The 141,069-nt window shown below is 49.3% G+C and overlaps 4 protein-coding genes across 21 annotated transcripts; 3 read left to right on the top strand and 1 right to left on the bottom strand.

Moving 5' to 3' along the window:
- The first annotated feature begins 19,752 nt into the window (after positions 1-19,752).
- On the top strand, positions 19,753-97,814 carry Lrp8 (LDL receptor related protein 8). Of its 16 annotated transcripts, XM_085839118.1 has the most exons (21): positions 19,753-20,026; positions 20,748-20,867; positions 53,447-53,569; positions 62,920-63,048; positions 65,713-66,093; positions 66,904-67,029; positions 67,708-67,830; positions 69,590-69,628; positions 70,807-70,926; positions 70,999-71,124; positions 73,700-73,874; positions 75,875-76,102; positions 77,165-77,283; positions 77,488-77,627; positions 78,909-79,050; positions 80,197-80,349; positions 81,447-81,671; positions 84,123-84,191; positions 89,882-90,054; positions 90,973-91,149; positions 93,323-97,814. In XM_085839118.1, the coding sequence occupies exons 1-21, from the start codon at positions 19,924-19,926 to the stop codon at positions 93,359-93,361; spliced, it is 3,030 nt and encodes a 1,009-aa protein (XP_085695244.1). In that variant the 5' UTR covers positions 19,753-19,923; the 3' UTR covers positions 93,362-97,814. The 16 variants fall into 16 exon arrangements, with proteins under 16 accessions (XP_085695244.1, XP_021015569.1, XP_029332412.1 ...); XM_021159910.3 differs by lacking the exon at positions 69,590-69,628 and having other exon boundaries at positions 66,907-67,029; XM_029476552.2 differs by lacking the exon at positions 69,590-69,628.
- A 2,823-nt stretch (positions 97,815-100,637) lies between these two features.
- On the top strand, positions 100,638-108,347 carry Magoh (mago homolog, exon junction complex subunit). The gene is made up of 5 exons (XM_021160853.2): positions 100,638-100,834; positions 101,779-101,837; positions 103,930-104,040; positions 105,799-105,881; positions 108,104-108,347. The coding sequence occupies exons 1-5, from the start codon at positions 100,747-100,749 to the stop codon at positions 108,201-108,203; spliced, it is 441 nt and encodes a 146-aa protein (XP_021016512.1). The 5' UTR covers positions 100,638-100,746; the 3' UTR covers positions 108,204-108,347.
- A 2,391-nt stretch (positions 108,348-110,738) lies between these two features.
- Czib (CXXC motif containing zinc binding protein) lies at positions 110,739-118,594 on the top strand. Of its 3 annotated transcripts, XM_029476758.2 has the most exons (8): positions 110,739-110,833; positions 111,056-111,139; positions 112,416-112,472; positions 112,889-112,970; positions 113,131-113,162; positions 114,513-114,590; positions 116,058-116,123; positions 118,032-118,594. In XM_029476758.2, the coding sequence occupies exons 1-8, from the start codon at positions 110,828-110,830 to the stop codon at positions 118,107-118,109; spliced, it is 483 nt and encodes a 160-aa protein (XP_029332618.1). In that variant the 5' UTR covers positions 110,739-110,827; the 3' UTR covers positions 118,110-118,594. The 3 variants fall into 3 exon arrangements, with proteins under 3 accessions (XP_029332618.1, XP_085695239.1, XP_085695240.1); XM_085839113.1 differs by lacking the exon at positions 111,056-111,139 and having other exon boundaries at positions 110,775-110,833; XM_085839114.1 differs by lacking the exons at positions 110,739-110,833; positions 111,056-111,139 and adding an exon at positions 111,189-111,446.
- Positions 118,595-122,832: 4,238 nt separating this feature from the next.
- Positions 122,833-140,732, bottom strand: Cpt2 (carnitine palmitoyltransferase 2). The gene is made up of 5 exons (XM_021160992.3): positions 140,452-140,732; positions 131,450-131,530; positions 129,821-129,927; positions 125,004-126,308; positions 122,833-123,412 (listed from the first exon to the last, which is right to left on the bottom strand). The coding sequence occupies exons 1-5, from the start codon at positions 140,601-140,603 to the stop codon at positions 123,081-123,083; spliced, it is 1,977 nt and encodes a 658-aa protein (XP_021016651.1). The 5' UTR covers positions 140,604-140,732; the 3' UTR covers positions 122,833-123,080.
- Positions 140,733-141,069: the final 337 nt, after the last annotated feature.

Below are 141,069 nucleotides of genomic sequence, written 5' to 3'. Positions count from 1 at the left end.
AGATTAGCATTTATTTCACAGAAACTAAGAGGTTTGTGTCCCACCAGAGACCCAAGGGTGACAAAGACTCTCTCTTCCAGTATACAAATTCCTAAGCAGTGGGCTACTTTAACATCATATTCTGGGGCCCAATGTTCCCATGTGCCCATGCAGGAGCCAGGGAATATGAGGCCTGCTGGTGGTTCCTGGAGGGGTGATACAGAGGGCTCCAGATGAGCCCCCAGCAGCCATGTGACTGTGCGTGTTGTGTTTTATAAAAAGATAAAGAGAGAAGGAATATGTTTGGTGGAGGTATAGTCAGGTATGGGGGAAGGAGGTGCCTCCAAGGGCCCATGCTTGTCCCTTCCCCGGGGGGGACCAGCCTCAAGATGACGACAGTATAGTATAGAATAGAGTTTATTCAGGGCATGGGGAGGGGAGTTGAGAGGGTAGTAGAGACAGAGAAAGGGAGGGGGGAGAAGGAGGGGAAGAGGGAGAGAGAGAGGGGGAGAGGGAGGGGAGGGGGATAGAGAGAGAACAGGGAGAGGGAGGGGGAGAGGGAGAGAGAAGGGGAAGAGGGGGAGAGAGAGAGAGGGAGAGAGAGAGAGAGAGAGAGAGAGAGAGAGAGAGAGAGAGAGAGAGAGAGAGAAGCAGTAAAGGAGTAGAGGCCGGCCATGAGAGAGGAGGGAGGGGAATAGGGAGAGAGGAGGAGGGGGCAAGAGGACAGAGGGAGAGCAAAAAGGCAAGAGCAAGAGAGAGCAGAGCGGGTGAGCAGCCCCTTTATAGTGAGTCAGGCACACCTGGCTGTTGTCAGGTAACTGTAGGGTAGAGCTTAGACAAAATGCTAACCTTTTACACCTGCAAACTGGGGGCAGTGGGTTTTCATGGACCTCAAAGCCAGGGAGCTATTGTGGACCAGACTCCCATCCTGGTGATCCCCAAGAACCAGCTGAACTGTCCCATTCTCAGGACCCTCTTGCAGATCAGCAGGAGAGAAGCCCTCTCGTTTACCTAAGCGCTGGTAGAAACACGGGCCAGGTCAGGGGCTCCCGATGGCCTGGTTACAAGCTGTCAGTGTGATGGATGGGACAAATTAATCACAGACATGAAGTCAGAATGTACCTAGGAAACCTGTTCCAGACCACAGTCCTTGACTACTGTTGCTGGAGTGGCTAGCATGAGCCACACGAATGATCAACCACTCTCAGGGCTCTTGGAAGGCCCAGGCCAGAATCCTCACGGTTTCCTATCCGGTCCCTAAGTTCTACCCATCAGCCTTTGCTTGGTCACCTGAAGTGATCTCTCAGACTGGCTCTAGACTCAGCAGCCTATAGCCTGATGCCTCAGAGAGTCAATAGTTCCTGTTGGTGCTAGGAATGGTCTTAGTACTTGGGAGATTGCAGCAGAAAAGTCAGGAGTTTACGGTTATCCTTAGCTACATAGCAAGTTTGAGGCTAGCCTAGGCTATGAGCAGTTCACCTCTCCCCCCAAAAGAGCTCTTGAGGGTTAGGTATGTAGACCAGGAGTCTGGGTTGAAGGCTCAGCCTGTGGGGTAAGGCTGCCTCCTACCACTGCCACTGTCTGATATCTAATAGGTCAGGAATGAATGGGTTTCCAGGCTTCCTTGGGGACGCTACTAGCAGTGTCACACTTGAAACAGTAACTATCCATCAAGATCAGCACTGAATTCAGCCACTTTACTCCCAGGCTCACAAGCATCCCCCGTTACTCCAAAATCCCAGAGCTGGGCAAGATGTCTGTAATTCAGAACTTGAAAGACAGAGGCAGGAGAATCCCTCTAAGTTCAAAGCTAATCATGAACTACAACCTTGAGCTATGTAGTAGGAAATATATAATCAGGGAAAAAAAAAGTGTTTCCCTTATAGGGGCCTGAGCCTAGAGCCTAGGACATTCAAAGCGGACATTCTACTGCTGACCTACATCCTCAGACATTACAAAGCTTCCGGTTTCCCTTCCCGCTGTGTGTGAAGTCCTCCGTGCTGTCTGACCCACTTTAACTTTCTCATTTGTTTGTTTTCTGGCTTCCCCTCTGGAAGCATTGCCCCATGAGGGGAATGTGTGTGTTATGGCTGCTTTCTTACCTTTGCCTGTGGCACTGTGCCATGCGCAAGCGAGCTCAAGCGTTAAACACAGAAAGAATACGAGGAAGAACACACAGCAGGTGGGGAAGCTTTGGGGAGGGGAAGATCATGCAAAGGAAGAGGGTGCAGCTGGAGGTGGGGATCCAGTGTGCTCCTCAGGAGGCGAACTCAGGGGAAACACAGCAAGAGACAAACTGAGACAGGCCTAGAATGCCAGCCCAAGGCTTGGAGGATGATGGGAGCCATGGCATGCTTCAAAGGGGAGCAGGAGGTGCTGTCTAGGCTTAGGAGACTCCTGAGTGGGAACAGTGACGTTAGGGGCCAGAGTAGACCCAGAGTGCATCGGGAAGCCAGCAGTCAGTGAGGCAGGGAGGGATGCAGGCGTTCAACTGCTGTAGGCATGACCCTGGTGCTAAGATTTCAGGCACACATGCTGGCTGCACCTGTCTTTCATGTGCACACTGGGAATTGAACTCAGGCCCTTGGGCTTTACTAGCCAAGCCATTTTGTCAGCCTCAGAAATAGATTTGTTTCATAGGCAATTAACAAGGTGATATTTTTATCCCCGATGTACAGGCCAAGCAAAAGGAACCAGGCAACAGAGCTATGGGAACCCGGGGTCAGCACAAAGGAAGAAGCAGGCTGTCCTGTTGTCCTTCAGAGACCTGACAATCCCTAGGCCTCATTTTGTAGGAAGGTCCTAACTGAGGGGTCGACCTGGCCCAGGCCTTACATCACCTTCAAGAGCTGAGCCTCCTCTTGTGCAGAACCACATAGGCTGCCACTTTATTCTTGAGTGTTGGGGTAGCAGCGGAGGGGCTGGGGAGGGAGATGACTCTTAGTCCTGAAACACAGATGAAAAACGTGAGGCCTGGAGAAACCAACTAGCTGTGGTTCTCTGTGCAAGTGAAGGATGGGACCAAATCTGTTATGTGGCGATGTCCTTGGGCTTTTGTCACTGAGGGCCAGCCCTGTCCCCGTGGCTGAGATCATCCGGCTGGGGCAGATACCTGGATCAGAACTACTCCAAGAAGCAAGAATTCCCGAAGTTCTCTAAGGCTGTTCTCAGCCTGTCCTTGGGGACACTGCAAACGTCAGCACAGGTGTTCAGTCAGAAAGTGTGGGCGGGGCATTCATTTATGAAGCCGCGGGAACTTCCTGTTTCCCAGCACACACACACACACACACACACACACACACACCGTAAAGCTCTGTCCCTTTGAGCCTGTATGTCTAAGGAGACAGTCCAGGTCCACAGATATAGTAGTGTGCCAGCTCTGCACATCCTGGCCCTCCTGCTCCTCTCAGGAACTGGAGCTCTGAGTCCAAGCTCAGCCCTTCAGCAGCCTTGTGGGTCTGAGCCTGGGTTCCCAGAGGCCTCAAGCCTTCCTCTGCAGGATAGAGCCAGCACAGGACTCAGTTGTTTTAGTCAAGTTGGCTGCAGACATTCAAGAGAGAAATGGTCGGATTTCATACAGGAATCCAGGTTGCCAACTTTTCTTCAAAAACTAGAAGATCTCATCTCATTGTTTCCCATCCTGCAGGCAATAATCCACTCCCCTTGCAGGCTGGGCAGTCCCTGGCCTGCAATGGGCTCTCTACTACACAGTCATGCTAAGAGTCCCCCACCCCACCCCACACCCCATCTACTATTCCGGGGCCTTTGATCATTGGATGGGCCTGGGCTGACAGGTGGATGGTGGTTATGGAATAATAATAATAACACCTGCTCACTGTCCCCCATTTTTCCAAGGATCATGAAGGGGTCTTGGTGCCTTGTCAACTTTGAGGTACCACAAAGGTTTATATGGTATTTAACAGGTGCCTGGCTCTGATCTTCCTATTGTCTCTTTTACTCCATACTATGACCCTAAAGACCTTTCCCACCTTTACCTTGCTAAGGAAGCAGTGAACTTAAGTTCCAAAGAGTCTGATACAGCACTTGCTCAAGATGTGCTAGCCACCCATATACATGATAGGTACTTTCTCCAGGTCACGAGGTGACCAGATGACACCATCAAAGCTGGGAGGAGATTGAGAGACTGGCCTAGGGTCACAGTTGATGTGCAGAGAACAAATATGTGTCATACTAGGAAAGCTTTAATAAGGGACTGGGGGACTGGGCTCCAGGGTGAGTCCCTGGTACTGTCCAGACCTGGTCACAGGAACCAGGGAATGTCATCTGCTTCCCCCGCATCTCCCTTCAGTCAGGGTTTTCTTTATGTAGCCCTGGCTGTCCTGGAACTCACTCTATAGACCAGGCTGGCCTTGAACTCAGAGACCTGCCTGCCTCAGCCTCCCTAGTGCTGGGATTAAAGGTGTGCACCACCACTGCTCAGCCTTTTTTCCCCCATTTGTGTGTGTGTGTGTGTGTGTGTGTGTGTGTGGTGGTGGTGGTGGTGGTGGTGGCGGCGGCATCTTTCTGATCCTGCTCCCTATAACACACCTGCAGGCTGCACACTTGTGTCCTCTGCCCTGAGGACCCACCCTTCTCAGTTCTGTGCTTTATAGATGGGGAAGCCAGAGTCAGGAGAGGCAGTCTGACAGAACCCCTTCTAGGTTTCAAGTCAGACCCACTAGTTGGCTCTGAGATCCTGGTCAAACATTCCTTGCCCTGTCATGACACATCAGTAGTGCCCACTGGGCGGCCTGAGAGCCTTCCCTACACCACTGCATCGGTTCATGACAACAGCCTCATTTCCCAGACCAGAGACCAAGCTCAGCAAGGGACAACAACTCTCCCCAGACCACACAGCTGGGGACCGATTCACACTCAGTCCATAGTTCCAAATATGGGTGAGCCCAAAGGCTGGGCTCTTGAAATGAAAGCATGAAGTGAGCCGCACAGGGTGGCTGTGAGGATATAATTAGGTAATAAATAACCAAACAGTAGCAGATGCTTTCACGGTTACTCTACCAAGTGCTGGTCTAAGCGTTTTGAACATATTAGCTCACTAAATCAACGCTATCAGCAGGCACCGGTGTTACTGTTTTTGAACCCTGTTATGAACTGGGAAAATGAGGTACCTCTTTCCTTACCTCTGGAAAGAGAGGTAAGGGATCTTTCCTGAGGTCTCAACAAGTGTGTGTGATAGAGTCAGAGCTTAATCCAAGCTTTCTGGATTCCAAGTCCTTGTCTAACCTACTGCCACCGGGGTACAGCACAGACATGCTGGACCCTAAGACCTACAGCGCTCCTCAGAGCCCCAGGAGCATCACTCTGGGAGCAGATGAGCCACCAAGATCCTGGGCATAGGAATTCCTGTCCCAGGTGGCTCCCCACAAAATCCCTCCAACTCTAACCTAGTGTCTGCTTGAGTCTGCCTGGGTGCTCAGGCTGTGACCTCTGACCTCTGGAAAGAGAGTCAGCCGTATGAAAGTGGCACAGGAGCTGATTCATCTGTCTCCCTAGAAACAGTAAGATGAGCTGGCCCAGGGCATGCTGGGAGTCCTGTCTACCTCCTAGTCTCCATCCCTGCCAGAGCTTCCTTCTTACTTCCTGGAGCCTTGCAGGAGTCATAACCATACTGTGGTGATTTCTTCTCCCTTCTTCCCTTCCCTTGGGTTTAAGGCCCCTCACCCAGCGAGTCCCTGGCCCAGGCTGTGCCTCCATCATCTGTGCCTTACATACAGGGCCCTGCTTTCATTAGCAGGAGCCCATGGGCTTCCTGTTCACTCTCTTCCTGTCAGCTTGGATCCTGGGGCTCACAGCCATCCCTCTTTATAGTCATTATGTCATGGGTGCCTTCCAGGGGTCCTTCTGACAGATGGGGATAATTCCACCCATTTAAAGGATGGGGAAATGGAGGTTCAGAGAGATGAAGGAAATTGCCCGGTGACTCAGTCTTCCCAGGGTGGTTCTGATCCCTGGGTCCCCTAAACTGGTTTTACCCTCCCTGTCCTCTCTCACTACCAAGTGAAATGACAAGACCCAGCCAACCCAGGTGTATAAGGTCTTTCTTTGCTGGGGTAGAAGAAGAGCTGTTGCTGATGTCAGCTGGCCTTTGGGGACTGAGACACCATTTCTTCTACTTGCTCCAGATCTGAAAGCACCTTGGAAACCAGTGGCTGCTTTTACCAGCACCTACATGTCTTACCAGGCTGTGGCTGGTTGTCATATAAAGGCCTCATCCCCGGAAGGTTTCTGCAGAACCTGAAACTGCCAGACCCCTGACCTAAGAAAATGGAAGTCTTAGGCGATCATGGACCCTGATGGGGGCACCAAGGGATTAAGAGATTATGAAAAGAAAAGTTTAAGACTAGAAAATCCCCATGTGAGGGCTGACTGGCCTATGAACCACCAAGACAACCTAAAGTAGGCAAACTGAAGCTGGCCTGGCTTGGCCTCCCCCTGGGACCTTAATGGACTCGCATCCTGGGAGTCTGGGTCCCAAGACCTAATCCCACTTTTGGCATGGCTTGATGTTGGACTCAAAGGAGACGCTCCTCTGCCCTGCAATAAGAACTCAGTGTGGCCACAGGCTCACCAGCCTTATCATCTTCCTGGGCCATGGAGAAGACTGCATTTCCCAGCCTCAACTCCCAAGGCGATGACGTGCTATGGTTGGCTCCCACCAAAACTCATCTCGAAGTGTGGTTGCCGAGGCAATTGTGTTGGTAAGCAAAACCTTTAAGGGGGATAATATTTCCTTGCGAGGCTGGATTAGTTCCTGCAGAGATGGATTAGTCCTCACAAAAGCTGCCTGTTATAAATTGGGTCAACTCTTTTGTCCCCTTCTTTCCCAGGCACCCACTGCCTCTCACTTGCATGTCCCTTGCAGAGATGGCACCCAGCACGTCATGACAACTTTACCAGTTTAGACCACTTAATCTCGACCTTCTCGGCTTCCAGGACTGTGTGATAAATAAACCTACTTTTCTAGTGAATTATCTTGTACAAGACGGTCTACTATAGAAGCAGTTCTCCACCTGTGGGTCATGACCCCTTTGGGGGTCAACTGACCCCTTCATAGGGGTCGCCTAAGACTAGGAAACACAGATATTTACATTATGGTTCGTAACTAGCAAAATTACAGTTATGAAGTAGAAGCAAACATACTTGTATGGTTGGGGGTTACCACAATATAAGGAACTGTTGTGTATTAAAGGGTCTCTGCATTAGGAAGGTTGAGAACCGCTGGGCTATAGAATCATAAAATGGACTAACATACCACACAACTGGGTTCTTACAGAAGAAGAATATAGACACGGTATTTGCTATTCCTAGGTCCAGCCTTCCCACTACCCCTAGAGTGACACTTCTTGCTTTGTCCCCTGCCTCCCACCATGCCCATGAGTTGAAGACAAGGGTCTCATAAAACAGAAGCATCTTGGGAAGCTGAGGTCAGAGGATCAGAAGTTCAAGGACATTCTCTGCTACACTGCTGGTTTAGTTCCAGCTTGGACTACATAAGACCCTGAGCCTTGTCCCCTGCACCACCACCCCCTGCCCAGGAAAAGAAGGAGATTGGATATGGGAATTGCTGTGCTCAGGCGATTCATTGACCTGGACTGTATTTGTGCAAGCAAGAAATAAACCTTTATTACCACTGCATTGGGATTTCAGAGTTTGTTTCCTTAGCATAATTTCAGCCACCAACCAATAAACTGCTCTCGCTCTCTCTCTCTCTCTCTCTCTCTCTCTCTCTCTCTCTCTCTCTCTCTCTTTTCTTCTACAGGCCTTGGGGTCAGGAATGAAAGTAGAGTCTTCCAACACTGAATTAGGAATATATAAGAATGTTTGGAGCTGGAGAGATGGCTCATCAGTTGACAGCACAAGCTATTCTTTGAGAGGACCCAAGTCTAGTTCCTAGCACCCATGTTGGATGGCTGGAAACCACCTATAACTCCAGCTCCCAGGGAATCCCACACCTCTGGTCTGCATGGACACCTGAACACATGCGGCTTATGCTCAGACACATTTAAAAGAAAGAGGAAGAAGATGAGGAGGGTGAGGAGGAAGAAGAGGAGGAGGAAGAGGAGGAACAAAAGGAGGCTTGCCGGCTAGATGTAATGTGTATACCTGGGATCCCCACCTAAGTTAGGAGGAAGATAAATTTGCAGCAAGTATGAACTAGGTAGTAAGATCTTGCTTTAACGTGAAAAATGACACAGCTGATTAACATACGGACTATACTTTCCACCATGCAGCTCCTTTTTTTTTGTGGAAAAACCCTGGCTCTTTTTTTTTTTTTAATTTATTTTTAAGTCAGTATCTGTCTATTTATCCATAGCTGCCATGGAATATGATATGCAGACCACCAGGCTGGCCTTGAACTCAGAGACCCTCCTGTGTCTGGGATTAAAGGCACTGTGCCAGCAAGCCTGGCCCTCTCTGGCTTTAATTTGCATTTCCCCGATTTTCATTAAGCTGCTTCTGTTCAGGTTTCCTTTCCGTTTTTATTTCATCGGATGTGAAGATTGTTCATCTTTTTTGCTCTTTTTAAATTGAGTTGTTTGTTTTCTCGGTGATTTGTGATATGTCCTTACATGTTCTGGGTGGTAATGCTTTGTTCATTATTCATGCTGTGATATGTTCTCCCAGTATGTGGCTAGCATTTTCAGTAATGGGAGGGGGGCTGTGTCGGAGGAAGCAGAGTCTAGGCAGGGTGAGGAACACCTCAGCAGAAGCTACAGCAAAGTGTCGCCAATGGGTTACTTCACAGAAGCAGGAGAAAGTATTGTATCCGTGGAAAAGAAGAAGGCAGTATAGAAAAGGAGCGGTCGGACAGCAGCGCGCACTTTCGAGTGTGATATACGTGAAAACTTAATTCTGGAGAGAGCTGAAATTTTCCAGAAGGGAAACCGAAAATGGATGACAATTAGATGAGCAAAAGCTAGCAGCACTGGGGAGGGAGGGTTGGGGGGTGGGAGACAGGGGGGTAAGTAGGGGGAGATGGGGGCGGGGCTTGGGGGGAGTGGGAGACAAGGGGCGGGGGGGTGCGGATTGAGAGGCTATGACGGATGGAAGTTGGGGGTGGGAGGCGGTTTAGTAATTATCCCCAGAAAGAACAAAGTCTCTATAGAATTAGTTCTAGAAAAATATCTTCACATCAAAGCTGCTGTCTCCAGAACAAGAGGACCCACTACATGCCCAGCACCATGACTAGAAACAAACATGCTCCTAGACACACTGAGTGAGAAAGAACGGGGCTCTTTTGATAGATTGGGAAACAGAATATTGTTGGACTTTTTGACAAAAATTGAAGACGATGGAGGGAGACTTCATAATTCAGACAGAAAATTATTTCCAATTTAAAATTCTGTACCCGGAAAATTGTCAATCAAATATGAAACACTTTTAGCAATGTGAGGCCCTTAAGATTTCACCTTAAGGACCCCTGTTCTAGCTGTTTTCTGTTGCTAACAACAGCACTGGGTACATTTTACTGGAGAGAGGTTTTATTTTGATTCATGATTCTCATCCAAGGTCAAGGACTGCATCTGGTGATGGCTTTCTCACTAGCAGAGTCCTCAGGCAATATGGGGCATCACGTGGCGAGAGCGTCCCTCTGGTCTCTCTCCTTCTCATAAAGGTTCCAGGATTCAAGCATGTAGGACCTCATCCTGGCTCCCTTCTGATCTGTGTCATGAGCTCCCTTCGGATCAAGATGTAGAACTCTCCATTCCTCCAGCACCATGTCTGCCCACACTCTGCCATGCTTCTGCCATGATGATAATAGACTGAACCTCTGAAACAATAAGCCAGCCTCAATTAAATGGTTTCCTCTATAAGGAGAGTTGCCTTGATCATAGTTGTCTCTTCACAGCAATGGAAACATGTGGGAATGAGGAAATGAGGGATCCCACCCAGGAGGGAAGTCAGAAAGTGTCAGGTGACCTCAAAGCCTCATGGGACCTGAGAGCTCATCTCCCAAGACCAACCCAAGAAGAAACAACTAGACACTAGCAGGGACTTCTTACAGGGAAGAGAGCTCCTAGGATACTTACTGCATGTTGTTGTATTGAGGAGATTTCCACAGATGAGGGAGACTGGAGACGTGGTAAGCAATGAACACTCAGAAAATGGAGCAAGAAATTAATACTAAATGTAATGGTTCTTCCTGGTTGTCAACTTGACTACATCTGAAATGAACTACAATCCAGAATTGGAGGACTCACCTGTGATCCAGAAGATACAAGTTTCTGACCTGGATCTTGGCATGGAGATCTTGAGGCACAGTAGCCATGAAAGGCTTAGGCCCAGGTAAGGGTACACACCTTTAATCCCAGGAGACTAAGGCAAGGAGATCTCTGAGTTCAAGGTCAGCCTGGGACAAAGCAAGTCCCAGATCCAGACGTGGTGGCACGCACATTTAATCTGGGCCACACCTTCTGCTGGAGACCTACATAAGGACATTGTGCCAGATTCACTCTTCTTCGCCTGCTTGCACTTACTTGCCAGCACATCTGCTGGAACCTACTTCTGCAAAAGGCCAGCTGAAACAACTAGTCTCGTGGGACTGAGCAGCTACTAGCTTCTTGGACTTCCCATCCACAGCTGTCCATTGTTGGGTTAGTTGACTGTAAGTCATCACAATACGTTTCCTCAATATAGAGAGACATTCCATACTTTCTGTGACTCTAGAGAACCCTGACTAATACACAAAAGGGAAAATATCAATTATTAATTCTAAGTTAAGCACAAAGCTGTGTAAGAAAAATATTAATCATACCACACTGTGCATGTTCTTTATTTTTTTTTTATTATCCTATAAAAAAGCCTGGCAAAATGCAATAATGGAAGCATCGGCAACAAACAAGAAATAGAAAGATTGGGTGACAACAAACTTCAAAAGAAATGTTTACCAAAGGAATGTCAGCAGAGGGAAAAGGCCAGCTACAGAATCAATGGGAAGCCATTTGCAAGTGTACGTCTGATAGGCGCTAATAGGAGAAGTAGAGGACCTGGGGCTGGAAGGTAGCTCAGTGGTGAGAACAGGTACTGACCACACTAGCAAACAACCTGAGTTCAGTTTCTGGCACAAATGTCGGGCAGCTCAGGACTGCCTGTGACTCCAGTTCCAGTGGATCCAATGCCTTCTTCTGCCTTCCAAGGCCATGTGCACTCTCATGCACGCACATACATACACACACACTACAATAAATCTTTATAAGAAATCCAGGAAGTCCTGTAACTCAATCATAGCAACTACAACACTACCCCATCTTGATTTAAAATTAGGCAGAGGGCTTGAATAGACATTTGTCCAACAAGATAAACAAATGGGCAATAAAGCATATGAAAATATGCTCATTATCACTGATCATCAGCAATGCAAATTCAAACCACAATTTAAAAAACAACCTCACATTCATTAGGCTAGCTATTATATTTTCAAAACTCAACAAATCAAATAATAAAATCCATAAACTAGCAACTTTTGACTGGTATGGGGAGAACTGGAAATGTGAAATTGGAAGTGTTACGGTGGAAATAGCCCAGTGACTCCTCAAAAATTAAAATGACAGTCACATCACAGTCCAACAAGTCCGTGTCTGGATGTATCCCAAATAACCGAAAGCAGGTGTGTGTGCACATGTGTTTGCTGCAGCAGCGCTGGCAATGGACACAATAGAACCAGTGGCAGGGTCACACCGTTAGATGAATGTGGAATACATACGGAATATTCTGTGTCCTTATAATGGATGGACTCCTGGAGCATTCGGTGGCACAGAAGAACCTTGAAGACATAGTGAAGCCCTCAGGCTCCAAAGGAACAATAATCTACTTCCTCCAACAGTTGAATTGACTGAGACAGGAAATGCGGGTGGGGTGGGGGAGGGGTGATGATTGCCAGGAGTTGGGGGTGGGGATGCCAGCTACCATTTGATGGGTGTGGGTGTAGGTGATGGTTTCACAACCATGCGGACACAGTCAATGCCGTGGTTCTGGATTCATTTCTGTTGCTATGATAAAACACTCTAAGCCAAATCGACTCAGAAAAGAGGAAAAATGTGTACATTTCACATTACAGTCGCCATGGTGGGAAGTCAAGGCTGGAACTCGAAGCCTCTGTCCGCAATGGAAAGCAGATAGAAATGATCCGAGCCGGGCTGCCTGTTTCTTTGCCTGTGATGACGTCGGTAAGGGTGCCTGCTGCCAAGCCTGACAGCCTGCGTTAGATTCCTGGGACCCACGTGATGGAAGGAGAGAAACAATTCCATGAGCTACTCTGTGACTTCCACATGCACACCTTGGTACACATGTGCACACAAGTTAAGTAAATAAATAAAGCAACTGGAAATGTAAGCAACAGAATGGGTTGTATTATTTAGTGATGTAGATATCTCACAAAGAATTCCCAAGTTAATAGCAGCTGCTTATGGGAGAGGGAAAAGGAAGTGGGGACCGAAGGTCTTAAGGTTTTCGTTAACTGTGTGCAAACACAACTTTGACTAAGGACTGGAGAAATGCCTCAAAGGTTTTGAGTTCCGGCTGCTCTTTTTGAGAACCCAAGTTCAATTCCCAGGATCTAGGTGGTGACAATTATCTGTAACTCTAGTTCAAGGGGATCCAATGCCCTCTTCTGGCCTCCACAGGCACCAGGCATGCATATGGTACACAGACACACTTGCAGGCAAAACACCCGTGCACTTTAAAATAAGACTAAATTCGGGCTGGAGAGATGGCTTGGTGGTTAAGAGCACTGACTGCTCTTCCAGAAGTCCCGAGTTCAATTCCCAGCAACCACATGGTGGCTCACAACCATCTGTAATGGGATCCAATGCCCTCTTCTGGTGTGTCTGAAGACAGCAACAGGGTACTCACATATAAATAAATAAATAAATAAATAAATAAATAAATAAATAAATAAATCTTTAAAAATATAAACTAAATTCGCCTGACATGGATATGGATATGGACATGGTGGTGCACACCTTTAATCCTAACATTCCCAGAAGCAGAGGCAGGTGAATCTCTGTGAATTTGAGGCTAGCCTGGTCTATAGAGTGAGTACCAGGCCAGAGAGCTAGACAGAGAAGAAACCCTGTCTCAAAATAAAAATCTAAAATTTAAAAAACTTTGTTTAAAAGGTAATGAATTAAACAGTAATCTGAAATTGTGAGTGTGTCCCTCTAGAAGGCCCTGTGACATAGATTGTGGGTGCCAAGGACCTGGGCACTCCACCCTTTGTCCCAGAACAAATGGGGTACCTCAAAGCGTCCCTCAGAGAAGCACGCCCTGGCAGACTGAGGCCCTGTCTTTACTGTCACACTCATTTTAATGTGTTCGGAAATGCAATCGGCATATCAAACCTGTGATTTCATGGAGATTTCTGCTTAGGAGGAAGCCAGGTTTATTAAGTGGGAGGATTTAAGGGAAATACAGTGGGTGCTTCATATATATGAGTTCCACATCCTTGGATTCAATCGACCTCAGACAGCAAAATACTGTACCGATCAGTGTAGCTACAGAACACGCACAGACATTCCCCCTTGTTGTTCCTAAACAATAGGACAGAACAGCCTTAGGTTATATGCAAATATGGAGCAGCTAGGAATTTGTCTCTTCTCCTCTTGAGACAGGGTCTTTGTGTGTATCCTGGGATGGCCTGGAACTTCTTACTCTCTTGCTCAGCTTCCCAAGGGCTGGGATTGTATCACTTTGTCTGGCTATCTATTGGCTTTGGTATCCTGGGGAGAATGTTCCTGAACCAACCCTCCTCAGATCCCGAGAGATGACTGTAGGAGAGAGATAGTTGAGGAGACTGGTGGAAATGGGACATGCCATTTAAGTGGGATGGGTTTGGTAGAAGACACAGGAAATGCTGACTTAATCCAACCCCCAGGAGTTAGGGATAGGGACTGCACACCTGAAGAAAGAGAGGGAGGTAGCCAGTATCGGTAGAAGGCAAGAAGAGGAGCCGTTTTCCCAGGTCTCTCCTGACAGCACTTGGCTGAGGAGCAGATGGAGGCAGGGTTTGTCCTCTTCTGTGCCTCTTGAACCACCTTCAACTCTCAGCTGCTGAGTGTCTTCCTCGCTACCAAATGTCCAGCAGTCAATGGCAACTATGTCAACGGTGGCTGCTCAGAGTCCTTCTGGGGTGCTTAACTCTCCATGTGACAGAAGCAGTGACCATGGCAGTAACGAGACCAACCACAGTTCACTGTGCTCCGAACCCTTCTGAAGAGCGCCAGCTATGTTAACCCGAGCTCACACCTGAGTTCACATACCCTGAGCGGCAGCCAGCCTGCGAGGCATTCCTCAGGACCTTTGTGTCCTGGGGGTCACATGCCTGAGTTACCTCCTGTATGAATAGCTGACCTGTGCAATCATCAGAACATTGCTGGAATGGCAGTGTGACATCCACAATTAGATCAGAAAAGACACTGGGTATTTCCACCGAGTTTCTGTTATCCATTCACCTGCTGGTGGACATTTAGGCTGATTGCACTCCCTTGTTTTCATTATAAAGCAGCAATAAATATGGATGTGCAGGTATCTCTGCCATAGGCATAGAGTCCTTTAGGCACGAGCACCAGCGTGATAAAGCTAGGCCTTAATAGTTCAGTTGTTTGTTGGGATTTTCTTTTATTTTTGTCTTTTAAGTTTATTTTATGTGCATTAGTGTTTTGTCTGCATCTATGTCTGTGTGAGGGTGTCAGATCTTGGAGTTACAAACAGTTAGAAATGCCATGTGGGTGCTAGGAATTGAACCCGGATCCTTTGAAAGAGCAGTCAGTGCTTTTAACCGCTGAGCCATCTCTGCAGTCCCCAGGATTTGTTTTCTTGATGACAGCCACTCTGACTACAGTGAGAGAGAGAGAGAGTCTCAAAGTAGTTTTAGTTTACATTTCCCTGATGACTAAAAATGTTGAATGCATCTTAAAAAATTAATGGAATATTTATACCTGTTACTTTAAAAAGTATATGTTCAGTTCAGTGGCCTATTTGTTGACTGACAGTTTGGAACTACGATAGATATACGCATGGAATTTTATTGCACAGAAAAGTGATATTATGGACCTGGGCAAAGACTTCAGCAGATAGAGCGCTTGCCTTGCAAACATGAGGTAGAGTTTGACTCCAGAACCCATAGATAAACAGCCAGGCGTGGTGGTGTGTGCTCGGAGTACCATATGCTTGAATGAATTGAAATGGGGGATTCCCTAGGGCACGCTGGCCAGCTAGTCTAATCAGCAAGTTACTAGCCAGTAAAACACCCAAGTCAAAGAACCAATATGAATGGTTTCTGAGGAGTCCTCTGGCCTCCACACACATCCACACACACACACAACAAAAATGAAGTATGATCTCTGCAGGAAAATGGATGAGACTGGAGAGGTGTTCAGGTGAACCCGAAAGCCAGCCGTCTCCCATTCTCTCATACGTGGATCTTAGCTTCTGGTTTGAATCCATGAGTAGGCATGTGCGTGTGAGTGGGTGGGGGTAGGAACCCAGAAGGGCCCATGAGGGGGAACGGGAAACCTAAGGAAGTGGGTGAAGAACATACCAGACACATGTGATATGAAAGGGGGTCCTGGAGGTGGAAAGTGTAGACAGGAGCAGGGAGATGGGGAGACAGACCAGCAGGGTTGGGGAGGATCAACCACGACTAAGCGTATGTGGGAATATCAGAAGGGAGCCTGTTATTCTGTGTGCTAATTAAAAGGTATATTAAGTTTGACTTAAAGAATACTGTGCCCCTTGGTCTCAAGTGGAAGGCAGTTGCCATGTCATGAGGACACTCAGCCAATTCCAGAAAGTCCTCTTGCTGACAACAGCTGGACTCCACAGCCACTCAAGGGAACCATCCTAGAGTCTCCAGCCCAGCCTAGCCTCAGAGGACCACACAGCTCCCATTTGAGCTGATGCCCAATTCCCACCTCCAGACCCATATTGTCTTTTCGTCTTGTTGGTTTTTTGAGATGGTGTCTCTACATAACCCTGGCTGTCTTGAAATTCACTATGATGAGCATTCTGGCTTCAAACTCAGAGAGATCTGCCTACCTCTGAGTGCTGGGATTAAAGGCATATGCCACCATGCCCGGCTCCATTTTGTTTTAAATTGCTAAGTTTACGGGTTGTCTGTTATATAGCAATAGATCATTGGTGCTCTTAAGTAGTATTCCCTCTTATTTTTTATTTTTGACACAAGGTCTTTATATAGCCCAGACTGGCCTCAAATGCGGTGATTTTGTTTCAGGCTCCCAAGTGCTGAGATTATAGACATAAAACACTCTGACCCCATTCCTAATCTATTTATTTACTACTCGATTTATTTATCAAAATGTTTATCACACCGTGTGTGTGTGTATTCGTGTATGTGCATGCATCTGTGCCTCTGTGTGTATGCGTGTATGTGTGTGCACTCCCATGTGCTCTATGGCACACTTGTGGAAGCCAAAGGATGACTTGAGGGAGTCGGTTCTCTACTTCTACCATGAGTCCCAGAGCTGAAACTCAGGTTAGCAAGTTTTGTGTCAAGCACCTTTACCCACTCAGCCACCTCACAGGACCAGATGCCCACTTTATAGAGGAGAAAATTGACAGTCCAAGAAACTTCCCTGAGGTCACACATATATCAAGTGGTTTAACCTGTGAAGTTCATAGCATGAACTAGACCATCTCTTTTATAAGACCCCATCAAGGAGAATGGGCAACAGGCCCACAGCATACCAAAGGAGACTGAGGCTGCACTTCTGCAAAGTGAAGGCAGGGGACAGAGAGAAAGCTCCATGCTCTCAGCTCAGCCGGGTCCCTGCTCTCTGACCTTGTTTGTGTGAGAGACATGGGGTAGAAACCTGATGTCCCTGAACAACCCACTCTCTGGGTTGCTCATCCTCTTGTGACTTCATCACAGTCTTTCCAGAGCTGTCTTGGTCCTTAGACCAGAGAGCCCTAAGGGCAGGAATGGAGTTCTGTCATTTATGCCCCCCACAGCTGAGCAGGCTTTCTGGTCCTGGGGCAAACTTGTGAGGGCACACCACTCTTTAACAAGCCACCAGTGGAGACAAAGCAGGGACTAGGAAGCCCTTCTGATCTGAGGGCTCTGCACAGAAGTGAATCTAACAGTAGTTCAGAGAGATTGACCCTCATGACCATGGGAAACTTCTCCAGAAGTTTCTGTAGAGAGAGTAGAAGCTTTTTTACAGGAGGCTTTGAGAGCAGAGGCCTAGGGCTCGACAGATACCAGCCCAGGTGAATGTCCCACGAAGAGGGTACAAGTCGGAAGAGGTCTGAAACCCAGCTCTCAGGGGCAGGTGAGGAGCAGGCTGGTGTGAGGAGCAGGCCCGTGGGCCTCTGGTGACTCTGGAGCCTGCCTGTGGAGGCCTCCCAGACTGGTTTTTGAAAACTCTCTGTACCATAGAGAGGTCTTGAACTTGTGTTCCTCCTACTGTAGTCCCCCTAGTAGCTCAAATTTTGAGCTACTGCCCACTGAGCTATATTCCCAGGCTGGGCAATTTGTATTTTTTGAGGTTTGGGGTTATCAGAGGCTTTTGAGGAGGGTGTTTTGAATAATAGTAACAGTAACTAATGTTCATTAGGCATCTACTGTGCTCTGGACATGATTCTCATGCAACCACATGTAATCTAAACCTCACCTCAGCCTGTGGTGAGCACTGTGACCCCCCCCCCCCCAATGCCTTCTTTTATACGGAGAACCTGAACCACGGAAGTGGAAGCAACAATGTCCATATAGTCAGGGAAGGAAGGGCAGGCCCAGGCCCAAAGGCCAATGCTCTTATCCTTTTGAGCTGTAGCCTTAACTTTACCCCATGCAAACATCTTAGCACAGAAGGAATCATCAAGACTGCCTAGTTCCCAGCTTCCCTGAGGCCCGATAATGGGACTGAGTTTCCCAGGAGTGCAGAGCAGAAGCCATGTGAGGCTGGACAAGTGAATCTGGGTTGCAGGAGGGGGTCCATTCTAACCTTCGAGGGGGTCGCAGTGGGTATCATTGTGCTTGGGACAAAATCCAAACTCCTTACTGTGACCTACAAAGCCATCCTGTGATTGGGCCTTGTGGACTCCCCAAAGCTCCTCCCCACCCCCATGCGCTTACTTCTCCCATCGCTAGTTTACCACGATGGGATGTGTCTCCATTGCTCTTCCCTCTGCCAAGAATAGCCTGCGTTTGATCGTCCTGTGGTCAGGCTCCTCGCTGTCAGTGAAACATGATCGCCTCTCTAACTTACCTCCGTGCCCTCATGTTGTTTATTTTCTCATCGCAACTATGATGCTGTGATAGTGTGATAGAACTCTTTTTCTTCTTCTTCTTCTTCTTCTTCTTCTTCTTCTTCTTCTTCTTCTTCTTCTCCTTCTCCTTCTCCTTCTCCTTCTCCTTCTCCTTCTCCTTCTCCTTCTTCTTCTTTTGTATTTCTCTCTTCTAACTAATATGTAACATCGAGAGGTTGGGGAAGTACCTTATTTACGATGCTGCAGCCTTGGGCACAACACACACAGCACATGCTGCATAAGATTTCTTCTGTTGATGGTCTGTCTTCCCCTCACTGTGGCCAGGACTTCCAGATCCATGGAGCCTTAACGTGACCAAAGGATGATGCACTTGTGGTTTCCCAAGGTCTGCGGTGGCCATAGCTATTGTCACGGGCTACCCTTTGCCGGGAAGATATGAGATTGAGAAGACTGTTGACCCAGCGGGGCTGTGCACCCATCCAGCTTGGCATAGGGATCACAGCTCCCACGCTTGCTCTTTCTTTTCTTTTCTTTCTTTCTTTCTTTCTTTCTTTCTTTCTTTCTTTCTTTCTTTCTTTCTTTCTTTCTTTCTTTCTTTCTTTCTTTCTTTCTTTCTTTCTTTTTTTTCTGAAGATAGAGGGCTGATTTAACCCTGGGCCTTGGCACCCTCGCGCCGGTCTGGTTTACAACCCGTGCCCAAGAATCTCACTCTCTGAGATTGTTGTGCTGCTGGGCCAGGCTCACCGGCAGGTGGCTGAAATCCAGTCTAAGCGTTGCCCTTCTGACAAGGAAGAGTAGGGGAGGTGGGGTCGCACTGCTAGAGGAGGGGCCTTCTTTGTGCAGAGGCTAGTGGAGCCCAGAGACACTAGACGTGCGGCCTCTGGCGGCAAGGATGATACATCTGGGCCTCCACAGTCCCTGCCCTTCTCTGCAGCAGCAAGGGTTACCTTGCCGTGCCTTCAGGGCCCTTGATCTGCTCCTCTGCGGGGTCCAACAGAGAAGGATGAATATGGATAACAGTCTGTGCGTCAGACCCTCACCTCTCTCAGGATCACACAGTGATAATCACAGATGCACACGGTCGCAGAAAGCGACTCATCTAATCTGAAGCTATGTCAGGTCTTGCCCGGCACCCCTAGCTTCTCCCTGGCAATGCTTTCAGCCTTCCCGCGCTCTGCGCGTTCACTGCACCGGCCTGTGCGTCTGGAACATCTCCTTCCCCCGAGCTCGGGCTCTCCTCCATACGCCTCCTTCTCTCACCCGCTTGCCACCTCCACGGGGAAACCAGGGGAACCAGAGCCTAGCCGGGCTCGTCCTAGCGTCTACAGCTCCTAGCACATGCGCGTACACAGAGCAGGATTACGGGGCTCGGACCGAGAGAGGAGGGAACAAGGACAGGCGGGGGAGGAGAAGAGGCGGCGGCGGGAGGAGCGTGGGGCGGAGGCGGCGGCGGGAGGGAGCGCGCGCGCCGGCGGCGGCCGCCCAGGGCCGGGGCCGCGCGCTCAGCCTGAGCCCGCCCCGCCGCCGAGCGTCACCGAACCTGCTTGAAATGCAGCCGGGGAGCCGGGGCGGGCGGCAGCGGTGGTGGTGGCGGCGGCGGCAGCGGCAGCCCCGGCGCCGCGGCAAGGACTTGGCGGGCTGAGGCGCGGCGGCGGCGCGGGGGTCTCGGGGCGCGGCGGCCGGAGCCCCGGGCCCGCCATGGGCCGCCCAGAACGGGGCGCGCTCCGGCCGCTGGCGCTGTTGCTGCTGCTGCTGCAGCTTCAGCATCTCTCCGCAGCGGACCCGCTGCCGGGCGGCCAAGGTGCGTACGGCGCTTCCCGGGCCGGCTCACAGCCGCCAGCCAACAAAGCGCGGCCGGCGGTGGGGGGTGCTGTTCGGCGAGGCCCCGAGAGAGGCTCCGGGGACCCTAGCTCCCCGGATTTGCCTTGGACTTCTTCCCCCGCTACCCCCACGGTTTTGGTTACCAAAGCTCTACCTCGGCTCCGGGCATCCTCTTATGGGGGATGGGCGCCCCCCCCCGCCCGTAAACTTTGCGGGGGGTAGTCGTTCAGGGTCTGGGGTTTGGTTTAATTTGACACGCGTGCTCCATAGCGGCGATGAGCGAAGTGGTACCGTCTTTTCTGACAATGCGTTTCTGGGGACCCTAGCGGGCCCAGGAGAGTGACAGGTTGCAAAGGGACTGAGCCCCTGCGCCCGGTGCGTGTCGCCAGCGTGCCGGGCTTCCCGCAGACTAGGTTTGTGTGGACCTGACTTGGCGTTGTGTGTGAGGGTGAGTGTGTCTGAAGGCCGGGTATAGCCACGGGCCGTTAAGCGCGTGTCGGGTCTCGCTGTGCCATCAGTCGGTCCTGCAGTGGAGGACCCGAGGCATCCTGTCCTTTCTCGGAATTAAGGTGCTTGGAGCTCCGGAGCTCACCGATATCTACCCCTTTCCCATACCCGCTGGACTTCTCGGCAGCCAGGGCTGCAGGGTGGGGAGCGGGCTCCTGTGCAGTGACCCAGCTCACGGCCCCCAACCCCCGCAGGGCCGGTCAAGGAGTGTGAAGAGGACCAGTTTCGGTGTCGGAACGAGCGCTGCATTCCCTTGGTATGGAGATGCGATGAGGACAACGACTGCTCGGACAACAGCGACGAGGACGACTGCCGTGAGTCGCGGCGACCAGGGGAGGGGAATCGGGGGGGGGGGGGCGCCACGCTCCGCTGCGCACGTGGCTGCATCCGTCATGGGGCCACCTGCCCCAGGCTGGCGGCCTTGTTCTGGGATGGGTGGCTCTTAGCTGTCGGCGGGAGCTGGATGGCAGGCGTGTCCTGCTTAGGGTGGAGCCCAGCGCGGCTTGCTGAAGCTACTAGCCCGAGACCGTGGGCGTGGACGCGGCAGCCCCTGCACACCTCTTAGCTCTATGAATTGGATCCCCAATCTGGACCACACTGGGAGCGCTCACTTCAAAGTTCCACGCAGCTCGGGCCACGAGGGGCTTTTCCTTGCTCGGTTTTATGAATGAATGGGCTCCCCGGGGCCACTGATTGGCTGCGCAAGGACCACCCCATAGGCCTGTGGCCGGAGCGGCCAATCCTGGGGCTGACGGTGTGCTGTAAAGGGCTCTAGGCCCTGCCCTGGCCCGCCCCGGCCGCACCCCCGCGCGCATCCTCCGGGTGGTAGGCTCAGGTCCTGGTCACAGTCTGCTGCCTTTCTGTCGAGTCACCCTTCAGAGAGCGTTTTCCTCCTGCCAGCCTAGCCTGGGTGTGAGTCATGGGGCCAACAGCAAGGAGGGGCTCAAGAGGAAGAGTGTGTTTCCTGGAAGCCACCGGTGCAACGGCAGTGAAGGCAGGCCAAATGCTAACCCCACTGCCTTTGCTGAGCGTGGCCTTTGTACACCCTGTGCAACCCGTGGAAGTTCCCCCTTGTGCGGGCGCGTATTCAGGTGTCTTTGGGGCCAGCGGCAACGGAGTCAGCAGGCGTTCTCTGCTGTGAAAGGAATTTAGTTCCTGGTACCAAGAACCTACACTCTTCTAGCCACATCTACCTAGGAGGCCTTTCAGTTGTCATTACAGAGGCCTGCTCTCTGCCTGCCGATGTTAGGTGTACAGGATCAGGCCGGCTCTGCAGTGTCGGAACACAGTGACAGAATGTGGAGGACACCAGGTGGGCACACACCCAGCATTCAGGAACGGGAGGCTGAGCAACAACTCGGGAGCAGTCTGTTAAGTCCTTGAGGCTTCTTGGTTTAACATTTTTTGGGGTGGGGTACATTTGTAAAGCATGTATGTGAAGATAAGAGTAAAACTTGCGGGAGTCAACTCTCTCCTACTTTGTTGGGTCTCTGCCTCCAACTTAGCATCCTCCAGCTTGACTTCGATGCCTCCACCAGCCCAGCCATCTTACTGGTTCTCATGGAGCTCACAGGCAAGCAGAGATCTTCCTTGAGTTCTTTTGACTGTTCACTTGCTGGACTAGTCAGCCTGGCAGTTCACTCTGGACTAGCCTAGACCAGACTTTCGGGCATCAGAGCCTGACTGCCTCAGTTTCCCATTTGAGTTGTAACTGCAGCCTGTGGTGGACTAACACTCTTCACAGCGGTTTATGCTACAGATGAAAACAGGCTCCAGGGTTGAGTTACCTGCTCTGTGGCTACTGAGTTGCCAAGTGGAAGCCTGGTCTTAGGCATCTTCTACCAGAGTTCTTAGCCTAATCCTTGTTCTATGCTATGGCTGTGGTTGGGTAAAATATCAAGAGGCGATTTCATGCCTAGGAGTTGTTCTAGTTTTCTTAGAGGGACACATACAGGACAAGGTGCAGAAATAGAAACCTTGTATCGTATCCCCTTAGCTCTTTAAAACACTAGTCTTGTGAGTGTGAGTGTAACGTTTTCCTTGTCACTTTGTAGGTAGAGATAGTGGCTCAGAGAGATGGGGTGGTGTTTTACCTAAGGTCACACAGCATAGGTAGGATGGATGGCAGAACTTGGTCAAGATCTCTGCCTGCCTGTTAGCTCAGGGCATGAGTTGATATAGAAGGGAGTGTGGTGTGGACAGGAGGGCCTTCTGCTCTTCACTTATGAAGGTGCGTGGGTGGCTGGTAACCAGAGATGGGATTAGGAGATCTCTGAGGCAGTCGGGCAGCTGCTTTGGTTTGAAATGGATGAGGCAGGGTTCTGGGCAGATGTTCATGGTGCCCGTGGTGTGGAGAAGAACGTATGTTGCACACGGCTTGACTCCCTGAGCTTGCTTCCTCGGGCTCCCGCCAGGATGCCTATCTCCATCTCTGTTCTATATTAGATCACAGGAAGTCTCCTGGGGCTGGCAAGAAGGGGAGGGGAAGGTATTTGGAAATTCTTCTCCCCAGAGCTGGAGAGGTAGCTCAGCAGTTAAAATACTTAGTGCTCTTGCAGAGGACCTGAGTTGAGTTCCAAGCATCTACACCCATGCCCAGCATCTCCCAACTGATCTGACTCCCTCTTGTGGCCTCTGTGGGCACACAGAGACACACTGAGGCCACACTATTCCGGGCCACCTGCTCAGACTCACCCCACCCCTGATACTTCACTCTGCTCTGTCCACAGGGGGCCTGGTTGCTCAGCCTCTCTTTGCCCCTAGGCTGCAAAACAGAGTGGGGGCAGAGTTGTAATGTGTGAAACTGTCCAGTGTAGGCACAATGAACCCAAGTGTCTGATGCAGCCCAAGTATGAGGGGGCTGAAGGGAAGGAGGGAGCTTTTGCACTGAGGAGGCTGAGACAGGCTTCCTATAGAAGGCTACTGCAGAGTTCATCCCTAGAAGAGTCACTTGAGACTGGTCATCATAAAATAAGGGACACAGGTGGGGTACGGTGGGGCGTGCCTTTAATCACAGCAGTTGGGAGGCAGAGGCAAAAGGATGTCTTTGAGTTTGAGACCAGCCTGGTCTACACAGTGAGTTTCAGTCCCGCTAATGCTGCATAGTGAGACCCTGTCTCAACAAACACAAATAAAAGGTGGGACAGACCCCACGCTACAGAGGTCACCACCAGTGCTCAGAGAGGTAACCCGACTCTCAAGTCATACAGCTTGTCCTTGGCTCTGGAACTCACACTGAGGTCTTAATCTTTATCTTCAGGGAGGGCTCTTGGCCCACAGCTGGCGGGCTAGGGAAGGGAAGCTCACTGGAGCTTCAGTTCCCAAGGTGCCTTCAAAGCGGAGGAAGGGTCTGTCGCCCTAGGGCTCCAGCCAGGGGAAGTTGGGTGGGACTCCAGCCTGTGGGTTCACGTAGGCCTGGGTTTCCTGTTGCTTTCTGGCGTCTGGGAGCAGAGGTGGGGATTCTGGTCTCTGGCCAGGCCTTTGCTCCTGGACCATCAAACACAGCACCTATTCACACTTGTCAAGCATTCGGGAACTCCAGGCAGCTAGCCCGGGCCATGTGCCTCTCACTGCCGGTGCTCCTCAGTCTATAAGATGGTTGAGCCTGGGAGGCCTGAGCCATCTACACCTTGTAGAAGCTCAGAGGGGGTAAGGAACAGTGTGTTTAAGTACAATTGCTTCAGTGTGCATTCAGGCATGCAGCCACGGAGCCTGCACAGGTCCCCCCAGGCCTCCATTTCTCACCCTGAGATGTGTGAGACTCCCGACTGCCCCAGCTCCTGGAGTGCTGACTGTTTTGTGGGAGATTGGATCAGGAAGCACCCTCTCCGTACTCACCCGCTTTTCCCTTGCCTTAGCTGTCTGCCGCCATCTATCCATCCCACTCAGTGAAGAGCTGCTATCACCCAGCCTCCCAGGCTTCAGGCCCACTAGATGGTCCTGGCCAGGCCACAGGGATTCCAGAGCTTGCCTGGTGGTGGCCTTATGAATGATGACAGTTTGGCTACAGGTCCTGGCTTGTGATGTAGCACACATTTGGCTGTGGGGTGCAGTTAACCAAGACACCAGGCCCAGCTTCATTGTCCCTTTGGATAGATGACATCATTGACAAAGAGCTGTTCTTCTCTGGACCTTGGTTTTCCTGTCTCAGCTGTTGTGCCACCTGAGGATGGAGCCAGGGCTGTGCCTTCTTTGTTCCTTGTGCTCACTGCCCTCCAGCCTTTTCCTGCGTCCTTCTCTGAGCCCGGCCACTGCAGCAGCTCCGTCACCTGCCTTCTACGTCTCACCTCCAGGCCTTTGTGTGTGCTGCTTGCTTTCTCAGGACACTGTTCTCTCCCATGCTCCCTGTGTTCCCTGTGGTTCTCAACCTGTGGGTCATGACCCTATTGCGGGGGGAGTCACGGATCTGATATTCTGCATATCAGATATTTTACATTATATTTCATGGCAGTAGCAAATTACAGTTATGAAGCAGTTACAACATAATTTTATAATATCATTAATGTATAATAAATAATATTGTAATTATATGAGGAACGCTATTTAAGGGTTGCAGCCTTAGGCAGGTTGAGAACCGCTGAGATGAGGAGTTTCTCCTGGAAGAAGGTGCCGCTGTTCCCTCAGGCTGAGGGAAGGGACTTCAGGAATTCTGAGATCCCAACTCGGTGCAGCCTTGAATCAGATAACCTCCGCTGTCCCCTTCTGACTGAGTGGCCCTGGTGACAATAGTGTCTCCTTAGAGATGTGTGGTAAACTGAAATGTGCTCAGTGAGCAGGGGGCGAATGATGGGTGGCAGTGGGTAGCATGGTGGGCGAAACTCAGCTGAACACCTCTAAGGTTGCTACTACAGCAGCCACCCAAACCCTACTCCACAAGGGTTTCTGAAGGCTTCAGCAGGGGGTGTGGCTCCAGCAGGGGATGTGGCTCCAGCAGGGGGTGTGGCTCCAGCAGGGGGTGTGGCTCCAGCAGGGGATGTGGCTCCAGCAGGGGGTGTGGCTCCAGCAGGGGGTGTGGCTCCAGCAGGGGGTGTGGCTCCAGCAGGGGGTGTGGCTCCAGCAGGGGTGGTGGTGGTGGTGGTATGTGTGGCTTCAGGCAGTGCATGATGGTACAGCCACAATGGAGGTGGCTCCAAGGATGCCTAGAGGTGCAGAACGTATTCAGGGAGGGCTGGGGAAGAAATGAATCTTACAGATGTGGCTGGTCTCTGAAAGTAGGCTGGGGCTGGGAGGGGCAGATCCTGGTGGGCAGCCTCTTACTTCTCTCTTTCTAGCTGAGTCTGTTATACCGTGACACTGCCACAGGCTCCAGGCTTGACTTGCCGTCTGTGCCGCTGGATTTTCCCAGCAGGATTTGAGGGTGCTGAAGGCTCTCTCCTGGGCTTTCCATGGCCCCTCCTGGGTCATAGTCCCCTCAGTTTCCAAGGCTGTAGCTGGCTCATGGCTGTGTCTCCCCCCGCCCCCCTCCCTTTGCTGCTGCTGACTGACTGACAGCTTTCCTCCTTGGAGAATGAGGTAGCAGGTGAATCGGAGGGGCCTCAGGGAGAGAGGAAGAACAGGTCCCAGAGAGCTGGTGGAACAAGCACCCCTTCAGGGTATAGTCAGGTGGCGTTCTCCTGGCCCAGGGTGAATTGTCATGTCACCAAGGCCCTCATTGTTCCAGGAAGGCAGCTGGGCCTCAGATGGGTCTCTGGAGGTGCAGGCGCCACCTCTCCCAGGGTACCTTTCCCTACACTGTCCTCTCAGACTCTTTCTTACTTCTAGCCCCGTGCTTGGCATCAGGGACTCCAGAAAAGATACTTTCCTCTGGAGATCTCCAGCAACAGGTACTGGCTCCTGGCCTGAGGGTGTGTTGGGCAGTTTATTTTCTTCAGCTCTTCTTATCTCTGTTTAATTCTTATTCCTGTTTTAAAAGAGGAAACAGAGGCTTAGAGAGAAACGGCTGTGTGCTGCATATGGCCTGGTGCTTCTGGGCTGGAGCTCTGCCATGTAAAAATGACTGCCTTAGCTCCCCGCTCCCTCCCTCCCTCCTGTCCCTACTAATGTCCCTTTTCATATTTATTCCTCTTGAGACATGGTCTCACTCTGTAGACCAGGCTGATCTTGAATTCACAGTAATCCTCCTGCCTCAGCCACCTGAGTGCTATGATTACAAACGCAAATCAGCTTCTCTCTCAGGTCTGTCCACTCTGTTGGGGTCAAAGGACACATTGCCCAGTCTTGTCTCCCTGTGGTAAAAGTTTCTGTCCTGAGGATTGGGCCTGGAAGGGATCTTCTCTGGAGACCCCATGGAGTCCCAATGCAGGCCCCCTCTCCTAGGCTGGTGGGCTTTTGTTAGCTGTGCCATCGAGAAAGGAAGACCTGACAGTGGCCCTGGAAAGCAATGTCAGCTCGTTGTCACAGCTTCACCTGGACTCTGCCTCCTGGCTGCCAGACCTCTGGTGCTGTCAGGGCCCATTCTCAGGAGCAGGGCGTTACGCTCCTGAGTGGGCCTGGAGGAAGAAAAGCAGACATACCCCCTCCCACTCTTGCATACCCACCCGCCGTGCCTCTCTGTTCTGTGTCTGGCTAAGGGACAGACACATGCCTGCCACACCCCAGAGCTTTGGGCTCTGGTATTGGGAACTGCAGGCATATACTGTCCTGGCTGGGCCCTACCTGGCCTCTCAGGATGTCTGGCAAGCATGGTAAAGTGATTTGTTCTGTGTCCATGGCTTCCTGAGTGTGCTCTTTGCTGGGTCTTACTTAACACAAGGCCTCTAGGCAAGGCCTGGCAGTATGTGATTGCATGTCGTAGAAGACAACACCGAGAAACAAAGTCGCTTGCCCTAAGTTAGCTGACTGGTCAGGGGTTGAACTTCCTTCTGGCTGTGGGGTCTGCTGTAGCCGGAAGGAGGAGACCAGTTCACACACATCAGTCAGGAGAGTGTGTCAGACCTTGTCTTAGGGTGTACTGGCTCCCTCCTGAGCAATACTAGCCCTGGGATGCCCTTGGCCATCAATCAGGAAGGACCCCTGGTTGCAGCTGTTTCTCACTCCTGCTACAAGCTGCTATGTCACCCACCCTGGGGCTGGAAAGGCCCAAGAAGAGCTTAGGGGAGAAGAGAAGGTGCCTATAGGGGGACTCTGCTCAGTACCAACTCTATGCTTCTCACCACCATTCTGGTGGCCTCTGTTCAGTGCAGGCCAGTCCGGGACCCATAGCTAGGAGAGTTGGGCCATGGGAGTATGGACTCTGAGATCCTATCAGGACTCTTGAATGTCCTGATGACTAAGTGACGCAGCACCGTCCACCTAGTTCCCATGACCCCTCACTGCCTCTGCCTACAATCTTCAGAGTTTATTACTTTTGTGTGTATGAATCATTTGCCTGTATATATGTATATACCATACGAGTGCCTAGGGCCTGTGGGGATAAGAAGAGGGTGTTACATCTCTTGGAATTGGAGTTATGGGTGATTGTGAACCACCATGTGGGTGCTGGGAATTAAACCTGGGTCCTTGACAAGAGGAACACATGCTCTTAACTGCTGAGCCGTCTTTCCAGCCCCAAACACTGCCTTCTAGAACATGGCAGGACAAATGGGCAAAAGCCTTCCTGGGAAACTGCACCCACCAAAGCCATGGGCGTGGTCCTGTGGTCCCCGGCGGTACCCCGGACACTGGCCTGACCGTCCTACAAGGAACTTTACCCCTATTACTCTGTCAGTTTCCTGCCACCAGCCTGTCACACTCAGTACTGCCCCACAGACACGCACCTGGGCAGCCGATAAAGGCAGTGCATAGGTCCCACTGCCCTGAAGAGGAATTTCAGGCTAAGGAGCCTCACAGGACTTTCTCTGTTACTGGGAGTTCTGGAGCCACAACTTCAGTTGATTCTGTTTATTCGTTTTTATTTTTCCTTATAGAACTAACCTTCTCTGATTACATGGAAGTAATTCTCTAAAAGAAAAATGAGGTCCCGTAATTCAGATCATTTTCTCATCATATACAGTGTCCCATGCCAATAACATACATTACTAAATTCTTTGATCTTTATAGCTAGACTCTAACTAAAAACAAAAACAAAGCAAAATACATAATACTGAGACAAACAACAAAAGATGACGTCATCTTAGGAACACCCCTGTATGCCCTCATGGCCCTGGTGTCCAGCCAGCCCACAGGACCCTAAGCACAGGGCCATCTTGTCCCAGCCCCAGTGACACAGACAAAGTAGCCATATCTGGGTCACACAGAGCAGAGATAAAGGACAACTGTGTCCTGGCCCAAGGACACTTACCCACCAAAAAACCCACAATATAACCAAACGATTGCTTCATTTGTCTCAATACATTAGTAGACCCCGTCTCCCTCTTAGCTTTGCGATGATTATTCTGTTTCTGTCCCATACTGGCTGTGTGACTTGGACAAGTGACTTCCCCATCTGAATTTCATTTCTCATGAAGACATAGCTCATGGCTGTGTCCCCGTCCCCCCGACCCGCCCCGGGTCTGAGCTCAGGGCTGGAGCAAGCCTGGGAGGATGGAAGACTACCCCGAGCTAGATATTGGTCTGGGCCTGTAGAGAGAGCAGTTGGGTATTTTAGGATCCAGAACTCAGCCGCAAGGTGCAGACTTCTTTGGCCGCTTTCCCCTCTGCGTGCTCCTGGTTGGGTTGGATAAGTATGGTGATGGAGGGAAGAGAACAAACAGAGAGGCTCGAGGCTTGTCTGCCCCTCATGCCATCCTGAAGCAGCCACAGCATGGAGGTGTGAAGACCAGTGGGTGAACATTCCCAGACCTTCCTGAACACATGATTCCTGCATACGTCAGCTGCTGTCCTCCGCCAAGGGCACAGCAAGAGGGCAGCTGCTGGGAGAACAGCAGGAGAGTTAGATGTAGGTCAGCTGCCCAGAGGGAAGGAGGGGACCAGGCTGCAATAGTGCCTCAGCGGTCACTCCCATCCTGACTGTTGTGGAGCCCAGGGCATCTTCTAGGTGGCCCCAGGAGCTGGTTTACCCTGGGTTCACAGTGGGTCCAGGGGGACATCAGGGACATGGCAGCTGATGAGAGGCAGGAAGGTCCCACCAGGCCCAGGTTAAGGTGCCTGGCTGAGTGGCTGGAGGCAGCGTGGGCTTTCCTGGTGGCCTGAATCCAGGGACATTCAAGCCAGCCTCCTCCATGCCCACTTCCTAGACCTTGGTCTACCATCTGCTGCCCATCATCCTTAAAGCCCAGGTTTTTTTTTTTTTTTTTTATTGTCTGTTCTAGAGACAGAAAGGACATGACATTGTGTGAGTAGGGAGATGGCAAGGATCTGGGACGGAATGAGGGAAGGGAAAAGAGTATGTCAAAATATAGTGTATAAAAATTTTTATTAAAAAAAAGTCCCTTCGCCGGGCGTGGTGGCGCACGCCTTTAATCCCAGCACTCGGGAGGCAGAGGCAGGTGGATTTCTGAGTTCGAGGCCAGCCTGGTCTACAAAGTGAGTTCCAGGACAGCCAGGGCTATACAGAGAAACCCTGTCTCGAAAAACCAAAAAAAAAAAAAAAAAAAAAAGTCCCTTCTTTTGACTATACATGCTTGGGTGCAGGTATAACCAGGAGGGAAGTGGCCATTCTGGACAAACCAAGGTGACACTCTTCCTCCTACCCCTGCCAAGGTGGCCCAAACCAAGCAACCCACCCCCCAGGCTGTTGTGTCTGGGATTTATTTGTAACTAGACAGGCTCCAGCAATCTGTTCCCAGTCTGTCCTGTGCCTCTGCAGCCTGTGCCGCAGCCTGCAATGTGCTGTCTGGCTCCTCTCTGAGGACTGAGGTAGCTATCCACAGCTGGGGGCCAGGCTGCAGGCCCATCTCGCCAAGTGGCCACGTGGTAGATCCATGAACCTCTTGGGGGAATCTTCTCTTTGGAAGTGGGGTACCTCTAGGCCATACTCAGCACAAATCCTCCAGGATTCTGTTGTTTTCCCTGAAATTCAGGAAGTTCATAGAAGCTGGAGTTCACCACAGTCAGGGCCTGAGTATGGAGGCTTCAAGGAGGCTCACATCCAGAGACTGAATGGGGAGCTGTGAGAGCCAATCCTGTGGACCCTAGAGGCTCTGCCCTAACCCTGAAGGGACATGGTCTGGACTTACACAAAAAGAGGAAACCATGTCAACAGCATGTGTGCGTATGTGTGTGTGTGTGTGTGTGCGCGCCCGCGCGTGTGCGGTAAGTGTATGTGTGTGTGGTAAGTGTGTGTGTGTGTGTGTGGGGTGTATAAGTGGTATGTGTGTGTGTATATATATATATATATATATATGTATGTATATATATGTGTGTGTATATATATATATGTGTGTGTGTGTATGTATGTATATGTGTGTGTGTATGGTGTGTATGTGATATATGTGGCATGTGTATGTGTGTGTGATACATGTGTATGTGGTAAGTATATATGTGTGTGGTATGTGTGTGGTGTATATGTGTGTGTGGTGTGGTATGTATGTATGTGTGAGGGGTGTGTATTATGTGGGTGGTGTGTATGTGGTATGTATATGTGTGTGTGATATGTATGTGTGTACGTGGTATGAGTGTGGTGTGTATTGGGGAGTGTATATGTATGTGGTATGGTAGGTATGTGTGTGTTCATGCAGAGGCCAGACATTAATATTGGTTGACTTCCTCTGTTGCTCTTCTACCCTTGAGAGCTGACACTCACTGTTACGGTTAGACTGGTTGACTAGCGAGTGCCTGGGTCTGTCTGCTTCTGCCCCAGTGCTGGGGTTACAGGCTCCATGACGTGCTTCCATGGCCAGCTTTTACGTGGGTTTTGGGTTCCAGCGGGTCTTGGTGCTTCTACAGCAAGTGTCTTGCCTACTGAGCCACCTCCTCCAACTCTACTTGGAGCTCTTTCTGCCTGTGTACTTTCGTTCCTGGGGTGACTTCATGCTTGTGAGCTAGCCAGAGTGGCCTTTGTATTGGCTGCCGGTGAAAGGCTCTCTGTCTCCTCCAGTGGCCAGCCTCGCCTGTGTACATCCCTGGTAGGGACTGATCCAGCTGGGCCTAGTGCCATCATGGTTTGCACTGTCAGCTAGTTCCAGCCTCGGCCCTGGGTAAGTCCCTTGAACACGAACCCCAGACTGTCCCATGTAGGGATTAAGTAATGCCTATCTCGTGGAAAGCACCAGAAACAGTGTGGTCCCATGAGTATACACCATGAGTTGAAGGTCACACGTGGGGACTTCATTCATGAGTCCACTTTTTGCCTTTCCTTCTCTCTCGGTGGCCTGGGTCTTTCCTGCCCCTAAGTTCTGTGCTGACTTCTCTCTCAAAAAACCCAGGCCTGAACCCTTGTTGCTGCTAGAGAACCAAACTATGTTGCAAGCTCCTCCCCCCCGCCCGCCCCCTCCCCCCCCCCCCCCCCCCCCCGTCTCAACCCCACCCTAAGACCCAGGAAGCTGCCCTTTCTTGTGACTTAACTGCAGGGGACCCTGGTAAAGCTATGGCCCTCCCTTGGGAGGGTTTCACAGACTAGTATTTGAGCCACTGTGGGCAGCAATTGAATTGCAGCCCCAGCTCCTAAGTAGCTGTGCCTAGCAATCTCAGTTTAGCTCATGGCCCAGTCGGGAGCCCAGGTGTGAAAATCCTTCTCAGGGCTTCAACTCACTAGTGAGGCCAAGTCCAACCTTCAGACACTTTGTATCTGAGCAACTCTGGGCAAGTTGCCTGATCTCTCTGGGAAGTCCAGCCATCGGGAGTGGAACCTGTCATGAACTACCTCTGGGTGACAGTGGGATCTGTTATAGGAAGCAGAAGCAACAGGAACAAGCCTTGACATCTTTTAAACCTGTTTTTATCCTGTGCCTGAGAGAGAGTGACTGCCTCCCGTACCACTGTTGAATGGGGTGGGAGGAGCCAGGAAGCCCCCAGAAAGAGTCTTTAGTACTCCAAGTCCTTGTGGCCCTGGCTGGAACTTACTGGCCCAGTTTAGAGGGAGTCCTTCCAGGAACCTTGTTAAGAAATGAGTGCAGAGCCTCAGGGACCCACAGAGGGTGGTGTGTGGAGGAGGTTACACGTCTGGCCCTGCCTCTGGATGTGCCCAGGAAGGGAAGGACACAGGGCCCTTAGAGAGGACACTGGCCTGTGATACAGAGTGTGACAGGTAGGGCTGAAGGGCTGCCTCACCTCCGTCCTCTGTCCCCTGCCCGGCCCCAGCATTCTATCCTTGGGAATGGGGAAGGTTGAAGGGAGAGGCCCAAGTTGTTCTTTTGTGCACTGCTGAAGGCTTCTATGCCTGGCCTCAGAGAGATGTCCCTATGAAAGTCCTGAGCAAGCTTTGGCCCTTGGGTAGTGAAGCAGCCTCTGGCCAGCACATATAGGAATCTCTCAGCAGCCAGGGGTAGGGTCTAACACCTCCTGAAACAGAAAACTCAATGACTGCCCACTACTCTCTCTGCCAAGATGGTGTTTCCAGTCGTTCCCCCACCACTCCCCCCCCCCCCCCCCCCGCCTTCGCGTCCCTCCCTCCTAGCCGATTTAAGAGGCTCTGCTTCCAGAGGCTGCTCCCACCTCTCTCAAGCCCTCTCTGGATCCCTTCCTCTCCACCCTACCATTGCCCCAGTGCAGGGAGGCTCACCCTGCTTGAAGGTCTCCAGCTCTTTGACCTCAGTGAGGGGCCCACAGGCCGCACATCCTCAGATGCCGTTGGCATGCCTGCCTCCTGTAACGTGACTGATTTCCCGAGGACAGATGTGCCTTGTCTGGAGGCCAAGGTGACATCCTACAGAAGGTTTAGCTTCCTGGGCAGCAGTGCCCAGGTCTGTGACAGCCATGGTACAGTGTGTGAGTGTGGCGCTCCAGCTGGAAATCTCCATTCCCTACATCCTTATTTGTTGTGGTACCCCAGGTCCTTCCCTCCAACATCTGCCACCTGTCAATTCATGTCTGCCCCCAATACACTCACCCTCCCAGACTCCATGGTAGTCATGCCCTTGAATTCGGTCTTCTGCTATCTAACCTCTGCTTTGCAGGGGCACTCTGAAAGGGACAAGGCTGTCCTCTTCCTTGCCTGCCTTAGAGATGGCAGCCTCCTCAGAGGATGTTCAGAGCCAGTTGCAACTTACCATGCACCTGCCTCCTCTGTGGCCTCAGGTCTCCATCCTGCCCCAACCCCCAGGCCTGTGCTCCAGCCATCTCCCTGTGAAAAGCTCTTCCCTCTCGCCCATGAAGTCCACCCCTGCTTTACTGGTAGACCCTCCGTTTCCAGGAGCACTCCATCCCTACTTTACCCGTAGACCCACCGTTTCCAGGGTGCTCCTCTGACACACTTCTCGCCTTGCAGGTTTCTCTCCATTCCTGTCCTTGTTGCTCTATGATGGTCTAATAATAATCTATGGTTCACAGTGTGTATGTGACACGTGGGAGCAGGGGCAGGGGAAGGCCTGTGGTGGAAGAGAAAATCAGGGTGAGTGGAGGGTGACCCTGGGCCTTGCATGTACCCAGTGCTGTCTACCTCTTGCAGTCTGTCTGCTCCCTTGGCACTTGAAGTTAGGCTTAGGATTACTGAGAGTTCCAGGGAAGCGTGAAGAAGACTAGAGCCCTGTTTTTTTCCCTCCAATGTTCCCTGAGTTTGGTTATGTGGCCCTACCCCAGGGCTACTGGCTCCTGTTCTATGCGTTATCTCCTCAGAGCCTCAGCCTCTGCCACTATGAAGGGGTGGAGGACCCATGACCTCCTCCCTATATGTTGTGGTAGAGGACCCATGACCTTCCCCTATATGTTGTGATGGAGGACCCATGGCCTTCCCCTATATGTTGTGATGGAGGACCCATGACCTTCCCCTATATGTTGTAATGGAGGACCCATGACCTTCCCCTATATATTGTAATGGAGGACCCATAGCCTTCCCCTATATGTTGTGATGGAGGACCCATGACCTTCCCCTATATATTGTAATGGAGGACCCATGGCCTTCCCCTATATGTTGTGATGGAGGACCCATGGCCTTCCCCTATATGTTGTGATGGAGGACCCATGGCCTTCCCCTATATGTTGTGATGGAGGACCCATGACCTTCCCCTATATGTTGTAATGGAGGACCCATGACCTTCCCCTATATATTGTAATGGAGGACCCATAGCCTTCCCCTATATGTTGTGATGGAGGACCCATGACCTTCCCCTATATATTGTAATGGAGGACCCATGGCCTTCCCCTATATGTTGTGATGGAGGACCCATGGCCTTCCCCTATATGTTGTGATGGAGGACCCATGACCTTCCCCTATATGTTGTAATGGAGGACCCATGACCTTCCCCTATATATTGTAATGGAGGACCCATAGCCTTCCCCTATATGTTGTGATGGAGGACCCATGACCTTCCCCTATATGTTGTAATGGAGGACCCATGACCTTCCCCTATATATTGTAATGGAGGACCCATGGCCTTCCCCTATATGTTGTGATGGAGGACCCATGGCCTTCCCCTATATGTTGTAATGGAGGACCCATGGCCTTCCCCTATATGTTGTGATGGAGGACCCATGGCCTTCCCCTATATGTTGTGATGGAGGACCCATGGCCTTCCCCTATATGTTGTGATGGAGGACCCATGACCTTCCCCTATATGTTTTGATGGAGGACCCATGACCTTCCCCTATATGTTGTGATGGAGGACCCATGACCTTCCCCTATATATTGTAATGGAGGACCCATGGCCTTCCCCTATATGTTGTGATGAAGGACCCATGGCCTTCCCCTATATGTTGTGATGGAGGACCTATGACCTTCCCCTATATGTTGTGAAGGACCCATGGCCTTCCCCTATATGTTGTGATGGAGGACCTATGACCTTCCCCTATATGTTGTGAAGGACCCATGGCCTTCCCCTATATGTTGTGGCTGGGTCAGACCAGAGCTTCCTCTCCACAGGGACTCTCACAGGAGGGGCCAGCCAGCAGGCTGCTTGCTTTTCCAGTGAAAATTATGTTTGCCTGTTGCTTGTCACTGCCAAGTGCCACCCCACACAAGGGTGACTCACTCATTCTGGTCTGCTCAGAACCGTCTCAGGGTTAAAAATAAACGTCTCGCATCTCAGGAAGCAAGCCCCCACTCCTCTGGACACTGGACCAGCCTTCCCGCACCCCCACAAGTCCTGACTGCTGCTCCCCACTCCCGGAGCCCTATAGCAGGGGTTCCCCAGGTACTCGGGAAGCCAGGTGGTCATGGCTCACTTGAAAACCAAATTGCTGCTCTCTACTCCACATTTTGGGGAGTGCAGAGAGGCTAAGAGCCTGGTGGGAAGTTAGGCATGGTTGGGCATCCTGGGTACTGTGTAGGGGACCAGGACTCCCAGGTACTGATACACAGTCTGCCTCCAGCACAGCGTACGATGGCTATTTGGTTTCTTCACCCTTACCCTGCTCACCTCTCAAAATTATGGGGAGACTCTGTAGCCCTGAATGGTCTACCTGTGATCTTCTTGCTATGGGTACTCTGCAGGACATTTATCCATCAAATCCTGCTGTGGCCTCATGACTCCCAGGGGAAGGCAGCACTGAAACCCTAGACAATGCCAAACAAAGACACAGACCATCTGTCTCCTATGAAGCTTCACAGTGGAACAGAAGCCCTTTCCATGTGTGGTCTTGAAGCTCATGACAGCCCTTGGGGGTGGTAAGAAATTATAATACCCATTATACAGATGGGAACACTGAGCTCTCGATCTCAGCATCTCTTGATGGCTAGGGAGAAGGGAAGACAAGAGGGTGGCTATGCTATGGTCATGGTGCCTGTCAGGGGTGTTGCTGAGTAGCCTGTCCTCGCCCTTTCTGCATAGCTACTCTGTCAATGTCCTCATCTGTAGGGACCATAGAGACAGGTGGAAGATGAGGGGGAAGTTCAGGAGGAATGGAGAGGGGACAGGAGCGCTGGGAAGGCAGGGAGAGGGGAGGGGGTCCACACAGCATTGCCACTGACTTCCTCTTTGGTTCTCACAGTTTGTCTGCACCGATTCATGACAGATGGAGGGAGGGGAGAGCTGGTGCCAAGAGGCTGTCACCACAGGCGAGCAGAGCTGGGGGGAGGGTGCTTTGTGTCCATGGTTTTTGTAGGGAGTGGAAGCAGCTGGTGGTCTGGCTGCCTGGCCTCCTCAGAGCCTGTTCCCCAGGAACTTGGGGGTGGGTTACGCATGGGTGTTGTGAGGCAGGAGAGTGGGCAAAGGGTGAGCCTGCCACCTGCCTTGACAGGCTGTGATCCTGGCCCTCCCCACCAAGGACAGATGTAGCTTTCTTCACTGGGTGCTGGGAGTGGGCAGGGGGCTCTGGGGACTGGCACTGAGCTGAGGTCAAGGAAGGGCCTGGGACTGGAGGCCTTTGGATCACAGAGAGCACAGGGGCCGGTGGGGGGGAGGTCGCGGGGGTGGTGGTGGAGTGGGGAGCAAGCAGAATGCCTTCTGGGCCAGCACTCATCCCTAGGTGTGCCATCTGGGTTTTACCAAGCTGCCTTCCTGCCCTTGTATTCCTTCTAGGCCCTGACACATTTCAAGAGTGGATAGTCCTGACCTGGGCTTGATCTGGTTCCTTTGTTGTGTCTTGTTTCTTTAGGGTGGTTTCAACAAGCAAGAATGGCTCTCTCCCAACCCCCAGTAGACACAGTAGCCAGGGGATGCTTGTTAGCTAGGTGGGTGGGTAGGTGGATGAATTCATAGCCTGCAGAGCTTCTGAGATGAGCCTTGCTCCTTCATTATGCAGTCCTGAGCTCTCAGAATGTTCTTTCTGTTTGTCCTGAGGCAGCCCAGGCTTCCTTGGGGTCCACCAAGGCCTCTGGCTGGTCATCCTGACTTAGAGCATTTCTGTGAACACTGAGACTCCCCTGAATCTGCCCAGTTTCTTAGTGACCCCTGGTAGGGTTGGGTCCCCAGGTTGTTGGCTGTGGTCTCTACTAAGCCCTCAGCTTGTATTGGGTCTCACCTATTCGATTCTCATGTGCGCCTTTTCAGCACTCGCTGCCTTTATCCCTTCTTCACAGAGGAGGTGAGTGAGGTAGAAAGTAATGAGTGATTTCCTTGGGTGCGGTGTGCATCCAGAAGGTAAGGGGCTGGGCCTCCTGGAGCAGGGGTTGGGTGTGCTGGGGCTTGTTGGGGGCCCCTGGCCTAATAAGGCTCTGGAGGTAGACTGTCTATCCTCTAGCTCATTCCCGGGCAGGTCTCTAGCACCAAGTTCCAGTTGTGTACTTTCACATCTGGACTTGAGGACCTAGGGCTCAGGGCCCCTCCTATCTCTGAAGCCAGTGTGTGATTAGTCCACTTTGGGATGGAACCCAAGGTCCTTAAACTGATAGGTGATTTGTCTGAAATAACCAAAGATGTATGCAGGGCTAAGGTCCTGGTCTCTTCCTTGAGCGTAGGCATCTTCTCATTAATATATATTTTTAAAGGTCTATTGTATTTATGAGTTACACTGTAGCTGTCTTCAGACACACCAGAAGAGGGCATCGGATCCCATTACAGATGGTTGTGGGTCACCATGTGGTTGCTGGGAATGGAGCTTAGGACCTCTAGGAGAGCAGTCAGTGCTCTTAATCACTGAACCATCTCTCCAGCCCCGTCATTATTATTAATAATGACAGTTATTAATGGTAAATTACAGTGAGTCTGCCTCGAGCCAGCTCAGCTGGACAGCTGAGGGGAGTGGAAGATAGTGTGCATCCTGAGCGGGAGACATGCTTGTTCCTGGACTTTCAGGCACTGTTGTCTGCTCCCCACAGCCTGACTGACACTGGCTGAGTATTTTGGGTACCGCTGCGGCAGCTTGGTTCAGCTTCAGTGGCTGAGAAACAGGCTCCGGGGCCGCCCTAGTGGAATGAATGCCCACTAACCCTTCTTCCTTCCATGTCTTTTACCGAGTCATTCCACAAACACTGTTGCCAGGTCTAGACACAACCCAAGATAGCCCCAGGACCTAACCTTTCCCCCACAGACTGTGGCTCTTTGGATTCCTGGAGGTGTTCTTTTCAGTGAGTGTTATGGATGGCCCCGGCGCTTCACTCTGCCATACTGTGATCCACTGTACCATAGTCAGTCACATAGCATGAGAGTTGGCTGGGTCAGCTTCCCCCTTAGGGTCAAGGTGTCCTGTCTGCACAGGGCCATAGTGGTTCCCTCTTCAGAGGACTGAGAACTGATGGGCACAGTGGACAGTGGCTACTTAGTGGCCTTACTCTATGCGGCACCCAAAGGTGGGGAAACTCACCTAAGGTCATAGGGCATATGAAGGGACAGAGGATTGGGAGCCTGGGGTCTGGCTTTCAGGGCTGTGTGACAGCACTGTTGGAAATGGATACTCAAGGTGTCTGACATCCTGGACTTCTCTCTCTCTCTCTCTCTCTCTCTCTCTCTCTCTCTCTCTCTCTCTCTCTCTCTCTCTGCCTTCAAGACCCCAATCCCCTCCCTAATCCTGTGTTAGAGACAGTCTTCATTTTGCCTATCAGTATCTCTGAGGCCCCTGGGGAGCCTCTCACCTCCCACATGAGCAGGAGAGAGGCGAGAGCTAGCAGGGGCTTGGGTACAGGATCTAGGGGTTTCCCCACTCAGGTTGAGATCTGTCACAACATTCATGTTAATTAAGCCTTGTTATTCAGCCCTGCGCTTACGCAGAGCTCCTGACAGCAGATTACTCATAAGTGAGGAGGTAAATTTACTACGTGTTTCCCAAAGTCTCAGAAGCAAGGGCCGTGTTGGGAAAGGCTAGGAGGGTGAACGATGCTGTTCCCCCCTCACCCGTACCCTCCTCCATCCTCATGGCCTGTGCAGTGGTAGTGGTGGTGTGTGTGCACACGTACAACGTGAGTGTGGAGGGTGAGGAGTCGGCTCCCTGGAAGATTTAGGTCAGCTGACTGCTTCCAGCTGACTGCCTCACTGGAGTGCAGGAGGCCAGGGCACGGAGCTTGGCAGCCCCTCTGCTCAGTGCCTCAGCTCTGCCTCACCCCTGGCTCACAGCAGACTGCCATGCACAGACACATTCCCTTCAGTGTCCTCCCACGGAGGCACGCGGGCTCTGTGCACAGTAGGACTCAGCAAAGACAGCCTTGGATCTGCCTCTAAGCCTGCAGTCCACCTTGGTGTTGGCGAACACATTTCACGTTGCTGTGCAATCTAAGGGACCTCCCTCCATCCGTCCCCGCCCCCCCCCCCTCCCCGCAGCAGAAACAGAGCCCCCCCCCCCCCCCGTGGTCAGGTGAAGATCCAGGAATGTTATAGTGTAATCTTTCCCCAGCTTGAGTTGTAGCGGCAGATGGCCCTTGCCTGCTTCTTGGCAAGGTAAGGGGTGGGGCCCCTGTTAGGTGCAATGCATCCCCTCCCCCTAAGTCCTACTGCCTCCCTTGGCCTATGGCGGGGCCATGCCTGAGACATTTGGAACAAATCCAGGCCTTGGGTGCCTAGGATTTTTTTTTTAATTAATTAGAGCATTAAATGGCAGCCCAATGGGAGAATCCCACCATCTGGCTGTCACAGGAGAGGCAGGCAAATCTCTGCATATTTGTCTGTAGTGTGTGAGCATCACAGGAAGCCACCTGTGCGTGTGTGGGTATGCAGCCCGTGTGCTGCAGTGTGTACACAGTGTGGCTTGGTGTGTGTGGGGCACACATGCAAGTATAAACGGTTGAGTGTGTATCTCTGCGCATGCATGCTCATCTGCATTTGTGTGCACTGCCATGCCCAAGGACCTCCATGTCCATTTCAACATACTTCCCTGTGTGTGGTCTAGGCCCAGGCCTGGCTGGAGAGCAACGTGAGACGGGCTGGGCTGTGTGCCCAGCGGCCTCTTGAGCCTTCCTGGCAGAGGTAGTGATCACAGACTGTCTGGGCAGAAGGCAAGATGGAGCTAGGTTTGGCAGGTATACACTGGCATTGGGAAGGAGGCAGGAATCCTTGTGCTGTGTTTGACAGATGGGGAAACCCAAGCCGATCCAAGCACAGAGCCAGGATGGAAGGACAGGACTGGAGCCCAGTCTCTGGACTCCCTGTAGTGGTTTTATCTGTTCCCCCAGGCTATTGCCCTGTCCAGTAATTTATGCCTTAGGCATCTTTTATGCTGTTAGAGTTTCACGGTGGCTCAGAGAGGCTCTTGAAAGAGTACTCCTCTTTATTTCACAGGACTGACCAGGATCAAGCTCTGAATTCCCACTGCAGCCCCTGCCTTAGAGGAAGTACCCTGAGCTGCTTGAGAGCACTGGACCTAGTAGGTCTACTCATTCGTTGTGTGATGTAGGCCCATCTTGTCCCTCTCTGAACTTCAGGAGAGCTGTAAGAACTAAGTAATGACTGGACAGGCTGCTCGTTAGAAGAGTGCTTACCTAGCATGCACGAGGCCCAGGGTTCAATCCCTAGCACTGCATGATATCAGGCATGATAGCAAAAGTAGGAGGGTCAGACGTTCATGACCGTCCTTGGCGACACAGTGAGCTTAAGGCCAGCCTGAGTGACAGAGTGATCTACTACCCTGTCTCCAAAATAAATGGATAGATGATAGATAGTGTCGTTCAGTTTTAGAGCATGCGTGAGGCCTTAGGTTCATTTCTCAGCACCACATCAAGCGAGGATCTGTATGTAATAGGCTCTGTATACCTTAAGGAGCAGTGAGGTGGCCATCACTCCATGGTCAGGGCCAAGTCTCACATTCCTCATCTAAGAGTACATTATGTATACCAGGCAAGTAACTGCATGAGGTCACATAGGGGCAGAGGCAGGATTTAAGCTCTGGGACCTCAAACCTGCTCTTGGCAGAAGGAGGACCACAGCAGGCAGTAGACGAGACTCTCCCAAATGTCCATGCCCAGAGGAACTGGCTACTTGGAGGGAAGACTAAGGGGAGTGAACTTGTTCTGTAATGCAAGCAATGATTGCATGATAGGTGGCTTCACCTCCGTGCAAGCCATAGAGGGGTGGTTTACTGGGGAGCAGGCTGGCCCAAGGCAGTTGGCATCTTTAGTTTGTATAAGGAACGACAAAGAAAGGTAGAGTTGTGAGATGTGGGCCAGAGGCCTGTGAGCAGGGAGGCTGCCCCGCCGCTTCCCCTCCCCCCTCCCCTTCCCCCAGAAGTCTTCCCTAACTTCAGAGTTCACCAGTACCTGGCAGGTGCCTGGCATACGGTAAGCACCCCCCTCTTCCGCTCCTGATTCTCTGGCTTCCAGCAGTAGAGACCTGCGACTCTCCTAGGAGCAGGATGAGTGAAACTGGTCCTTGTGTAAGTTAGGACTGGTTCTTCCTCCCAGCCCCGGGCTCTCAGAAATAAGATCCAGAATCAAAGTATAAATTGGCCATATAGCTAGGCTCTTCCCTGACTAGATCATAACTGTAATAATCCATTCTGCCACATGGCTGGTTACCTGGGCTCAGGCACCAAGTGTGCCCCTCGTCACATCTTCCCATGTGAATCTTCCTGTGCCTGGCTCTATCCCAGAATTCTTTCTGCCTCCCGGATGCCCCACCTTCTCTTCTACCCTTTCCTATAGGCCATAGGTTTTTTAATTGACAGGTGATGCATCCATGCACTACACCAGATGTTCTCTCTGCAGACCCTCCCAGATGCTACACCTAGCACTGAAGGTGCCATAGAGGGAAGGACAAGGGGAGGCCTAGCAGCCTCTGCACCCAGCCCTCCCTAAGTGAACCTGAGGATCCCCTCTACCCTAAGCACTTGCCAAGCAGACCAGTGGCTGCACGTGGGCTTGCCTCTCCTCCCCCACCCCCGCTTTGGCATCGCTGTCTCCAAGGTAATGGGGAATTTTCCCTCCCTCTCATCATTAGGGTGCCAGGGCAAACAAACAGCCCTAATCCAGATGAGCCTTGGGCCACAATCACACTCTTCTGGGGTTTTCTTTTTATTTCTAGCAATTTTGAGAAGCTTGAAGTAATTGGTATTCCGCACAGGTTAACAGAGGCACTGCCTCCGCAGTATTATGCCTTAATTTTCTTTATCACATAGCAAGTTGGAATGAATCGCCCGCTCCTGCCTTTTTCCCACCGAAACCTATTACCAGCCTGTCTGCTGGTTAAAGTCATTTCGTGGCAGCGCTTGGCTTCTTGCCACTGCCCTGGGAATCTTTCTGACCAGAGCCAAAGAACAAGGAGGGTGAAGAATCCATTTGTACAAAGCGGGGGTCTCCCGTTGAGAACTTACTTCCCTCCCTGTTCAGAAGGGACAGCTTTCAGCCTCTTGCCTGCGCAGACTGGCCATATGTCAGCGGTGGGAACGGGATTCCTGGGCCTGCGGTGGGGGAGGGGTGGCCATGCCTACTGCTCCTGGCACCTGGGTTAGATCCCATGACGAGAGTTTCTGGGCTTCTGCAGCTTGCTTGTGAGAGTCTTTGATGGCCAAGTGCCCCACATTCTGACCCAGAGGGCCTGAGCAGTGTAGCTTGGGGTTTTGAGACTCTAAAATGTTTGTTTTGGAACATGGAGAGTTGAATCTGTGATTCTGTGGCTCCTTTTTGATTCTGAGATAGAGAGAAAGATGGAAGGATGGATGGATGGATGGATGGATGGATGGATGGATGGATGGATAAATGGATGGATCATAGATAGATAGATACATACATACATACATGCATACTGTGCTTACACAGGGTCTCTCACTGAATGTTAAATACATTTGGCTAGGCTGGCTGGCCAGTAAGCTCTTGGGTTCTATTGTCTTCCCTTACCCTCCTAGGGTTATACGTGGCTTGTTTTTTTAATATGTGTTCTAGGGGAGCAGAATCGGGCCCTCCTGCTTACACAGCAGGCGCTTTGTCAGCCGAGCCGCCTCCTAGCGCTCTCCCCTGATCTCTTCAGCTGCACTTACTTCTGTCGTGTTGGGTCCTGTGAGGGAGGAATTGCTTTGCTAAGCTTACCTTAGAAATGTCACCTCAGGTTGGCCCCAGCTTCTCTGGCATCGTTTCTCCATTCATAAAGTTGAGGAACTGGGCCAGGTCGCCTCCAAGGCCCAAGTTCCAGGTTTGTCCTGCCTGCCTGTCGTGCCCTGCGTGGCCTGGTCTCTGTCTAGCACTTCATGGGACCTGAGCCACACATGTCTCCTGTCCATCTGAGCCCTCAGCCATTCCAGAAGGAAGGCCGCCCAGCCCTCCCTGGAGTCCCAGAAGGAAGGCATTGATGGTGCCTCAAAGTCGCTTCACCCCAAAATGTTAGCCCTGTGTTCTAGGCCAGGAAACCAAGGGCCTGAGAGATGAATTCATCCATTATTGCACAGCTGTGGCTGGAGTCTCACTAAACACAAGAGGTTTGGGTGAGAGAGAGAGCAAGAAAGAGAGAGAGAGAGAGAGAGAGAGAGAGAGAGAACAGGAGAGAGCACGAGAGAGCACTCATGCTCTATCACCACCCCTTTCTCTGAGGTCCAACTAAAGGCTTCCTCTTTAGACAGCCCTCCCTCCCCTGGCTCGGTGTCCATGCCCTAAAGCTGGTCAGAGAGGGCAAGTGAGTGTCCTCTTCTACCTTTGCATCTTTTGGGGTGAGGGGATGGGGCAGTTTTACTATGTATCCCTGGCTGGCCTTGAAATCCACCCACCTCTGACTCCTAAGGGCTGTGATGAAAGATGCATGCCCCCATGCCCAGCCTACCCCCTTGTCTTGTCCCATTCTGGATTACGGACTTTGCTCTGGGGAGGTCCTTGTTACCTCAGCTTGGCACAGACTGGGTAGGAACGCCTGCCTTGATGTGTTCCTTTGAGCTCAGCTGACTTTCCCCCTCATCTCTGTGTCCCCTTTGGTCCCCCACCTCTGAGCCAGGCTCCTCAGTTGTCCCTGCCTTCAGGGCCCATCGCTCCATCCCTTGGGCATCTACCTGAACCCTGGACTCAGCTGACCTTGCCACCCTAACAGACACTTGCCCTTCCTTCTGGAAGTTGGACATGCTGGCCCACAGCTGGAGAACTCCCCATCTGTCCCCTTCACTTTCACCTGTAGGCACCTGGAGCAAGCCCTTAAATTGGGCTCATGGGCAAACTGTGCCTTTTCTCTTTTGATGACTACAGGAGGAGGAGACTGAACTACAGGGGGTAAGGGACCTATCCAGTGTACCCCCCCCAGAAGCCAGAGGCCACCTGGAGTAGTGCCCAGGTTTGCCTCAGCCCGGGCCTGACTCTGTGGACCTCTCCAGCCCGCAGAGCTTTTCCACTGCACTGGACTGCTGAGGATGTGCTTTCCTCTGGTTCCAGCTGGGGAAGGTGGGTGAGCCATGTGTGTATCACTGTGTGCTGAGCCTCTAGGATGGCTTACTCAGCCTGGTCCTGTCTGGTAGAGGCTCCTTAGTCTTTCCAGAGTGGAAGCTGTGCACCTCGAGGCATATCTCTGTGTGGTGCTGATAGATGGTGAGCTGTGTGGAACTGCATGACCGGGCTTCCACTGTTCCCCTTGGAGCTGGCCTATGCACACTGCTGGGGCTGGGGCTGGGGGTGGGAAAAGCATCCCCTGAGGGGTGGCACTCCAGCAGGGATTGTCTGGGTTTTTGCTTTGTCAGGTGAAGGCACTGCCAGCCACCAGCACAGTGGTACCCAAGCCCTCCATCCCTCACTCCTTTGCACCCGGGAGTCCTTGGGCTTCTATGGCCTGGCTTCCTTGCCACTGGATGCCGAGTTCTATTCTGGGAACTCTGGCCTTTCCATTGGCAGTTGATGGGGACTTAAGCCTAAAGAAACTTGTGCAGGGACCCTCAGTATATTGGCAGTGGGGCTAGAATGCAATCTAGAACCTTTTAAACTGTGGCAGAGCTGCCTCTCCTCCCGTCAGAAGGCCTGTGGCAGGAAGAGCAGGTTCCCGAATGTAAGGGACCTGGCAGGCTTGGTGTGTGTGTGTGTGTGTGTGTGTGTGTGTGTGTGTGTGTGTGTGTGTATAATAGAGAGAGAGAGAGAGAGAGACAGAGAGAGAGACAGAGACAGAGACAGAGAGAGGGAGACAGAGGGACAGAGAGCGACAGAGACAGAGGGACAGAGAGCGACAGAGACAGACAGACAGAGACACAGACAGACAGACAGACAGACAGACAGACAGACAGACAGAGAACCACAGACTACAGACCCCTTAGAGCTTTCGGGTGGCCTGTCTGGGCTTAGGTAGAAAGGTTTCTGGTCAGAAGACACTGAGACAAGTCAGGTATCCTCTGCCCCAGTGGCAGTTGTGAAGCTGGAGCCACGCAGGACCCTGGGCTAGAATCCCTGATCTAAAAGGATTTCCCAACCGTACCTCCTGCCCCCAGGAAGCTTCAACTTTGGGGATGCCCTGAGTTTGTTTCCTGGGACCTACAATTCTAGTGCCAGGTGGGCAGTCCACATTCCAGGACGGAGCTGATCTGATCCTTAAAAGACGGTGTTCATGGGGTGTGCACTTGTGTCTGCAAGCAACATTGGGTTTGGCTACTTGGCAGGCACCAGCCTAAGACCCTTACGGATCCCATCCCATCCCATCCATGTCTCCCTCTGTACCCTCCCCCACCCCCAGCTGTCACTGGCTCAATACTGCCTGCTTCTACAAATCACTGGGACAGGAAGATGCCTTTGTCGTCTCACTCAGAGCTGCTCATCTTTCCTGTGGCGACTGGGAGTCCCACATACCCCAGTGAGAGCCTGGACTTCCCTTGGTGACAGCCAGACCGGGGTCAGAGAGTATCCAACACCAAGTGGGCTGTGCTGGATCTGGAAGGAGGTGCTTGTTGTGGGAAGCCCTGAGTGACCCTTTTGAAGGGCCTTGGAGCACACCAGAGACCACAGCCTATGTGTCTCAGAGCCACTGTCTAGAACATCAGTTGCAGGGAGTCTTAGAGGTTGGTTCAGATGAGGAAACTAAGACGGAGAGTGTGGAAGAGGCCACTTTGGAAGTTGGGAATGTGGGGCTAGAGATGGTCTCTGAGGGAGAGCCTAGGTTGAGGACACTGGGGAAGGACCTAGGTCAGGGAAAGGGAGGGGTATGGGCTTATGATGAGGATGGCAGGAAAACCCAGCTCTTCACTGGGAGATGGTAGTAGCACTGGATGCTCATGGAGTCACACTGATGACATCTGCCACAGTGATAGGTCACCACGTACGTGATCCTGATGCCCCAGGCCCTGCTCCACCATCCCCATAAGTGTTCCTGCAGATGTCTCCCACATGGCCTCTGGCTGGCCTCCTGGGGACAAAATGTTTGGGGACATTTTGTTTGACTCTTGATGTGCCCTCGATAGGATATGTAGTGAACAGAGCAGGAAACAACTGGGAAGACTCAAGGGGAACATTTACTAACTTAATAGCAAAGAGGACTTTGCTTAAGGGATCCGGCCACGAGAGGATCTCGGTACGGGTCTCTTGCCTCCTCGGCAGCTGTGGAGTCTTCCTCATTCTCTGCAGGTGGGAGGAGAAAGGACTCTTTGAATGTCACCTGCTGATGGATAGAGGTGGTCTAAGTCGTGGAGCCGGGCGGGCAGCGCTGAGCCAAGGCCCTGAGCCCTGCGAGCTACTCTTGAAGTATTTCAGGGCTTAGCAGCCGTCTGCTGCCCAACACCACCAAGAGCCTGGAGTTACGGATTGTCAGAGAGTGGCTGCCTGGACCCACGGAAACATCCCTTGCAGGGATGCGGCTGTGCTGTCTATTTCTGACATTTCTGACTGGCCGTGTCTGTTAGAGAGACCTAGACTGTGTAGGGGCTCAGGGTGTGAGACACTAAAACTAGGAATCCTTAGAGACTTGGTGCCTGAGACAGGGAGGCCGTTTTAAATGTCAGACCCACTGGATCTTTAAACTCAGGGCTTATGGGAACATCACATGCCTGGAGAAGGGTAAGGATTTGAACCCAGAGCTGCTGGACCACAGGGGTTTCCAGTTCCCAGAGTTTCATGAAGGTTTCTGCAGGGCTGTTGAGGGGAAACAGCTGATGGGATCCCCCACTCCTTGCCCCATTTCCACAGCACAGATCCATTTTTATCTGTTTTCTGTGTGTAGTTTCACTTGGGAAAAGGTTCCTCTTAAGTGTGAAAAATAACCTTTGTCAGGCCTTGTACCAAGCTGCAGCTCCATGCCAGGACCCGCCACAGCCTGGGGAGTGGGGGGTGTCTCTGGCAGTGGGTGGACAAGCCTGCAGTCCAGGGCCTCCTGGAAGGGGGTGCAGGCTGCTCCAGGCCACCGTCTCCTCCCCCTTCTCACTCCTGCTGTATTGTTGCTGCGGTCGGAGAACACTCTCAGTCTGTCGTCCTGTTGACTGGGGTGACAGTTTAATAGTAGCTTCCTGGGCTGTCATTTAAATCTGCCTGCCAGGTTAGTAGGCCAGGGGCGGGCTGGCACGCCCCCTGCCCCCACCCCGGATCTTGATTCTGCTGGCAGCAGTTGTCTTGGCAACCCCAGGGCCTGGCGAGCTCTGCAGAAGGGTAACAGCGTGGGGAGCAGCCCTTTCATCTCGCGAACAGGGTACAAGTGCCCAGCTGCCTTAGGGCTGGCTGCGGGCTGAGCCAGGCCTCCTGGTGCTGGCCTGGGCCTGAGAGAGGAAGTGGAAGCAGCTGAGTGGATCCCTCTGGGCAGGGACCCACCCCAGGTCACTCAGTCAGTTGCAGTGCTGAGCTGGACTCCACCTTTCTTACTGGTCTCTTGCTCTGCTTCTGTTTGGAGCTCAGTTTGCATCTCTGACATCTCTCTGGCCCAGGTGACTGGCCTCAGTCCCCTCTCCCTGTCCTGAGCCCTCCCTCAAACAGTCCCTTATGTGAGGATTTGAGTGTCCTTATTGCTGAGTGCTCTTTGGACACCTGTTCTGCATGGTCTGTAGGAGAGGCCCACAGTGAGATGGCTGGGTACCATTCTCTGCTAGGTGCCTGTGTGGCCAGGCTCTCCTTCTAAGAACCTCAGCTTCCCGTAGGATCAAGAGCTTGTATCACATAGTGCTTCCTGATACGGCTCACTGGACTTCCTTTTCTTGGGAAATTAATAGACATGGCATCCAAAAGTGGGGATCTTCATTAAACAAGATTGGATGTGCTGGAAGAAACAGCCAGTCAGGTATCTGCTGCAGGCTTTTCTGGGGGTGGGGTAGCTTTTGTTACGCTGATAGCATCTCGATTCTCCAAGGGGGAAAGTATATCCCAAAGACCTGAGCAGATGGCCGCCCAGGCTCTGCGCCTGACTTCCTCTGCTAGAAGCCATTGGTCCATGTTGTGTAGCCTTACCAAATCCCAACGCAAACATAGCCATGGGTCTCACTGGCTCCTGAATAAGCCGTCCTGTGGTTAGCTACACCCTCAGTGGGTCCCTGGGTGAGCTCAAGGAAAGCAGGGTCACACTGGGCCTCCTAGGGACAGTTTGATGCTAGGCAGAGCAAGCTGGCTGCTAGCCTTGTAGAGCTCTCAGGCTCCTTGATGCTTGCTGCCTCCCCAGTCCCTTACAGACTCTGTGGGTTCCTCCAGTCCAGGCCTGTTAGCCCTTCCCAGAACACCCTTCATCCCAAGCTCCCATCCTCACCTAGGCACCTCTGCTGGGTACAGTCCCCCTCCAGGGGCAACCGTTATCAGGCTGCCTGGCCACACAGTGGACCCAGATACTTGAGCTGAAGTGTAGCCTCCCACGGGAACACGCTGTGGCCTTGAGCTGTCACTTTCCTGGGAAATGTATCTTGGTGGAACATTCTCTCGGCTCCCAGGAGCAGCTGGCAGCTGGCTTATTTGAAGCCACATCTCTGCACAGGAGTGTGGGTGGGGTCCTTGGTTTGAGGATGTGTGTTGTTTGGGGAAGGACGCCTCTGGGGGTGGCGGGGTGGGAGTGATGAGTGAGCATGGTAATTTGCAGGAGCATACAGGGGCTGGGAGCTGCTGAAGGACCAGTCAGCACCATACCTCCATTACCCGAGGAGGAGCACCACCACCCGGATGTGCAGACGGAGAGCCGTGCACACCATACGCCCTTCAGTTGGGGCCAGGACTGTGACTTTATACTCAGTCATGTCCCCTTTTGTTTCTCAGTTCACAAATCCCTAGCACCATCCTTAGCCCATTTGTTCCTCATAGCAGCCCTGTGGGGTTTATGAGGTTCAGAGAAGTAGTGCATCTTGAATAAGGTCACACAGCCACAGGTGGCACAAGAGTCCCTGTGACCATGACGCTTCCCTTGGCTTGCATTCTTATTATACATAGCAGTAGCTCTCATTCCCTTTGTCCTGGATTTCCCACTGTCCTCTGCTCTTCCCTTGGGTAGGCCCCTCCTCACCACCCTGTGGAATCCCAGGGCCTTTGTGGCAGTCCATCTGTTGCCATGGCACCAGATTATGATGTCGCAGACCCTGGATGACTATGTATCACTCCTGCGGCGTGGAGTACAGGGACTCACAGAGGTGGGCATTGTCCAAGGGGCAGACTGGCACAGAGGGACATAAATCCCTGGAAACAGAGAACCACAGCCTGGAGCCCAGCTGGGGAATTGCCCTGGGAACCAAAGCCAAGGCCAGGAGAGTAGGGTCTGGCCTGGCCTTCAGTGACAGCTTGACCGACGGCTTGGCCTCTTCCTGTGGCAGGGCTGAGCTAGCCTGGTTACACTGGAGGGACCCGACCGACGCTTAGCTTGTTCACTGAACTCTTTTGCCTTTTGTCCTGTGGCAGTGCTACACAGGAAACCCACATCCCTACTGGCTCGGAAACAGAAGGGACTTGCCTTCAGTCACCTAGTCCAATGGGGGACTAAAAAGGTGGTTTAGTGCAGTCTCTGGCCTGAAAGTGGTCATATCACCTCTGTTTCCACAGGGTGGTGTGTTCCTCAAGCATGGACTGTCATCATAGGCCAGGTCTCTGCAGCACACTTCCGGGCACATGGCAAGGGTATACCTTTGTGCAGGAGCCTCTGTGCTTGGTGGTTGGTTTGCTATGAGGTCCCTGAGAGTTGAGGGGCCTCTGTCACAGGAGTCCTTGCTCCTCCCCTGCCAGTCAGCACCCTCATGGCTGCAGGTTTGTGGGAAGGGATTTACTTCTTGCAGCTGTCTCACAGACGCTGAAGTCCTTCTGCCGCCCACCCACTCACGTCTTTGAGCCTCAGTTTCCTCTGTAAACAAGATTGACAGCAGTTGCCAGGATAGCTGTGAGGGGGTTGTAGGATTTGGGGTGAGAGGCCCAAGTCTAGTTCTGGGTGAATATGGCCAAACCGGCCCAGATACTGAAACAGTCTGTCCCGCAGTCTGCTGTGGGTCAGCTAAGCCTGAGCTGACACTGCTGGCATTTGGCTGCTATGGCTTCCGTGCCCAGTGTCTGCTATGACTTGGCATACAGGGAGTGAGCAAGCTCTCCCCTGCACTCCCAGAATGCTCAGAATTAAGGGTCCTGGGATGGTATCTGGCTGTCTTGTCTTGTGCCCAGTGACAGGGATGGTATCTAGCTGTCTTGTGCCCAATGACAGTGTTCCTGCATCACCTTAAGCAATTCATCTTGCTCCTTGGCAAGCTTGTCCCCTTGCTGGAGCTCCTGGGTGTAGCTGTCCTACTCTGCGTTCCCAGGAGCACGGGCCTATTGGATACTGAGGCTCTCATAGGATCCTGTAGGTACTTGAGGGGCTTTTCCACCGCCATGTGTGTCAGCCACTGTTGGAGGACTGTGCTGGCAGAAACCTGCTGACCTGACAGGTTCAGATCTGCTCCCACTTGCATGTGACCTTAGACATATAACTGAAGAGCACTGCCTGGGACTCTGCCTATGTTATCTGATGAAATGTTAGGTTGTCTGTCCTGGGATTTCCTGAGTAAAATACCCAGCAGCATCAGGGGAGCTGGAAAAAATAAGAAACGGAGGCATCTGTCTTAGGAAGATGTGAAGAAAGCTTAGAATAGAGATGGCCAAAGGATACTATGGAAAAGCAAAGCAGGCATGGACCGGAGTCAAGACGACAGTCAGTGTTCCCAAAACCCTGCTCGGCAGCTGGAGGACCACAAGAAGGGAAAAAAGTACAAACAAAAGCCAGCAAACCCTCAGGCCATGGACTGTGTTTACCCAGGGGGAGGAGCCCTACCCTGGATGTGTACGAGCAGAGATGCCAGGCAGGGATTGGTGTTCTCCTGTGGTCTGCCCCGAGTTGGGTCCTGTGTGGAATCTGACATGGTTCCTTGTGGAAAGACAGGAGAAAAGCCAGCCACACCAGACCACAGGATCCACAGTGATGTAAAGCAGCAGGCATCAGATTTAAGGGCACAGGCCCAAACTAGCCTATTGCTGGCCTTTGGAAACAGGCTTCTACTGCAACACAGCCCTGTGCACCCACCTACTATTCTGTCAGGGCTCTGTTCACATGGCAAAACCTGAGGAGCAGGGCAGAGCCCATTGCAGCCGAAAGCCCCAAATGTCTACCATCTGTGCCAAGTTTGCCAAGCTGTAGAAGACTGTTGAGAGGATTGTGGCAGCTCAGGGGAGGCCCCCGACAGAGACTGGAGGTGATGGGAAAGAACATCCAAGCTTGTAATGGAAAAGCAGTGTAAGGATTTTCAGATGACAGCCTTGGCAGAGGGGGACTATTAATAGTACGTAGGGACCAACAGTAGTCATGGTGGGGCCATTTGGGAAGCTGGAAAGGGGAGGAAGAGGAGGAAGACTTTCTAGCTGCTAGAGAGGGGTCGTATCCAGATGGCCCCAATATCACATCTAGTTCCACTGTCGCTCAGGGAGAGGACACCCAGGGCCTGGGCCCCTGAGGACCCTCTTGGCCTCTCTCTGCCAGTTCTGGGGCCTCTTGGCCTGTGACTGTCTACCATGCCCAAACGATTGTGTCTTATCAAATCCCCTTCCCTTTCCCTAGGAAGACCAAAGACCTGGGAGGGAAAGTGTCTTCCTTGAGAGTACATGGCAAAGCAGAACAGCCAAAATGCACATCCAGGCCTGCTAGGTCCCTGTGCAGGGACCCTGCCTTCCTGCCCCTGTTCCTGGGCTCTCAGTCCTAGGGTAGGGCTCATGGGAGCTGAATGCAGGTGATGTTGAGGAGTCCCTGGAGTACATGAAGGGCACAAAAAGCCAAAAGCCAAGTTCTGAACCTCTACTCCACACTTCCCAGGGTGGGCAGGCCGCCATGCTCACCTGCAGGTTCCCTGTTGGGACAGCTGCCTTGTTCTGCCCTTGCCTGATCATATTTATAACCAGTGCCAGGCACCGGGACAACACAGAGAAATAATAAGGGGGCGTGGCCATCTTCTCCACCCTGACCCTTACATCCAGTTCCTTTCAGAACTAGGCACACGGGGCAGCAAATAGTTTGGGGCTGGACGTAGTATTCATGTTCTTACCCCTGCTCCGCTATGAGTCATGCAATCTCAGCTTGCATGGTCACACAACAGCCCATTTCTTTCCCTTCTAATTACTACCCAGACAAACAGCAATAGCTGTACTGACGGGGAGCACCTGCCATGCGCCGGGCCCGATTGCACATCCTCACACATTAGCTTCCTGCTATCCTTCAGCCCTTCTGCTCTTTATAGTAAGAGGGAATTCAGAGGTTAGTGATGTCCTCAAATTCACGCAGATGGCAGGAGGCCCAGCGGGGGTCTGAAACCCTGATGCAGGACATGAGTCTTCCTTCCTGCAGAGTTCCATGACAGGGACCCCTGCTCCATCATGGCCACAACTTCAAGGACAAAATCCTTTATTCATCCTGCTACAAAACCATCATCTTCTTTTAGGGTTCATGGTCATGAGCTCCCTGGGGCTTTCCCAGGGGTCCTGTTTGTGCGCTGGGATTTAAGCAGGTGAAGAGGCTGAGGCCTGCCTGCAGGAGGAGTCCAGGAGAGAGATGCTGTGGTGTGGAGCCATGGTGACAGCCTGGCTGTGCCTGAGACCCTCGGGGAGCTTTGGTGGTACACTTCTGAGGCTGAGCACACGCCAGTTACCCACCTGCCTCCTGCCTCTGTCTTAGAAAAGCATTCAGTGCTCACCCTTACGTTCTTCCTTATCTTTGTCCCACAGCCAAGAGGACCTGCGCAGACAGCGACTTCACCTGTGACAATGGCCACTGCATCCCAGAGCGGTGGAAGTGCGACGGCGAGGAGGAGTGTCCCGATGGCTCTGATGAATCGAAGGCCACGTGCTGTGAGTCTTGCCCCACCTCAGTTTCCTTCTCAGCACTTTCAGGTTAGCAGGTTGTTAGGCTCACAGGCCATGGTCAGAGGATGCTCCAATGCCAGGCCCTCGGGGGAGTGGGCGGCTCCTGGTGAGCAGGCGACTGTCTGTGGAGCTGCTCTGCCTGTTTCCCTGGCCTTCTTCTCAGCTTCCCTGTAGGTTCACTCAGTTCCTGCAGCACCAGGAATTAGAGTGGGTGCGCAGAGGTAGCCCTGCCTCACCTCAGGCCCCCTGCTCTCACGCTTGAAGATCTGAATTGTAATTCCAGCAGCACTAACAGCAGCTGGTGTGCGCTAATCATTTACTGTGGGCCACACCTCACTCGCTAAGCTCTTTGTATTTCTTTTATCTTCGTAGCAGCCTCTAGAGGCAGGCACCGCCACTTTCTGACTTTTCAAAAGGGCCATACAGAAACTCAGAGAGTTAGTGTGATTTGTCCAATGGTCACCCAGCCAAGACTTCAAAGCCCCCCCCCCTTTTCTGGGGCCTGTTCTTCGTGGCTAGCTACATGATGACATAAGGAACCGGGAAGAGGTGGCGTGGCTGGTGCTCCGGGACTGCCTTCCACACGCAGGGCTTTGTCTCTCCGTGATTTCTTTTCTAGGCTCTAATCCTCAAAGCAAACTTAGACCTGGCAGGTCATTCCGTGACATTTGTTAAATTAAAAAGGAGATGCGGAGGGGGAGGGGGAGGGCCCAGTGGTCCAGAGGCAGAGCTATAGCAACGCAAGCCTGAGACAAAAGGCTGTGGGGAGCACGTGGAGGATGGTGTGGGACTGTGGGGAGCACGTGGAGGGTGGTGGGACTGAGGGGAGATACAGAAACCGCTCTCTGAGGCTAACATTTGCCCCAGAGGTAGAGGCAGGGACAATGGAGGCCAGAGTCCCATTTAGGGCTGCCACTGATGATAACTGGGTTTTCCTGTCTCCTAGCAACAGAGCTACCAGTTTCCGAGAGAGAGAGAGAGAGAGAGAGAGAGAGAGAGAGAGAGAGAGAGAGAGAGAGAGAGCAAGAGAGACCCCTGCCCCAGACAAAGGGGCCCCTCATTTCCTAGGCGGCTGCCAAGCCCTCCCCAGTTTTACTGCAGGCCCATCCTTTCCTTACCACACCAAATGCCACTCCATGCTGTCCTGGGAGACCTGGAGGCAGAAGGAAGCCCTGCGCTCTCTCCTGCCCTTCCAAAAGAAGGGAGCCTTGATGGCACTTGCCTGTACTACCATTGTCCTGCCAGCCTGGAGCACACAAGGGTGCTGCATCTCCCCCAGAGAAAAACACACTGGACCAGGTTTGGCCTCTTGGCCAGGGCTGCTCAGCTGAGAAGGGACAGAGTCCTGTGCCTCCTGAAGAGTTTCTGGGGTTGGGTTGGAGCTTCCTACCCTAATAGTCAGCCAGTTCTGCCTTGTGATCCTGGATGTGGGTAGAGGCTTTATGGAGGTCACTGGGGGAGGGCAGTCTTGCTGCCTGAGGGCTATGCTCCCTTCTTTCTACATCTCTGTTTAGGGGTATTGCCTCCTCCCCGCCCTGTCCAGCCCTCTCACCTGTCCTGCTCTTCTGAGCTCTGCATCCCTACTGGCTTATGCTCCCTGCCCCCTCTTACTGCCCCTCTCTCCTAGCCTGCCTGTCTCCTTGCCTTTCTACCTCAGAATGCCAGTGCTCACTGCCTTCTGACCTGCGATGGACCCACACACCCCACTCCTGACTCCCAGGGCCCTGAGAGTTGACAGACAAGCAGCTAGAGGCCTTTAGACCTTGATAGACTTGTGCCTCACAGACATGCAGCCTGTTTGTGGCAAGTGTCTCTTCCGTGACAAAAGGCAGTCTTCCCAAGCTCTCTGAGATTCATGGGAGCAGCACCTAGGAGCGAAGAGGCCCAGTTTCCTGTGGGTTACCCCAGGCAATTCCCATGAGCTCCTGTATCCACTGCCACCCCTCATCATATATAGGTCCAAATCTAGAATCCCAAAGATTTCCCCATTTTAAGATTCCTAAATTCTTAGTAGTCCAAGACCCTGTTTTTGCCCTTGTCCAGTGGGGCACAGAGTCTGGGATCCCTATCTTAAGAACCGTCACAATGGTCCTGGGGTCTTAGAGTAGGGAGGGCTGCCTGGAAGAATCGCCCTGAGAGGGCCTTGAAGGCCAGGCAGAATTTGTGGCAGCTGGACTTTAGCAAGCTTGCTCTCCGCTTCCCAACTGAATGAAAACCCAGCAGCCAACCCGCTGTCCATTTAATTGGTGTTGCCATAGCAACTACCACAGCCTACCAGGTTTCTGGGACTGTGCCAGCTCCCAGGATAGAGCCTTACTCCTCACCCCTAACAGAAAGATTATAGATAGAAGGGCACAGTGGGCTTGGGATCTGGTGCAGTTGGACCGGGTTGTTTGCCTTGTACCCTCATATAAGCTGTGTAGCTTTCCTGGGCCTCAGTTTCCCCATGCTCAGTGAGAAAGAATAAATATTGGAGTAAGAGCCAGCATTTGTCTGTTTTCATGCTTGGGCCTCAAACTCTCTGCCCCCAACATAACAGTCCATTAGACTATCAGGACACTAGATCCATACTATTAAAATATTGTAAGGGGGGTTGTAAGAAGCAGAGGGACCTGGGAGCAGGTTCTCATCAAACACAGTCAGAGTCATAATGGGAAAGCCCAGAACATTTGCCTAATGAAAGTATCGTTTGGGCTCTAATTATAGCTCGCTTGATTGGGGAGCCTCTGACCCACCTTCAGGCATCTGCCGGGAGGGGCACAGGCAGGGAGCAGAGAGACTGAGAGAGAGAATGAGTTACAGATCTGGGTGCTACTTGCTACGTGTGGATTTTTTTTTTCTTTCTTAGCAGCTACCTGGGGCCTTTGCTCCTTACCCCTGCTTGCCTTCAAATTAGATCAGGAAGCACAGGCCTGGAGATGTGGCGTCACCCATTTTGCCTGATGCTGTGTAGAGGAGCCTGGTGTAGTTCTGCTCCTTCAGGGTGCAAGGGTGCAAAGGTGCACTTCCTTAGGGTTCCCAGCCAAGCCACAGTAGTGCTTCCCTACGGCCCAAGTCTCCAGTCTCCTTAGAGCAGGCTGTCCCCATTTGGGCGTTGTCTATCCGTAAGACTCGAGTCTTTAAGACCGGCGAGTAGCCATCAGGTACTGGCAACAAACATTGTTCTTTTTTCTTAATTTATTAACTTAGGAGTTGGCAAAGGATTTCTGGAACAGGGTTCTCAGGAAATTAATAAATGCCTTCAGTCACTTCAGGGTGGCACTTCAACTCCCCTCACAGTGTTGTCTGGCAGTAGGGACTTTTGCTTCCGCCTCTTAGAAGCTGAAACACTTGGGTAGCAAGCCAAGGGTGTCCCTTGGGAGCATCTATTCCTGAGGGAAAGGCTGTGCTGGGGTGGGGACACGTGAGCTCCTGCGCATACTCCCAGGCTGGGGAGCCACAGTCATTTACATTTTCATTACAAGGGACAAGGGACGGGACAAGAGTAACTGTTCCCTGAGCTGCAAGTGTGTCTCAGGCTTTTGAGTGTAGGGATTTCCATATTGCCTCCTGCAAACCACTCACCAACCCGTGGTAATCATTCAACCCACTCTCCAGCAGAGGAGGCCAGAAGTCAAGCGTCTGGTCTAAGGACCTTAGTAGATGAGATTTGGTCGACCCTAAAGCCCAGGCTCCCTCGCCTGTACCAACTTGCCTATGGGTCTTGGCTTCAAGGATCCTGGAAGTAGATGTCAAATGGTCATATTGCACAGCCTACCTGAGTAAAGACTAGGTGGGCACCTCTTTGTCCTTTCTAGCCACACCAGGGAAAGCAGCCAAGTGTCCTCATGTGCGGTGGCTAAGCAGTATAGATCTGGGATGGGAGTCCAGCTCTGCTCCCTCCATGAGACTCAGCAAGCAACTTTCACACTCCAGCTTTCTGTCTGTCTGGGAGGTACCCCAGCTCAGCAGTGGGCAGTAGAGAGGCCTTACCTGGAGCCTGGAAAACCATGCCTAGACCCAGCTTTGGGGAAGAGATCTATCACAAGAGAGACAGGAATTTGAGGTACCTGCCCCTCTCTGGACCATAGAATACCACTCCAAGAGATGCTTGTCAACTTGTCTCCTTGGCCTCTTTTGTCCTGGCCTTCCAAGAGCCTCTTTAGGGGTGAAGGGACTGGTAGCCAGCACTGCTGGATCCTTGAGAGCCTGTAATTAGAACTGTCTATTTAGGGACACAGCAAATGCCTTATTAATTATAAAGAAAGGAAGCAGACAGATTGTTTAATCATTGTCCTTGTTGAAAGGTTATGCTGTTAACTGTATAAATATTCATTAAAAGTTCAGTCGGCTGCCTGCAGCACTGGGGGCTGCAGAGCCAGGTCTCCGAGGTGGTGCATCTGGCAAAGGCTATTTCAGTCACCTCGGCTTTGGGTAAGGCAGTTGGGGATTGGCCCTCAGTCATGCATGGTTTGATGGAAGGACAGGGTTTTTGTCCGACTGTAAACTTTTGGTTCAGAGGAACCCAGACTCTGTCTTTCATGTGCTGTGCATATTTGGGCGAGTTACTAGGATGTCTCTGAACCTTAGGACTGCCTCCCCCTCATCTGCACAGTCCCTTTGAGAGTGGTGTTTCTGGGATCTACTCACAGGCTTCTTGCCTGTCAGGGTTCAGGGTGGGGGCAATGATGAGTTGGTTCTTTGTCGTCTCTGTTTATTAAAACAAAATGTCACAGACTAGACTGGGTATGTTGTAAATGACAGAAATCTATTGCATATAGTTGGGGTGCATACACAGGCCATCCACAGACTGGTGTCTGGTGAGGGTCCGTTCCCCATAGAGGCTGCTTTCTCACCCAGTTCTTTGTAATAGAGTGGCATGGAGTCTACCTCCAACATCTCTATTATATTGTATAATTATATTATATTGTAATTTTGCTTGTGTATTTCACGTACATAGTACCATGGCCCATAAGGACATTTTCATACAGATGTACATTGTGTAAAGCTTGTTCCTTATGTCCACCCTCCCCTCTCCTGTTAGCCCCTGTGTTCCTCTGGGTAATCCTGCTTCTATTTTAATATCATATATATACACTTAATTTTATATACTTATATAAAATTAGAATCACAAATGAGAAGGCATGCAATATTTGTCTTTCTGAGTCTAGCTTAATTGTTTAATATGATTATCTCCGATTGAATTAATTTTCCTGCAGATGACATAACTTTGTTCTTTATGGCTCAAAAAAAAAATCCATGTGTTCAGGTGTGCGTGAGTCTGTGTGCAGGTGTGTGTGTAGAAGGATATGTGTGTCTGTGTGCAGGTGTGCGTGTGTAGAAGGATATGTGTGTCTGTGTGCAGGTGTGTGTGTGTGTAGAAGGATATGTGTGTCTGTGTGCAGGTGTGCGTGTGTAGAAGGATATGTGTGTCTGTGTGCAGGTGTGTGTGTGTGTAGAAGGGTGTGTGTGTGTATGTGTGTGTGTGTGTGTGTGTGTTTTGTTTGGAGCCATCTGCAGCTTTTCTGAGAGAGCATTAGCTCCTTGGTGACGGCATTGCTCTCAGTGTCTTGGTTGCCTCCTACAGGTGGTCAGGTGGAATGGGAAAACAGCATTGCCCCTGAGCAGGCTGACCCACTTACAGGCCTATAACTGTGGCCGTAGCCCTTTCCACTCCCCGTGAGGCTAAGCTTTATGAGTGGGTAGTGCCCAGGGCTCACCTCCTCCACCACCTGTTGCTTTCTTGGGTGGGTGGGGGGCTGCAAACCTTTGAAGCCCTGGTTCACTAGGCGGCCATGGTATTACCAAAAGATGAAGTGTGCCATGCCTTTTCCACATGCAGACTCAGGCTCTCCCACAGAGGTGTCTGGATTTGGTTGTAAGTAGTTACTAAGGTGCAGGTTCCAGGGCCTGGAGCTCAGGGGTTAACCGTGCTTTCTGCTTTCCCAGAGGGCCTGGGGTTTGGTTCCAGCACCCAGGGATCTGATTCCGTTTCCTCTCTCCCTACCACACCCTATACAGAGAGCAGACACACATTCACTGGAAGGAAAATATAAAACTTTTTAAAAATGCAAATTCCTTTACCTTCAGCATCCCGATTCAGTCACCATGACTTGGGGCAAGGAACTTGAGCTTCCATCAGCCCCCTCAGCTCCTGCCTCTCGGTTAGTTCTGTCTGAGAGTCAGCAGTCAGCTCCGGCTGCTTCATGCTCTGAGGCATCAAGAAGTGCTCATGGCACTCCAACATTGATGACAGACGTGCTCTTCCCAAATGCCCACCCCACAAGACACCCAAAGCAGTTTTTTGTTTTTTGTTTTTTTGGCTTTTTTTTTTTTTTTTTTTTTTTTTTATTTTTTGAGACAGGGTTTCTCTGTGTATCCCTGGCTGTCCTGGAACTCACTCTGTAGATCAGGCTGGCCTCGAACTTAGAAATCCACCTACCTCTGCCTTCCAAGTGCTGGGATTAAAGGCATGTACCACCACTGCCCGGCCCAAAGCAGCTTGCTTTATTTATTTATTTATTTATTTGTTTATCTAATTTATTTATTTATTTATTTATTTATTGGTCAGGGTTTCTCTGTGTAGGCCCTGACTGTCCTGGAACTCATTCTGTAGACCAGGTTGGCCTTGAACTCAGAGATTTGCCCGTTTCCACCTCCTGAGTGCTGGAATTAAATGTATGTGCCACCATCTTCCAGCAAAAGTGGCCATTTTAAAAGCTCACTGAGTATTAGAGCTTCACCTGACAGTTACCTCACGTAGAGTGAACTGTGAACTGCAGCTGACTCCATTACAGGTATTCATAGGATAGCTTCATCAGGATCCACTCTCCTCACACTGCAGTAGTGTGTGATCACCTGGGGACCTTGATTTAGACACCTGCCCCTCTCCCTGTTCACTGCTCCTCCCGCTGCCCACCACCCCTCCCCCTGCCCACTTCCCCTAACCCTGTCTACTCCTCCTACCCCTGCCCCTGCCCACTCCCCCTGCCCACTTCCCCTCCGCCACCCCTGCCCACTGCCCACTTTTCTGTGCCTTTTCTTGCATCGGCCCACTTTTGTTCTCTTGTGGCCTTTCATTCCAGCAATGAAATCAAATGAGAGGAAACAGATCATAGATCAGAGCGAGACATGAATCACCCTTCTTCTGGGGGTATAAACTGTGTCCAGTCTCTGGTATCAGACAAAGGTGCCAAACCCTCATGTCATTCTTGTGTGTATGTGTGTGTGTGTGTGTGCGTGTGTGTGTGCGTGTGTGTGCGTGTACGTGTGTGCGTGTGCATGTGTGTGCGTGTGTGTGTGTGTGTACGTGTGTGTGTGTGCGTGTGTGTGTGTGCGTGTGTGTGTGCGTGTGTATGTGTGTGTGTGCGTGTGTGCGTGTGTGTGTGCGTGTGTGTGTGCGTGCGTGTGTGCGTGTGTGTGTGTGTGTACGTGTGTGTGTGTGCATGTGTGTGTGCGTGTGTATGTGTGTGTGCGTGTGTACGTGTGTGTGCGTGTGTGTGCGTGCGTGTGTGCGTGTGTGTGTGTGCGTGTGTGTACGTGTGTGTGTGTGCGCGTGTGTGCGTGTGTGTGTGTGCGTGTGTGTGTGCGCGTGTGTGCGTGTGTGTGTGTGCGTGTGTGTGTGCGTGTGTGTGCGTGTGTGTGTGTGCGTGTGTGTGCGTGTGTGCGTGTGTGTGCGTGTGTGTGTGTGTGCGTGTGTGTGTACGTGTGTGTACGCGTGTGTGCGTGTGTATGTGTGTGTGCGTGTGCGTGTGTGCGTGTGTGCGTGTGTGCGTGTGCGTGTGTGCGTGTGTGTGTGTGTGCGTGTGTGCGTGTGCGCGTGTGTGCGTGTGTGTGTGCGTGTGTGTGTGCGTGTGTGTGCGTGTGTGTGTGCGTGTGTGCGTGTGTGCGTGTGTGTGTGTGCGTGTGTGTGTGCGTGTGTGCGTGTGTGTGTACGTGTGTGCGTGTGTGTACGTGTGTGTGTGTGTGTGTGCGTGTGTGCGTGTGTGTGTGTGTGTGTGCGTGTGTGTGTGTGTGTGTGTGTGCGTGTGTGTGTGTGTGTCTGGAACTCAAGACTTAGCATTATGTCTGGTATCCAGCAGTGCTCAATGTTATTCATAGAATGGATTTACAAGACTTGGGGTCTCATTGATTATATGTGGATAATAGTAACCGGGAACATGTAGCAAGCCTAGGCTGTGTTCTTCTAAGCATTTTACAGATATTAATCCGGTCACTAAAACGATCCTATACAGCAGGTCATTGTGTCATCTACACTTTGTTGAGACAAAGAGAAGTGGTTAGGCTAAGGTCACGTGGCCAGCGAATGACTGAGCTCCGATTCCAGCCCAGGCAGCGGCTTCAGAGCCCACACCCTACTTCCCATGCCGAGACATAATCCTCACCCTGCGGGGTTATTATAAAGATCAAATGGCTGGAAAGAGAGGCCCATTGGACATGCAAACTTTATATGCCCCAGTACAGGGGAACGCCAGGGCCAAAAAGTGGGGATGGGTGGGTAGGGGAGTGGGGGGGAGGGTATGGGGGACTTTTGGGATAGCATTGGAAATGTAATTGAGGAAAATACGTAATAAAAAAATATTAAAAAAAATAAAGATCAAATGGAAGCGTCTAGCACTGTGCCTGGCACAATCCACCTGAGGCCGGGACTCCTGCACACTGTGGAAGGCATCAGGGAGCCAACCAGAGATCGTAGATGCATCTGCCTCACCTGTCATGTGGAGGAAGGGAAGCTCAGAGGAAGAGCTTCCCAGAGTCCTGAAAGGGTTCTCATTCTTTCAAATTGAGAATCAACCCAGGGGCTCTAGGCCCCTGCTTGAGTCAGCCTCTGATTGCAGCTGCAGTAATTATAGCTGCGTACTCCCGATGGGTCCTGCATGTGGAGGCTGCTTTCTGTGGTGGGCTCAACACCATCTTTGCAGAGACTTAGATTGTTGCTGCTAAGGTTTTGATGAGCCCTCCAAACCCACAGGTTCAGATGACAGTTGCTGATCTGGAAGGTAAACTGAGGTCCAGTTAGCCATATCTTACCCAGAGGTGCACAGCTGGAACATATCAAGGGTGTGGCAACTCCACAGTGCTGGATCTTAAAGGGAAGACATGTAGGGGCCCTTGGGTCAAGAAAGATTTGTGAGCCTCAGACTGGGAGACTCTGAGAGAGTGTTAGATCCGGTCGGTGTGGGGTGAGGTCAGGTTTAGGACATAGCAAGCCTTTAGAACAGGTTGGCTTCCGATAAAGACATGGAGCAGGAGAGCCCCAGTGGACTGCCAGGGACTTAAGCCAAGTAGCAGGACTGGTTGGTGCTATGACCTGTGTCACCCTGAGCTAAGCCGTGCACGAATGTCTGTCTCTACAGCCAGTGAAGAGTGTCCTGCTGAGAAGTTAAGCTGCGGACCCACCAGCCACAAGTGTGTGCCTGCCTCATGGCGCTGCGACGGAGAGAAGGACTGTGAGGGTGGCGCTGACGAGGCCGGCTGTCCCACCTGTGAGTCCAGGGCCAGTGGTCAGGCAGCCTCGGAGTGATGACCTCTTCTTGGGAGGGTCGGTGGGAAGGGAAGAATAATGCTACCATTAGAAACAAACGGCTGGGCACATAGGAGACATTCTCTTCTCTCACCCTCATGACCACCTCATGAATAGCCATTACCATCCCCATTTAATGGATGAGGAAACTGAGGCTCAGACAAGGGAGGAAACACGCCCAAGGCTGAGGGGGTGGAACTGAGATTCAAATTCAGGTCTACACACAGCTTTCTACCATGTCTGACATCTGCTCATCCATTCTACAATTCTACCGTTTCCACTGATCTCCAAACAAGAACAGGGGGACCAAAAACTGGGCTGTACGAAATGTGGTGTCTTGTGCCAGGGTGTGAAGGACAACTGTTTCTGAGATCTCAGACTGGGGCACATGTCGCATGCAGAGAAGCAGCCTCAGCAGGGACAGATGGAAGTGGCCATTGGGACGGTTCCACATGGCTGAACTTCAAACACAGGATTATCTCCTTCTCAGAGAGCAGTCCAGCAAGGTTTGGGCTGGGGGTCTGGGGAGGACCATGCATAGCCTGGTTTATTTTACTTCTCTGGGTACCCACAGTGTGCCAGGTCTGGAGTAAGGTTCTGAAAGGGACAAGACGGTGGTCCCACATAGTCTTCCCCTGGGGACCACAGACTGACAGGCTGTGCTACTAGCCTGGGCTGAGATATATGTGGTCATTCTGGAGGGGGCGTGCCAGGCACTTGCCCACCACTGCCTCTCCAGGCATCTGCCCACTCCCCATTCTCTCCCTAGCCATCTCTCCTGTTCCAGGAGCCAGGCCATCTCCTCTTAAGGCTTCTGAGATTCCAAGTGTGGAGAGTGATGGGTCTAAAGCAGGAAGGGTGTGGATGGGGGTGAGGGTCCTGGCTAGAATCTACACTTTAAAGCTTCAACTGTGATAGTTCTGAGAACTCATCCACCCATGACAGTCCCCACCCCCCAAATAGGCCCAACCTTGTAGTCACATGATCCCTCCAGTATAAAGCTAGCAGCCACCATTGCAGGGGAGTAGGGCATTTGGGGACAGGGACATTTCCTGTTAATTAAAGAAACCAAAGCTGAGAGGCCCTATTGGGCTCGCTGTGGCCTGGGCAGGGAAGGAAACTGTCCTTCTCTGGTTCTCCGAGAGTTCTCCAGTTCTGTTCTGCTTGTAGATGCAGGGAGTGGGGCCCTGGCCTTGGTGGTGAGATCTGCCAGTCGCTGTCAGCTTCAGAACCTCACTGGGAATCCATTGTTATGAAACACTTCCTATCAGGACTCTCAGAAGGTGGAATCTTCTCTCCCTGGGCTTGTATGAACTGTCTAGACAGGCAGGCGGGTGTCAGTAGCAGCATCTTGGGGGTGCTTTCCTCTCTGGTGCCACCACATCCCAAAAGCCCAAGACGGGGAAAATGCAGCCGTCAGGGGCTTGGTAGAGCTGTCAGAAGAACATGACACGATCTGCTGACACTGTAACACCGAAGACATCACTTTATTTTATGTTCAGTAACAGTGAAAATTGACATCTTGTCACCAGAAAATAGAAAGGTGGGTTTCGGGCGCCCCCATGTGGAGAGATGCTGAACTGCTACTGCTGTGTAGTTGGAGATTAATAGCCACAGCATCCCTGACCTCCTTGAGCCCTCCCGGGGTGAGTTCTAAAGAGGGGGAGGAGGCAACACCCCAAACCAAACAAACAAAAAACAAGAAATCTGAGAGAATGGGTCAGAGTAGACAAAAGTGCTCTGGAACCCAAGTTCTGGTTCTCTTGTAACGTGTGACCCTGAGCAAGGTGCTCCTCTCTGAGCCTCAGGTTTTCTGTTTTTAAATTAGCAGGGGGGCTGACTGGTCGCTAAGGTCTTTGCTGTGGACTTTACACTAGCCTATCAGAGAGAGGAAGCCCAGGCTGCAGACAGGGCCAGGACCTGTTCTTTACTTCGTCCACACCCTGCAAGGGGCCTCCGTGCCCACCCGGTACCCAGACATGTGGGTGGATGTGAAAGGCACACAAGAGGCAGGCTGGGCCAGAGGGAGATTTTCTAAACAGAAGCATTCGATGGATGGAGGTAGAGTTTGAGCCAGTGCAGTGGAAGCACTCTGACGTAGAACTAGGAGCAATGGTAGGCTGCAGTGCGTTCCCAGAAGATGCAGCAACTTGAACAAAACCCTGGAGTGGAACTATGTGGTCATAGCCGGGGTATGTGCAGGAGTGAGGTGTGGGGACCAGGGTAGTAGATGCCAGGCTGGAGAATTAAATAGTCTTTGCAAGTGATATACACAACCATGCCACAAACGGACAAACCCCTGCCCTATCATCTGGTGTCAGTCATGTTACAGATGATTTCCTATCCTTCAAGACTATAGGGCTCTGCAACCTTAGAGCCCCTCTCTGCCCCACCATGTTTGCCAGCTGCAGGGCAGAATATCTGTGTACTTGGTGAAGCCCAGAGACTCAGAAAGGGCAAATGTGGTCGGTCCAAGGTCAGCTCCCCTTTTCAAGTCTCCAGCAGGACCTATTCCAGCCTGTAGGTGAGGTGAGAGTCAGAATTCCCTGTACCCCTGTAGCAGAAACAGCGGGCTGGGTCACAGGGATGGGATCTGGCCGGCCGACCGGCTCTCTGTCCTGCGCAGTGTGCGCCCCGCACGAGTTCCAGTGCAGCAACCGCTCCTGCCTGGCCTCTGTGTTCGTGTGCGATGGTGACGATGACTGCGGCGACGGCAGCGACGAGCGCGGCTGCTCGGACCCGGCCTGCCCGCCCCGCGAGTTCCGCTGTGGAGGAGGGGGCACCTGCATCCCTGAGCGCTGGGTCTGCGACCGCCAGTTCGACTGCGAGGACCGCTCGGATGAGGCGGCCGAGCTCTGCGGGCGAGCGGGCCAGGGGACCACGGCCACGCCAGCAGCCTGCGCCCCGACCGCCCAGTTCACCTGCCGCAGCGGCGAGTGCATACACCTGGGCTGGCGCTGCGACGGCGACCGCGACTGCAAGGACAAGTCTGACGAGGCCGACTGCTGTAAGCCCCCTCCGTGTCACCCAGTCCCACCCAGAGCCTGCTGATATGACCCTCCTACTGGGAGTACAAACCCTGCTTTAACAGAGACTTTACACTGGGAGAATGAAGTGACTTGCGGGAGGTCACATGGCTGCTAAGGCGTGGAGCTCAGGTCTGACCCCAGAAGCCAGGCTTCTTCACTGGTGCCTTTGTCTCTGCTGTGTGGCCATTCCATCACACCTGTTGCTGCTCTTTACTGTTTCAAGGAGTCTGGCACTGGTCCCCATCCCCCACCCCACCCCACCTCTGTCATACTGACGTAGGAGTGCCTTCCATACCGACCCTGTCAGAGTCTGCTGACTGTCCCAGCTCTGTTGGGTCCCTTCCAGGACTTTGGCTCTCTCTTCTAGGCACAACTCACACTGTGCCTTCTTCATCTGTGCGTTTCCCATCTCTTTGCACCTGAGCTTCTGGAAATAGGCTCTTAGTCTCCGGGCTCCCCACCAACACCCAGCACAGTCCCAGGTTCAGGACAGGTTGACTGAGTGGACCAAATCACTGAGTCATGAGCACCAGGGCTCGTGTCTGTGCTGAGGTGGTGGACAGGGAAACAGGAAACTGGAGTGCTGTGTGACCTTTGGCAAGGCCTTCCCCCTCTCTGAGCTTCAGTCTCCCCCATGTGTACACTGAGATGTTTTGGGTAGGTGTCCTTTGAGGCCGCCTAAGCTCAGTCACTGGTTCATTCTTTCCAGGGGCGGAAGGGACATGAGGTGGTGGGGAAAAGCTGTTCTGGCCCTGCGTGGGTCCTGACCGCCTCTTGCCCTGTCTCAGCAGCACCAGGACCCTGCCGCGAGAATGAGTTCCAGTGTGGGGATGGGACTTGCGTTCTTGCCATCAAACGGTGCAACCAGGAGCGGGACTGCCCGGACGGGAGTGACGAAGCGGGCTGCCTTCAGGGTGCGTGAGGTCTCTGAGAGGAAAGGCCCATGACCCTCCCAGGCTCAGAGAGAACAGAGCTGGGGGAGCTTGTCCCTCTAACATCCCTTGCCTGTTATCCCTGGAATTCCTTCCCATGGGGATCTGGGGTCCAAGAACTGGACTTTTGGTTAAGGACTGTGTAAAGGCTGAAGAGGACTAAGCGGGTAAGATGGGCACTGCAGGGGATCGACCTTCCGCTGTCTGTCCACACCCGCGCTTCCTCGTGGCCTTCCTTACTAGTTCCTAGACAGGGCAGACTGAAGCTCTCCCCCAACCTCCTAGAGAGTCCCTCTCAATCTCAGGTGGCTTTGTTGGTCACTACCTGCCCTGTAGGGATAGAGACCCTACCCGCTCATCATCTGGGAGAGTTCGTTTCAGAGTGGGCAATGAGGAGTGCTCCATATCCCAGGCTCATGGAGCAAACATTCCCCCTTGGGACTCCCAGGACCCTAAGTGCCCCCAGGACAGACAAAGACTCCTGTGTGAATATATGAAGATCTGTCCTGTGAGAGAGAGGACCGTGGTTCCATTGTCTGTCCTGTGATCCCCTAAGAGACCTGTCAGGGTTTTCTGTGGGCCTTGGTTGGCCCTGCCCAGCCTTGTGCTTCCCACCCCCTGTCTCACAGGCACTGTCCACTCTCTTGTCTGGCCCGACAGAGTCAACTTGTGAGGGTCCCCGCAGATTTCAGTGTAAGAGTGGCGAGTGCGTGGACGGCGGGAAAGTGTGTGATGATCAGAGGGACTGCCGGGACTGGTCGGATGAGCCTCAGAAAGTGTGTGGTATGCTACCTGTCTATGCCTAACAGCTGAACTAATGCTCTCACCATGCTCCCTCCTGGCATCCAGGCTGGAGGCCCTCTTACCCTCTAGACCATGTGTTCTCCTGTAGCCTCACACTGGGCCATTTGCCAATGGCATCTCTTGGTCTGTATTGTTGCAAAGCCCCGGGCCCTCTTCTGCAGTCTACATGCTCAGATGAGGCTACTTCTCACAAAATCTAATTTCAGGCACTGAGCCTGTGCCCTCCACAAGTTTCTCCCTTCCTCTGTGTTCCCGTCCTGCTGATCTTCCCGTGACCTTGGCTCCTGAGCTCTTCCAGTCCTTGGCAGGACACCTTACAAAGTCAAAGGTTGGCAGAAGCAGCCAGGGAGGCTGTTAGGAACAGGCAGTGTCCCCATTCTAAATCCCAAGATGCTGGAACTCCTGAAGGAGCCCAGAGGTGCAGTCTAACGAGAGAAAAGTAGGGTGAGCAAGCTCTCCAAGGACTAGTGAGGAGGGCAGAGGCTCTGAGCTGGAGTGGAGCAGGAGCCCATGAGTGCAGAAGAGTTTGTAAGCCATCTCTGCTTGTCTCAGGCCAGAATTTAGAGACCTGGACAAAGGAGTCCCCAGAGAACAAAATCAGATTGGCCCCTCCTTGTCCTCTCAGATCACCCACATCTCCCTTCCTGGGTACTCAGAGGAACAGCGGTGCCCCAGAGCTCTCCAGGATCAGGTTTCCCCCCTCCCCCCAACCCACTGAAGATGTAAATGATGTCAGACTGAAAGGAACCGTAGTTAGGCAAAGCTGGGCTTGCACAGACAGACACCCCACTGCTCGCAGGCCTTGCCCGGAGACATCCAGAAGAGACAGAGAAAGGGGGACAGGGAAGGAGCGGCGAACCTGCTTCTCCACAACACTCACATCTGTAACTACCCAGGGACTACTAACCTACCAAACGCTCTCTCCTCATCTTCTGCATGACATGTCAAAGAGAAATATGTGCTTGTTTGTGTCCACGTGTGTTCTTTTTGTCTGTGCTGGAGGGGGAAAAGTGTCCGCACCCACGTCTCCGAATTACTGTATTCATGCATCTCTGACTGCATTTCCATCTCTGTGGAGCCTGCAGGACCTGTCTGTGCCTCTGCACATAAGCTAGTGTGTGTATGTGTGTGTGTGCATGAAGGTGTGTGCATGCAAGTATGTACCGTGCTGGGGAGAGATGACATCAAATACTCAGGCCTCCAGCCCCCCTTCCTTCCTCTCCGGGCTACACAGAGTTAGAGAAGGACAGAGACTTCCTCCAGGCCTTCCAAAGAAGACCATCAGGGATAAACTAATCGGGGTCTCCTAGCTTTTCTCTCTCAGCCCATGGTGGCCTTGAGGCACTCCACACCTTCTTTCGTCAGAAGCTATAGTCATGTTGAGCTCTTCCTGGGCAGCACCGCCCTACACATACCATATGGCTAAGTGTCCAGTAAATAGAACTGCGGGTTGCTGCGACCTCCAAACAGAGAGGAAGGAAGTGGGTGGGTACGTGACTGAGGCCGCGAGTGAACGGGGAAACATGAATGCATGGTGCTCGTGGAATAATAAAACCCAAGACAGGCGACAGGGTGTGAGTGGCCAAATGGTTGCCAGTGGGAGCTCTCCCAGCAACTAGTCCAAAGCCACCATGGCTCAAACGACCTCCAGAAGTCTGCGGCTTCCCAGGGATTGGGCCTGACCAAGCTACTCCCAGTCCCCCAAAGTCATGGGCTCGCTGTGGTCTTGTTCTTTCAGTTGCACCAACATTCCCGAGAAACAGGAGGCATCCCAGGGGTAAAGGGGATATTCCCTAAGCATGGCTCGGGCTGGAGGTGGGGATGCTCACAGCTCTGCATGGCCTGGCATGGGCAGCTCCAACCAACTGGATGCATGGCCACGGCTGGCTCCGCTCAGCGCTGCTTTGCTTGGCTGGAGTCACGGTGCATGAGCCTGGTGGGCAGAGGGGGTGGCACGGTACTTTTCCCTGGCTTGTGTGAGTAACTGTCCATGATTCTAAGCTCAGAAGGCACTGTGAGAACTTGGTAAGCCTTGGTCCTGGCCTCTCCAGAAGGTGGTGAGGAAGTGGAGAATGAGGGGCCAGACCCAATGACCTCTTGGCATCCCTTCACCCTTTGCAGCACTTGGTAATCCTGGGCTAGGCTTGTGGCAAGGTAGATCAATGAGACAGGTCAGAGAGGAGTTGAAAAGGCTCCATCATGTAAAGCCCTGTAGGAGAGAATTATGGCTTGGCCACAGGCATATTTAAAAGAAAGTGTGGCCTAGAGACCCAGCTGTAGCATGTAAGGGCTCTCTGCTTACACTGTCTGACTTCGGCGAACTGGCCAACTAATTCTGGGCCCTGCCTTGAGAAAGCACATAAATAGCAAGGGCCAGAAGTCAGCAGTTGACGGAGATCTCAGGAGCCCCTGCACCTTGACTGGCCCCACAGAGCAGTGTTGGGAAGAGGAGGAAAGCTACAGGAGGCAGCTCCTGGAGGAAGAGGTTTGTAAGAGCAGCAGCACTCCAAAGTGGTGTCACCTGCCTCTGGAGCCTGCCTTCGAACCCGATGCTGGGTGTGCAGAAGCATTCGGCAGGCACTTGGGGGATACCCCAGGGGTGAACGTTATACACGCAAGCTTCAGCTTAAAGGTTAGAAGGAAGAAGGAGCTATATAAAAAAAAATGTGTTTGTGAAAGACCTCAGAGCCCCAGGTAAGACCTAGCTGCCTCTAGTCTAGTGGTGGATGGAGCCCTGGCCTAGGAGGACAAGGACCTGTGTTTTCTTTGTTCCACCGGCCCTGTTTAACCAGGGAGCCTGCCCTCTGATCTTCCTCCTGCTCAGTCACCTGGCTATTGGTTCAGTGCAGCTTCCTGGTTTCCTGGTGGTGGGTGTCTGCTGCGCCAAGGCTTTGCTTTGCTCTGGGCCACTTCCCTGCCTGTCAGAGGAGTTCAGCAGCCTATGTCCCTCCCCAGGACTGAATGAGTGTCTGCACAATAATGGCGGCTGTTCCCACATCTGCACTGACCTCAAGATCGGCTTTGAGTGCACGTGCCCAGCAGGCTTCCAGCTCTTGGACCAGAAGACCTGTGGTGGTGAGCCCTCCCCCATCTACCCGAGCACACGCAGAGCCTCCTGCTCGGTCTGACTCCTGGTCTTTCCTGCAGACATTGATGAATGCCAGGACCCAGATGCCTGCAGCCAAATCTGCGTGAATTACAAGGGCTACTTTAAGTGTGAATGCCACCCTGGCTATGAGATGGATACACTGACCAAGAACTGCAAAGCTGTAGGTACGGACTTCATAAAGGATAGGGAACACTCTGGATGGCCTAGAAAACACAAAACTAACACATATGTGAGGAGTGGTCAAGCATACACACAACACACACACAAAGCAAATGGGTCACACACAGTGCTCAATGTACACGTGAACATCACATACATGATCTGCTGCATGCGAATACCCACAGGCATGCTTAGAGTCATTCATGATAGCCTGCAGTTCATATTAGCACAGCACAATGTATAGTCACAAGCTTGGACCACAGAGCCAGTATAGGCAGCTCCCACGAAGGGCAGGATGTGTGCAGATCTCTATGTTGATCCGTTTATCCAGATGATGTAATTATTTCTTCATATTAAATGCAGTAGTACTGCTGTAGGCACTAAGATTCAGTCAGCAAATGGCACAATGTGCTCGTTAGTAACCGAGACAGGCAAAAAATGAGATGGCTGAAGGAAATACAGCACATGGCAGGTAGCACGTGAGGGCTGAGGGGACCGAGAGTGGGGATTGGCGATGGGAAGTCTGAGGAAATGGTGGGTTATGGTTTTAAGCAGCATAGTCAGGGATGCCCTCACTAAGGAGGTGACATTGGAATGAGAAGCTGAAGGAGGTGAAGGAGCGGGCAGGAACGGCATTCCAGGCTGGAGGAACAGAATGAGCAAGAACCCTAGGCAGGGAGTGTGCTCGGATGGTGACGGAACCCCGAGGAAGCTGGTGGGGTTGGAACAAGGAGACTGGGGCGGAGGTGAAGTCAGAGGTGGCTGGGGCTGGGGCATTCTCCCCGCCTTCCAGACCATTGTTAAGTCGGACTTGGTTTCTCCTGAGTCTGAGAGAAGCCCTCAAAGGGTTCTGAGTGGAATGCATTGTAACGTTTAAGCTCCGCCTGGCTTCATTGCTGAGACTAGACTGCACAGGGCCAGAGAGCGGCCACGGGTTACCGCGGTACTCCAGGAGAAAGGCTTGGGGCAGGGTGGGTGCTGGGGTAATATTGAGAGGTGAACAGATGTGTGTATATTTTGAAAGCCAACCAACAGGGTTTGCTTAGAAGTTTAATGTGGGATTCTAGAGAACAGTGAGTCAGAAGATTCCAAAGGACAAATGAGGAAAAAGGAATATCTGTTTCATTATATAAGAAAGATGGTGAAAGGGGCAAATCTCAGAGGAGTGTAGACTGTGCTACAGGTTGAGTATACGGAAACTGTAGCTCTCCACATGGAGGTATTGAACAGACAGTTCAGTCAAAGCTTGGAGTTTCACACACATACTTGATAGAACACATAGATCACAGTAACACAGTAGCTATAATACTTGATATGAGACCCATCAATCCTAAAATATCCTGTCCACATATTCACATGTCACATGTAACTTCTCTTTACTTCCATATGGAACAGGAGTGACAGGGCCCATATGTACGAGTATATGGTGACAACATTCGGAATATATACACTAAATCATGTGACTATCTAAGGTACAGTTATACAAAAATTCAAGGCATAAACACACAGGTCCCTGTTGCTGACACAGTCCTCAATGAAATCCACAAGACACCCTCTACCCCAGCTTATGACCTCAGAGAGGGGAAGTCGTGCCTGCAGTTTAGGGTGACGAAGAGTTCTGGTGACTGAGCAGGCCTAGAACCTAGCTTTGCATCTGCTGCTCCCTGCACTGTGAGCCCCATTTCCCGGCTCTTTGTATCACCACTTCCCTCTTACCCCTCTGCCCTGAAAGTTTCCATCACTACATACAGTATATTTGTGTGTAGACTACACAGCCCTGGTCAGTGTGTGGCTCTGGACTTCGCCCATCCTGTCCCCATTAGCCTGGCACAGATGCACAGAAACAGGACCAGGTGGCTGACAGGAGTGTGTATCGGAAAACATGGAACTGTGCCTGAGAATTGCCTGATACATCTCAAAACCCCCTGTGGGCGGGGCAGTGCAAGGGCCTTAAGGACCTCTGGGACATCAGTTTTCCAAATGGAAATCGAGACTATCCGGGCCCCATGTGATCTTCTGAATCTTACTCTAGGGTCTAAAACTAGCTTTTAAGTACACATGGTCAGTTGTATGTTCTGTCCAGTGCATGCGTGTGATTTGTCAGATGGCACATGTCCTACCTCAGTTGATGGCTCAGCAAACTTAGCCTAGCCCACTGGGCTATCTTTCTAGGACCTTTATGCAGGATAGCAGGTGGCTTGTGATCTCTGGAAAGAAGCACACTCCAGGGCAAGAGGAAGACTTGAAAGGGGCCTGGGTCTCAAAGCTTGTCTGGGGAATCCATGATGGGAGAATGGCTGGTGAGCCAGACGGACAGCAGCAGGGTCGTGCTGCAAACGTCCTCAGTGCAGGCATGCAGGCACAGGGAGTCATGGACTTGGGAGTTTGTGCCCAATAGAGAGGAGAGCTTCTTTCTGCTGTGTGCTGGTACTCAGTATTCGTCTGCCCTTCTAGCCTGTGAGGTTGGGACCATCATTCCCACTTCATAGGAAAACGAACCTCACCCAGCAGACGAGGGGCAGGAACTTGTGTCTCTAGGCTCCCTTCATTCTCCACTGACACTGCTTCCCTGCATGGCAGCTGGCAAGAGCCCATCTCTGATCTTCACGAACCGACACGAGGTGCGGAGGATAGACCTGGTGAAGCGGGACTACTCGCGCCTCATCCCCATGCTCAAGAATGTCGTGGCGCTGGACGTGGAAGTAGCCACCAATCGCATATACTGGTGCGACCTCTCCTACCGCAAGATCTACAGGTGAGTGTCAGTGCACGCTGCGGCCCAGCATGAGGGGCTTGAGGGAGGGGCAACTTACAGAGAAGAGGGCAGAGTTGGGCTTGACAAGGGATATAGAATCATAGCAGGAGTAGAAGCAGCCTGTAGGGAAACAGCCTTGAGTCCACATCCTAGACTGTGTCTGACCCCTGGTGGCCTAGCCGTGAAGTGCAGGACAGAGGAAATCAGGAAAGGGAGAAATCTCTCTGGGTTCTCCATGGAGAACTACAAATCAGGCCACATACCTATGTTCTGGACCCTGGGGACTCAAGATGACTAAGATCTTTTCTCTACCTGGAGGGCCGCCTTTTTGCAGTCATGAGTTCTAAGGAGACCTCTGACCCAATTTGACAGCCGGGAAAACTTCCTGGATGGCAGTACCCAAGTCATCACTGGGTGCTCCAGTCACTAGCTGTGACTTAGCACTTGGGGAACTCCTTGGACACTTGAGAAAGTTCTCTGGTCTGTCTCAGATACCATAGTTATCTGGCCTCCCTGGAGAGTTGATGTTCTTGTTTTGCCCTTGAGATCCACTTGGCAGGACTGCTGATAACCGGGCACTGGGTAGACACAGCGTCACTGTAGAAGGAAAGATGGGGTGGGTAGATGAGAAGACAAGCAACCTGCCAAGTGTGATTCACTGACACCTGGATTCCTGCCTCCCCACAGCGCGCACGCGCGCGCGCACACACACACACAGAGTTCATGCCTACACACACACACACACACAGTCCATGCCTACACACACACACACACACAGTCCATGCCTACACACACACACAGTCCATGCCTACACACACACACAGTTCATGCCTACACACACACACACACACACACAGAGTTCATGCCCACACACACACACAGTTCATGCCTACACACACACACACAGAGTTCATGCCTACACACACAGAAGCAGTTAGAGTCTGTCCAGCAAATATGACTGGAAAGCAGGATTTAGTGAAAGCCAGGGTATGGGGCTGGGTGAGGCGTTACCTGAATTAATTCACAGGCTGATTGGAGGTCCCAGAAACCAGTTGTGCTCCTCTTTGAGATGGGATATGTGGGAGATCAGGTGTCGGGGGCTGGGCAGTCTGTGGCTGAGGGACAGGAACGGGGATGTGCAGTCTGCAGTGCATTGAGTAAAGGTGCCATGTAACATCTAAGAGTGCTCTGCAGCCTGGACCTTAAGGGAATTGCCAGGATTACAGAGTGAGAGTTACGGATGGCAGCAGGCAGTACGGAAGCAATAGCATGGAGAGGGTACCACGGGGGAGGGACGGCTACCTGACTGACGCCTCCTGTGTGTGTGTGCAGTCAGCTCTCTCTTCATCTCACCTCTGTGTGCCATAACCTCCCCTCAGCGCTCTCCCTTCCTCCCCTTCCTTTTGAGACCATCCATTCCGAAGCTGCCACAGTGATCTAACATTCCCAGCTATGTCCCTAGATTCATTCGGTTACCTGTCCCACCCTTGACCCAGGATACAATCCAGCGTGCTCAGAGCTGTTCCCGTATGAACTTATTTCCAGTTTTGCATCCCATCATCCAACCCTATCACACCAAACCCTGCCTCCTTTCCAAATGTGCGCACTTCTGCACTTGTGTGTGCTGGTCTCGGCGTGTTTGGTCTCACCTTCTGTGCCCCTGGTGATCTAGTCCTTCAAGACTCAACCACAAAGGCTTCTCCCACTCTGCAGGATGGTGCAGTCTCCATTTCCCTGCTGCCGTAGCTTCCACACTGCATTGTACCTGCCTGCAAGCTTCTTCCCCCACTAACTGAGCTCCTCCAGGCCAGAAACTAGCTGGTTCAGTCCGTGTCCCTACCCTGGTGACTCAAGGAATGTGTTGAGTGGAGATTAGTCGAGTTCCTCTAGAACCCACTGCTGTGGCCCAGAGAGAAGACAAAGGGGAGGGTTGCAGAGGCAGCTCCACGTGGGACCATGGGTGGAGCATCTGCCCATGGCCAGCCCTGCTTTCTCCTAAGCGCCCACATGGACAAGGCCAGCATCCCGGACGAGCAGGTGGTCCTCATTGATGAGCAGTTGCATTCCCCGGAGGGCCTGGCGGTGGACTGGGTCCATAAGCACATCTACTGGACAGACTCAGGCAATAAGACCATCTCAGTGGCCACAACCGATGGACGCCGCCGCTGTACTCTCTTCAGCCGTGAGCTCAGTGAGCCCCGAGCCATTGCCGTTGACCCCCTGCGAGGGTGAGTAGCCCCACACAAACCTTCCATTCCACCAGCACAGGGGCTCAGTTCTCATGTGTCTGTTACGAGAGCTGTCAAAGGTTCTACAAGTCTGTGGGGCTTCCAGACAGACACAGGGAAGGAAGTCCAAGCGGCCCACATCCTATTTGTCCTCCGCCAAGGGATCGGGCATCAGTCAGCAGAGATCACCCTGAGCTCTTTGGCTCCTTCACGGTATCGCAGAAATGGCGTGTCTTGGGATGCTACAGGACTAGAGATTCCTGGCAGCTTCAGATAGAGGCCATCGGTATCTGGCAGCTGCTTAATCATTTTGGGGGACAGAGAACTCATTCCTTTCCATAGTACCTATTTCATTGTGGGCTACCTACCCATTACACAGTGGAGTTTTTCCTCATAATCGTTAATCTGTCTCCCTATAACTTTCCCTAGTGGGAGTTACATAAGCACTCAGTACAACCAGAAAGATTGAAGGACGCAGGTCCCTGGGGCTGCTCTGCTCTGCTCCTAGCTCCTCACCTTTCCCCATCCCCCGCCCCGACCCTTGTTGCCCCTTGTGAGCCACTTTAACCTAGGCTACTTTACTCTGGCCACACCTGGGTGGAGGCTTAGGACCTCCCTTAGTGGAAATGTTCCTTCTTCCTTCCTCATGAAAGGGTGAATTAGCAACAGTGGGCTGCTGTGATCCTTAGTAGAAATGTGAGTCCAGGAGCAGGGACCTGGGTTAAGATGGTCTTCTACTTTCGTCTCTGTAATCGGGAGAGCTGTGTAAGGGCCTTTCCCACACAGATGCTCTAGGGTTCTGGTTAGAGCCACCACAGTGAGAGCCGAGCTCACAAGCCGTTCAGCTGAGACTGCGTAGATTATGGGCAAGTTGAGCTTCCCCAGGCTCTCATGAGATGAAGGTTAAAGTGCCTGTTTTAAGATTTGATAGTTCCAAAAAATTTCAGAAGTTTGCCCATTAAATATAGTCCCTAACTGTTCAGTGGATCGCTGAGCCTTTGCGACTCAGACCACTCCAACTATCCCAAACAAGAAGCTAATCTGGGCTCTTCTGCCTTTCAGGTTCATGTACTGGTCTGACTGGGGTTTCCAGGCAAAGATTGAGAAGGCTGGGCTCAATGGTGCAGACCGGCAAACACTGGTTTCAGACAACATTGAATGGCCCAACGGAATCACCCTGGGTGAGCCCTGCCTGTCTACGTGAGTCGGGAGCCTGCACTAGAAATGATCCTGACAGCTTAACATCGCCCCATGGTCTTGAGTCAGAGTCCCCTCGTGGTGGCCAGTGTCTTTGTTCCCTTAGTCTGGGAATGTGGGTAGGGAGTGCAGTGGAGTGGAGAGGCAGCTGCAGTAACTGGTGTCTGACCTGATCCCTCCTCCCCAAGACTTGCTGAGCCAGCGTTTGTACTGGGTGGACTCCAAGCTGCACCAACTATCCAGCATTGACTTCAATGGAGGCAACAGAAAGATGCTGATCTTCTCCACTGACTTCCTGAGTCACCCTTTTGGGGTAGCTGTATTTGAGGTGAGCCCCATAGGGGGAGGCATGACCCTATCGGGAAGCTGCAACCCAGAGGAGGCTTGTTCAAATAGGATGCTTCCAGACTTGTCCAAAGGGAAACAAAAGAACAGGGAAGCCAGCTGACAGGTTTGTATAGACTCCAAGAGCAGCCTCCACGGAGGGCCAGTTGCCCAGTCTGCTTGGCAGCCTTTCCTGCGCTCTTCCCGAGAGCCTCGTTCAGATAATGTCACAGAAGTAAATCACTTCGTCTCCACATGCCCAGCACCCAGCGCTGTATCTCACATACGGAAGGAGGCAGGGAGAATGGAAGATGCATGTCCTTAGAGTCATTTATTGTAGGGCACACCCCGAGAGATGCTAGGAAACATCTTAGGTGCCTAGCTAAATCCTGGGGTGGTAGAAGTAAACTAGACCCTACCCAAGCCCTCGGGAAGCTCCCAAGAAGGAAAAGAATCACAAAGCCCATCTGCTCTGACCTTAACATCCTTTCTTTTTGGGAAATAAGGAAGCCAGAACCTACCAAAGTTTCTTACACAGACTAACCCTGCCATCAAGGGAAGGCAGAGTAAGGAGGTGGTGGTCTGTGGTGGGAAATTTGCAGTCTTAGAGCAGCTTCATGCAGTACTGTTTGAACCTTGAGTACAGAGTATCTCCCCTAAATCTAGCCCCTGCTTCAAGTCCACGTATGTGTACGTGAGCATCTCCCTGGCATGTGTAAAGTATGTGTATGTGCATGAGTTCGCACACATGCACCAGAGTAACGTGTGTTCCTGTGTGTGCTTTTATGTGTATGTACACTGAAAGGTACTTCCTTCAGCATGAGTATGTCTTTAGGAGTCTAGATGGACTTGTGCCGGGTGTGTCTGGATCTGTGGACAAGATGCATGGCTGCACCTGCAATTGTGGATTGCCTACAGATGCGTGTCTAGTCTTCTATGGACTAACCATATAGACTTGTGTGTTCCTCCCAGAAGGCTCAACAGCAACTAGCCCTCAGGAGCTCATACATTCCTTCTGATCTTAGTTCCAAGCCGCAGGAATGGTGCCTGCTGTAGACATCCAACCTTGGTTTTCTTTTGGTTCCAGGAAGTAAGCCTAGCTCAGCAGCTCAGAGTCCTCACGTAATCATCTAAGACAGAAGGGAGCGAGGAAACTTTGTTCATTGTTAGAGGCAGAGTCCTCTGAAAACCTGTGGGCAGGGTAGATAGTGCTGAGACCCTGATTTGGGACTAGGGATGGAGTTTGGATTCTGGCCTTCCTATCCTTTGCATCTGTATTCCACAGGACAAGGTATTCTGGACAGACCTGGAGAATGAGGCCATTTTCAGCGCAAATCGGCTCAATGGCCTGGAAATCGCCATCCTGGCCGAGAACCTTAATAACCCACACGACATTGTAATCTTCCACGAGCTGAAGCAGCCAAAGGGTAAGTCAGCCTTCCCCGCTTCCCACTGCCTGTGTCCTCTCCTGCCACACATCCAGCATCCCCAGGAATACAGTGACCCCTCTTGTTGTAGAACGTGTTGCTGTATTTTGTCTCACTTCTGCTTCAGCCTCGGTGTGAAGCAAGGCTAGGAATAAATAATCCCGTAAGTGTCCTAGCCTTGTCACCTCTGTAACAGGTGCTTACTGTCTATCTCACTGAACAGCCGAGGAAACTGAAGATGGAGAGAGAAAACACTGTTAGCAGGTAGAAGAACAAAAATATAAACTCAGTCCACCTGATCGCCAAGCTCCTCTGTCATGACACATCAGTGCGCGCTCACTTCTTGCACCCATTTTGCAGTACTATGAAATCCTGTGACTCAAGGCCTCACAGTTAGCCAGGTGGCTTACTGGAAATGGTCGAATAATCATACTGCAGGGCTGTCTCATCGGCTGTCACAATCAACTGTAATGGGGGTTGGTTGCCAGGGTAACAGAGACAACAAAGAGGGGCAAGAAGATAAGATTGGTGCCTGATTCTAGTTCTAGAGATTTAAAGCAGAAAGTCACGACAGCGCCAGGCATTGGTGGCGCATGCCTTTAATTCCAGCACTCAGGAGGCAGAGGCAGGTCGATCTCCGAGTTCGAGGCCAGCCTGGGCTACAGAGTGAGTTCCAGGACAGCCAGAACTACACAGAGAAACCCTGTCTTGAAAATCCAAAAAAAAAAAAAAAAAAGAAAAGAAAAGAAAAAGAAAGAAAAAGAAAGCCATGACAGCAGGTACACAGAGGAGGAACAAACAAGACAAGCACAGTGGGGGAGGGGGTAGTTTTAGTTTGGGAATTGATGTACCTCAATTAAAGTCTGCCTCCAAAATTCCTAGCGTTGTAATGTGTACATGTGTTCTCTGAGCGTAGGCTCCTCTGTCAGTTGGGACTGTAATATCCACTTCTCAGAACTGTAAGAATGAATGAGGGGGTGGACAATAAAGTCCCAAGTACTATGCTGGTATGTCCCCAAATAAAAGTAGGGAAAGACTTTTGAGCAAGTCCAGTTGGTGGGATCTCATTATTGGTAGACAAGAGGACCTGGTGAGGCCTGTCAACCTCCCAACACGCTGTCCGTCTGCTCCTCCCCCTGCCATTAGCTGCAGATGCCTGTGACCTGAGTGCCCAGCCCAACGGCGGCTGTGAATACCTGTGCCTTCCTGCTCCTCAGATCTCCAGCCACTCCCCCAAGTACACGTGTGCCTGTCCTGACACGATGTGGCTTGGCCCAGACATGAAGAGATGCTACCGAGGTTAGTGACAGACGCTGTCCTGGCCTCCCAGGACACAGTATGCTCCAGGTTTCCTCCGTCTTCCCTGGTTGCCTCTCACGTTTGCACTTTCGTCTTATTTACACTTCCTTGAATGCGTGAGAGTCACGGCACCTTCTAAGGCTTTCCCATCTCTCAGAAAAGTGCAAAGTGCATAAAATATTTTAAATTCAACTTTCAGGAAGTTTCTGGAATCCCTCGAAAACCTCAAGTTAGTGGGCCTGGAGAAGGCTCTATGGCTGAGAGCACTTGTTGCTCTTGCAGAGGACCCTGGTTCAGTGCCTAGCACCTATATGCTGGCTTGCAGCCACCCTTAACTCCAATTCCAGAAGTTCCAACCTTGATTCCCTCTGCTGACCTCTGGGTACACCATGGGAGCTCGTGGTGCACAGGCAAAACGCCCATAGATATAAAGTAAACCAATCTTTTTTAGAAAGTAAAAAATAAAATAAAGGAAATTCATGTAAAGAGCCCTCGCTCTCCGCTGACCATCTCTCACAGATAACCATTCTTAACTAGACCTAGCACACTGCATAGACGTCCTGACTCTCGCAGACACCCATTGTCAGCTAGACCTAGCACACTGCATAGACGCCCTGAGTGCAGTTGTCACTCGTGTGCAATAGCACTTCATCCTCAGCAAGGGGATTTGTTTCCCAGACTCCGTGCGCAACCAAGGCCTTGGGGTTGAGCATTAAGTCTGTTTGCATCCCTTTATAATGTCCAGAGTCAGCTGTTTGATGTGAAGAATGTAAACCTAGTGATGTGACTGTGGATTAGGATAAAAAGCCTCTGGATTTGTGTTTCTGCTCCCTCTAGTCTTACAGAGGCCTCTTCCACAGTGTTTCTACAGCACTGTTCCACTGGCTCGGCTTTATCACATCAAAGTGAAGTGCTAGGACTCAGCTGGAGAGAAGATCGTGGCCCATTTAGGGGGTGGGGGGAAGTCTCACAAAAGTGCCATCTGAGCTAAGCCCAGAGGACGTGTGTGTCCCTACATGTAACTCAGCAGCAATAATTTAGGCGCTAAAGCAACACCATGCTCCGTGTACGTAACCTCCCTGCTCTCTCCCCTCCAGCACCTCAGTCTACCTCAACTACAACCTTAGCCTCTGCCATGACAAGGACAGTACCTGCTACCACAAGAGCTCCTGGGACAACCATCCACGACCCTACCTACCAGAACCATAGCACAGAGACGCCAAGCCAGACAGCTGCCGCCCCTCACTCGGTTAACGTCCCTAGGGCTCCCAGCACCAGCCCATCCACCCCGAGCCCTGCTACCAGCAACCACTCCCAGCATTGTAAGGAAGTCGGCACTGTATTTCTCCTAACTCGGGAGAGTCCTGTGGAAGCCGGGATGAGGGTCGGAAGTGGCTGGGAAGGGAGATCTTGCCAGAACTATGTAATGTCCACCTCTCAGGAGGAAGCGAGGGAGAGAAGGGGCCGTCCTGGGATTGAGGAAACATGAGTGTCCATAAGTTTTAAAGGGCCTGAAGACAAGCCATTCATTCCATCTCTAAGCCTCCTTCTTCCTCTAAAAGGAACAAATAATAAGCTACACTCTACTTGCTTCTCAAGATGGTCAGGAGAGCCTGGCAGTGCTGGCGCACATCTTTAATCTCAGCAGAGACAAAGGCAGGTGGATCTAAGTTTTAGGCCAGCCTGCTCTACATAGAGAGTTCCAGGCTACGTGGAAAGACCCTGCCTGCCTCAAGAGAGGGAGCTAGGCAAAAGAGGCATTGTGCATTGTAAATGGAAGGGCCCAGCTGGATGGGTGTGCATCAGGGTTTCATGTGTTCCTGAGGTGGGTGTCATCAAGTTTGGAAAGCTCTGATCAGAGTTCCCAGCAGCCTCAGTAAGCTGCCTAGACAGTAACGTCTGTGTGATCTGTTTGTGCCTGTTTCCAAACCCTGGGATAAAATAATTAAGCTTAGCACTTCTTAATTCATTGGGAGCAGTAATTGTCTCTGTTGGAACTGCTCTATCTCATTAACCAGAAAATGCCTTTATACTTGCCAGGGGGAGTTCATTTTCAAGGGTAAACCATCTCTCACATTTTTTTTCCACACTTGGCTGGCCCGGAAACCAAGCAACCTAGTGACGTTGTTGCTTGGGCTATTTTGCCAGTAGAAGCTCCGTCTAAGAGTCTAAGAGTAGACGTTTGAGGCAGCTTGGCATTTGCAGAGGTGGAATTCCATTTCTGCTCATCGGGGACAGAGCTCAGAGTGTCCTCACAGGCCTCAGGACGTTTTCAAGCACATCAGAGCAAGGGGACAGCAGCGCTTCTAACTAGCTTGTTTTCTTCCTTCTGTGTGTGTGTATGTGTTGGGGGTGTGATATGTATGTGTGCATATAGAGGCTAGAGATCAACTTTAGAAGTGTTCTCAGTAGTTCTCCGTCTTAATTCTTGAGACAGAGTCTTCACACAGAACCTGGAGCTCATTGCTTCAGATAAACTGGCTGGCCAGCAAGCTTCAGATCTCCTCTGTCTCCGCCTCCCCAGTGCTGTGGGTACCATGCCTGGCTGCCATGCACTGGGGAGCAGAACTCAGGTCCCCATTCTTATATGGCAAGCACTTAAGAAGTGCGCCCTCCAGGTAGCTAACTTGGTGAGCAGTGCAGCTCTCGGATTAGTCAGAGTCCCTTGAAGTAACATGGAGAACGAGACTGAGGGGACGGACTGGGGGACATTGCCAGTGGCTCACCATTCCTCTCACTTCTCAGAGGGCTCTCGTGGGATCCCAGGGCCTCGTGCTGTACAGGTGTCTCAGGGAAGATGACTATTAGAGTTAGCGAAGGATATTTATTTAAAATACAGTACATTCTACAGTCACTCTTCAGTTTAAGAATGGGCTTTTACGTGCCTTTAACAACAACAACAACAACAACAAAAAATCCTTTCTTTAGAGATGGGGGTCTCACTATGTAGCCCAGGCTAGTCTGAACTTGAGTCTTCTTATCCTTACCATCCTGAGTGGTGTGTGATATGCATGCACCATCATGCATGGCTAACATACCTTTTTAAATTTGGCCCTTATAATAATTACTATCCCCCTCACTACCATCTTGAATTAGGCAAAGCCAGCTAGATACTGTGCTAAGTATCTTATATGAATTATCCCATTTAATCCCTCAAATATACCCCTTAGAGGTAGAAAAGATTTTAAGATAAAGAAATATAGTATACATTGTATGTTTAATATTATATTAACTTCCACAGTGTCACACAGGTAATGTGTAATAGAGATAGAATTTGAACCGAGGCCTGACCTAGAAGTCTATGTTCCCAATTGCACTCTACTATGCTAGAGTATCTATCGTTTTAATCTCTTAGGAAAACAAGCAGGTAGTGCATAGGACAGGCAGACCACCAAAACAGTGGAGACAATGCATTGGGTTTTGATGGAAAAAGACAGCAGACTCTATCAACAACAAGGAGGCCTAAGCTCTCTCCTGCCATGTAGCCCCCAGCTTCCTACCATCCTGATGCTATGGGAAAGTATAGGACTTGGGTCATGAGTCCTGAGTTCAAGTCCCAAGTCTGTATTTATCAAAATTTAGTTTCCTGGGTGTGAAATAACCTCTGTCCTATTTGTCTCTGGAGTTTTGGTGAAATATAATAAACTCAATAGTTACACAGTATCTGGGAGCATCATCCTAGAGCAGAGGTTGGGTTGGTCCTTACAACTTGAGGGCAGGCAGGACTTGGATTCACAGTGATGGACAGAAATTCTGTAACTGATGTTTTACAGATGGGAATGAAGGCAGCCAGATGGGCTCAACAGTCACCGCTGCTGTCATTGGGGTCATCGTGCCCATAGGTGAGTGTGGCCCCAACTAGTAGAGGGCAAAAGGACTCTGTGCCCAAGGTTTGGGGAAGACACTAGAGGGATAAAGAACGTTGCATGCTACCTGGTTCAATGTGGGTTCTTTTCCAACACACAGTACTCTTCAACTTCTGCCGCCATGTGAACATTCAGGCACTTCTCCCTGCCCCACCCACCTCCACACCCCACACTCACATCATGTGAAGACCAAATGAGTGCTCCCTGGGGCCCCGCTGGTGTGTCTTGCTCACCACTCTCCCACATGCCACATTATAGGAAATTATGGATTTGTTAACCGATGAGCCTAACTGTTTGTCATTTCTTGAGTAAATCATCCTGTCTTGTTTTCTTTCTATTTGGTTTTCAATTAATATTTATTGAGCAGCTATTATGTGCCAAACTCTAATCAGGAAAGGGAAGGCAGTTAAAGGATAAGTAAGGCAGGGTCCTATCCTACAAAAGTCTAATCTTGGTTTAGCAAGATAACTTGGTGGGCAAAAGCACTTGCTGCCAAGGCTGACTGCCTGAGTTGTGTCCCTGCAGACCACATGGTAGGAGGAGGGCTGGTTCCTGCAGTATGTCCTCTGGTTTCCACACACTCCACCTTGTAGCATGCATGCCCCACCCTGCAGAATAAATAAGTAAATGTGATTTACAATAAAAACCCTAGCAGGACAAAGGATACATGTGACACAGGTAAGTTGATTATGGCATGGCAAGTCCTAAGTAATCTATGTTACTATGTTGAGTGGGGGATGCTAAGGAGTCGCTTTGGTCTAAAAGGGGAGGGAAGAGTTGAGGTTCTCCGATGGAAATAATCCTTGAGCTGAGTTGGCCAAGTGAAGAAGAATCAAGAACAGCCCAGGCAGTGGAGAAAGCCTGTGCAAAGCCAGGAGTGGGAGAGGCATAGAGTTAGGGAGGCTGAACTAGGAGTTCAGTATGACAGCAATCCTGGATAAGACTCAGAACCTGGGGGTGACTCATTCCATCCCACTATGATATTCATATGTGTCCTGTGTATCCGTTTTCTCATGCCTGACTCATGTCTTAGCAGTATTTTTGAGTTGGATTGCCCATTTTTAGGTTTAACCCCTGTGCTAGTTAGTATTACTACTGCTGTGATGAAACACCATAACCAAAGCAACTTTGGGAAGAAAGGATTCATTTGGTTTATGCTTCCACATCAGTGTTCATCACTGAAGGAAGTCAGGATAGGAACTCAAACAGGGCAGGACGTTGGAGGCAGGAGCTGATGCAGAGGCCATGGAACGGTGCTGCCTACTGACTTGCTCCCCATGGCCTCCTTAGCCTGCTTTCTTAGAGAACGCAGGACCACCAGCCCAGGGTTGGAACCACCTACAATGGGCTGGCCCTCCCCCATCAATGATTGTTAAGAACATGCCCTAAGCCGGGCGTGGTGGCGCACACCTTTAATCCCAACACTCGGGAGGCAGAGGCAGGTGGATTTCTGAGTTCGAGGCCAGCCTGGTCTACAGAGTGAGTTCCAAGACAGCCAAGGCTAGACAGAGAAACCCTGTCTCGAAAAACCAAAAAAAAAAAAGAACATGCCCTATAGGTTTGCCTACAGCCTGATCTTATGGAGGCATTTTCTTTTTTTGTTTTGTTTTTTGCTTTTATTTTATTAGATATTTTCTTTGTTTACATTTCAAATGCTATCCTGTAAGTTTCCTATACCCTCCCCCACCCTGCTTCCCTACTCACCCACTCCCACTTCTTGGCCCTGGTGTTCCCCTGTACTGGGGCATATAAAGTTTGCAAGACCTAGGGGCCTCTCTTCCCAATGATGGCCAACTAGGCCATCTTCTGATACATATGCAGCTAGAGACACGAGCTCCGGGGGTACTGGTTAGTTCATATTGTTGTTCCACCTATAGGGTTGCAGACCCCTTCAGCTCCTTGGGTGCTTTCTCTAGCTCCTCCATTGGGGTCCCTGTGTTCCATCCAATAGATGACGGTGAGCATCCACTTCTGTATTTGCCAGGCACTGGCAAAGCCCTCATACGAGACAGCTATATCAGGGTCCCTTCAGCAAAATCTTGCTGGCATATGCAATAGTGTCTGGGTTTGATGGCTGATTATGGGATGGATCCCCAGGTGGGGTAGTCTCTGGATAGTCCATCCTTTCGTCTTAGTGGAGGCATTTTCTTAATGAGGCTCCCTCCTCTCAGATGGCTCTAGCTTGTGTCAAGTTGACATAAGACTAGCCAGCACGTCTCCCTTAGGGACTCTGTTCTTTTATAAGTCACGTACAGTAGTGCTAATGCATAGTTTATATAGTATGCTGTAGTAGAGGCATGACAGATACGTTGGTGATATAACAGCATCTTGGTTGATGATATTCCTGGGGAGGAAATAGACAGGTAGTCCCAGAGTGGAGGTGAAGGTTCTAGAGAAGGTAGCATTTGAACTGGTCTTGAAAGGGCTCACCACAAAAAATGGTGGAGAGGCAACTAGTCTAGTTTATTCTGAATGATTCTGTTCCTGCCATCTGTGTGTCCTCTCTGGTTGCTATGACCCTTGCTGAAAGAATCAGTACTTAAACTGAATTAAAGCGTTAGATTTAAAAGTCTACTAATCGGAAGGGGAGGAGATGAGCATTGTTCCCACCAGAAGTACAGTTAGGTTTTCCTAAGATCCCTGGGCAGTTATTTACATTTTATTCTCTATGAATTGCCTACTGGTGGTCTCATTTTTAAATTTTGGTTATCTTATTTTTAGAAATACATAATAAATATTAAAACCTTAGTAATAGATAAACAAATATTTTCTCCCAGTCTGACACTTGATTTTAAATTAGCTCATGGTATCTCTTAACATTCATAAGTTTATATTTAAGTCTTAGATCTGCCCCTCTTTTGTTCTGTCAGTTCTGTGTTTACTATCTTGCTTAGAAAGGCCCACTTCGTTCTGAGTTATTAAAATGTCAGCTAATGTTTTCTTCTTCTAACTTAAATTCATTTTTTTTCTGTGCTTTATATCGTTATTTTAGAGGATGACCTGAGCTAGGGATGTAACTGTTTTCTTTTGTAATTGTTATCCCCGTTCTAATCTGTGAATATAATTATTTATATGTGTGTACTAATTTTCTAAAACCATACTTAGGGACCCGTCACCTCCCTGTGACTTGAGTGGTCATCTTTATTGTAGCTTATACATGTCAGCCTATGCAATGCCCCCCCCTACCTATACATGTCAGCCTATGCAATGCCCCCCCCACCTATACATGTCAGCCTATGCAATGCCCCCCCCACCTATACATGTCAGCCTATGCAATGCCCCCCCCACCTATACATGTCAGCCTATGCAATGCCCCCCCCACCTATACATGTCAGCCTATGCAATGCCCCCCCTACCTATACATGTCAGCCTATGCAATGCCCCCCCCACCTATACATGTCAGCCTATGCAATGCCCCCCCCTACCTATACATGTCAGCCTATGCAATGCCCCCCCCTACCTATACATGTCAGCCTATGCAATGCCCCCCCCACCTATACATGTCAGCCTATGCAATGCCCCCCCCTACCTATACATGTCAGCCTATGCAATGCCCCCCCCTACCTATACATGTCAGCCTATGCAATGCCCCCCCCTACCTATACATGTCAGCCTATGCAATGCCCCCCCCTACCTATACATGTCAGCCTATGCAATGCCCCCCCCCCAGTATCTGTTCATTCCCATAGATAGCAATACTTTTTGAAGTGTTATTCTTGTAAACGTTTTCTTAAATGTTTGTATATCATTTTTCTTCTAGATGAACTTTAGAATAATTGTGTCATTTTGTAAAACATACGATAAGATTTTCATTGGACTTGCTTTGGGTAGATACACTTGCGTGAGAAGAACTTACATTTTTTTTTTTTTTTTTTGGTTTTTCGAGACAGGGTTTCTCTGTGTAGCCCTGGCTGTCCTGGCACCCACTTTGTAGACCAGGCTGGCCTCGAACTCAGAAATCCGCCTGCCTCTGCCTCCCGAGTGCTGGGATTAAAGGTGTGCGCCACCACGCCCGGCTGGAACTTACATTTTTACAGTATCAAACTTTCCCATATAAGACATGGCATCTTTATTTCAGCCTTCATTTATGTCCTTTAGCCGACTTTGATAGATCATGTCGCATTTGCCTACTTCTTGTTCGGTTAGTCTGGGTATCTTGTAACTTTTACTAGTCCATTATGAATGTGCCTGTTCCGTGACATTTTCTAATTGGTTATTTATTTGGGAAATTATGTGTGTTTGTTTGCATGGGTGGTTTTTTGAGACAGGGTTGCAGAAACTCTGTAAGGCCTGAGCTAACCACGGCGCAGTCCAGACGATCCTTAAACTCTTGATAATTTTCCTGTCTCGGTCTCCTGAGCACTAGAATTATGAGTGTGAGCCCCACATCTGCATCCTAATGTGTTACTGCTTGCTAAAGGCAGGCTTTGGTTTTTTATATTGATTCTTGAGTAACTAGATTATTTGTAATATTCTTTTACCTGCTTCTGTAACACTCTTTTTCTTGTTGCTATCTTTACTTATGGTATTCTTACTCAAACAGAAACCCCCTGTAGCATCCTTTAGCATCCTAAATCATTTCCACCAGTGTGCTCGGAACCACTCTGTACATTGGTGGGCACAGACTGAGAAACTTACCTCTCTAGGCCGCACATGCCTAGGTGACCTCTGCAGTCCGCACATGCCCAGCTGAGTTCTTGCCCGTTCCCGTCATCTGGATTTAACTCTTTGTTTGCACTTCCACCAGTTCTACAAGATCTGTCCGTCAAATGGGGATCAAGCATAGATTCCTTCCTAGGTCTTGGCCCTGGACCTATAAGACACCCCTTCCTTTCTTCTGACAAAGGGACAGAGAGTGCTTGGTCTTGACTTTACCATCCGTCCAACAAGAACCGAGCTGCTTGGTGTTTTTCATCAGCCCTGCAGTCTTTGACTCAAACCTGTGTTGTCCTTCTATATCCTCTTCTAGAGACTCTCTTTGTTGGATGGGGCCTCAGAGTTGGAAAGACATGCAATTTGGAGGAAGGGTGGCCTTCTTAAGAGTTCCAGCGAAGCAGCAGCATTAGGGTACAGGCGTAGGCAAACACTTTCTCAGCCATTTAGCAAGTGTCACTGAGCTATTAGACATGAGCACAGAGAATAAACAAACGCCCAGGGCTGGAGAGATGGCTCAGTGGGTAGGGATGCTGGCTGTTCTCCTAAAAGACCAGAGTCTATTTCCCATTGTCCATGTCTAGTGGCTCACAACCAACTGTTACACTAGTTCCAGGATATAGGATGCCTTTTCCTGGTCCCAACCCATACCTGCACATGCATGTACATATGTATACACTCAACACACACACTATATACACATAAATACGCATAAGTGAAAATGATAAAAATCACTTTTTTTTAAAGTTAGCACAGCCCTCAAAAGCTCAGTCCAATTGAGAGAACAGAGAATTAAAAATAGTGTGGCCTGGGAACACACCTAAGGGGGAGGCAGGGTCTTCCCAGAGCAGTTGGGAAAGAGGTTACAACAGATAAGAATTCATAAAGGAACACAGTGGTGACTCAAAACGGAGCCCGGAAGCAAGGGGTTATACAGTCTGAGAGGGGGCAGATGGGTGTTGATGCTGGGCCGGAGTCCCTGGTTGTTCAGTGTGATGTGGCCTTCCCTCCAGTGGTAATAGCCCTGCTATGTATGAGTGGGTACCTCATCTGGAGGAACTGGAAGCGGAAGAACACCAAGAGCATGAATTTCGACAACCCAGTGTACAGGAAGACAACAGAAGAGGAAGAGGAAGATGAGCTCCACATAGGGAGGACAGCTCAGATTGGCCACGTCTATCCCGCAGTAAGTACTCCACAGCGCCTTCCCGCCCTCCTTCCCTCTTCCCCTCCCCCTTCCTTCCTTCCTTCCTTCCTTCCTTCCTTCCTTCCTTCCTTCCTTCCTTCCTTCCTTCCTTCCTTCCTCCCACCTTATCAGGAACCTCCCGCATACCAGGCACTGTTTTGGCTCTGGGAGAACACAGCCATGCTGAAGCAGGCGGTGGGAGGAGCAGAGTATCAGGATACTTTTTACCTGCAGGGTCTCCCTGGCAGTTAAGCAGCCAAATGACTTTCTGCAGAAGGGTAACTGGCTGAATTCCAACAAGCTCTGAATGCCAGTTAAATGCCAACCCCCACATTAGACATCAGGTATTTAGAGTTAATAAAGGAGAGCACTGCTTCCCAAGTCACTGCTGGGGTGTTAGAGATGCTCAGTGCCATGGGGTGGAAGCTGAATCTATCTCCCTAGGAAGCCTTCCTAGGCTTGCTTTCTTCTCCCACAGTTTCCTGGGCCTCTCCATCCACAATCCCCGTACCTTTTGCTTAGCAGTTAAGCCACTAGACTGTGGGGTCCCTGAGGGTAGGCTCTGATGTGGTCTCTTTCCCTGGGCTTGGGCACAGCACAGCTGGCTCTAACAAATGCTGAAGGATGGATGGTGTAGAAGCACAGCAACGGGGCTGCTGGTTTGTCTGGGGATCAAGTGCATAGGATGACTCCCAGGAACCCATGAGCTGTGTCTTTATTAAAAAAAAAAAATAGTAATTTTCAGGTAGGGAAGAATAGAACTGACATTCCAAAGAGAATCATGTGGAAAGGCTAAGAGGCGTGAAAGGGCATGGCCTGTTGGGGAGCGAGGATTATGAAGTGGTTAGAACAGGTGTCACAGCAGAGTCAGGGGGCTGAGCATGACCTCAGAGGTCATCCAGTCCATCCCCCTGTCAGGCAATCAGCAACTATGATCGCCCACTGTGGGCAGAGCCCTGTCTTGGGGAGACCAGAGACCTGGAAGACCCAGCCCCTGCCCTCAAGGAGCTTTTTGTCTTGCCGGGAGAACCAAGGTCACAGCTGCACCAACTCCCGAAGAACCCTCTTTCCGAGCTGCCTGTCGTCAAGTGCAAGGTAGGGCAGTGCCACTCTGAGCCTGAGGGGCTGGTGAGTGAGGGCCTTAAACCTAGGCAGCTACAGAAAATCCTAGCAGGCTTTCTGATTTTAGAAGGCTTGATATCGGGACAGAGGAAACGGCATGTTACTGAATAATGTTACTGAATGCATGGCAGACAAACTGCTCTTGAAGCAAACTGTAAAGGAGAGATGTATGAAACAAAGTTGGACAGTGCTGTGAGGGTCGGAAGATGGTCCTGAGGCTCTGTAACCGTGGCCAGTGCAGGCAAACAGAATTTTAGAGGTCAGAGGTCACAGGAAGCCTAGAATTTGAAGGGAGAAGATGGCTCTGCCCCACTGTTCCACGGCCCTGCAGTCTTGTCAGCTTACCCCTGCTAGTGAGGTGAGAGTGGAAACCCTAGTCTCTGCTTCCTGAGGTTAAAACATTTAGGAGCATCTTGTAAACTACAAATCAGTCTAGGCTAAAGAGTCATCATTTCCAGAGAAGGAAATGATGCAGTGAACTTAACTCGGATTAATAAGGCGGATCTGAGTTCAAGGCCTGCTGGTCTACAGAGGGAGTTTCAGGACCAGGACACACAGAGAAACCCTGTCCTGTGTGATAAGCTCCTGCTAGTTGCAGAGAAATGGAGGAAGCAAAAGTACATTTGGCAAGCACAGTGTGTCAGACATTGCTTTCCGTGTGTCACATCTTTCTCATTTAGTCTTCACAGTTACCTTTGGAGGTGACAGTATTAGTTTCATTTACAGTTGAGAAAACTGAGAGCCACAGGATTTAAATAAATTCCCCGAGATCCTAGGCAGAAAGTGGCAGAACCAGGAGTAACTCCAGGCAGTGCACAGAGGCCTGAGTTCCCCCCACTCTGTCATGGGGTACATGTCCTCCAAGCTCTGGAAATCAGAATTCCCAACCTCCAGTCTTCTGTCCTTTTCTCCTGCAGCTTTGCCATCACTACTAGGGGCCTATCTAAAAAGGGCAATGGGTTCGTTTGTTCTTTCTTCCTTTCTTCCTTTCTTCCTTTCTTCCTTTCTTCCTTTCTTCCTTTCTTTCTTTCTTTCTTTCTTTCTTTCTTTCTTTCTTTCTTTCTTTCTTTCTTTCTTTCTTTCTTTCTTTCTTTCTTTCTTTCTTCTTTCTTTGTCATATGTAGCATGTCCAGAGTTGGAAAATGCTTATTTTATGCTGGCTAGGTTTGGCTAGACTACTTAAGACACCATACTTGCTAGCTAGCATGTCAGAACTCCAGATACATTTTTTCATTGGGTTTCTCACCCATCCCGTGAAGTAGATTCAAGCCTCCCTGACAGCTGATGAAACTAAGGCTTAAGAAAAGTGCAGTTAGGCTACCCTCAAATCATACAGTCTGAGGGGGTAATGCAGCTCTCAGCACCATGTAAGGAAGGCGGCCGGAAAGGGGAAAGTGGCAGGCAGGGTTCACTCACAATGAGCTAAGGAACGTGGGATGTGCATCCTAGAAAAGGGGATCGCTTGTTCAAAAATAAGTTTTGGAGCTTTCCTGCCCAGAACTCCGAGACTAATGCAGACCAGGGAGCATGAGAAGATATCAATCACACAAGTCTAGGAAAGAATTTCACCCTAAAGGGAACAGAGCCATAGGTTAGCCATTTGAGGCAGAAGAGAGTTGAGCGAGCATCCAGTAACTGGAAGTAAGGGACAGGGGGAAGAGAGGGATGGGATAGAATCACCGGTATTGCTTTCCAGTGCTCCTTTATCAGTTAAGAGGGGCACAGCATGGTACCCACCTAATTGTGATTTATATTCTGCGGACGGGTGGCTAATAGCTCAAGATTTAACATTTGACAGTTAACCCTCTTTAAGTTCACCCAACTTAAACTCCTGTGAGGAACCAAGATTAGGTCTTTGCTGCCTTTCTTTGTGAAAGGACAGAACAGAATAGTTGGAGAAAGCTACACTTGTAGATCTGCACAGACGCGGGATCAAACTTGAGTTCAGCCGTTTGCTGTGTGACCCAGAGCGCTATGTAGCCTCAGTTTTCTCACCTCTGAAATAAGTCAGATAATCTTATCATGGGGAGTGAGGATCATGTGAGCTAGTGACTGTAAAGGAATAGTACATCTGATACTTCTGTTGCCATTCAGTAAGATTGCCTCTTATAGATCTAACGACGATTTCTTTGGTCTGTTTCCCCAGCGAGTGGCATTAAGTATTGAAGATGATGGACTGCCCTGAGGATGGGCCCACCCACTTCGTGCCTCATGGAGTTCAGTCCTATGCACTACTCTCTCTGGATGGTGTGTGGTTGGATGAATGCCATTTCTATATATGGGTCTGTGTGAGTGTGTGTGAGTGTGTGTGTGACTTTTTTTAAATTTATGTTGCGGAAAGGTAACCACAAAGTTATGATGAACTGCAAACATCCAAAGGATGTGAAAGTTTTTATATGTATAATGTTTTATACACTTTTTAACTGGTTGCACTACCCGTGAAGAATTCATGGGACAGCCACTGCTGAGTGACTAACATGATGCACATAACCAAACGGGGCCAATGGTACAAACTTCACTCATCATTTGAATACAGTATTTACAGAGGATGTTTGAGTTGAGAGCTTTTTTAGGTTTGAGGGGCTTGATTTTTTTGTAAATAAAATTATGCTTTGTGGCTATCCATCAACATAAGTATAAAAAGAAAGAACGCTTCAACCCCCTTCCCCATTTAGATTATTTATTAACATATTTCGAAAGTAAGGTTAGCTCTATAAATAATTTAGAGAAGTGAGAGTATTTATTTTTGGTATGGCTGGCTCACTGCACAGACTCTGTGTTTATGTGTGTGTGTCTGTGTGAGAGAAGAAAAATCTGTAGAGAAGAGGCACGCTTATGACTATTGTTCAAATACATAAAAACAGTTATTTTAAAACAGTCCACAAGAGGGGTGTCTAGTTTTCAGAGACACTTCAGAAACTTTACTCAGAAAACAGATGCTACAGTTTGTGCAGGCACGCAGTAGGGAAGGTAGATCTTCACCGCTGGCTACTCCTGAGGCCCTGCTGAGCCAGCAAGATGCTTTTCAGTTCCTCTTTGGCTCTCCCGATGCCCACCTAGGCTTTCTGGTCAGTGTACAGATACTGAACAGTGCTACAAGCCCCCAGGAGCTCAAGATAGCAGAGTCCTTCTTTCAAAGCCCAGCTTAGTGAGGACTTGGGTCAACTTCAGTAAGCTTCTTCTGAAGCAACTGAAGGCCGAGCCTTTAGAGCAGCCATTGTCAACCCTTGTGGGTCAAAAGACCCTTTCCCAGGGGTCGCCTAAGAGCATCGGAAACCAGATATTTACATTATGATTCATAACAGTAACACAATCACAGTTATGAGGTAGAAAGGAAAGGGATTTTATGGTTGGGGGTCAGTCCAACAAGAGGGACTGTGAAGCATCAGGAAGGTTGGAAGCCACTGCTCTAGAGCCAAGTGAGTGCATGTCTAGGGTTCCCAAGTTTACGGTAAGGACCGGCTCAGGCACCTACCCTCTGAGTCACGTGAATGAGGACGAAGAATTTGGAATAGGTTTGGTTACATCTATTTCTCATCCCCTTATTTTCCACCATTTAAGAATAATAAACATGTTTCTTACCACCGTATGTTCATATGGATAAGACTAAGTCCAAAAAGGTGACTACATCCAAATTTATATTTCGGGGAAATACCATGAGATAATTATAGCATACTGGGCATGTGTCCACACACGGATTTGTTTCACTGCTTTATAAATAAAAGGAACAACTCTGGGTGTTTGTATAGAATTTTCTTCATATGTAACATCTTTCCATTTCCTGAGCCTTGGGGGTGGGGTGGGAGAATGCCACTTGCTGTCTGTGAAATCCACTGTTGGAAACATAATTCCATAGTCCCCGAAGGAATTCAGTCCCCGCCAAAGTGTGGTCTTCCCACGATTCTGCTGTTCTGCAGTTCACTCCAGCTGAATGACCAGGGACAGGTACAACACAGGTGTTTCGTTTAAGTGGCAGCAGACTAATGTCTAAAGTTGACATAACTGGAATCTGACATTTGAGGCATATGTCTCGTCTCCGCGTCCCCACACACCGGCTTGAGTGGCTCACCTGCTTGATGTCCTTTCAACTTCCGGTGGAGACCGTCTGGAGACCTGTCATCCTGTCATCCTGTTCCTAGGAGCTTGCTCTATGTCACTCATGTTTTCCTAACCTTTAAAAAATGGCTGTGTTCCTAGCCTGGCCATTATGTCTGACAACGCCCGTGTTGATGGTCTTGAGATATAGTGACTAAATGCAGCTGACCCCTGACCCATTCCAGACAAGTCTCAAGGACAGGCAGCCAAGTCCCCTGGAGCTCGCCTGTCACTGTTCATCCAAGAATGGAGAGGAGAAATCAAGTTTACTAAAGAAAAAGGTTGAAAGTGAAATCATCAAAATTTACACAAGATAGGCAGGGTTTTTTCCTTTAATCTGCCTCCAAGGAAACTGAAATGGTGATAGTGCATAGTTTCTGAACAAACGTTCAGAGCCTAGCCTCCACAACAAGGCTGAAACATACCGTCTAGGGTTTCCGAAAGATGATAGAATTCATATCAGAAATACCATGTTTCCTGAATGTGCCACAGCTGCAGTCTGAAAGCAGCCTACAGTAAACAGCCGGGCAAATCCAGGGACGGCTGGAGAGCGGAAGCACTCTGAGGGACCAGACCGACCTCCTCCTATCCTTGGGAACTTTTTGAGCCTCATTCTGAGGTGTAATTCAGACTTCTGTTGCCTTTCACCTCTGCCTATGTATCCACAGCCAATAACAGCTGGAAGAAAGCTCAGTAATAAACCAAGAGGGCAGAAAATTCAACAAACAACTTATTTATCGAAGCGAAGCCAACCCCTCCCTTCTCTAGAAGACAACTCTGAGCAGCCCGAACAAGGTCTCAGACCTGCACCCCCTCCACAGCTATCTGCCCAGTGGGTTGACGGCGCTAACAGAAACGACTTTCCCGAAACTAGAAACTACAGCTTTGTTTACTCTTCAGAATGTGTGTATGTGTGTGCACAGAGGGACAGGATGAGACGGCTTCTGACAAGGAGTAAGAAGAATGAGACAGGATTTAAACGGATGTCAGTGAACACTGTTGAAGCCCTTCAGTTATTCTCATGTCTTAGCAACATACTAGCTGCTGTGTGCCAGGCTTTGCAGACATCGCAGGTCAATTCAACAGTTTTCACCCTTTCCAAGCTCACAGCAGTACATATGGATACAAAAAGAAAAAAAAAAAGATTTCCATAGATTTCACTTAGAACTCCCAAGGCACAACAAAAGAGATGGGCCATTTTTCCTGAAGAGGTGAAAATAGGTCTACATAGGAATGACCCAAAGCAATGTCTTAAAACTTAAAAGGTGGTGTTCAGGCTGCTTCTATGAGAAGAGAGACTGGGCTCAGACTGGGAGTGAGTCAGCAGCAGGACTTTCAAGGAAAACAGGGAGTTCCTTACACCTGGAATAAAGAACTTTAGCAGGGTTGGCAAGATGTGAAGCTGGATGGAAAGACAAGTTCAACACAAGCACTTTATAAAATAATGTCTGATGTAAGTAAGCAGACATGTGTTTGGTTGGGTCCTGTGTGCAAGGCATCCTGGGAAACTCCCTGCCAGCACTTGGCAGGCATCATTCCACCTCAAGCTTTCCAGAGACCACAGGGAAATGACTGTTTTCTTTCTTTGAGCCAGAGGTTTTGATACGGTTCCTGAAGGTTAACAGAAGGGCGGTGGGCTTCTCAACAGAAGCACGCCATGTTGCCGGGCACCTGTGAGGTCCTCACGTGGGAGGAAGAGAACAAGGTGGTTAAGATACAGAATCTGGAGAGGGTACCCCAACCACACTACAGTTGGGTGCTATTGGGTGGAGGAGAAAACCATCCTAACCCCACAGCACTACAAAGACGCTCCTGTCCCGCCACACTCCCACCATCACAAACAGTTTCAAATTCTGCCATTTCCTTCCCCATAAAAGCATGAAGATAGGGAGTCGGTCTCCTACACTATATTTTTAGGGTATTTGGGAGTTTCCAGGATGTGAAGAATTTAGGTGGAGGAAATTACGGCTTCAGTTTTTTTCAGTTAACTACAGGACGCTTCGTTCAGGCCGGGCACCATGTGCACAGGCTTAAGAAGCAGCAGGAACTGCATTTGCAAACACGTGTTGTAAAAAATTAATTTTAAAAAAGCTACCTGTATAAATATAAATATATATATTTAAAGACAAGGTTTTGATACTTTTTTTTAAAAACAAAAACTACAAGAGAAGACTGTACAAACCACAGGCTTTTAAAATAGCATTTTGCTCTCTACAAGCTGTTAATGTGAGGGGTGAGGGGTGAGGGACTGGTTTGCAAACACACTATCCAAATGGATTTGCTTGTTTTGTCCCACCACCCTCCAAATTACTGTATTTGGTGTAATAGTAGGGCATGTAAAGCTATTGGGTCCCATTAACCATTTCTGCTCTTGTCATGTCGTTCTGGGTTCCGTTAGCTCCAGTACTCGGCACTCCGGCTTCTTCCAGAGGCAGAGGGGCTGAAGGAAGTGTGCTCCATTTCATTAGCTGTACTGACATCATCCACACGTGGACATTTGTAAAATCAGCACACTATTTCTAGAGAGATTAAATTCATTTTTTAAAATCTGTTTTGTTTCCTTGTGGTGATTCGGTGGTGGTGGGGAGGTGTGAGCTCTCACCAGCTAACCCCCTCATGTATACCAAAGGCTTTGCACAAACATCTCGATCTTAGCAGTAAGTATTCAGTATTATCCACTCCCGTTTTATAAAGACATGGGTGAAGTTACAGCTCAAAGCCACAGAGTTCTTTTTGGTAGTCCTAAAGAACAGCAGACTATTCTCTGCCTAGATTTTCTTCCTGCTTGTTAAGAACTCAATTTAGGTAGTGTCTCTTCCAGGAAGTAACCTCTTGTCTGTCTGGGTTAGAAAACTCCGTATTTCCATTATGATTTTTGTTCACGTGCAGCCCAGTCTTTCTGAGCTGCCACTTTTCTCATGCCACTGAGGTGACTTTACCAAGGCCATCTAAGGCCTCCTTGTAGACACTCCAGTCCTTTTCTTCCTTGACCTAGGAACAATATTTTATACTAGGCCACTCTTCCTGGAATACTCTTATTTTGGCTTCTATGGCTCCACATGCCTGGTTTCTCCCTTACAGCTTTGGCCACAGCTTAGTCTCCTTTGCCTACTGTGTTAGTCAGGGTTCTCTAGAGTCACAGAACTTATGCCTAGTCTCTATATAGTAAGGGGATTTGTTTGTAGTCCAACTCCAAGGATCTAGCAGTTGCTTAGTCCCACAAGGCAAGCAGGGGAAGAATGTCCTATGTAGGTCTCCAGCAGAAGGTGTGGCCTAGATTAAAGGTGTGTACCACCACACCTGGATCTAGGACTTGCTTGGTCGCAGATGACCTTGAACTCAGATCTCCTTGCCCTAGTCTCCTGGGATTCATGGCCACTATGCCTCACGATCTCCATGCCAAGACCAGGTCGGAAACTTGTATCTCCCAGCCTCAAGATCAGAATCATAGGTGAGCCTTCCAATTCTGGATTGTAATTCATTTTGGATATAGTCAAGTTGACAACCAGGAATAGCCATTACACCCACCCTTTACGTTAAGGTATTTCACTTCAAATCCACTCGTTTTCCAGTTTGCAGTCACTACCTACACATGGGTCATCACCACCACATTACTACTTTAATGAATTACCTTAACGACTACCTATCTCCTAACAATTACACTCTGCCCTTTCTATTTTCCAGTCCAGCGTACATGACAACCAAAGTGATCTTTCTAAAGTGCAGTAGGAGCCAGGCATGGTGGTGGCACACGCCTTTAATACCAGGACTCCAGAGGCAAAGGCAGGTGGATATCTGTACCCCAGCCAGGGCTACACAGCCAGACCCTGCCTCAGAGAACAAGAAACAAACCAGTGGCAGGGCAGGGAGTGGTGAGCCGGCATCTCTGGTAACGATATGTGTCAATTTTGTTTGTTTGTTTTTGAGACAGGGTTTCTCTAGCTGTCCTGGATCTCACTCGGTAGACCAGGCTGGCCTCGAACTCAGAAATCCGCCTGCCTCTGCCTCCTGAGTACTGGGATTAAAGGTGTGTGCCACCATGCCTGGCGTGTATCAATCTTCTATGACTAGAATTTACCGTATTTCACCTACTTGACCTTAAAATTCCCACACCAGAAATTTGACCTTTTACAGAGGTCAACTTTGGCTCTTGAAAATGAACCTCTTGGGTAATGGTCTCCACATTTGACCCACCTTGTTTTTGTTTCAGTTTGTGTGTGTATCTTACTTGGTAGTCCTGGCTGGCCTGGAACTCACTATGCAAAGAGCAGTCTAGGCTTAAACTCACAGAGGTCTACTCCATTCTGCCTCTCAAGTGCTGGGGTCAAAGGCATTGTCCACCATGCCCAGTTCTCACCTGGGTATTTTTTTTTTTAGAGGCTTCAGTGAAACTGGATTCTGTCAGCATGTGCCTAGGGCTGAGAATCACTGCTAAATAAGATGACTAGTAGGAGCCGGGCGGTGGCACACGCCTTTAATCCCAGCACTTGGGAGGCAGAGGCAGGCGGATTTCTGAGTTCAAGGCCAGCCTGGTCTACAGAGTAAGTTCCAGGACAGTCAGGGCTATACAGAGAAACCCTGTCTCGAAAAACAAAACAAAACAAAACAAAAAAGACTAGTAGGGATCCAACATTCGTTTAACCGACCCACAACACCTATCTAGACATCTGTTAGCTTGAAAGACAGGAAAAAAGGAAAGGGAACTCGTTCATGAGTGGTGACCCTCGTGAGGATGGGCTAGGAGGGTTTGTGGTTTCAGGTCACTCTGGATCAGGTAGCAGTTCTCTGCCTACACGTAAAATAAAGAAATAACAGGAAGGGATGTTAGCTAAATGCAGGCAAGTTTCAGGCAACATTGTGGAATGGGAAAGGAGTCATTCTTAAAAGACAGTTAAGTAAAGCCAACTTTATTTTTCGGGACAGGGTCTTAGTATGCAGCCACTGGTCTCAAACTCGCATTACGCTCTTTAGAGCTAAACCATAGACATTTACTACTACTCTCCCACCTCAGAGCCACCTCCTGATCCACACACTGGGGAGTGGAAGAAGGCGGGGGATGGGGGTGGCAGCGTACTCATAGATGAGCAAATCATTTTGCTTCCTTTTACTGTGGAAACCCATCTAGGTTCAGAGTGTGAATAACCTCGTTCGACTCACTTGTCTCTTTAAATTGAGGTTGCGCCTGACAGGACTCTAGAGCTCAGTGTCGGACTGAAACCCAGATGCAGTTCTCGGATCCCAAGATCTTCCAGAACTCTCGATTTACAACCAAGGGACCGTGGCGGTCTTGACCCAGCGTCTAGGGGAGGGGGCGTGGTAATCTCGTTCCCGCCTCCGGAGAGTGAAAAACTCGTAGTGTCGCGGTGGCAGACGTCATTTCCGCGCGCCACCATTACGCCAGTATAAGACGCAGGCAGCAGGCCGTGGTAGTGTCATCTGTTCTTAAAGTTCCGTCCTCCTTGTCCCTTGCGAGGCATGGAGAGTGACTTTTACCTGCGTTATTACGTGGGCCACAAAGGCAAGTTCGGTCATGAGTTCCTGGAGTTTGAATTCCGACCTGACGGTAAGAGCCGCCTCCCGCCTGCGGGCAGTGGGACCGGCCCCGGGGAGGGAGGAGGAGAAGGCGGGCTGCGGAATGGGGCGAAGCGAAGCAAGGGACGCCGACCGCCGTGCTGTTGGGTTGTGAAAGAGGCATTCTTTTGTCGGCTTCATTGGTTCTTTCTCTTCATCCGCTGGCGATTTTTCTTCGTAGCTTTTTAAAAAGCCAGGTTGCTTACATTCAACAAAAATTTAATGTCCATCTGAGAACGGGCTGTTTTCCAGTCTGGGGACAGAGCAACAAAAATAATATTTCCCCTCTCGTGGAACATTTGTTTCAGGGCCGGAGGAAACCACAGATCTCTTGTAGTGAGGAGTGATCAAAAAGTAAGGTCGCTTTTAAAGAGCGCTCTGAGGAGTGTGAATTTGAATTAAGCCGAAATTGAAAAGGGATCAATTTTTGAAGTACAGGAAGAAAAGCATGTACAGGAGTAGCAAGTGTCATAGGACCTCAAAGAGCCAGACATATCCAGGTGGTCATTGGGGTGACTGAGAGACAGTAGTAGGGGGTGATGTTAGTCAGGAGCCTCGCTATACAGGTGTTTGTAGTGCTTGCTTGCATACAGCTTCCTTAGTTTTCAAAGTACTTTGCCAACCCACTTGAACATCAGCATGTTCTCTGTGCGACTAAGATAGCATTAAAATTCCCGTTTACAGCTGAGAACGTGTTCTTCTGCTACATCATGGTAGCCTTTTCCCGGGACTCTAGTTTACTGTCAGGTCCTTCTTCTGTTGTTCAGTAGTTTCAAGTGGAGTACCAAAAATACTACTATCACAGCTGGGAAATGGGTTGAAACATTGGATATAATTTAGGCAAAGCTCATATTCTTTGGAGGGTAATGATGTTTTGTTCATGTTTTCTAATACGTTGCATTCTTTTTTTTTTTTTCTTTTTTCTTTCTTCTGAAGGTAAATTGCGATACGCCAACAACAGCAATTACAAAAATGACGTCATGATCAGGAAAGAGGTACAGACCTTTCCTTCACTACGACTTAGCCTTTGGTTTCCCATTGTTTATGTTCTCTCTGGTACTGGTAAGGAAAGATGGAAGTGTGGGAAGCGAGCACTTATTTCTAAACAGCTAGATTATTTCTCTGACTCATCTCCCCCCCCCCCCCCCCCCCGTGCTGAATCAAAAGCTAGTGTTTGAAATCTGTGTGTTTTGGTTTGTACCCTCGGTGTGCCCCACACTGACCATGAGACATCAAGACAAGTTCTCTGGCTGAACTTGGTCTCTGCGTTTTCATCTGTAAAACAAAGGATAAGAAAACCTACCTGTCACTCCCAAATGTTATCATAGAATTAAATATATTAGTCCCTAGTACATAGACTATGAAGACAGCATTGACTTTGTTTCTGAAGAGGAAACAGATCAGGGGAAAGTCTTTGAAGTACAGACCAATATGTTATTTAATCCTGATTATAAAAAGCCCATGTGACAAAGTATTCTGCCATATTTTCAATCAGAAAAATCATGGCCTAGATATTAAATCTGAGGATTGTTCATAGTTACTCTTGCTTGTAAGAGATAATGATAGGAATTTGGGCATATCTGCATCTCAGTAAAGGTCATGTGTTCCATTCTGCTGGGATTTCTACTATATCATTAAGGATATGACAGTCAGTATGTCTTCATACAATTTAGCAGTCAATTTTATGCCGAATCAGCATCATATCTTTTTCTGTTTGTTTGTTTGGTTTGGGTTGTTTGTTTGTTTGCATGACCTAGTGCTCCTCAGAAGCAGTTGGTAGAATGCTTGTGTTCATGAGGCCCTGGGCTTCATCCTTAGCATCACAGAAACTGATCGTGGTAGCCATGTCTATATGTCAGCACTGGGGAGGTGAAAGCAAGAAGCTCAGAAGTTTGAGATCACCAAGGCCAGGCTTCGCGGCATGAAACAGTCTGTAAACAGCAGCGTTTATTAGTTGTCTGTTACCACTATAACAATATATCTGACAGAGGCTATTGCCAGATTATTGCCAGGAATGGTACAGACCTGCAATTCCAGAATTTTGTAGTTGAAGGCAGAGGGATTAGAAATTCAAGTTGGACGCAGTGATGGTGGTGGTGATGGTATAACACTTTTATCCCAGCACTTGGGAGGCAGAATGAGACGAATCTCTGAGTTTGAGGACAGCCTGATATACAGAGCAAGTTCCAGGTCTGTACAGAGAAAGAAACTCTGCCTGGAAAAGCCTTTTTAAAAGAAATAATTAGTTCATAGCAAGTTTGAAGCCAGTGGGGCTCAGTGAAATTCTCAAAAATAAAGAAGAGATTATTTAGCTCATTACTCCAGAGGTTCAAAACCCAAACACCACTGCAGTAGTGAGAATGGGTGTGTGGCCACGCAGTGACCTCTCACCAGGAGAGAAACACACAGACACTGGAGGCCCACAGTTCCTCTGCTGATATGCTGCAATGATCTAAGAACCCACCATTCATTCCTACCTCTTCAAGGTCTGTACCATTTCCCATAGCACCACCCAGAGGACCAAACCTTTAGTCACATAAATGGAGTTGGGAAGGCCACACTGAAATCATGTCCAAGCCATACCATAGAGTAAAGGTCTATCTCTGTCCACTTGCACTGCTATCTTAAAATACCTGAGACTGGGTACGAAGAATCGATTCACCTCTCCGTGAATCCCAAGACCCCGCCAGGTTTGTTGTGTGGTGAGGACCCGTCTGTTCTATACAGTGTCTTATTGCTGTAGCCTCCCAAAACAAACTCTGTCCTGTGCCCTGATCTTTACCAAAGGCTGTGCCTCTCACTATTCACATTGGGAATTAAATTTCAACACAATTTTAGAGGACACAAACATTCAAACCACAGCACAAGAAGATGTATGTGAGCAGGATGTGCCAGCAGGAAGCTGGGAGGCTGGAATATCGTCATTGGACACATTTGATCCTGACCCTCCTCATGGAGGTGCCAGAAACACATCTTCCGGAGCAGCCGTTTTCTCTTCTATTATTTTCTGAGTTGGATGTTGTTGGGGTGTGGTGTTTTGAAGGAGAATGGCCCCTTTAGGCTCATACATTTTAAACTTGATTGCAGGCTTATGTGCATAAAAGTGTGATGGAAGAGTTAAAGAGAATTATTGATGACAGTGAAATCACCAAAGAAGACGATGCTCTGTGGCCCCCTCCTGACCGCGTGGGCCGGCAGGTGAGTGCTTTATTTATTGACTCTACTTTGTGCTTCTTACAAAGAGGAGGACTGCTCTATGGGAGGAGGGGCCTACAGAACTAGGATACCCTGTTCTAGGGAATCATTAATTCCATGTTGGTGTTGGGGATGGAACTCAGGGTCTGTAGATGGGCTATCAGTGTTCTTAACTGAGTCAGCTTCCCAGTCCTATATTATCATTTCAATAACTAAAAAAGTACAAGATAATTCCACCTTGAGTGTTACTTACTCTTGTATGCCAGACTTCTGTAGTCTGTGTTTCTCCTGTCTTGTATGTTTCTATCCTAAAGCTAGGGGTGTGGAGGCGGGGATGCCTAATTGTGCTGGGCATGGTGGCATACACATCTAATCCCAGCACTAGAGAAGCAGAGGTAGGTGGATCTCTGCGGATTCTAGGCCAGCCTGCGTCTGCATAGCAATTGTAGGCCAATCAAAGTTATATAGTGAGAACCATCTCAAAAAAACAAAACAACAACAACAACAAAAAAAGCACAAAAAACCCCCCAAAATATATATGTAGATATATTTTTTTAAGGAAAAGATTTATAAATCTGACTTCATTAAAGTTAAAACTTAGCTAGGAAGCGCCTTTAATCCCAACACTCGGGAGGCAGAGGCAGGCAGATTTCTGAGTTCACGCCTTTAATCCCAGCATTCAGGAAGAGGAGGCAGGTAGATCTTGAGTTCAAGGCTGGCCTGGTCTACAGAGCAAGTTCCAGGACAGCCAGGACTACACAGAGAAACCCTGTCTCAACAAACAAAAAAACTCTTAAAAGTTGTTTGATAAAAGACATCAAAACAAAGTTGAAACAAACCACAGACTGGATGAAGATGCTTGGAAAATGTATTTAAACCAATAAAAAGATAACCTGGGGTAGGGGAAATGTTGCAAAGGTTATAAGTAGACAGTAGATAGATCCAAATAGTAGCCAGCAAACACAGGAAAGATTTACAGGTGCAGTTGTAACCTGCAAAAGTAGGAGAACACTTAAAGCCTCACCCAGGTCTTCAAAGGGATAGAAGGAGCCACTATACTGCTGGTAAGAGTGGAGTGTCCGAGCAGCCCCATCGGCAGCCATGTGGATAGGAGCTAACAGAGTGGGCCTGGGACCTGACCCCAGGGCTGGTACAAATGTTTACTGAGCTCAGCCCCCAGACCTAGAACATTCTTGCCACATCATTTATAGTAACAGAACTTGGGAACTTACGTCCACTCAGTAAGGAAATGGCATGTTGAGAGCATTTACGTGTTGAGCAGCTCAACAAGGGTAAATCTTAGACACAATGTTGAATGAGAGAGAACATATACACATGTGCTGTGGCCATTTATTTAAAAAGCAAGTGGAAGGAATCCACAGCAGTTTTAGGGGCTGTCAGAGAATAGAGTGGGCGACGAGCATTAACCTGTGTTTCCTTTTAAAAAGATGGGGATGGGGAGCAGCAGATGGATCAGTGGGTAAAGGCTCTGTGGGTGCACCTGGCCAATAACCCAATATCAATGTCCATAACCCAAATAAAGGAGCAAGGCAAGAATGTCTACAAGTAGTCCTCATCCCTCCATGCATATGCATGTCTACATGCATAGGTGTTACACACACACACACTAATAATGCAAGCACAGAAACCAGAGTGTGGATGAGCCCTCGTCCTGTATGCTTGATGAATGAATCAATACTGTCTGACTTTGAGAGAGATATAATTTCTTCTTCTTCTTTTTTTTTTTTTTTATGTTTTTAGGAGCTTGAAATTGTCATTGGAGATGAACACATTTCTTTTACAACATCAAAAATTGGTTCCCTTATTGATGTCAACCAGTCCAAGTAAGCGTGCATGACATTTATCATCAGTTGAGTCTGTTGTTGGAGATTGAACAGAAACTGTCAACCACACGAGGCCAGCACAGAAAGATGTGCAGACATAACACAAAAGTGTGGCCGGGCAGTGGTGGCGCACGCCTTTAATCCCAGCACTCGGGAGGCAGAGGCAGGTGGATTTCTGAGTTCAAAGTCAGCCTGGTCTACAGAGTGAGTTCCAGGACAGCCAGGGCTACACAGAGAAACCCTGTCTCAAAAAAACCAAAAAAAAAAAAAAAAGAAAAAAAGTGGGTGGTGTGGTCCTCCTCATAGGGACTCCAGGTACAGTGGTTCAGTATCGTGGAAGGGTTGGTTTCAGGAATTCTGGTACTAGACTCTTTAGTGCTTAATTTCCTTATATAAAATAGTGTCATGTTTGCTTGAAGCCTTTGTACTTCCCATATAAATCATCTTTGTAAAACCAAATTCTGGGAAATAGCTGTTATAATGTATCGCTTAGGAAATGATAAGAGAAAATGTCTGAACATACATGTGACAGTTGGAAACCTCATAGACATAACTATATCCCCTCATGGCTGAGCCCACAAATGCAGATGGAGTTGGGCCAGTTGTATTTTCAGAAATTGCTTCTTGTAGTTAATGTAGTTACTGCTTCTCAGTGACATGGAAGAATAAATAGTGACAGCTGCTTCTCAGTGACTGGAGGAATGTGTAGTGACCACCAGAAGAGGAAATGAAATGAGGCCACACAATGCTCTGTGAACCTCACTGGGCGAACAGCTTCTCTGCTGACTCTTCGGACTAGCTCATCTTAGTCTTGGTGAAATTTGAAATCTTGCATCTAAGTTTTAAAATGCATGTTGCCAGTGGTGTGAATTCTAACATTGGGATGTGATTCTATTTGCTATAAAGAACCTTAGAATTTGGCAGGCTCTCTGCTTTCTGGACACACTTGTCAGTTCTGCTTGCTACTTTAAATTTTCTTCTTCAACTCTTAGAACAATAGATGGTCATTGTAGAAAATACAGGAGCTATAGAAAAGAGAAAGGGGAAGTTCTTTCATATCCTTAATAGACAGCCAGTGATAACATCTTTTTGGTTTCAGGAAGGCTCTTATTATCTAGCTATGACTGTCCAGGAACCCAGCTATAGTGGGTCAGGCCGGCCTTGAACTTTGAATAGAAGCATGTGTGTCTCCTCTGCCCAGCTCTACCTAACATCTTGACATGTAATGTCTTAGTCTTAGAGAGCACCAGGAGCTGAGGCAGGTGGTGCATGCCTGTAATCTCCAGGACTTGGGAGGAATAGCACAGAAGATCTTCTGGGACAGGTCACGCTGCGACCCTGAGATTGTGTTACTTACTTTGAAATACCCTGCCTGTAGTTGTGGTGTGGCTCAGCCTTAGCACACACACACCTTTAATCCAGGAGCTTTCTGCTTGAATATGGTAAACATGATTAAGTAAAGTCGACCATAGGCCAAACGGCAGAGCAATCAGTTGACAGAGAGTGAATATAGGAAAAAACTAGAGAGTAACAGGGAGTCAGGAGAGCTGAGAGAGAGGTGCAGGAGGTAGAAGGGAGGGGCATTCAGTTTGAAGGAGGAGCTTTGGAGATGGCTTCTGGGACATTGGTTGAAGAGGAAGGTCAGCTGGGCGCTTTCTCTGCCCCTCTGAGCTAGCAGGCTTTCACTCTAGCATCTGACTCTTGGAGTCTTCATTGCTAAAACCAAACGATTCAGATTTTGTTTTAAAGAAACAACACAGGAATCTCATGATTGAGCCATTCTGATGTATATATATATAACAGGACCCAGCCTCAAAACAAACAACTTTTAACCCCCTCACCCTGTGCTGGGGTGGAGGTAGGACTCTTTGTTTAGGTTTGTGGTACTAGGAATTGAACATAGCTAGAGCATCTATCCACCACTGACCTGGTTTCCAGCTCTATGTATAGTTTTGTTTTAAAAGCACAAGAGACAAAATCTGTTTTAGAAATCACAGTTTTCCCCTAAACTTTATGTATTTTCACAGTAAAAACAGCATGGCTTCCTAATAAACCATTTTAGTGAGTGGTCTTGTTAATGGACATGTGCTTCCTCAGGGTTTATTACTGTAAATATCTTTATAAGGAGCATTTTTATAGTAATCGGGGTATTAATTTTTTTTTTTTGTATTTGCCAGTTTTCCTCTGCTTCTTAAACATTTTGGTTTTCTTTTGTGTTTTAGGGATCCGGAAGGCTTGCGAGTATTTTATTATCTTGTCCAGGACCTGAAGTGTTTAGTCTTCAGTCTGATTGGATTACACTTCAAGATTAAACCAATCTAGATATTGGATATTGTGGACACAAGGCGGGTGGGAGTTTTTAGTTACCATAATTAGGATTTTTTTTTCTGTATATTGGGGCAATTTTTATAAACAATAAATGATGATCTTTAATAAATGTGATAACATCTTTTTTTGTTATTTTTCTAAACACCTGAATATGTGAATTCTCAGTCTGTAAGATAACAAACATTCTGTGGGAGACTTGACAATGGAAAGAAAAAAACAAACCTAAGCAACTGTCTAAAAACTGCCATTTATAGGAAATGATGGGGAAAGGTTTAAATTCAGTGAGGGCCAAGGAGATGGTTCTGGCAGGAAAAGCTTTAATGTATAAACTTGACCACCATCCACAGCCCTGGGACCTACGCTGGGCCTGGACTAAGCCACCCAGCAGCAGAAAGAGTTCCTGTCTGAACAAGGCAAGAACTGACTCAGAACTTCCACCCCTTTGCTGTGCCATGGGTGTGCGCTAGCACACACACAGCTAAATTTTTTTTTCAATACATTGAGAGTTGAGAATCCCACTAGCAATATTCTAGGACAAGGTACCTGGGTTTTGTTTTGACCAAGCCTCCCCTCCCTTTGCTGTCCAAGATGACTTTGAATTTGGGATCTGTCTCCCAAGTGCTGGGATTTTAGGCAGGTGCCACCACACCTAGTTCAACCTGGAATTTTAAGTTTCAAGGGAAATGGAAACCCTGAAGATTTACAAGATGACTAATTGCTGGAGTTATAGCTCAGTAGTAAACCACTTGACTAGCATTCTTAGCTTCTCGGGCATGAAATTGTATTGTGGTTGGGCTTTTATTATTTACATATATGGGTACATTGTAATTATCTTCAGACACACCAGAAGAGGGCATCAGATCATTACAGATGGTTGTGAGCCACCATGTGGTTACTGGGAATTGAACTCAGGACCTCTAGAAGAGCAGTCAGTGCTCTTAACCACTGAGCCATCTCTCCAGCCAATGGCTGGGCTTTTTAACATATCCTTTATTTCCGTGTGAAGGAAAACTGTTCAATAGGTAGATTGACAGGAACTTTCTCTTGCCATTACTTAAATTTCATGGCTTGCTGAAAATAGCTGATTAGATGGCATCAGAAGGAATGGGACTTGATAGGGTTCATTGGACTGAAGGGACACGAGCCTAAAAATACTTATCCTTAGAGACATTCCAGTCTGAGACAAGGTCCCAAGCATCCTCAGACTTTTCATACTCCATCTGCTTCAAGTTAGGGATATCATTAATATGTGACATGTCAGGATGCCAGACTTCTGAGACACTTAAAGGCCAATCTGGTGGTGTCCAACAGGCAGGGGGATGGCTCAGCGGTTAAGAGAACTTGCTGCTGTAGTAGAGGACCTCATTTCTGTTCCTAACATCCACAGAGTGGCTCTATCAGTGTGTCAGAGTGTTGCCGCTGGCCAGTGGCTCACATGTCTGGGTTCTAGCCTGGGAGGCATCCTGGAATCTGGAAGAGAAGAGGGAGCTAGGCGGCGCGAGAGAGAATGGAACCAAGACAACTAGTCTGCTCAAGGTTCAATTTTACGTTTCCCAGACACTGGTTTATGAAGAAGGGGAAGGGGCCCATTCCCTGCAAATCATCCTTGGAGTCCAGTTTCAGGTGGCCACGTGATAGCTCCGGAACAGCTAAGCGGCAGGCAGTAGCAGTGGGAGTGGTAGAACGATAGGGTGGCAGGCTCCACCCCCGATGCTCTCTTCGTGCAAACAGTGAAACCCGTTCAGCCAGGTTTCAGGCTTGGGGGGGGGAGGGGAGGTTACAACAGAGGGTTATTTATGGTGCCCTCTTCTAGCCTTGGTGGGAGCTGCATGCATGTGGAGCACATACATACTACCTGCCAAAACCAACATAAAATTTAAAAAGACTGGGCCATAAAAGTGGGAGCCAAGCATGGCACACGCCTTTAATCCCAGCATTCGAGAGGCAGAGGCAGGTGGATCTCTTTTGAGTTCGAGGCCAGCCTGGTCTACAAAGCGAGTCCAGGACAGCCAGGGCTATAATTACACAGAGAAACCCTGTCTCTAAAAAATAAAAATGGGGCGTGTTTTCGAATGTTGGTGCTCCCAGCTCCTGCAGTGTCGGTTAAGTATATGACTAAGGTGGGGGAAAGTCAGCTCTGTTCAGGCATAGCTACCACGAGGAGGACGTGGACACAGTGCATCCCTGTGGGGAAAGTCGCAGCATCAGATCGTGTAGATCCAGTGGACAGTTTAGAGGGCGACTACCCATCATCTGGGAGGCTGCAGCGTAATCTGAGCCTCAGGACCACAGGTAGTGAGAAGTCGGATAGAGAACCGAGAGCCTAGAGAGGTCTGGCAGAGGTTTCCAGCCCGACTATCTTGCCGGGTTAGTGAAGGCACAGATTGAGAATCAGGAACCATCTCTGGCATTTGCGATTACATCGGTTCCAGCAAACCTACCGAGAGCAGCCGAGCCCGGCAGGTTATGGAGGGACGAGCTAGAAAACGCCAGCCTACAGTACCGCTCACTAACGCCCCGCTCCCCGCCCACCCGCACTGAGGCTGCGCGGCGACGCCGGTCTTTTACGACGGGCCGGAAAGCAGCTGTCGCAGCGACTTAACGTGGACCCGGCAGCTATGGGGGTAAGGGGAGGCGATTCGCCATTGGGGCATCCCGTCCGGTAGTAGCCGAGTGAGAGATGGGTCCGCGGCGGCGAGGGGCTCAGAGTGGCCAGCTCAGAGCAGGGGAGAGTGGAAGGCGTGAGTCCCGGGTGGCGGAGCTTGAGCCGGGAGGGGCAGGGTGAGGCGTGGCACGCCGCTGAGCGGACGAGGCCATGCCCTCAGCGTGTCCCGCCCTCTTCTCAGAAAATCGCACTGCAGCTCAAAGCCACGCTGGAGAACGTCACGAACCTTCGGCCAGTGGGCGAGGACTTCCGGTGGTACCTGAAGGTGCGACGGAAGGCGGGTTCCTCTAGGGAAGGGAGGAGCATCGGGAGGCAGTGGGCATCTTAGGGCTCAGGGCCCAGCCTTGATCTCAGTGTTGAACTGGGAGCTTTTCTAAAAGTTCCACCGGGTCTTAGGTGCTTAACCAGGCATCTAAGTGAGATCTTCAGGATGGAATTTTAGATTTTATTTTTATTGATTAAACATTAGTCTTATGTAATCTAGGCTGGCCTTGCGCTCTTTATGTGGCGAGGGATGACTTTGAACTCCTGATCGTCTTACTAGGGTTACAGATGTTCGGCCTCCTCACACGGTGGAGTTTTTTGGTTTTACCTCTCTTCGGTTCTGGGGGTATATCTGAATTTGGGGCCTCAAGCTGGCACTCTCCTGATGTGAAATCCTTCCAGCTCTTAGTTTATAAACATACACGGAACAAAATATCATTTGAAGGGACCTTGTGCTTACTTAATATAGTGAATAAACTCACCTTGTTTTATTCGCTAACTTATTGGGAAAGTTGGCCACCCTTTGACCTCACACAGTGCTAGTAAACTGGGTAGGTAGGTACTCTGCCCATAGGGTCTGTAGAGGCCCAAACAGTGTGACACCCTTCATCGTCCCAGACTGCTTTATTCTCCTAGTCTATCTCAGTGACTCACATACCCAACCAAAGCCATAACTGATCACTTTTATTCCCCCACCCCCACTCCAGCACTAGACAAGTGCTCCACCATTGCACCCACAGCTCCTATTTCAAAATGTTTGGAGCAGGAGTTCCAGGGCCCATCTGAAGAACTTTGAACATCTTGAAGAAACACAGAATAACGAAGGAGAGAGAAACAGAAACAAAATGACAACCTGTTAACCCCAGACTCAGGACCCCTAAGCACAGAACTAACCAGCAGAGTTGCTGGGGGCTTGAGACAACCGGGAGTCCCCAGCCAAATGGCACAGATTCTAGAGGAGGGCAGGGGTGCCATCATCAGAAACACCTTGTTCTTACTTGGAGATAAATCGTCTCATGTCCCCATTGGATGATGTAAGAATCCCCTAGAAGATAGGATAGATCTAGTGGCACTCACTTGTATCCCAGTACTTGGAAAGCAGAGGCAGGAAGATCTCAGGTTCAAACACAGTTTGGGCTACACAGTGAGAGTGCGTCTAAGATAAATTAAGAGAAGGCATTAGGCTATGAGCTGGCCTTAAACCGTGCTTCCCCTTCCCCTGTGTCCTTCTAAGGAAGCTACCTGCTCAACTAATAATTCTCTTTTCCTTCCCCAAGATGAAATGTGGCAACTGTGGTGAGATTTCAGAGAAGTGGCAGTACATTCGGCTGATGGTAATGGTCCCTACCACATGCGGACATGCTCCTGGGCAGAAAATTGGGGAAATTGGACTTCATCTTTCTTTAGCCACTGGGGGTGGGGAGGAGGTGTTGAGAGAGCACCAATGTGACCCTTGCAGGGAACAACAGACATCCTTGAGGCAGAGTTCAAAATCAAGAGGGGCTTTTTTTCTCAACCGGGAGAAGACTCCTTAGGATTCTGCCCCACGCAGGGGATTGAATCCAGGGCTTTGCATATCCTGAGCATGCTCTACTACTGAGCTCTCCTCAACCCTCTTGTCACTTGTGAGCAAGTAACTCACTTCTGTGGTCTTAGTCTGTTCCACTGGATGAGGTGGTGGGATGAGATTTCTCTGGGACCCTTTCGTCTAGCTGTTACATGACTAGAGATTCTGTTTGCTTCTTGTCAGGACAGCATGGCACTGAAAGGAGGCCGAGGCAGTGCCTCCATGGTCCAGAAGTGCAAGCTGTGTGCACGGGAAAACTCTATTGGTAGGTCGGGTGCTGCCTACCAGGCTCTTCCAGGGTGACTGGAAGCAGGCTTGTGTTGTCCAGGGGTGGACTTAGGTGTGAAATACTAAAACCTGTGCAGGTCTCTCTCTTTCCCAGGCTGGGTAGAGATTCAAGTCAACTTTTCCTTTTTGTATTTCAGACATTTTGAGCAGCACCATCAAGTCTTACAACGTAAGTTTCCTGCTGTAGTGTCAGGGATGGTGGGATTAAATCTGAACTGATGGCTAGGAGTGGGGTCGAGAGTAGCTGCATCAGAGTGGCCTGCCCCTGGACATGGTCCCTTGTACTTAACTCTTTGTTTTGCTTGGGACTAGGTCTCACTAGGTAGCCCAGGCTTGGCTCAAACTCATACTCCTGTTTGAGCCTCCTGAATGCTGAGAGGCCAGGTACTTGACACCACGTCTCCTGCTTATTTCCTCTCTCACGCACCAACTCAGTTGCTCGCTTGTTCCGTATTTTTTGTCCACCATATCCACATCATCCACTGGGTGATTCTGCAGTTTCCTCCTGAAAGTACACAGAATGGCAGTCTGGGCAGTCTGAGCCCAGGGATGGGGTAGGCAGGGTTCCTGGCTACCCACCTCCCAAGAGGTGCACTCTCCATACACCCAGCCTTCCTCATGACATGGTGGATGTTTGGTTTCTGTTTTGATTTTATTTATTTATTTATTTATTTATTTACTTATTTATTTACTTATTTGGTTTTTTGAGACAGGGTTTATTTATTTAGATATTTGCTTGCTTGCTTATTTATTTATTTATTTATTTATTTATTTATTTATTCATTTGGTTTTCGAGACAGGGTTTCTCTGTGTAGCCCTGGCTGTCCTGGAACTCACTTTGTAGACCAGGCTGGCCTCGAACTCAGAAATCCGCCTGCCTCTGCCTCCCAAGTGCTGGGATCTAAGGCGTGCGCCACCATACCTGGCTCTGTTTTGATTTTTTAATTTGTATTTATTATGTATACAGCGTTTTGCCTGCATGTATGCCTACAGGCCAGAAGAGGGCACCAGATCTCATTATAGATAGTTATGAGCTACTATCTCTAGCAACCGCTGGAAATTGAACCTCTAAGCCATCTCTCCAGCCTGACATGGTGGCTGGTTATCCAAAGGCCATGGTGTGCTTACTGGGACCATGTGGATGGTCTAGAGCCCTTGTAACTTAGCATTCTTGTCTTCTTGGTCACTTACCATTCATTGACCACAGTGTTAGGGCCAGTGCTTGGCTCTCAGTGCATGATTCATAGCCTTACAGTAAGCAGGTCGGGTTTCCTCTGCTCTGCTGACATGCAGGAAGGTTGACCCAAGGACCCTCACTCTTCTGCACAACCTGTGTCCACAGAGGTCCTCTCTGGAGCAGTACCCAAGACAGGCTTTTTGTTCTTATAAAGGGCTAACTTGTTCTGGGTTCTGTTCTAGGCTCATTGGTGTAGTTAGGGCCCACAAGGTAGAAAGGGCAGAGGGCACTGGGGGAGGGGGTCTCCATTGATCCTGCCTCCTCAATACACTTCCTCTCCAGGCTGAAGACAATGAGAAGTTCAAGACGATAGTGGAGTTTGAGTGCCGGGGCCTTGAACCAGTGGACTTCCAGCCCCAGGTATGTAGTTTTAAGACTCTCTGGGGTGGAGATGAAGCGAGCGAACTTTGCTTCTTACAGAGACCGAAATAGGAATTCTCCATCTTGCTTTTCCCTTCTGTGTTCTAGCACTGAGCTACAACACAAATCAGGAAGTCTATGAATAATAACTGTCACGTATGAAATGCCTACTGTGTGCTGTGTTCCATGCCCATCACCTTTCTGTGCTACTTCATTTCATCCTTACTGTAACCTAAACAGTGATTCATCCTAGTCTTTAGACAAGGGAACTTCAGAGACTGTAGTGTGCCAGAGTCCCAGTTAGTAAGCAGGGGCTGGATTTGAACCCAGGTCTGTCTGAATCTTATAGTCGGTGCTCATCCTCTTGTTTGTACATTTTTACTCACAGTAAATCTGTGGGGTAAGTTAGAAAAGATGTTATCGGCATCCCCATCTCATAAACAAAATCACAGATAAAAAGTTTAAGGCCAGCCTGGGATCCCTGAGGCCCTGTCTCAAAAAACAAATAAAACCCAGGTTCAGAGCCAGGTAGTGCATCCCACCTATAATCCCAGCACTCAAGAGGCTGAGGCAGGTGGATTTCTTTTGAGTTCAAAGACAGCCCAGTGTACATAGCAAGTTCCAGGATAGCCAGAGATATTAGAGAGACCCTGTCTCACCAAATAAATACCCCACAAACTAAGGTTCAGAGAGGGAAGTGGGGTGCATACCCAGGTCCTTGAGCAGATAGAGTGATGGGAGAGTTTTCCCCACTCTGGCCTTTAACTTGGTTTTTGCTAACACAAACTAGAATCACCTGAGTAGGGACCCTCGACTGGAGAACTGTCCCAATTGCTATATAAGAAAAATAGCTGAGGCTAGACATGGTTACACACCTTTAATCCCAGCACTTGAGGGGCAGAGGCAGGTGGATCTCTGTGAGCTCAAAACCAGCCTGGTTTACATAGTAAGTTCCAGGTCAACCAGAGCTACATAGTGAGACACTGTCTCAAGAGAGGAGGTACGGGGGAGGGAGAGAGGGAGGAGAGAGGAGGGAGGGAGGGAAAGACAGAGAGAGAGAATATGAGAGAATGAATGAATTGAGGAAAGGATGGGAAAGAAAAGCAGCTGAGCAAGCCAGGAGGCACTCTTCCTAGATGGCCTCTGCTCTAGTTCCTATCTGTAGGTTCCTGCCTTTGTGTCCCTGGATAATGGGCTGTATGAAAAGTAAACCCTTGCTCTCCCAAGTTGCTTTTGAGTCATGGTGCTTATCACAGTAACAGAAAGGAAACCAAGGCGGTCTTCTGGGCCAGGGCTGTAATTTAGAGACACCACGGTAGTGCCGAGTAACTTGGGAACCCGAGATTTTCGGGAGCAGCTGTTATTCTGAGGTTGCCTTGAAGGCTTTGCTAGGAAGAGCAGCCCTGGGCCGGTCCTCACAGGCTCCTTCTTTCCCCCACCCTCCCTGCTGCCTTCCTGTCTCTGCAGGCTGGGTTTGCTGCTGAAGGTGTGGAGTCAGGGACAGTCTTCAGTGACATTAATCTGCAAGAAAAGGTGAGACCCGGGGAACCTGCAAGGTGTTACATGGTACCTGGTGGGAATTCTTTTCTGCGTTAGCTCCAGATTTTTGTGCCTTTGGTTGGTGATTCTGCTATGGAAATGGCCATAAATATAATGTTTAGGCGCAGTGGCTAGAGTCCAGCTCTAGCAGGTCAGGGTTCTGAGGAGGACCTGTGAAGGTGGCAGTAAGATGGTGCATAGACGTGTTATGGTTGAAGCAAGCTTGTATTTCCTCCTGTTCTCGCAAATGTTATTTTTTCTCTTATTCCTTATGTACTACTCATAACAGAAGTCTTTACACAGAAACCACTACTTAATAAGTCACATATTTCAGAAAACAAATTTCCCCCGAAGCCCACATGTAGTTAAACATTCGCCCCCGCCATCTTTCCTACCTAAAGCAGTAATGTTTTTATTATTGATTAACGAAGTTTATGCAGTCAAAGTATATTTCAGCCAGTTTTCTTGTCCTGGCTGGTAGCAGTTTGTGGTGCGGTGTGGCCGACTGTTGTTCTTGTTCTAGTCTACAAAGCCTTGCTGAGCTGACCTCGCTAACCGTCTACTTTCCTTCTCTTTCACTCCCAATAGGGTCATGTATTTTCCTCTTACAACTGTTTTCTCCAGGTGCATACCAAAAACCTGTAAATATGTCTGTAAGCTACATGACCAGGAGACTCAGTAACCTTAGTTACAGAAACATAATTGCTTTTTTGATCATTGGCCTGGCTCTCACAGGCAAGACTCATGAGCTAGCAATGCCCAAAATTTCCCTGTTCTTATTTCCTATCTCCAGTAAATCTCACATCCAGCTGGAAAAAGGTATTTTTTTTTTTTTTTTTTTAGTTTTATTGCTATCTTCTCTAGATCCCTCATAAGCAGCCCTGCCACTTGTATCTTTAAACTATTCTCAGAAAGTTCAGCTGAATCTTTAAGCCATCTAAATAGCACTGTCCTGGGGAGACCATCATCGCACTTATGTGCTACAGGTAAACTGCCCAGAGAGGGGTGGGAACTCCCACAAAATAACCGCACCACCACAAACACAAGAAGAACATGAAAGTATGAAGCATGATCAGGCCTAGCAGCAGCAAGGGGCACTCTGAGCACCATCGGGCCTCTGCCTCTCCAAGGTACACCCATGGCTGCTCTGCTGAACGGTCACCCGGACTCCATAAGCTTCATTGCTGACTGCAATTCCTCCAGCATGGTCACCACCAGGTGATCCCATGGTTATGCATGCAGGAAGGCTGGATGTGCCTGACACGGAAAGTACACAGTAGATAAGCTTCATTTAGGCCCACGTTACAGTGCTGCTGGCTGAGCAATATAAATATAGTAAATATGCTACTCTTAAACAAACCTATGAAGCAGAGGTATTTACTGGTTGATGAAAATTGTGTGACCAGATGCTTATGAGAAGCTAACTGTTTCTCCTAGGAACAGTAGCTGAAGTGTTTGCAGTGATCACTGTAGCATTGATTCAACCCTGTATATAGATGAGTCTATTGCTCTAGCTGGGAAGGAAGAACACCGGCTCATTCTATTTACCTGGCTCCTTTTAACAGTAGTAGGTGGCATTCTGTGCCCCTGGTTACTGGGCTAAGTGTGTTTTCATGCAAATGGAAAATGAAATGTTTCATCTTGTTCTTTTAACATTCACTCTAAAGTCTCCTGTTTTTCTTTTTTAATAAAGGAAGGAACTCAGGTTTGGGAAAATGACATGATTTTCCTGGTTAGAAGACCAAGAGATGGAGTTTAGGCCTAGGTAGTCCGCTTAAAGGTCTCCTGCGTTCATGACTAGCTGAGTCAGAGCCTGGATTGGGCTTTGGAACTTCTGGTTCTCCACTGTCCACATTGTACCGTTCTGCCTTGAAAGGCTAATGCTGCCTTCTTATTTCATAGGACTGGACAGACTATGATGAAAAGGCTCAGGAGTCTGTGGGGATTTTTGAGGTCACCCATCAGTTTGTGAAGTGCTGAACTGTCTGCCCGCAAACTTGCCTGTAAGAACTAAGGAGAGACACAGCGCCCCGAGCAGCAGTTCCCATGGAGGCTTCTCATCTCTGTTCTCCTAGCACCTGTACCAAGTCATCACAGTCTGCATGCCAGGGTTTGCCGCAGTTCTCAGTCCCACCAATAAAGCCCCTGTTGGCGCCACAGTGCTGTGTGAAGGTGGTCTGAGAAATACTCCCTCCATTAATAAGATTGGACTCTGGAGGTCTTTGCTTTCTAATCCCTATTCTGTGCCTGATCCAGTTTACATGTGGCTTATATAAAGGCTCTCTAGCTCTTAAGAAATAGGCAGAGCTGGGCGTGGTGGCGCACGCCTTTAATCCCAGCACTCGGGAGGCAGAGGCAGGCGGATTTCTGAGTTCGAGGCCAGCCCGGTCTACAGAGTGAGTGCCAGGACATCCAGAGCTACACAGAGAAACCCTGTCTCGAAAAACCAAAAAAAAAAAAAGAAATAGGCAGGTCAGCATCCAGGATCAAAGGCATGAAAGCACAAATGGCAGAGAATGCTATGGAGTGTTGCCGTGAACCCAGTAGTTCCAACCTAAAACACTCCCTGATGATGATGACACCTCTGTTAGCTGCTCATCTCACACTCAGAGCTCACTCCAGAGACCATCAGGCCACCACTGGCACATACCCATCTACTCTACAAAGTTCCTGGCTGATGGCTCTGTTCACTTGCTGTGATAGAGTACTTCCTGTCAGAGTCAACATGAAAGCTCTGTGGAATCAGACTCTGCCTCCCCTGAAGCACCTATTGCTGGTCCCAATGTATACCCTGTTCTACCTGCAGACAACTCTTGGAGTGAAGACAGCAGTCATTGCCTGTTAAGTCTCGTGGGACCAAAGATCCCCACACAGCAGACAGAGCTGTTGAGCTCAGTACTAGGCAATAACTATGTTGTGCCTTCATACCTGGGAAACCTGTTTCCACACACTATTTCTCCAATATTCTACTGGAGGAAAAAAAAAAGATTGTATTTTTAAATTATGTATACTTGTGTGTATTTATGTGTAGATATGTGGGTATGAGTGCAAGTCAGGTGCCTTTGGAGACCAGAAGAGGATGTCCTGTCCCTTAGAGCTGGAGTTACACACTATTGTGACTCACCCGATGTGGATCCTAGGAACCAACTTGGGTTTTCTGCAAGAGCATTATGTGCTCTTAGCTGCTGCGCCATCTAGTCTGTAGCCCATGTGTTCCCCTGCTGAGAGAAGACAATGGCATGCTGTCCCCAGGCTGGGTCAGAGGGGCTAACAGAGGGAGCTGGCAAACTAGCCACATCTGAGAATGGCAGGAAGGTCCCTGCTTTTCCTCCCTTCGAGTGTGGAAACCATGTTGAGTATACTAAACCCCCAGTAGAAGTTTGGTCTGGTGCTTGCTTCCAGTTCCATGGGGGTGTCTGAAGAGAGACCACAAGGAGAAGGGGAGGAAGAACAGGAAATGCCATGGGAAGGTGGATCGTGAGCGCATGGTCCTGAGGCCCATGCATTGGAATAGGAGAGGCCCAAGCAGAACATGCAAGTGATATCTCGGGGCTATTTTTGTGTCTTTTACTTGGGAACTAAATGATCCAAGGAGGAGTAGGAACCCCTAATATTTCCTGCAACAGCCATGTTGCCTGCTTCCTGGGTGCTTCTGTAACTGACAGAGAGGGGTTCCAGCCTCCCTCAGGGCAGTCTCTGTCTCACCAGGCCCAAGCACAGTCTACCCTAGAAGCAAGCAGGTAGCTCTGGACTGTGGAAGTAGCTTTTCTTGTTTCTAGTCTCTATTCAGCCCGGGTGTGTTTGAGTTCATGAAATTACTCTTGGTTGAAGAAGGTTGGGGAACTCAAGTAGTCGTCAGGAAGTGAGGGGAAGTGAAGTAGGTTATGCAGCTAGGTAACATTCAATACCTATTTAACCAAAACCACAACAGAGCCCTTAACAGACGAAGAATTAAGAGAAAGCCAACAGCAAGGGCTGCTTATGAGTGAGGAAAGGTCAGGGTAGCGAGGACTCCCTGTCACTGCTTCTGGTGGCTTTGCTGGGTCCTACCAATGTGATGAAAAAAGGGTGAAAAGAAGAAAGAACTTAGTAGAAAGTACGGAGGAGTTCAGAGGTGCTGCTAGATTTAAGATCTGTAGGAAACTAAAGGCATTTCAATTCATTGACAAGTAAAAATTCAAGAAGATGTCTCTTACAATAGCAGCCTAGGTGGGTGTCTTTCAGGGACAGAGCATGTGCAGGGCATGGAAGAATCCTGGTTATACTCAAGGACCATAAAAAAATACAACAGCCAGAAAATAGACCCGTTCCCCAAACTAACAAGGATTTTACCTCAAATTTATAACAGTGGAGAATACTATTGAGCTTTGCTGAAAGTCATTAAAGATCCATATTATGATCACAGATAAGCAGGCAGTGTTCAGACACTCATTTTCAAAAACTTTATAAATTTAGTTGAAATTACTTGTGTTCAGTAGAACAAGTCAATTCTGAAATCCCTGTGAGTCACAGATGGGAGACTGGTGTAGCAGATGCCCCAGTGTACAGAGCAGTGGCAGCTAGCCTTGTGATAGCCAAAGAGATCAATAAACAGGTTAAACAGGCCCAGTGATGAAAAACATTAATGACAGATGGTGTTGCAAATGAACATGTTAATTATTAACTGTGTGTAAAGACATGATAACTTACAATGGGGCAAGGTTAGAGCCCTACTTCACTCTGCACTGAATACATGTTCCAACTGAGGCTTGTAAGCTTGGGTGTTGGATGCTGACGTATGCGGGAGGAGTGGATTACCGGGCTCAGCATCTGCCTCACTGAAAACCCTGGGCAAGTGTCTCCCATCTTGGGACCTTCTTTTCTTCATATAAACAGGACAGTTTCAGCTCTGTAGTATGTTACTCCATGAGATCAGTCCAAATGGTGCATCTGAGGACATCACCTTAGTTAGACATCTCTCACTACTTTCTGCACTGTCCATGCCTGGGCCACTATTCCTACAGCACCCTACAGGTAATACCACCATGCCAAAGTTTCCTCCACAAACACCAACCTCCGCCCCAATTCCCACACCTTTACTTCATCTGTTTGTTTCATTCCTCATATGGGGGATTCCGCTGCTCCTCATAAACTCATCCTGTCTGTCACACCCTACTAACTATGCCAAATGTTAAAATGTATTCCCAGGGGAAATGTAAACCACACATACCTACCTGCCCCTTCTCCTAAGGTCCCAACAACACACTGAAGCACAGTTCCACCACAGTTTACTCTGAGGAACTAATGAGTCTTTGGGCTTCCTTACAGCACAGGGGTGAGAGGTTACCTACAGTGGTGTGGCCTTCTCTTCCAACTGGTCATCCCCGGAAGGCTTCCCTGTAGCTGCACAGATGGAGTGCCACCCCCTTCCACCCCCCTCAGGCTTCCCTGTCTCAGCTGCTGGCCCGTCTCCCTACCACCTCATAACCAGCAGCTGCCCTGTTGCTGCTGATGGCACCCCAGTAACCATGATAGACCATATCCTCTCAGACTGTGAGCCAAAATAAATCTTTGCTTAAGTTGGCTTCTATCACAGTGACAAGAAAAGCCACTGGCACACCACCATTTCATCATGAGCCTAAGACAGGAAGAAAGGCCAGGGAGAGTGACAAGAACAATGAGGACTATGATAGCCAGTATGCACCTAAGGTGTACTGCCCAATGCAGCCACCCTGAACTTAAGCACTGAGTATATTCTTCAGGGGCTGGGGAGACGGCTCAGTGGTTAAGAGCAATGCTCTTCCAGAGGACTTGGATTCAATTCCCAGCACCCACATGGCATCTAACAACTGTCTGTAACTGTAGTTCCAGGGGATCCTGACACCCTCACACCAATGCACATAAAATAAAATAAAAATAAAAATTTAAAAAATAAGCAGGTGGTGACGGCCTAGCACTTGGGAGGCAGAGGTAGGTGGATCTCTGAGTTTGAGGCCAGCCTGGCCTGCAGAGCAAGTTCCAGGATACAGAGAAACATTGTCTTAAGAAGAAAAAAATAGTCGGGCATGGTGGTACACGCCTTTAATCCCAGCATTTGGGAGGCAGAGGCAGGCAGATTTCTGAGTTCGAGGCCAGCATGGTTTACAGAGTGAGTTCCAGGACAGCCAGGGCTACACAGAGAAACCCTGTCTCGAAAAACCAAAACCAACCAAACAAAAAACAAAAACAAAAAAAAAGAAAAAGAAAAAATAATAATTAATTTTAAAAAAACCTAAAAATAAAAACAAATGAAAGAAAGAAAGAAAGAAAGAAAGAGAAAGGAAGGAAGGAAGGAAGAAAAGAAAAAGAAAGAAAGAAAGAAAGAAAGAAAGAAAGAAAGAAAGAAAGGAAAAGAAAAGTAAAGAAAAGAAAAGAAAAGAAAAGAAAAGAAAGGGAAAAGAACGAACGCACTAGAGTTTCTTCCCTGGCTAGAGAAGAATAAAATGAAGTGGTCTTCTAACCATGGATAAGCTCCTGCTCCAGCTGGCCTGCAAGTTCACACCTTAGGAAGGAGTGCTTTTAAATAGACTGAATCCCAGAGACTGGGACAAGCTTACAGGCAAACAGGGCCCATGCCACCCCAAGATTGGTACCCCAAGGTCACTGTGCAACCTGTTCATGCCGTTGGAAAGTCCTTTGGGGGATTAGGAAACAAGGTGGAGGATAAGGAAAAAGGAGCCAGATCTGCAAGCAACACTGGGTTTATTTCTATTTAAACAATAAATACAGCTGAGTTAGCTTTCCAACCCTATCTCCTTAAGAAAGGGCTTTAGAGCTGCAGTCTCTCATTACCTTCAGTTGGGATCTTCTGCTCACACCTGCAGCACCGGCTGTTCGAGCACAAGGAACTAGTTTTGTTGGCAGGATGGTACCTTCCAGCTACATGAACACATGTTCATGAGGAAGAATGGAGGCTTTTCACTGACCAAGAAGCTAAGTTTTGATGCCTTTGCCTTCTAGGGCATCGAACATGTCTTCCAAGCACTTCTGGACACAGTGGAGAAACTCTCGGGCATTGCGTCCTGAATAGGAGGAGACATTGCAGCCTATCCAGTCATCATGAACAGCATACGCAATGCCAAAGCCATCAGGGACCACAGGGGCAAAGCCACCAAGGCTCACTGCTGGGCTGCTCAGAGTGCTGGTGGACAGGATGTTGTGGTTTATCCGCTGGTACGCAGGGTCCTGATAGAGCTCAGGCAGGGTGACCCCTCTGGCTGCTGCCAGATACCGTAGAGCAAACAAGTGTCGGTCAAAGCCCTGGCCTGTCAGAGACAAAATGAAAATTCAGACTCTCAGGACCTCACCGTGAAGACAGTGTAGATGACCCCAACCACAGTAGGAACCACTACACAAAAGCCGAGAGAAGGGTCTTCTCTACCACTGCACGCACGCCTCCAGCTTACTCTATTCTCAGCTGCCAACAGATGGGCTAAACATGAACCTAACACGGAAACATGATGAACTGAACGTGGTGCATAACTGTACTCCCAGCACTAGGGAAGCTGAGGCAAGAGGATTACAAGTTTAAGGACAGCATGGACAAAGTGGCAAAAACCATGTGTCAAAAACAAATGAAGGCCATGCATGGTGTCACACACCTTTAATATCCCAAAACTCAGGAGGCAGAGACAGGAGGATCTCTGTGAGTTCATGGCCAGTCTGGTACACTCATTGATTTTCAGGTCAGCCAGGACTACATAGAGAGAAAACAAACAAACAAACAAACAAACAAACAAACAAACAAACAAACAAGGGCTCTAGAGGTAGCCTAGTGGAGCATGAGTTGCAGATGGCCTGGTTCAATTCTCGGAACTGACATGGCGGCTCACAACTCCTGTGACTCTAGTTCCAGGTTATGATGCCCTTTTCTGACTTCCACAGGCATCAGGAATGCACATGGTGCACATACATACAGGTTCAGCAAAACACTCACACAATAAAACAATACATGTAAAATAATTAAACAAAAAGACTGAATCATTTCAGAGCCAGATGGTACAATGAACTTCACAGCTGAAATAAGGCTCAATGGGTAAAGTCCTGGGTTCATTCCTCAACAACAACAACAACACACACACACACACACACAAACACGTACCTCACCCACGCCTCGCCCATCACTGCTTCTTGAGGGGTTCTAATCTCAACCATGTGTAACCTGGGCCAGTGGCTTAGCTTCCTAACTTAAAAGTGGGCAAAGAGTAACTACACGCCTTGAGCACTTCTTCATTCCAGGGCGCTATTAATTGCTACATAACAGGACTGGACTATGAGAATCCTCAAAGTTCTTTCCAGCTCTTGAATTTTATCACAAAGATTTGAAGGAAAATAATCCAGCAGAAACAGAGGCAGGCAGATCTCTGAGGACAGCCTGGTTTACCTAGAGTTCCAGGACAGCCAGAGCTACACTGGGAAACCCTGTCTCAGAAACCCAAATAAATTAGTAACTGTCATGAGCTTCTGAGACGAACTCTTTACAGAGCCAACCTACTGTAGCTGAGATGAAATAAGAGGGCAGGCTTAGAAATCCTAAACAGGCAAAAAACGTGTCTGATGACCAATGAGGGGCCAGGGGGAAACAAAGCAACAACAAAACAAGCAGTTTGCTGCAGCTGAGATCAACTTTAACTGCCGTGTTCCCTGCTGTGTCACCTTAGCTTCTGATTGCTAGGGGCTGCTTTGGCTGTTTCAACACAGCACAGGGAAAAGATCATTTGGGAGTTGGCAAGTAGATTAAACCTAGTGGTGGGTAAGGGATCGGATGTGAGTGGACCATTACCGAGGCTCACGAGGCTCAACGAAGGCCAGACCCAAGGTATTCTCCCCACCCGTGCCTTACCCAGCATGCCTTACCCATCGCTGCTTCTTTGGTCAGCTGGCCATGGTATTTGGAGCACTCAGCCATCATGTGCTGAAGCTCATCCACACTGTGCTTGGAGGGCTCCCTAACAAACGCCTCGGAGCATCTCTTAGTAAAGATGGAAGCTGGGCGGATAGTCTCTGTGCGGCCGTGTTTGAAGGCTGCAGTGCTGCAGGATTCATAGGTAGCCACTGTCTGGCCGTACTGTCGCAGGAAAGCCATCTGGAAGGCCAGCTGGGCCACTGCATCAGGGCTCAGCTTCTTCTTCTTCAAGAATTCCTTGCCACCTCTCTGAAACTGAATGGCGTCAATGGTGAGGGTTTTCATGGTGGTATCGAACTTTTCCTTAGCAGCGGTGACGCCAGCCTTTAGAGCACTGCTGAGCTTAAAACTGAGCTTCTGCACAGACACGGAGGAGTCGGTGGCGGCCGGCTGGCTCTGGGGAGCAATGGCAGGGGTCTGAGTGCTGTCTCTGAACACTTCATTGAAAAACCTAAGGACTGCTACACCATCCCCCCACGCATGTTCGAAGTGGACTGCAGCAGTGCCATCCTTGGCTACAATGAGGTTAAAGGACTTATCAAACCAGCGGTTTGTGCCGTCGCCGTGCAGCATGGTGTGTGACAGGTGAACAAGATCCTTCATCGGGAAGTCATCTAAGCAGAGGCAGAAGACAGCAGAGTCCACTTTCCTCAGGGTTTCCTCGTTGCCACCAAGAATCAACTTCTGTCTGAGCTCTGCCCAGACATCTCGGTTCTCACTGGTCAAATAAGCCAGGGGAAACTCGGGCACAGGGCTGCTGTCTGAGAGAATATACTTTAGATGTGCCTGGATTTCTAAGGGATTCACAATGTTCCCATCTTGATCGAGGACATCAAAGACATAGAAATGTCCTTTTCTTAGGACCAGGAGGTGTCTAGCCTTGGTATCAGTAAAGAGTTCATCACGACTGGGTTTGGGTATACGAGTTGAATTGAAAAGCCGAAAATACTGGGACATATCCAGGGGATATGCGTTGACCAGGTAGGCTCCATACCAGGACAGAGAGGAAGGAACAAAGCGGATGAGTCTTTTGAAGGCATCCGTGTCACTTCTGGCAGGGTTCAAGTGGAACACTTCTGGCTCTAGAAGGCCAGCCCGAAGTGTCTTCAGAAACCGCACTGCAGAAACAGTCAAGTTGGTGGCCCTGGTGAGCTGGTCATTATACTCAGACTTCGGGTCCGGATTGAATGCCATGAATGGATTAAAGTTTAAAACGACGGAGTCTCGAGCAGTTAAATACATATCAAACCAGGGACCTAAGAAAGAGAAAATATAAAGAGCTAATGCTGTATCTAAAAATAAAATTTAAGAAAGAAGCGAATTCCAGCTTAGGTGGCAGAAATGATACCAACTTCAAGAAGGCGAGTGTATTTGGTGCACAGTGATTTATGCCATATTAGCAGTATCTTAGCATATTAGCATGGTCTTATGCTGGATTCTGTTACTTTCAATAGTGGTTCTGAGGTTCACCCAGGTGTAACATGCATGTAACATGGATATAGTACATTCTGTTTATCCATTCATCAGTTAATGGATATGTTTTGTTTTGTTTTTTCACTAGGCGACTGGTAATGCCCAAGACAGATGGAAGAAGGCTGATTTCAACCTAGCAAGAAGGCCAAATACAACCTGCTTCATGCAGCAGGCCTCCCAGAGGACCAGGGTGAAATGGTACCATTGCACGTATGCCTACTGCTCTATAATTCCTTCCCACTCTTGTTCTCTCCATCAAGATAAGCTGGAAGACATCCCAACTGAGCTCCCAGGTCCTCCCCCACCCCATTTCTCTACATTACACTCAGTGAGGCACTCTAGAAACCCCTTCCTAGAGAATCTAATCAGACACCACCACTGAGACACCCAAAGCAACAGCTGAACACACCCACAAAAACTATGTCTAAAACTGAGCAGCCCCACCCTACCTTCCCCCAGAGAACACCTCACTCATTAGCATCACACGCAAGGCAAGACAGACGGGAGAGGGACTCGGAGAAGCGAGGGCATGGGAAGTAAGAGTAGGAAACTTGACATGCTAAACATAAACTGTAAAAAGAATCTTCACAACAAGCTCGGTAAGGTTGCCTGCCACTAAGCCTGATGGCCTGAGTTAGATCCTGAGGACTTACAGTATAAGAGAGATCCAAGACCTACAAGTTGTCCTATGACAGCTGCATGTGAGCGCACGCCCGCACACACACACATACACACACACACACACACTCACACACACAGTAAATATTGAAAAAAAATGTAATCCTGACTGAAAAAGAGCTGGTGGAGCAGAGTGGGTAAGTGGAGAACAGAGACCAGGAATTAGAAATTCCACAGAAGAGTTCAAAGAGAAACTAAATTTCTAAGGCATTAGAAGAAAAGAGCAAGAGATGGAAACTACGACAGAAACAAGAGATGGGAGGACTCGGACATGCACACCCAAACCAGCACACAGAGAGAGACATCTTCAGCAGATGAGAAGAAACGAAGTAAGTAAACCAACACACGTCCCAGGACAGAAGGGCATGAGCTTCCACAGGAGGGCTCAGTCAGTGACACAGCAAAAATAGGTAGGGACACACATACACCAAAATACAGCAGATGAAACGTCAGAACACTGGGGACACAAATAAATAAAACTAGGAACACTCAGATTACTATCAGAATTATCAACAGAAACAATTGGAGCTAACAGACAATGGAAAATAGCTTTCAAAATCCTGTGGCACAGTCATTTTCCAACCCAGCCAAACCAAGTGCCCACCACTCAAGGATGCACGGGACACTGAGACTGCTTCCTGTGTTCTGCTCCCAAAAGGCAAAGGTCTCTGAAAACAGCGAAGGTGGAGCCAAGAGAGAGGAAAATATGAAGCCCAAGAAACCAGAGTCCCAACAAGAGGGAAGGCTGAAGAGATGCCATGGCTGACCGTAAATATGCCAAGAGTGAAAATAAAACCAAAGGGAAAAGATGCAGAGAGAGAGAGAGAGAGAGAGAGAGAGAAAGCAAGCGCAGCTTCACTACAGGTCAAGAGTTCACAGATCTGACAGGAACAATCTAGAAGTCCTGGAACAGATACTGTCAAAAGGATTAAAGCCAGCCAGGTGATGGTGGCTCGTACCTTTAGTTCCAGCAGAGGCAGACAGAGGTAGGTGCATCTCTGAGTTTAAGGCCAGCCTGGACTACAGGGAAAGTTCCAGGACAGCCAGGATTACACAGTGAAACTCTGTCTCAAATAAATAAATAAATAAATAAATAAATAAATAAATAAATAAATAAGAAAGCTCATAGAACAGCTGGGGTGCGTTCATGCACTCAGAAGACATTCTGACAGCTTGGGGGTATCAGGCGATAAATTAACAACTAAACATATAGAAAACTAAACAAAAGAATGAGAGCGTTAGTAACCAGAGAAAATGAGAAGTTGGTAATGAAAAACAATCCTAGCAACAGCCACATGTATAGGACTATACCAGTGTGAGCATAGCCACAGAGGTAACCAAAATCGTGACTATAGTGTGCAAACGAAGGTATGGGAGCATGTGTGTGTGTTTCTATATGTGCAAGAAAGAAATACAAGACTTCTAAGGTCTAACTTTTGTTAGTGAAATGTCAACAGGCAGCTTAAAACAAAGGGGAGTAATGTGAGTATATAATTTAGAGGAAACAAGACCTGAAGGGAAAAAAAAAAAAAAAAGCTAGATGTGGTGGCATCAGTTCTTAGGAGGCAGAGTCAGGGGAATCACAAGTCCAAGGCCAGCTTAGGTCACATAGCAACATCCCAGTCAGTAAATGGTCAAATAGTCAAGTAAAAAGTAAGAAATTAGGGAGGGTAGGCCAACTTCTGTTTATCCCAACAAGTCTTATAAGATATTTTGATTTTTTAAAAAAATGTATGCATGAATGAGTCTGCATTAGTATATGTGCTCAGTCTGTGTGCAGGAACCCAGAGGCCAGAAGAAGGGGCTGAATCTCCTGGGACTGGAGCTAACAGCACTTGTGAGCTACCTCACATGGGTGCCAGTAACCAGACCCAGCTCTACAAGAGCAGTAAGTGCTCTTAACTGCTAAGCCATCTCTCCAGCCTATATGGCTCTTTAACCTGTATGTATGCATAATTGGTAAAACTATAAACAATGGGCCAAGAAAATGGCTCCATGGTAAAGTGGTGTTGTCAAGCCTGACCATCTAAACAATAAAACACTTTTTAAATTAAAATGTGTATCCCAGGCTGGTCTTGAACTCCAGATCCTCCTGCCTCTGCCTCCTTCGGCATATCCTAGCAGCCTGCACCACCAGAACTTTTTAAATTAAAAAACACCTAATTTTTTTAAGTGTAAGAACAGGAGAGACCACCACAAACTCTAGACCGAAAGCAAAGAGAGCTGGGTGTCCTCAGACCAACTGCTCTACCTGGATGGCTGAGGACCTGCCAGTAACAGGATGTGCACGAGGACATGGGGACAGTTCGGGAAGCAAGACGCAGCAGGTTAGCTGACACATGACTGGCTCGCATCAGAGAGGCATGTGAGACAAGGCTGCAGAGGACAGCAGTGCAGAACTGAAGGACGCTCACGACACAGGACTCCTGCATCGTTTTCAGACAGAATCGATTAAGTTCTGTCTCAAGCCCATGTACTGTAAAGGCAAGCTACTGGTCTTGTGTGGATGCCAGTGCACACCTGCGTAAGTGCTGGGTCCACACACACAGGAAGGGAAGGAGCTGGGATGCCTGAGGGGCATGATGACCACCCCCCGCCCCGCCCCGTGCCAACCTACCTGAGATGTAGCTGGTGTGCTTATTCTGTTTATCCTGAGCGACCAGGTGCGCATGCAGCTCCTTCCCAATGCCGTTCTCAAAATCCTTACACAACACTTCTGTCTTCCTGTAATTTTCAAGAAAAGACAGATCAAACCACAGTGGGGGATGCATGATTTACAGCTTCCTGGCCAGGAACTCACACTCTGGGTCCCCAAAAGTATATCCCAGAACCTGGAAATAAGATCCGAAGAGAAGAGCACAGATCAGCTTAAAATGTCTACACTTAGGGAACTGGAAGGCCAGTGGCTTCTCACAGAACCACTTGTCCACAGGAGGCCAAACGGAGGAGCAGAGGAAAGCTCTGGGTCAAAAGGGGCCAAGTAAGAATCCTAGCTCTGCCACATTCAAACTGGGTGGCTTCAGACAAGATGCTCATCTCTCCAGGTCTCAGTTTCTATTTGCATAAAAAAGATAATAATGTCATCTCGAGGAATTAAAAAAGATAAAGCTTGGGACAGAGGAGAACAGGACACAGTAACTGGAAGCCATTGCATTGTTAAAGTCTGTAGATGACTATCTCAAAGCAGAGGCCTAGACTATGAACAGCTCTCCTGTTTCTTTTCCTGTGCAGTGAAGGGCTCTGTGACTCTAATGACTAGGAATCTGTACAGAAAACTCCAGTGTGGGAAACAGCACCGATTCTGCTACTCTACAAGGCTTTGATGCAGTCCTCTCTGACAACAAGCAATGTTCTCTTCAGAGTCTGGGCTGGGTTGGTTTCCTAAGGTTGCTCTTACAGAAGCCACAAACCCAATACGGATGAAAACCTAGTGTGGTGATACATGCCTTTGATATGACCACTCTGGAACGGAGAGAGGGGCAGAACTCTGTGAGTTCAAGGCCAGCTTACTCTATATAGTGAGTTCCAGGACAACCAGTACTATGTACAAAGGCCCTGTCTCAAAACAACACCACTAGCAAGCAAACAAAAACCCCTAGAGTTTTACTCTCCAGGAGCCCTGGAGGCTAGTGTTCTCTTGGCTTTTGGTGTTGGCAACAGTCCTTGGTGTTCTTAGCTTGTGGACACAACAGTCCAGTCTCTACCTGGTTCTTTATGGCTGTCAACGACTCTTAAGGACATCAGTAGTGCTGGGTTAGGGAGCTGCCCAATCCCAGTAGAACTTCATCTACATCAATTACATCTGCAACAACCTGGTGTCCACGTAAGGTCTCATTCTGAGATTTTTAAAAGGCCATGTGTTTGGGGCACAGGGTCCATCTGGTGAACGTCTTCAGCAAGCAGACTCTGGTCTGCTGTGTAACCTTTTATGGGCCTCCCTCCCCAGAACACTGGACTCTTGAATGCGATCAGTACTAGCCAGCCTCCCAAAATTAAGCACAAACATGCCACCCCGGCTTATAAACCATCTCCTGCTGAGTCTCACTAGAGGGACTTACCCCAGCTTGACTAGTCCTTTGAGAATGAAAACCTAATTCCTGAATTTGCAAATGTAAAACCCAAGTTCTAGGTTCAGGAGGCTCTGTTAGGTCACTAATATCCTTTGAAGTTTGGTCTGTGACCACTTTTGTTAGCCTCCCTTCAATTCTACCTGTTAGCAATGGTTCTCCAGGTTCACGGTGTTTACCTGAACTGGCTGTCATTCAAGAGAGGCTTCTGTGCACTGAGGTATCTCTTCATGGTGTCTTCAAGTTTAGGGATAGGTAGCCTAGAGAGAACACAAAGTCGGTGTGAGGCTGACAGCACAGGAAGGCACCAAGAAGCTTTGCAAGCCAAACTAGTAAACCAAGTACTGGATAATTCATTCCCTTTCTAGAAAATGGGAAAGCCAGTACCAAGCCAGACTTGATGGACAGGGCTGGGATGCAGGTCAGCGCGGAGCACTTACTTCACTAGCATAGCATGCATGAGGTCCTAGGTTTGATTCTAACACCACAGTAAATGAGAGAGCAGTAACAAACAGAGCTGATGAGTTTACTACTGCATCAACAGTTAAGTCTATCCTATTCTATTCCTGTAAAATGTCTACAAAAGTATTTTAATAATAATAATAATAATATTCAAAATGGGAAAGCAGAGGCTCCCCCAGCATCCCGTTTCCTGGCCAGTTATACCAACTGCTAACACTGTTCAGTACTAAGTCCTACCTTTTGACTGAACATCATGATGAAAGGAAAAAGCTTTGTTTGTAAAATATTGTTGAGCATTTTACAAGAGTAAAACAAAGCCAGATGTGGAGACTCATGCCTTTATTCCCAGTCTTGTGTGTAGTTTTTGCTACCCCACTTTAAGCTCTGGGCAGATTTCATTAACCCACCTAGGTTCCCTCGGATTCTCAGATGAAACAAACACACGCACACGCACAAGCACACGCACGTGCACTTATTTTTTATACTGCTCTAGCTCACTGGCCAGGCTCTTCTAAGCCTTCCTCAGTTATGGAGCCTTCCTTTTCACTCTCAGCTCAGCACCCTAAATCTGCCCCAGCTTCAGTTGCTCAGTTACCTTTAGTCCTCTATCTGCCCTCAGCTTAGTTATGCTGCTAACCTCCCACCTGCTACCCCAGGCTTAGTTGGGGAAGTGGCTAACGGCTACTCCACCTTAGATCTCACATGACTGGTGGCTTTTCTCCCTCCAAAGCATGGTGAATCTCTTTCTCCCCTCCCGAGTCTGCTAGCCTGCCAGAGGAGGAAACTGGAAGTCCCCCTATTCTGCCCAGCTCATTGGTCGCTAGCATCTTTATTGATTGATCAAGAACCAATTGGGGAGCAGGACTCTCAGTGTTCACAAGCAGATTCCCAATCAAGACATCAGAACCACCCCCTACATCCCAGCACCTGGGAGACAGAGGCAGGCAGATCTCTATGAGTTTGAAGCCAGCCTACTCTACAGAGTGAGTTCCAGGACAGCCAGGACTATACAGAGAAACCCTGTCTCAGGAAAAAAAAAAAAAGAAAAGGAAAGGAAAGGAACCACCTGCCCCAAACAGCTCGATACGGAGGCTGCCTACATTGAAAGGCAGAAACCGATCATTACTCCATGCGCAGCACCAGCATCCCATCAGCGATCGCTAGGCATCCCCATGTGCTCAAACAACAGCAAGGGCACACACACAATGCTGACTAACTCGCTAGCAGCAGATTCCCCAGACACCATGACATCTATCTTCTCTGCCATTTCAATAACTTTATTGAAAGATACACACAACCCAGCATTAACACAATAGCTTCTTACTTTACTTCTACCAAGATGAAATTAAGAGTTACATGCAAAATACTGAACTTTATCAGTCACTCACGGAAATCCACAAAGCAAAGCCCGGCTCAGCTTGCTTTATTTATTTGTTTGTTTGCTTGTTTGTTTTTAGAGACAGAGTTTCTTTGTGTAACGGAGTTTTGGCTGTCTTGGAAACTGCTCTGTAGACCAGGCTGGCCCAGATATGCCTGCCTCTGCCTTCCAAGTGCTGGGATTAATTTCAAGGCAAGGGCCACCACCACCTGGCTACATAGCTTGGTTTATGATATGTTATACTGCATCTATTTATTTTTAAATGTATACATATCTATAATTTGATAATAAGGATAAATGCAAATTATTTACAGCCACTGTGAACTTAGATGCCCCCAGTAACCAATCATTCTGGACCCTTTGATCTCACTGATCCCCTTTTAGGCACTGACTCACACAGGAAGTCCCAAATATCACCTCAGCCACTGTATAACTACAAAATGTATTATTTAAACGTATTAGTTTTAACACTAAAGGTATTAAGGAGTTTTCCCGTTTTAAGGAAAATCCTAAATCAGAGACAACAGTAGTTTGTGAATAATAAAAACTTAATAAAAACTTCTGAATGATCAATTCTATCCTGATTGCACTTTCTTCAATAGAATATGGACATTTTCAGAGTGGTGACTTTGTTTTAAATTACTAATTACACAATGCAAGAGGTTTTTTGTTGCTGTGACAAAAGTCCCGAGCAAAATAACTTAGAGGAGGAGAGATTTGTGTGAGCTCACTCTAGAAGATCTCCTGGGATGGACCCTGGGATGGAAATTTCTAGAAGTTTCCAGCCACCAGCAGAGGTCAGTGAGAATGAAGCCAGGAAGAGGGGCATAGAACTGCTTCTTTTGGCTATGGTATCTTATAGAGAAGGCCTTTACACTACTAATTCCTTCTATCGAGCTTCTTCTCTGGTAACCATTGGTACATGGGTCAACATAGGGAAGGTTTCTGATAAACTTATATCTGATGAATTAACTAGTTACTTCCTCTTCTACCCAGCATTAGACTGTTTTATGCTGTCACAAATCGAGACAACATCATTTACAAAGAAAAACTTATGCTCTGGAGGCTGGGGATTCGGAGAAGGCTTGATTGATCTTTTACCTTTTACTCTTTTTTTTTTTCTTTCTTTTTGAGCATGGCTTGGGATGTACCTCCCTCTTCTCTTTCTTTCTTATTTTACATGCATGCATGTCTGTGTGAGGGTGTCAGATGCCCTGGAACTGAAGTTACGACAGCTGTGAGCTGCCCTGTGGATGCTGGGAATTGGACCCAGGTCCTCTGGAAGAGCAGCAGCTGATACTCTTAACTGCTGAGCCATCTCTCCAGTCCAAATTTATTTATGTATGTATTTATTTACTTACTTAGAAATAAGGTCTAACTATGTAGACCTGAGTGGCCTTGAACTCACAGAGATCCACCTGCTTCTGCCTCCCAAGTGCTGAGATTAAAGGTATGGACCACCTCACCTGGCAGAAGACAAGACTCTTGAAGGTCATTTTGCTATATCATAGCATAACTGAAGACAGCAATACTTGGGCCACAAAAGTTCAAACTTGCTTGGTTGTTGTTTTGGGGACAATATCATGCTACAAAGCCCAGGCTGGACTGGAACTCATGGCAATCCTCCTGCCTCAGCCTTCTAAGTGCTGAGATTATAGAGGTGAGCCAATATGCCAGTTCAAATTTGCTATTATAACACACTTGCTCTTTTAATAATAAACCACTCCCAAGAAGAACCCATCTCCAGGTCTTTTTTTTTTCCTTTTTCCTTTTTTTTTTTTTTTTTAAATTAGGTATTTTCTTCACCATTTCCAGGTCTTTCTCTATCAAACTCAGTGGCAGGAGCCAGGAAGAGGGCCCAGTGAGTAAAGGCACTTGCCTCCAAGCCTAATGACCTGAGTTTGATCTCCGGGGACCACAAGATGAGAAAGAAGCTGCAATTTGTCCTCTGACCTCCTCTACCATACATCACATGCATGCATTTGTGTACATACACGTGTGCACACACAGACAGACACATATAAGTGGTTTTTTTTTTTCAATTTTGTGACAATTCTTATTTATTTTTCTTTTCATCAAGCTGAGAGCTCATTAATGGATAATTGAAACTGTTATCATATAGAAGATACAGCTAGAAACTCTCCAATTGTCCTGTGGGTTTTGACATCATCATGTGTTCCTTCCCTCCCTCCTCACCCTGAACATTCATGTCTTTTCAGGACTGTATGTATAACTGCAACAGTTTATTGCTCTAATTTGGCCATTGCGACCTTAATGGGTTCCTCCAAGCATGGACTGAGTGAAATCAGAAGCGGCAGGTTATTGCCAACTGCAAGTTTATTCTCTTTATAGATAACACGCTGGAAAATGTCTGACTGTTGCCATCCAATAATCCTGAATTCACCTTCCAGAAGGAAGATCAGGGGCTACAAAGGGGAGGCAGACAGAGTGGGATGCGTCTAACTAACAAGGACAGGCTTTGAGGGGAAGGATGATAAACTGGATTTGACAGTAGTGATGGCTGCAGTGCTGTGCATGTGCTAAAAATGATGCACTGGAAAACAGTGAACTCTGGGCGGCAAGAAGGCTGGATCAGTAAAGTGCTTAAGCAGGAGGGCCTAAGTTTGAGGCCCTAGAACCCACTTTTTAAAAAGCAAGTATGGCAGCATATGGATGCAATGCTAGCATGAGATGTAGCTGGAGACAGGGGGATGTTTGGGGCTATCAGACCAGACCACCCAGACTGTCTTGTTGCAAGGACAGTTTTTGTTTTGGTTTGGTTTGAATGGTTTTTTGAGACAGGGTTTCTCTGTATAGTCCTAGCTGTCCTGGAACTCACTCTGTAGACCAGGCTGGTCTCAAACTCAGAAATCTGCCTGCCTCTGCCTCCCAAGTGCTGGGATTAAAGGTGTGCGCCGCCACTGCCTGGCCTGTAAGGACTGTTTTTAACTGTTAACTTGACACAGGCTAGAATCACCTGGGAGTAATTTCAATGGATTCGCCACCTGAGGATTTACATTTAATATGGCTACAAGATTAGGATTCTAGTTCTTGCGCCCAGCGATTGAGTTACTGCTGATTCTGAACTAAGTTTGTGTGCTGTTTTCCTTCACGAGGAGGATCAACTGGGTTTCAGAGAGAAAGATACAGCAGCAAAGTGTGGGTTTGCAAGAAGTGCACCCCAAAAGGCTGTGGGAATTCTGAAGTACGAGGTTGGCATGGTATCAACCTGCCAGGGGAAACTTAGCGAGCTGGGTGGAGAGATTTCGGAGCTGACTCAGAGTCTCCACGAGGTGAGAACAGGCCGGCCAGCCTGCAGGAGCCTACCGGTGATAGCATGGATTTGCCCTTTTACCATTTCATGCTACAGAGCTGTCTAAGTTGGGGCAGTCTGCAGCCATGCCTATGAGAAATTTTCTTAGGCTAATGAGGTAGGAAGACCCACCCTGAATGTTGGCTTCCAGCCTCCTGTCAGATCTTTGTCAACCCAGTGGAAAAACCAGTAAGCCAGGACTAAGAATTTCTAGGAAATGGCAAACAATGTTCATTGTCTTTGGTCACCAAGAGATGGGTGTAAGGCATGCTTTATGTGCTGGCTGCCTCTCTGCAACCATGAAGAGAAAACTGGCTTGGGAATAAAATCACATAAGTGAAGCGCTCAACCGGAAGGCAAGACAGCACCGGCGTGGATTCTGGAAACCTGTGTGAGCTCATAGATGTCGTTACTTGAGCCAGTTTAACTGGACTTTCTGCAACAGGTACAAAGACTCTTATTATAACAATCTTCTTTTAATAGTGTTCCCAACCATTCTCTCAGTAACAAGAGCAAGACAGGAGAGCTCTGGTGACTCATCAGGCCTCAAAAAGAGATTATAGCCAGGGTCTGGAGAGATGCTCACAGCAACTTTGTCTTAACCTCTCGTGTTTTCCTGTCCCACCTCATCCCTACCTAACAGACATTTGCCCTAATAAAGATGAAGGGGGCCGGGCCTGGTGGCACATGCCTTTAATCCCAGCACTTGGGAGGCAGAGGCAGGCAGATCTCTGAGTTCGAGGCCAGCCTGGTCTACAGAGTGAGTTCCAGGACAGCCAGGGCTACACAGAGAAACCCTGTCTTGAAAAGACAAACAAACAAACAAAAAGATGAAGGGGAAATGTTAGGCAGACTCATCTCCTGTGTAAGCTACTGAGTCACCTGCTCCCATACCCGGTCTGCATCCCCAAAGCAGGGACTCTGGCATTCTTCCTGCAAGAACACAGATAAAATGCCTTCTCTGTCTATAGAATCTAGTTATAATTGGGGTAGTGTTCACAAGAGTCATTTAGGAATAAAGTTATTCTGGAAAACAACAAGTCTGGCCTAGAAGACATGCCTTTGGAGCTCAGAAATTAGTTTCTACCCTAGTGCCAGCCCCCTCCTCTGAAAACAAACCAACAGCAAATCAATCCACACTACTACTCTATGTTCTCCATGGAACAGAGGGACTTTCCTGGTCCCTCATCCTGAAGAGATACTTCGTGTCTCAGCAATTCTGGGCTCGTAAAATATATTCTCTCTGACACTCATCGATGTCACACTTGGCAAGGAGCCCTGACCTTGAGGTCAGGCAGAACTTGGTTTTTGATTTATTTACTCCTAAGTGACTACCACCCTTGTCTCCCACATGGGTTCCCTACAGAATGCGCCCATTGGTTTGAACACCAGTTATCACTGTAGGTAGTTAAATGAGAAGCAACAGATAACTGGCATTTATTATCATGGTTCCACTGTAGATCTAATACAACTCCCCAGAAGGTCCCTTCTCACTAACCATTCCAGCCACAAACCAGCAAGGCCCATGTAGCTCGGTGCTAATGTCTACCCCTTGGCCTCTCTATGTACAACACTGTTTCAGGCGCCTTCTCCTGATGTGCAGCTCTGTTCTTCCTCCCACTTGGTAAACGTTAAATTCTAGATCAGTGTCACCTCCTCTATGGGGCCTCCCTCACCCACCCTAACATTAAGTCACTGACAGAGCACATCAGTTGCCATCTTGTTCCAGTTACCATGCTTATGAATGCCTACTGAGTACTCTGTGCCAAACCTGCACAAGGGCTTTGTATGGCGTGTTTAATTCTAATTCCTCCCTGGAACTGGAGTTACAGGCAGTTGGGAGCCACTGGATGTGGTACTGGGAGCAGAACTCTTGTCCTCTGCAAGAGCAGCGATCACTCTTAACCACTGAGCCATTTCTCTATACCCCTGATATGCATCTCTCAGTATCTACAAGAACAAAACCCACAGCACCTGAAAAAGTTTAAGCAGATGATAATTCCAGGGCTCCTTCTAGACAGAGTCCAAGGCCACTGAGGCTAAAATGAAGCAGTGATAAGGAGGAACAGGGGGTATGGCAATGGTTTCCTTATCCCAAGGGCTCCTAATACTCAGTCCAAAGAGCTGTGTTGCCATTCACCTCACAGAGGACCGTGGCTATTTAACTGCAAAACTGCAGCCCTAATGGCAAATACAAATCAGAAACAAAGTTCTGCCTGGCCTCAAGGTCAGGGCTCCTTGCCAAGTGTGACATCGAGAGAGAATATATTTTACTAGTCTGGAATTGCTGACACAGAAAGTCTCTCATCTAACTCCCACTTCACGATGAAGCACCAGGAAAGTCGGCTGCTCCATGAGAGCATACAGTAGTAGGGTGGGTTGGTTTGGATTTTGTTTGTTTTGTTTTTGGAGGAAAGGGGCTCGTTGGCTTTTTTTCCAAGACAGGTTCTAAAATGTAGCTCTGGCTATCCTGGAACTCATAATATAGATGAGGCAGTCCTTGAACTCACAGCCAGCCTCCACCTTCTGAATGCTAAGATTAAAGGTATGCACCACTACCCTTGACTAGTGATAGTATTTATACTTCCAGGAACCTGCCACTACACCGACAAGCAATACTATTTATACTTCCAGGATCTTACAGACGTTTGTGCTGTGGACAAGACTAAACTATGTTGAATATTCTTACAGTTTTCCAATTCTAAACTACCGACAGTCCACCTGATCTTAAACCTGGGTGAGGCACAGGCCTGCCTGAAAGTCAGTGCCCATCTGACTCAGCAAATGAAAACTCTCTTTCCCAAGCCCTCACCTTTCCCCTACATATTAGTGCAGCTCACACAGGCTGTCTGGAGAAGCCAGGTCACACCCTCATCCTGCAATAGCAAAGTCCCTTTCTCTTTCCCCCTCCGTCCTGCCGAATTCAGATAACCTCACTGTAGCTGGTCTCACACATAAGCACACTGGGTTCTTGCTGAGAAGACACGGTGGGCAGATGACACTGGGTTAAATAACTGCTGGACACGGAGTTTGAAAACAAACCCCGCAGCAGGGAACAATACCATGGTACAATGTGTGTCTTTTCCCGGATGGAGCAGGAAGGATCACTGGCAGCTGGGCCAGGACAGTGAGAAGGGATTTGAAACAGGTTTGGAGCTTGGTTTGGGAAATAAACAATGAATGCAAAGACAATTTAGGTTTGGCTTAGAGTGGAGGTAATTTCTATTCTGGCAACCTAGAACAAAGCTGAGAGATCAAAGAGAAAACTAGACTCCATATTTAAGGAAGTACTGGGTATTGCGGAGAGGGGGTGACGGACACTTATTAGGGCTGTTTGGATAGGTCAGGTGTTGTGTTGGGGTGTTGGGGACCACCCGAGAGCTGAGGAAGGTTTGGTGGGTATGAAAAAGTTCTAGGTTAAGGCTGACCTTAGAAGATGGAGCACAAGATGGAGAATGCTAAAATGAGGATAAAGATGTGCTTGCAGCAACCGATGGGACACTAACAGAACAGGTACTGGAAGAGGAGTGGGCTGGGTGTTCTCAGCAACAGGTAAAGGTGAATAGGGGACACTGACCCAAGGGAGACCCATGTTAGGAACTGGCTATCCTCCCTTGATGGGGGTGCCCTATATCTTTAATCCCAGCACTCTGCAGGAGGATCTCTAATAGGCCATCCTGGTCTACAGAGCTAGTTCTAGGGCACACAAACCCTCAAAACAAAACAAGGAATTGACTACCCTAGTAGAAAGGATTCGGGTGATTTTCAGGCATTAAGTGTGTAGGGCTCAGGATAGCTGTCTGAAAGATTAATGGAGCGGGCAGGAGTTTGTAGGATTCAAGATGAACTTGTAGACCGGAGGGTTGCGGAGGGGACTTTAAAAGTTTCTGAATCTTCTGAGCCAGGGAATTTTCAAAGTCTCAGGCTTTCCAAGCTGGGGAATGTGACTGCCTCCAGGGCCCGAGGTTCAGGGCAAGTCCTGAGCACCAGGAGTCGGGTCTGGGCCGGGGCCAGGAGGCTGGGCTCACCTGGGCAGGCTGTCCTGGTAGTGCATGGTGGGTACGATGCTGTGCTGCAGATACTCGGCGGGCCCCGAGACAGCACTTAAGGGCCGACTAGGGGCTCCCAGGACAAGCGAGGGGCACCGGGGCCAGTCACGCAACAGCAGGCGCGGCATCATCGTCCCGGGCGGCAACGGCGGCTTGAGGACGCGGTGGCTGAGGGAGTTCCCGAGCAAGCAGGCCGCTGCCCTCAGGCCCGGGACACCCGCAGAGACTTAACGTCCAGTTCAACTCCGCCCACAGGGGCACTTCCGGGCACTGATAGGCGGTGGCCCCGCCCACACTCGGCCTCTCCCAGAGCCCGCCCACATCGTGGCCACGCCCAAGAGGCGACCACGCCCACCTGGGCCGGAAGCGGTCTCTAGACAATAATAAGTCCAGCTTCTTGCCCTGCAGGCATGTACCTCTGAAGCTAACCTCTTTTCCTTTCACAGAACTGGATAGAAATCAAAAGTAGAGAAAAAAAGAAACTCTGAAACTTGGCATTTGGCAGACCTATCCTTGTCAAGGCTTGGTCTCTAGAGACCAAGAACATTTCAAACCTTTGTCTTCTAAGTGAAGAACAAGATCAACAAACGCCTCCAC

The sequence above is a fragment of the Mus caroli genome, unplaced genomic scaffold (genome assembly GCF_978045245.1).
Source record: "Mus caroli unplaced genomic scaffold, Mus_caroli_1 scaffold_6, whole genome shotgun sequence".
In the NCBI taxonomy this organism is placed as follows: domain Eukaryota; kingdom Metazoa; phylum Chordata; class Mammalia; order Rodentia; family Muridae; genus Mus; species Mus caroli.
Note: the sequence above shows the minus strand (reverse complement) of the source record. Positions and strands in the feature narration are given on the sequence as shown.

Excerpts from the sequence above, each read along its gene's own strand:
- Czib (XM_029476758.2), top strand. Across the intron at positions 113,163-114,512 it reads GCACCATCAAGTCTTACAAC|GCTGAAGACAATGAGAAGTT; the intron begins GTAAGTTTCCTG and ends CTTCCTCTCCAG. Across the intron at positions 114,591-116,057 it reads CAGTGGACTTCCAGCCCCAG|GCTGGGTTTGCTGCTGAAGG; the intron begins GTATGTAGTTTT and ends CTGTCTCTGCAG.
- Magoh (XM_021160853.2), top strand. The coding sequence starts at position 100,747 with ATGGAGAGTGACTTTTACCTGCGTTATTACGTGGGCCACAAAGGCAAG. Across the intron at positions 100,835-101,778 it reads GTTTGAATTCCGACCTGACG|GTAAATTGCGATACGCCAAC; the intron begins GTAAGAGCCGCC and ends TTTCTTCTGAAG. Across the intron at positions 101,838-103,929 it reads ACGTCATGATCAGGAAAGAG|GCTTATGTGCATAAAAGTGT; the intron begins GTACAGACCTTT and ends ACTTGATTGCAG.
- Cpt2 (XM_021160992.3), bottom strand. The coding sequence starts at position 140,603 with ATGATGCCGCGCCTGCTGTTGCGTGACTGGCCCCGGTGCCCCTCGCTT. Across the intron at positions 129,928-131,449 it reads TTGAATGACAGCCAGTTCAG|GAAGACAGAAGTGTTGTGTA; the intron begins GTAAACACCGTG and ends TGAAAATTACAG. Across the intron at positions 123,413-125,003 it reads GACCAAAGAAGCAGCGATGG|GCCAGGGCTTTGACCGACAC; the intron begins GTAAGGCATGCT and ends TGTCTCTGACAG.
- Lrp8 (XM_085839118.1), top strand. The coding sequence starts at position 19,924 with ATGGGCCGCCCAGAACGGGGCGCGCTCCGGCCGCTGGCGCTGTTGCTG. Across the intron at positions 77,628-78,908 it reads TTGGGGTAGCTGTATTTGAG|GACAAGGTATTCTGGACAGA; the intron begins GTGAGCCCCATA and ends TGTATTCCACAG. Across the intron at positions 79,051-80,196 it reads CGAGCTGAAGCAGCCAAAGG|CTGCAGATGCCTGTGACCTG; the intron begins GTAAGTCAGCCT and ends CCCTGCCATTAG.